This window comes from Manis pentadactyla, chromosome 11 (genome assembly GCF_030020395.1).
Source record: "Manis pentadactyla isolate mManPen7 chromosome 11, mManPen7.hap1, whole genome shotgun sequence".
In the NCBI taxonomy this organism is placed as follows: domain Eukaryota; kingdom Metazoa; phylum Chordata; class Mammalia; order Pholidota; family Manidae; genus Manis; species Manis pentadactyla.
In genome coordinates this window covers 27450780-27591943 of record NC_080029.1, presented here as the reverse complement: position 1 = coordinate 27591943, position 141164 = coordinate 27450780, and the positions used below count along the sequence as shown (strand labels likewise).

Genomic DNA, 141164 nt, shown 5'->3' with positions numbered 1-141164 from the left:
CTAGCTGAGGGGTGCCAGAGGGAGGGTGGGGGATGGACGGAATAGGTGAAAGGGATTAAGAGGTACAGTCTTCCAGTTATAAAATAAAGAAGACATGGGGAATAATGTACAGCATGGAGAATACAGTCAATAATACCCGAACAACTTTGTATGGTGACAGAGGGTAACTAGACTTATTCTGGTGACTGTTCATAATGTATATGAATTTCAAATCACTATCTTGTACATCTGAAATGAATGCAATATTGTATGTCAGTTTTCTTCAATAAAAAAAATAAATTAATAAAAAAAGATGAGGCCTGAACAAGCAAGTCATCTGGCTAAGAACCCACGGTAAGTGGACTGATTCCCAGTCTAGCTGCAAGTCTCCCCTGCTCTTCAGTCAAGAGTCCTGGAGCTGTCTACAGTGACATGCTCCCATTCACTCCTAGGTCCTTAGGGATGGCCACACCAGGGAGTGAGAGACACACAGGGTCCATCTATTCCCACATGCACTCTCAGCGCTGGCTGAATATTAGAATCCTCTAGGGAGCTTTTCCAAGGCTGTCCAATCTCATTTTTCTTTGTGTTCTGCCTAAAAGGGGATTGACAAACAAGGGGGGAGACTAGCCTGACTGAGGACACTCCTCTGCCCCTGCATGCTTTCTGCTCTCCCCACAGCTCAGTCTGGTGAAGAGCCCAGGGCTGGATGTAGCATAACCAGTATAGCACAGCGTAGTATAACGTGGAATCTGGCACACCTCACCATGCTCTGCGCCATCCCATCTGAAGCTGCTGCCCCACTGAAGCAGAAAACGCTAGTACCCCTTGCAGTCCCCCAGGCTGACCTAGCCTCTAAGGCTTCCTGCTCTCTCCTTAGCCTCTCCCCCTCTCCCTCCAGACTGCCAACCCCTCTTCCTATCTTAGTCCTTCTTTGCCAGAAGTTCTGAGCTCCCTTCTTGGTTCCCTCACCCCCAACCTGTTCTCCCTCCTGCATCTGTGGCTGAACTGAGTCCCTCTATGGTTCCTTTCTGCAGGAGAGGGTGACTCCTTTCAGTAGGTGACCTAGCTGCCCCACCCAGACCCTGCAGGGAGTGGCTCCCTGAACGTCCATCACTGCACGTGTCACTGACTTCAGAGGGCCAGCGGCGAAGTAGCTATGCCTCGCATGCTACCATACAGCCCATGTACCTTTTTCTCTTCCTTCTTGGCACTGTCCGAGAAAATTCCTGATGAGAAAACTGTAGCAAGAGCCCCACAAAGGACTGTTGTGGTGTTTCCCCAGGATTTCAGAACCTTCTCTTGAGATCCTACTCTGTCCCAGGCACTAGGATTACAAGGATGAATAAAGCAGTCCTTTTTCTAGAGGAACTTATATCAAATAAAAGGTATACTTTCTTGTGGATCAGGAGAGAAAGCAGGGCAAGAGTAGTGTGTGGAAAACCGAATATTAGTATGTATTATGCACTGGGCAAATGCCACCTTCTCATATGATAATGCAACGGCATAGAAGGTATTGTTTTCCCATTATACAGATGAGGAAACGGAGGCAAACAAAGTTAAAAAACTTGCCAAAGGTTATATACTACTAAGGGACAAGGTTAGGATTTGGACTGTGTCTTGAGAGTCTGTGTCTTTCTAGGAGTCTGATGGTTGTACTATATCCAGCCCCGGGCTCTTCATCAGACTGAGCCATGGGGGAGGCAGAAACCCCAGCTGGGGGCCTGGCTACTTGTCCTGGCTTTGCTAACCAGCTGTGTGACACTGGACAGTCATGTCTCCTCTCTGAGCTTTGGTTTTCGGACATATAAAGTGAGGAAGGTGGAGTAAGTAATTTAAATAATCCTTTCAACTATATGATTTTCTTGATTCCATTTCCTTTTCCCAGTCAGTTATGTATTCATTTTACTTCCATCTTATAAGAAGGGTCACTGGAGCTGGGGGCAGGGGGTCAGGCAGCCAGCTTTCTGCCCAGCTGGAGCTGGAGCCCGTGGCTCAGCAGCCTGGCACACTGCAGTGCTCATCAGTCGGGGCTGGGTGAGTGCAAGTAGATTGCCCGGGGAGGCCCAGGGAGTCCTGGCTACAGGATTCCGGGAGCCAGGGCCATTTTCCTGCAGGACCACCAAGAGACCACTCAGTCCATGGACTCAGGTGGAGGGGGAGAGGACAGCCAAGAACCAGTCACTGTGAAGCCACCCAAGGCATTTCACGCTTTTGAAAATGGCCCTGAGAGAGATGCTATCAGGAGGCGCATTTAATGGGTTTTGGAAATTGGCTAATTTTGTTGCGATTGCCTGGATGTTGTTCGATGCATGCTAAGTATCTAGGGCCAGCGTGGGTTTGTGAGTAGGACTGGGGTGTCCACGTTCTGCAGATAGGTGCAGCACAGGGCAGGAGGGGCAGAGTGGCTGATATGTTCCTCGTTGCCTGAAAGGCTGCGACCTCAGACCACCAAGCTGGGTGTGGGGTCAACGTCCTTTCCTGCTCCACAGGGAGTCACCCCACACCTCTTACAGCCCTCCAGCTTTCCCTTCAGCCTTCATTGCCCTGCCCCCCCTGGGCCTTCCTTCCCACCTTTGCCCTCCCCTAGCTTCCCTCACTGCCCCAAGCCAGCATTGAGCAAAGATCTCCCTGCCCTTCCCTTCTCCCTTGCCTTGGGTCAATAAGCCATCAATATCCTACACTGAGAAGGAACACGCAGCTCCTTGTACCTCCTGCTTCACCAAGAACTGCTCTCAGCCCCTTGGGCCTCTGGCACATTCTCGCCATCCTCTCTGGGCCCTGCTTTTCCTCCTCCAAAGACGGTGCCACCCATTGGCTGGCTCCCTGCCTCACTGGTCACAGCTACTTTCTCGGGCTGTTTTTAGCTTGGTTGTTTATTTTCTTCCTCTTTCCTCTTCCTACTCCCTCTTCTTCACTTGTTCTTGTATTTTAGTTCCCTGTAGGTTGCTTATCAGGGCTGTTCTGCAGAATGAGGCAGAAAAGCAGCCCACTGCATGCATTCCTTTCCCTCTCTGAAGTTTAGGGCACAGGATGCAATGTAAAGGTCCCAAGATTTGGAAATGGTAGGCTGCAGTGTCCAGACTAGTTCTGAGAGAATGTCGGATGGTTCCTGAACCTTGCTAAAGCCTCAGGTCTCTCATTTATAAGACGGAGCTGTGATGGCTGAGTGAGGAAATTACAACCATCGTCTACAGAGTGTGTTCTGTATGTCAAGCTCGGCACTTTTGAATAGGACTGCATTTAAACATGTTTGTGAAAGTGCTCTGTAAATTAGAAAGTGCTGTGAAAATGCCACTTATTATAGGGAAATCCAGAAAGCCACTATGGCATCCACATGGCTCTCCTTTGTCCCCAGGAAACGATTAAATGGCACTTTTGAACAATTCTGTTAGCAAACACATCATCTCACTGACCTTCACATGTCTGCTCTGAAGCGGGTAAGCAAATGTGATTGATTAGTCCCTTCCTTTGGGGAAGGAGACCAAGACACAGCAGACAGAGCCTGGGGAACTCTGTTGCCTCCAGTCTCCCTTGTGCCTCCCAGCTTCCCTGCCCCCCAGCCCCCTGCTGCAGTGGGCTGGGAAATATACTCACCCCATTTTACCATATGGTAGGCCGAGGTGGGGGAGATGGGCAGCGTGTGAGTGCATGTGTGGCCTAGGCAGCACCTTGAAAGATGGAATGGGATCCCAGGTAAAATGATCCGGAACAGTCAGGATAGAGCTCTGAGAGCAGCAGAGTGTCGGCATCTGGCTGGGGTGGTACAAAGGGCACTGTCTCCAGAGGGAGGGGGGGCATGGTGGAGAAAGTTCCTGGGGTCAGTGTTGGCAAACAGGCTATTGGCCAGAAACCAGCAGGATAAATGGGGCCACCTAAGAGAAGGCACGGTGTGTCATGTGACTGAGCTTCTGAACACTGGGCTCTAAGCACAAGAGTCTAGCAAGGATCTGTCCTTACTCTCTGCTAACCTTAGGCCAAACATCACCTCCCAAACCATGCAGGGCGAGACTCTGTCCAGGAGTCTGTGCGTGAACCAGCAGCTCCTTCCAGGTAGTTGGTGTAAATATTTAGGCCTTGGCTAACTCTACCAGCCACCAGAAGCCACTGCTAATTCCTACACAGGTCAAGTCATGGTGCCAGTCTGCAAGTGTGGACCAGAGCTCCCTGAGCATGAGGAATAATTGAGGCTGTAGCAGGCCCCTTCAGAAAGCCTCAAGTTCTCTCAGCCTCAATAACTCAATGTATGGGTGGATTCCTTTTAGTATTACAGCCAGGTAAAGCCACCAGGGCCCAGGACGTATCTCTTCTACCAGCCGGCTCTACCTTCCTCAGATCCCCATATCCCTCTGGGCTTCCCCTTTTCAACTCCAAAATTTCCCCTGGGCCATTGGGCTCTCCCTCTGTCCCCCATGGCTTGATGCTCAGTTTCCCTTTGGGCCATCTTGGGTGGAAGCTGCCCTTCTCTCTCAGATCTTGGGCTCAGGAGATGGGATGGTGTCCTCCAGGTTGACAAACCACGAAACCTTGCCCTCTCTTCAGTGGGCTCCTGCTGCCTGCTTTGTGCTTCGCTTTTCCTTGATGCTGTCATGGTTCTACCTCATTCATGGAAGATACTGCCCTCCCTTTTCTGATGACAATTTTAACAGCTACAAGCCTAACTGCCAGCATCATCAGGGATGACATCACATCTCCATGGACCACCTCCTCAACAGCTGGGTTTCTCTGCTGCAGCCCCCACTCCAGACCCACCTCCTGAACCGTCATGGAACTGTCCCACTTCTGCAATGTTAAATCCAAATGTCCTGGGGGCAGGCCACAACCCCACACCCTCTGTGCTCTCCACAGCTTTTCCTGCAACTGTCCTATGCTATTGCTGGTCCTCCAGTTCCTTGGCTTTTGATCTTCTCCCTGTATCAGCAGCCCCTTCAATTTTGCTTCCAACCTGGACCACCTAGGGGCCCCTTTTCCATTTCTTCTAACAGTCTCACCTCTGATGCCCCCTTGTCTTTTCATGACACCCTTTTGGCAAAGCCCCAGCCCAGAGTTAATTCGATTTTGCCTCCTCTGTCCCTCTATCTAGGATACTGGGCACTATGGGAGAAAAATCCCACAGCTGTGCAGACTGAGGGGCCAACATGACAGGGCCTCCATCACAGTCATGCCCTCCAAATGGCCCAGCATTTACCTCCCTTGCCTTAATCGGTTCTCTGAGTTTGTCATCAGCTATTTCAGACCTCCACTCTCCTCAAGATACCACCTTCCCCAACATCTTCCTCCACTTCCTCAGCAGATACCTTATGAGAAAGTAAGAATCATTTGGCAGAAATTCCATCAACATCCTGCCATCAAACAAACTTTCTCTTTTCCTCCTCTCTGGTCACAATGGAAGAGGTAGGGGTCCAGATATTCCTCCTAAGAATTTAGGCTAATCTCTTAAGTGCTTTGGACCATCTCTCTTTCAACCTCTTTGAAAACCTCATCAATTGATTTTCCATGCATTTCTCCCTTATCTTACCCTTCTTCCTCTCTACTGGCTTCTCATTAGCATTTAAACATGTTTGAGACTCACTCTTTAAAAACAAAACAAAACAGAAAATTCTTCCCCCTTATCTCTACATCCTTATCTCAGTCCCCTGTATTCATTATCTATTGCTTGTGTAACAAATTTGCCCCAACATTTCAAAGCTTAAACAACAAGCATCGCACAAGAAACATGTGTTATCTCACACAGGTTTTGAGGGTCAGGAATCTGGGATCAGCTCAGCAATGGCTCACCTCTCTCATGAGGCTGCACTCAAGATGGGGCAGCCAATATCTGAAGGTCTGACCAGGGCAGCTTCCATGACGGTTCACTTAAAATATGGCTGCTGGCAGGTGGCTTCCATTCCTCATTGCGTCGGCCTCATGTCATGGCAGCTGTCTTTCCTACGAGTGAGTTATCTGAGAGAAGGCAACTAAAATGGAAGCTGCAATGCCTGTTATGCGAGAATCTGGGAAGTGGCGTTCTATCACTTCTGCTACATTCCGCTGGTCGTACAGAGTAGCCTGATACAATGTAGGACCGACAAGGGTGAGAGTACCAGGAGGTGGGGGTCCTCGAGGGCTGGCTACCACAGCCCACTTTGCAGCCGGACTCATTCAGAGTTGTGCACACTGGCTTTCTCCGCATTTGCTCTCTCTTCTTCACTCAGACTATTCTAAGTCACCAGTGACTTCTTTATTCTGCAGTCCAGAGGCTTCTTCTCAGTCCTTATCTCAGGTGGCCTCTCAGCAGCATTCCACCATGATGAGCCCTCCAGCCTTCTCAGACACTTTTTTCCTTGGCTCCTATGATGCTACATAAGCGATTTCCTTTCCCTTTTGGATTTCTTTTAGCTCCACTGCACCCTTGTCTTTTCATGACACCCTTTTGGCAAAGCCCCAGCCTGAAGTTAATTCAATTTCATTTTTTCTGCACCTCTATCGTGGATACTGGGCACTATGGTAGAAAAATCACACAGCTGCACAGACGGACAGGCTGACATGACAGAGTCTCTGTTCTTTCCTGGATTTCCTTTTCCTTTTGGCTCCTCCTTGCTTGCATTCACAAGCTTCTTGTCACCCATCTGGCTGCCCCTTAAGGTTGCTGCACCTCAGGGTTCCACTGGGTTCCCTTCTCTGAACACCTTCTGGCCTCCCCTCACACCATCTGAAACTCCCTGCACCCATGTACTCTACCTGCCAAGCCTGCAGAAAGTCCTACAGTCCCTGCCCACAACCTGCAGTCTTCAGTTCAAGTCAGCACCTCTGGACTACTCTGTCCAGTCTTGGATTCCTCAACTGAAGGAGGAGGGGAAGAGCCCAAAGGCAGCAAAGATAAGGCCATAGATTGAAGTGGGAAGTAACCAACAGTCATCAACCACAGTTGGAGAAGTCTGAGGGGTGATTTGATTATTGTTTTTAAGTCTATAGAGGTCCCTTGTTTTGAGAAATATGACCAACTGTCCTGTCTCCTCCTCCAAAGATCAAATAAGAAAAGGTTCAGTTTTAATAATGATAGAAATGACAGACCCAGCTTAGAGATAGAGGAGCATTAAATGCCAGGAATCAGCTAAAGCAATATAGAGTCTCATTAGCAAAATTTCAAAAATAGGTCAGTATTTTTCACATTTGAGATGGTTACTGGGTTGACTGAGCTAAGGGTGAGCAGGGGGTGGACTGGGTAACCTGCTTCATCCCAGGATCTACACCTTTCATGGCTGCATGAGGGGCAAGTCTGAGGTAGAACTGAGCTCAGAACACAAGCTTTTATCTTTTTCCAGTAGTGGAGTGTGATTGTGGTGACTCCTGGTCATCGGGCTGGGTTCATTCTGGCCTGCAGTGTCAGTCTACCTACTGAGGCTTGGTTGCACTAGTCCTGAAAGAGGTGAGAGGCTGGGGTTACAAGCAGGAGGAGTGGAGAGAAGATGGGCATGGGCTGGTATTTAGAAGAGGAGCACGATCAGAGACAATAACCTTGCCTAAGGGGCTTGTTGGTGCCTTGCCTCCTGCAGGAAGCCCTCTCTGATACCCTTAGCCTGGCGTAGGGCTCTTCCTCGTGCTCCCATAATGCCCTGGGCTATCTTGGTCCTTATATGAACCCTGTGGCACTGAGGTGGTCTAAGGGTTTGCCTCTCTCTTCATCAAACGCTGAGGTCCTTGGTAGAAAGAACCAGGTTTTGTTGATGGCCGACTCTGGGACTTGGCACAGGGCGTAGACCTGAGAAGTGCTGGGGAAATCAGTTCTGACTAACTGACCTAGGGGACAAAGCTCTTGGGGGACTTTGTATTACATCATCTCCAGAGGTGACTTCCGTATAGACCAGGTGAAAACCCTGTCTTTTTGGAAACACATTCCAAAGGGACAGCTAAGGAGATGACCCAAGGAAATCTGGGTTCCGGTCCCTGCTCAGCAGCTTATTAGCAGTACGACCTGATTAGCCCATGACAATCCCTTCTCTATGCCTCAGTTTCCTCATCTATTAAATGGGAGTAATGACCCCACAGATTCACAGAGTTGCCTTGAAAATCAAATGAGGTAATGGGTGTGCAGGCACTGAAACATCTAGAGAAAGGTCTTTAAGGCTTATACAGAGGTAAGAAGTTATTAATAGTCTCATTATTATTCTTACCCAGAATGCCCATGGAAAAGCAGCATGTGGCAGCCCCAGCCCCCGCACCCCACCCTTCCATACTATTTCTGTCCCTGGAAAGCAGGTTCTTGGAGTGGTAGTCCCAGCTTTGCCACTGTAGGGGGAGGGGGTAAATGTCAGGCAGGGCTGCCCCACTCAGGTCTCCAGCCTGCCCTCCTCGGGGCACTTACCGAATCCTTTGATTTAGAAAGCATGGCCAACCCTGGTGCACCAGCCACCTGGAGGGTGCAGGCAGCACCTTGTCACTGTCCTTTCATTTGATGCTGTGGTGGTGCTGATGAAGTGCTGAGGTGACCCCCCCATCAGGCCCAGGTACAAGGGGAAGCAGCTTTCATTCCCGTTCTGCATTTTTGAGGAAGGGTGGGTAGCTTAAGGGGTCTCATCCTATCTCTCTTCCTGCTTTTCTGCCCATGGCCCCTCCGTTGCCTGCAGCCCACCATACCCGGAGAGTGGGGAGCTGTGGCCGGGAGTGGGAATAAGCACAGGTTTCTCTCCTCTCCTACACCAGTTCCCTGCAATGCACATGTGCTGCTTACACACATCAGCTGGTCCATTACTAAGGCTCAGCAGAGAGAAACAAGTGGCCTGAAGATAGGAAGAGGGACTCCAGATGGGTGGGGTCTGATGGGGACACCATCACCCAGAGTTCTGGAGGCAGCATCCAGGTTCTGCTAGCCGAGTCCCCTAGGATACAGCCCTGTGGCTCTTAGCAGAAGACCTGACCCTGCTGACCCTGGACCTCACGTCAGTTTCCCCAGCCCTGCCACTAGCCTGTGAAAGCCAGTGTGAGGGCAGGACAGAGATGGAGAAGTGAGGTCTTCACTGGCTTTGAGAATAAGTAAAGCCCCAGGGTCAGGAAAGCAGCAGGTATAGAGGAGAGGAAGCCTGGAGAAAATATCTGAGGTCCAGGGAAGGGAGGCATCTGGAGTGAAGTGACAGACTGAGGCTCCACCTGCCCTGTCCAGGGCTCTGTCTGCAGCAGGAGGAAGACCAGCAGGGGTTATTGCCAGTCTCGTGGGGTTGGGCCATTATCAGAGAAATGCAGCCCGGCTGCTCTGAGGAGGTCTCCTAACTCTGCTTAGCTTCCCCACCCCACTCGGCCAGCCAGGTCTGCTAGCTGCTGACTTAAAACGCTGCCCTCAATTCTATCTTTAGCTCTGGCTGCTGGGAGTCTGAGTGACAGGCAGGGTGGGGGCTTGAGCTGGGGTGGGAAAAATTTGCAGTTCCTGGGTTTGCTGAAAAGGTGGCACTTACTGTTAAGGAGCAGGGCCCGTGTTGTATTCATTGCTCTGTCTGTGGCCAGTGCAGTGGCAGGCCTAGGGTTCAACTGATACTCGTTAAATGGATGGGTGGATGCATGCAAGCACAGATGGAGCAGAGGCCAGCAGAGGAGAGGATGAGAGAAGGGCCAATAGACCAAGTTATTGACCCTGAAGGGACTCTGCATGATCTTGGGCAAGCAGCCTCCCTCCCAGTCTGTTTCTTCATTTGTAAAGGGGACTAGATAAGCAGTTTTCAGACCACCTCCATGGACCACTGCACTGCCTCCGCACCTCCTCTCACCCCCATCGATGGGCTTGAATTGGAAGGGGAATGATGGACTGACAGGGCTCTCCTACCCCTTCCATCAGGGTTGAGTCATTTTGATCAATTCTGGATATTGAGCTTCCTGGAAAGAATTCTTTTAGACAGAACACAGCTCAGTTCCCCAAGCATATCCAGACTTGAAAAGCGAGAATGAAATTGCCTCTTGCAGCAAGTGGCAAGAATAGCCCCTCAACTGCCTCTCATCAGGACTGATATGAAAATCCCTTATCTGAGCAATAAAACACCGGCAAGCTCCCATCTAGTCAATTATCTTTTCCAATAAGAGAAAGTGAAGTGCAAGAGGGTGAGGCAGGGCTAAGGGGAGGCCCTTGCAGGGCAGTAGAATGGTGAACTGGAAGGGGGTGACCCAAGGATGATGCAAACGCACAGCTGGACCATGGGAAAAGCAAGCTGACGTGGAGCTGGTAAGGGGCTCAGAGGCAGAGAGTTCAGGGGAAAATGCCAGGAAAGGGAAGTGGGGTCAGGATCTGTCCTCCCCAGTCCGACCTGAGGTGGGAGGGCATGACAGGCCTTTGTCTGAGGTCCCAAGGGGTTCTGGTGGCCTAGTGTCCTGGGACTTGGACACCAGATTGGGGAGCTGAGGAGCCCAAGGAAACAAGGTTACTGGCCAGGCCAAGAAGGTCCCTTGTGCAAAGGGAAGCCTGGCCCACTGAACTCCACCTGGCCTGTCTTTGGAAAGGGAAAGGGTGAGACTGGGGCCTTGGGCAAGCTACTTTAACTTCTGTGTGCCTCCGTTTCCTCCCTTGTTACAAGGAGATAACCTTTACCCTGCCTATATCCCAGAGATGTTCTGATCAGATCGCAGATGTGAAAGTTTTTCTTTTTAATTATTAAAACTGCTTTACAGCTATTTTTCAATGGTGGCCAGAGGGCTGGGGTCTAGCTGGCAGGTCCTTGCTTCTTCTAGACTCTTCTACCTCCTGTTCTTGTAAACTTGCTCCAGTGAGGCCCATGGCTGCTTCTCTCCCTCCACCGAACTTCCTTCTCAGAGGCATCCTCCTCCTGCCCCTTATACCTCCTACCCCAGCCTTTACCCTGGTCCAGCCTTGGGCAATGAGCTCCCAGTAAGGTCAGGTTCCTGTGTGGAGCCCCTGCTCCCACCTCCCAGCTCTAGCTCCTCCCACACTCTTGGGCTAGAATCATCCTCCTCCCTGCTTGGAAACCTGCTGCGTGATCAGGTGTGCATTCCCCATGGAGACAAGTCACTCCTCAAAGACTTGCCCAGGCCACTTGCTTCTCACTGGTCCAACCACCCCAGGTCCCAGCTCTGACTTGGCCCCTCTGTAGACAGTCAGCCTTCTACTTCCTCCTGCCTTCAAGCCATTCCCTCACCCACCACCTGAAATGCCCTCCCCTTTAGCTCTGTTGAAAACACCCTTGGAATGTTTTCATCTCCTCCCCTCCAGGGAGCTTTCCCCAAATAACCTCACTGAAATCTTGACCTTTCACTTGAACACTTTCTAGCACAAACCAGATGGGCCTCTGTAGTGCGCATATGTGAGGTGTGTGCCTGTGGGTTCTGGTAAGCCCCTTGAGGGTTATTCTTCTCAAAGGGAGGCCATACCCACTGGTTTCCTGTGGTAGTATTGCTACAGGCCATTGACCAGCAGGCTCATTTTGTAGGAAGATGAGCAGGCCAGGTGTGGCATCAGGGAAGATGGCAGGACAGTCAGGAACAGAGGCTGCAGTCACCTTTATGATAATGAGACTTCCCAGAGCCTTTTCACTAAGAAGTGGCCACTTTCTGCTTTTCATGACAAAGACAGTCCCTGAATGCCACAGGGTGTCCTCGTGTAATGCCACTCTGCAGTACCATCACCTGCAAGCCGTGGCAGGGATTGCAGACAAGGGACAGACACTGCCACCCATCCGGGGAATGGCAGGCTGGTTTGTTTTGGTTACCAGCACATTGCTAAGGTATGAAGGCTCAGGGGCTACTTATGGTGCACGGATTCGGCTCAGCACACAGTCCTGGCCTATTCTGTGGTATCAAATTCAGGGATGCCAAGAACAGTGCATTTTTGTTGCCAGGTCTGACAGTGTAACCCCAAGTAACTTTCAGGTGCTTTCCAAGCCCGCATTTCTTTTTGTATTGTTCTGGTTGGAAAATGAAAAGCCCTCTCTGCCAGCAATTAATTTACCAAAATAAACAAGAATTCTGCTTTTTGTGATGAAAACAGTCCCTGAATGCCAATCTTAGGATTACCAGGTTGCAATTCCAAGTGGGTGTAGCCAGTGAGGTTGCAATTTGCAGGTGATTGATGGCGGAGGTTACGTGGAAAGGAGAAACCGCAGTCAAGAAGGAGTGGGGAAAAGTGCTGCCCAGTTCTTGTCCTCCTCTCTAACTTCTCTGGCAAAATATCTCTATCTTCCCTTCCCCCATCTTTTTAAATCACAGATGATTCTTGTTTTTCATTCTGTTCTGTTTGGCTTGTTTCCAGCCGTTTCCTGACAAGGGTGCAGCCTGGCCCGCTGCTTGCAGACCACATCACTGCCTGCTGGCACCTCCTCAGCCTTGGCTTGCTACAGTTTGCTGGTGGGTCTCGTCCCTTCATTAGAGAGCTCCTTTGGATGGTTGATTTGATCTGCTCTAGAAACAGCATCTAGACTGCAGAGATGCAACGTTGCTCCTTTCCCTGCCCTGCACGCTGAAAGACTAGGGACCCGAGGCATTGGAAAGGGAGGGGGGCAGGCATGGATCTGAGATACAGAGACGCTGAGAAGCTGGAAGAATTTGCTCAGATAGGCTTTGGGGGAGGTCTGGGGGTGGAGGCTCTGAGTGGCACCAGCCAGGGACCATTAGAGATTACGCGGGGGGGAGTTAAAAAGCAGCGATTAAGTCAGAGAACACTGTCTTCCTCATCTCAGCCCCTGCTGAGAATCAATCCTGGTAATCACTACTTATCACCACTGCTGCTTTCCAAGGCTCAGCCCTCTCCTAGGTTAGATAGATTAGAAGAGAAGAGAAAGGACCCACCAGCCTTCCTCAGAGACCTTTCAACTTCCTGCTTTCAACCGCCTACCTCTGAGATCCTTGCTCTCCGTGGCTTTGCAATTCGGATAGTTATCTTTGCCAAGGTTTGATCTACTCTGATCCCCGGGGATTCCCTGGGCAGAACAGAGGGCAAGTATTTGTTGTGCATGGTTTCAAAGTGTAGTGTTAAAAACAGACACAGCCCTGTCTTCAAGGAGCTCATGATTTCTCCTGGAGTCAAAGTAAACCCAGATAGCAATGGAAATGTGGAGAGAAACTAGAGACTAATTTCCTTATAGGCAACGGCAGCAAGTTGCATTCCATGCTGGAATAGTTTGGACACAACTCTCCATGGACTCTCTTTATTTTGATCAGACAGATGCAGAACTAGCCCCAACTCTCTCTGGAGGAGTGGGGAGGCAAAGTAATCTTGGTAATAAAATCCGATTAATAATTTACAGGCCAGACTAAGAGTGAGTTGTTTGCTATGGATTCAGTTTAACACTTAATGTACAACTACTGTGTCCATGGCACAATGTGTAGGTCTTCATGGAAGTGGTGAGTGGTAAAAAATGAACAAGGAAAGTCTTGCCTCTAAAAAGCATGTCCTCCATGTATTTCTAATAATATTTGGTTTACAAAACTTCAATCATACAGAATCCTTTGGAATATAGTACTCTGAGGTGTTCACACCTCTTGGACTCTTTCACTGAACTATCTGAAGTTGTTAATGACCTTAAATCTTGTTTTGATAATTTGAAATTTACATTCTACTGTATATCTGTATTGGTTTAAATAGAAAATGATCCTCCTGTCCCCCAATCCCACACTTCTCAAAGTCTGCTTATAACTGAAACAATAGGAAAACTAGACAGTTATCCTGTCTTTTCTACCCCAGCACATTATCTTACCCCCAAGGGACACAAGTACCCCCTGAGAAGTAGGGTAATCTATTGATGTACCTATTCTATCTAATCGGGCTATCTATTGGGTAGATATTCGATAACTATTTATCTATTCTCCCTCCTTCCCAGGTCCGACCTTTCTGGGCAGCTTCAGTCTCTCCATTTTCCTATGTTGTCCCTCCACTCCTACAACCTAGGAACCTCTTAGTTGTGGAACATCCCATACCTGGCTTTCCTTCTTTTTGTGCCTCTCTTGAGGTAGGCACCCTATTTGGTCCTTGCTTGCATGTTTTTAGTATTGTTTTGATTATGGACACATAACCAACTTAGCCCCAAGTCAGAAAGTGGCAAAAAAAAAACCCTCATTAATCACTCCATTAATTAATTCATTCAAAAAAGATTTATTAGCAACCTATTCCTTAGACTATGAACTGCAGTAGACACAAGCAAGACAGAGATGAGCAAAACAGAAATGTTTTCTGCCCCAGTGATCACTGTAAGTTCTTGGGAGAGGCAGACATTAATGAAATCATTGTTCCAGTATGTAGTTCTGAATTGTGCCATCAAGAGAGAGAAAAGCAGGCTGTGAGGATGTAGAGCAAAGTACTTGATCTGGTCTGGGGGAGGTGGTCAGGGAATGCTTCCCTGAGGAAGTGCCATCTCAGCAGAAATGTGGAGGAGGACTAGGAGTTAGTTAAATGAAAGTTAACCAACTGGGAGGGAGCATTTGAGGCAGAGAGTACAGCATGTGTTTGAGTCCTGTGGCTGGTGGAAGGGAACACAGCCAACCTGAGGAACTGAAAGGGGACCAATATGGTTGGAATACAGACACAGAAGAAGTCAGTCAGATAGGCTGGTAGGTGGGAGCTAGGATTCTAAAATCCAAACAGATAATTTCAGCAGTGTGTGTGTATACTTTTATATATATACACACACCCGTATGCATGGTCAGGACATGAACAAATATGCTTACTTCATTCCAGAGTGAATTAAGCAGGAGGAACTTTAAGGAAAAACAAAGTAACCAAGATCAACAGTGCAGGAGAAGTAAATTCACTACAATAAATATTCCACAACATCTCAGAGGACAAAGGGTGGCAACTTGTTTGTTGAATGAACAAAAGAAAAAGGACAATGAATGAAGAGCTAGTACAGTATTAGACATCTCCATGTCCAGCCACATTCCCAGCAGAAGCCTGACCTGGCTCTGCTTCTTCCAGACCAAATCACCCATAGCTTCTCCGCCTACAGATGGCAATCTGTACATGCAAAGGCATTGTCCCACTTACCACACTGATGGTGTGCCACCTGCTCTTCCTGCTAGACCCCGAGTTCCTCGAAGGCAAGGACTGGTTTTGCTCAGTTTTTCACCCCCAGGGCACAGCACAGTGCCTGGCACAAAATAGGTGCTCAGTAAGTGTTGGTTCAAGAAAAACAGTCCTGCCTGCATAAATTCAACTAGACTCACAGAACTCAGCATGTTAGGGTGAGCAGTTACCTAAGCCTTCTAAGATCTCAGGCAACCACTTCAGGAGAGCCACCTGTGTTAGACATCTGTTTTGTGGCCAAATCTTAAACTCATTCTTCTAGTGATTAAATCCAAAATGCTGTTTTTCTTGTGTTTTTTTCTGTGGGTGTGTCAGCTCATCAAGTCAACAGAAACTAAGCAGGAAAACCCTAAGGGTGAATTGTTAGTCCTCTATGAGTAGCCTTTGTATTTCTAAGTTTCCATGTGCACACCCACGATTTCCTTCTGTTCATCCAGCACCTTTATGATGTATTTAACTACAAGAGGTTAAATGACTCATGTGAGGTCACACGGCAAATCAGTCAGGCCTAGACTTTTCTCCTATGTTCATTCCACTGCCTTTCTCCCCACTCCAGTGCTTCCCTTTACCCACCTTGAATGGTTCTCAGTAGCCCCAGTGTGAAAGATGCTCAGGAGAGCTCTTTGGGCCTTGCTCCTGCCGAGCTGAGCACTGACAAAGCTCTGGTGGGGAGCCAAGGGGAGCTTCTCAGGGGATGCAGAGATTCGGCACATGGAGAGGGGAGAGAGCTTGTGGATAAAATGAGAGTTCCTGTGGCCAGGATTCTCACCTGGCCATGGTTGACTAGCTCACTGCACACCTGTGGGCAATACATGGCTGTTGACTATAAGAGCTCCGCCCAGTGCTCTGCATGCAACATGGTGGCATGGCTGCAAGGCTACAGGAGGGCACAGCAGAGGCTGGAGTGGTGGCAGCGCCAAGGACAGAGGCCCAGAGGATGGTTGTGCGGGACGACTGTGCAGAGAGGCCCAGAGAATAGCTGTGCGGACAGAGGGGCCCAGAGGCAGAGACCGGCTTGCTGTATGCAGACTTGCTCTGAGTGAATGGGATTCTAGTGACTGACCTGCCACCTGGAAATAAAGTCGGGTATAACCCTTGCACCCCAAGAACGTTTTGCTGTCAATTTCTTAGGTCACATTGAATCCATAGCGAACTTGCCCAGGGCTGAAACCCATTGGCAAGACAGAGCTGCCAAAGCCAGCCCTGTTCTCTCTCACCTTCTCAGAGGTAAGCTGATATAATGTGAGGTCACCGAGCCATCATCATGACGCAGCCAGGAGCAGTCGGGAGGCTTGCGAATGGAACTGCAGACAGACAGCAGCCAGGAGGGGAGGGGAGAGCCATTTCTTCCTGAGCGCAGCACCAAGCTACTGCTGCCTGAGTCCTGGACCCAGATGACAGCTTCTACGAGATGGTAGTGAGTTCTGGTCTCGAGCTGCACAGCACTGCTGTGCCCTTCTTCAGTAAAATGAACCCAAACCAACTGCTACTCTTCCTACCCCTTTGGAGACCAAAGTTATGATAGGATTAAATGGTCAGATTCAAAAAAGTGTCATGGCATTTTTCCGTATTAAAAAATTCACCAAATAATTGCTAAGTGCTGTGTTCTAGGCATTTACCTAAAGATGAAAGGGCATTCTCTAGTCTCAAGATGTTTCCAGTCTAGTAGGAAGGTAAGCTGCCACACAAAAATTATACATGAGAAGAGTGTGGTTAAGTGCCATAAAGAGAGGATTCGATTCTGCCTTAATGAAGGTAAACCACGGGGAGGGCCACTGGGCAGGCCAGCAGTCTTGAATGGCACCGGGCATTAAATCTGGAAGACAAATCCATGGCATATGCCTATAATTCTAGGTCACTGAGCAGTTTCCATGACTGCAACCTTCTTATCTAGGAGGTAGTAATGATCAGGTACTTAGGAGAGCCCTGCTGCATGCAGCCCTTTGCATACATCACCTCAGGCCATCACCAGAACCCCCTGAGGTGAGTTCTCATCAGCCTATTTCACAGCTGAGGAAATTGAGGCCTTAAGAGGTTAAATAACCTACCAAAGTCAGTCAACTGGAGTTGGAGAAGAGATGTAAACTCAGCTTGTATTTAAAATTTTAAATATTATAGAAATCTTTCAGCTATTATGTTCCAAAAGTGGAGATCTCCCCACAGATCCTGGGGAAATGCTCAGTTGTCCTGTGGAGCAGTCCAAATGCTGGGTGGCGTAATCTATGGTACCAGGTTCCTAGATTCTGAAGTTCTATGGGACGGGGCTGAGACCAGTATTTCCAGGTAGAAGGCAAGATTAGGAGACAAAAGTCAAGCCCGCTCACTTCAGGATTCTGGAGAATCTGGGCCAGCCGTATCTGAGATGGGGTCTCTAAATCAAATGTCCCGGTCCTAAGCCCCTGTGGACTCCAGCTGGATTTCCTTGCTCTCAGGTATGAATCAGTCGGTGTCTGCTTGCCATAGTGCTCACACTTGCCTTCAGTGTCTCAATGAATCATAAACTGTTCTGACAGAGACTTTAGAGATGATCTAGCCCAATCCCTCATGTATATATGACACATTAATAGTAGTTAATGGCAGAGCCACTAAGATGTTTCCTTTTTGCTTCAAAAAAAGGTCATCTTACCACTCAACACTGATGTAAGTTATTTCCCTTGGTTGGGAAACCCAAAAAAGAATCTTACAAGTTGTGCACATCCACTGAGAATCTCTGTCAAACCTCATCTGTAATATTTTGCCCCATGGGCAGTGCCCCTTCTGTGGTAGAGGCAGGAGGGTAGGTGGGGGTGGAGAACAGAGGATTGCTCTCTAATGCTGAGAACAGAGACTGCTGTTGCTGGCCTGCTCTTCTGCTTCCTCACCTGGAAGCCCCAGCTGTCTGCCATGTTCAAGGCCAGCGGCCATCCATTTTATGTGCCAGGCTCCTTATCTGCCCGACTCACAGGCAGTCATAGCTAAGCTCCTTTCACTTGCTGGCTGCTTCTCTAGGACACATGACTGTGTGAGTGGCTGGCCATGCAGAAGCCAAGACTTTCTTTCTCAGAGGCCCGGCTGAAGAGGGGGGCGGCACCGACAGCTAGGCCTACCCCAGGATCTCCTGCCCTTACTTTCTGTTTGGGACAGGAAACATCTGTGTTCTGTGGCTACCATGCGGTAAAGCATAGGAAGGTGTGGAATGCCTGCAGAAAGTGGGAGAAGTCACAGCTCTTCTGCCTGCCACGAAGAACTAGACAGGATAGGTCACCACATTGCTCACCTTCTTCTAGGACCCTTGAGCCGCCTATACAGCCCACTATGGGGGCTCCACCTCCACTCCTTTTTAGGATCCAAACCCCTGGTTTGGAGAGCATGGTAGTTCCCATGGCAAAGGGCCTTTTAGCTGTTTCCATGGCAACCAACACCCAGACCATTTAGTTGCTAGTCAACTGACAGCTGTTAAGTGAATAGGATTCAGTTTGGAATCTGAGGGATAGGCCAGGGGTTTCTCGTCACAGAAAAACACACAACCACCCAAAATTAACTCCTCTAAAGGCTCTCTTAGGCAACATCTGGGGAAATCCAGTACCATTTTCTATACAACCCTGCCCCTTCCTTTCCCCCCCCCCCACACATACACACATGCACACACGCACACACGCAGGAAAGCATACTCAACGAACACCACAAGCTCCATTTCCTGACCTCCTTCCCAGAGATTATCCTTTGGACTACCTGACTTGAATGGCTAATCCCAGATCGTCTTCCCTCAGCCAGGACTTCACCTCTGTCAAGCCATTTATCTTCTGTCTGTGGGTTTTCTCAGAGAACAGACTGTTTCATAAACCTTTGAAAAGTGTAATTAAGATCAATCTGTTTCTTTTAAAAAAACTACTAAGGTTTCAAGACCAAACATACAGGATTGGAAATTACTCCATGCTTATTGCTTTTCATTTGCCTGAAGATTTGACTAAATGCCAGGCCTCCCAACTAACATTCTCCAAAATTCATGTAAGACAGGAGCTGAGTCTAAGCTTCCACGGCTTGCTCATGGACTAGAAAAGTGAGACTGTCATTGGAAAGAGCATGACCTTCTGTATATAGCCTAAGGTTTAGTGCTTCTCAGTGTTCTAATGACTGTGGGGGGGGCGCCTACAAACTGTTGGTACTGAAGACCACCTTTCAAACTAATCTCCCCACAGGAACCCTACTTAGCTCACTGCTGCATGCTCCATGTAGCCTCACAATGGCTGGTAAACAGTTATAAGCTGTTGTGTTACCCTTCTGCTCTGACTAAAGGGGACATAGACACACTAGCTGAACTGATTTTCTTCTTTCAACACGTAAGGGCAGGAGTAGGAAATGCAGGGCAGGTGGCCGTTAGCTTCAGAGGCGCTCAGTGACTCCATCATGAGTTCCCTGGGAATAGGGAAAGAGCAGACACACACGGGCACTGAGCTTTTCCAAGTGTCTCAATAAGTTCTGTGCATGGATGATAACCTCATTTTTCTGAGGACACATCATACTTTCTGATATTCCTACTTCCAGATGCTGAGGAACATGTCTATCTCCTAGAATAACAGCTAACATGTACTGAGTGAGTGTGTACTCTGTGCTGGGGTCATTCTATCGGTTGTACAAGTATCATCTCATTTAACCCAACAGCCTCTCTCTTATTATTCCTATTTAAGATAAGGGAACTGAAGCATGGAGAGGTTAAGGGATTTAAGGATCGCACTGGTAGTCCTACTGGTGGAGCCAGAAACCACAGCAGTTAACCAAGCACCTCTGGAATTCTCCCTAGTCCAGCATGGGGAGACAGAGTGGGCTGTCCTGGAAGACACAATGAGAAGACACACAAAATATTTAGCTAAGGAGTGCTGGGGCTGAATGGCTCCAGGAATTAACTGGAAAATCTTGCCTGTTGATAACTTTATTCCTGATCTATGTCTGTCCCCTGGTGGTTTTCCCGGGAAGCTCACAAACCAAAGAAATCCAAGGATCTAGTGAAATAATGAGATGAAAAGAACTAGACCAAATAAATGCTGATTTGTGGCATAAACACCCCAACCTAAACCAGATGGCCTTTCAAGGTCCACATTACCCAACTCACTTGTGAATAGGGTTGTAATTCCTGTGACAGCTAAAAGCGGATTGGTGTACATTGATCAAAACACGCAGCAGAATAGATGCCCCGTGATTTTACTTATGCTTCAAAGGCAGGAAATTCCAAGACTTAATTGACTTAGCCATTACTTGCTACACCTTCACACTTCATTTTTAAGTTTCTAGGCTTTCCCCATGGCAGAAGGTAAGAGTACTATGCCTCATGTCCACTTGTAATCTCTTACTCCCCCACCCAGTTCCCCCCACCTTTCGGATGTTGTTATTATTCAACGAACTAATATTTGCTTTCACTGCTTCATTCAAGCACACTTGGTGGTGTAAGATTGTGCAAAACAAGGTCATTTCATATCAAATAGATAGACAAGGGCTAACTGGGCACAAAGGGGAGAAAAGGCAATTTCAGAGGATCAAGTCTTTACTGACTCTAGGACTGCGGGACTGGGTATCCACCTTCCGCAGACCTGGGGGAACATACTCTGAAAGAAGCAGGTGACTGCAGCGCCAGTGCAGAAGACAAGACTGCCAAGTTTTTATTTGTTCAAAGGGACATTTCCAGGTGCATAAAGAGGCCATAAGTTAATGTTGTTAAAAAAAAAAAGCAAACATCTGCTCATCAAGTGCTCCATTTAATGAAAAGTACCTAAGACAGAAAAGGAGACATGAGATAGCCACAGAGAACCAGCTATCCAGAGTTGAATTTCTCTCGCAGAGTACTTCCCTTCCACTGACATGCTGGGTACCCCTGGAGGGCAAGGTGAGTTACAGTAGAAACAGCAGGAGCTGGAGGTGCTGTCAGGAGCCAGCAGGCTTGATGGCCAGATGCACTCAACTCGGTGGGGCACTTGGAGATGAGGGAGTTGCAGAAGTAATATCCCAGCCAGATGGATGTGGTTCAGAAACTGTCCTCCGCTACAAGAGCCAATAGCCCCAGGGCAAGTTATCCAGCATTCCTAAGGAACCTCACTTGAGCCCTGTCTGGTTGGACCATCCTTATTCCAAAAGCAAAAAAACCTGTGGACAACTAAACCAATCCCTATAGCCCGTCTCTCTTCTTTCCTTCAACCCTTTTACAAAAGATATTACAAGGGCAACAGTTCTGAGCTCTCAAGCAACAGGATCTTAATATGCTTTTAGAGGTTGAGAGGCATAAAACAGCAGTCTAGAAATTCCTTTCACTTTATGGCACTGATTTAGTTTAGACTTGAGCTCTCCTCCCCTCCCTCCACCTGTATTCTCTATCCACTCCCACCCCAACCCCCCACTCCATGGACATACTGGCATCAAACAGCTCTAGCCTTCAATCTCTACTGGGATTTCCCAGCAGAAGAAATTTTGTTTTCTGTCGTCAAGAAGTTCCCACTTCACCACCAGTCTTATCTGAAGAAAGAGAAAAACAATTAGGAAAATGAAACTAGGACCTCACCTCAGGCCGGAATTGGTTTAACTATTCCTCTTAGATACAAATTGTAACAAACTGCCTAATTCCTCCTACTTTTCTTCTGAATCATGTCATCACGAAGGCTGCCTAGGCTGTGGTGTGGGCACAGGTATGGGCCTTAACTTTAGAGAGCAAACCAACTCACACCTACGATTTGGTGTTAGCAGCACCACATACTAACCTAGTTAATACATCAAATATAATTTCAAAAGCATTCTTTTCCCTCTTAGATCAGTGGTACATAAGTGAAAAATAATTTTACACTTAAACAATTTCTCATGTATTTGGTGATCTGATCCAGTTTTTCCCAACTGTAACCATGAAGAGTAGAGAATAACAAGTTAGATTCTTAGGTGTGGATGAACTTACTTGTTGCCTGGAAGTGGAAATGTTAAAGGCACTAAGGATGTTCAAAGTTCATGGTTGTATGAAAAATTTCAGGAACAGTACCCTTTGCAGCAATATGATTTCAGTTAACTTCCTTAAACTGTTTCTTGATAATATACCTCATTAGAGACCTCTTCCTTGACTTGTTACTCATACTATGAGCTGTCCCTTCTCATTCTTAATAAATCACTGACAATTTGCCAGTCTTTTCTTATGTGGACATGAGCTTACTTGTAATTAGTTACTACTTCTCTTGTACTCAAATTTCTTCACAAGGCAACATTTGAGTGACAATGACACCCAGCTTCTCAAAACTAGTTATATTAGTTTTTCAAGCCTAAATACACATTAACTACTGTTTCACTTCGTGCTTAAATTAACACAGTTTTAGGCTGTTTTTCAAATGAAATGTAATTCACTGAATAACTACCATACATTAAAAGCCTACTATGTATAAGGCCCTAAATAGACACTCTGTATAAGTAACTGAGGCTCAGAAATGCCCATGATTATATGGCTACTCTGCAAATTCACCTACAAATCTGTCCCTGACCTTTAGGGTCTCCAACATCCCTGAAACTCAAGACTCTCTCTCTACAAGTCTCTTTAGAATGTTCCTTAGTTACTTGCTGTTTCTAGAAAATAAATGCCCAGATTACTCCTGGGTTCTAGTTGGCTTTCCTTCAAAAAACGCAGCTCTTTCTCTTCATGGAAAAAAGCAATTGCTTTACTTCCTCCATTCTTATCAAGGTTCCTATCTTTAATGCAGGCCCATTCCAGCAGGATCTATCTCACAAGTGTTTGGTAGAATAAGAAGTATAGCAGAATGAGTGAGTCATAAGTGAAGTGAATGTAGGGTTGGAGCAGGTGGAGGGGAAAAAGAAGAGTGTTAAAAACTACCTCTCAGCCCTGGAGCTAAGAAACTACTGCTCTCTTTAGTGGAGAAACCAGGATTCTGATGACAGTGCTATGACAACGTGAAATCTTGAACTATTTGATACTTGCCTAAAATCCTCTAATATCGCACAGCTTCTGGAGTCAGAAGACCTGGCTTAATTCTAGGTTGTAATATTTCTTGGTGGATTGACTCTGTTCATATGGCACATTGGAGGTTCAAATTTCTTCATCCGTGAAATAGGGATAGTATCACCTCTACACAGGGCAGTGGTAAGGATCACTGTACATAAAAATGGCATCACAAGGCCCAGGCTAACCATTAGACTAGGTACAAAGAACAAAGAAAGGGACACAATGAAGAGCATCTGTCTTGTCTCATGACCCTGAACACTCAAACTCAGCTCCTTTTCCCAGGCTGCTGCTGCTGCTTTTTTAGAGAGGAAGGCCTCCTACTTCAATTTTTCCTTCTTGCCCACATCATCTGATTCCTAATATAGTCACAGGCCTCTAGTGTCCTCAACGACAGTGTCACTTACAGAGGGGTATTCACTCTTCACTGGTAGTTTATTCATGTAACTATAGGTCTTGTCTTTTTCCATGGGGCAGTTGATTCCACTTTTACAACCATCAGGCTCAGGAATGGGAAAGGGAACTGGGACGCCCAACACGATGCCATGTACCACAGCCTTGCTACTTTGAGACTGAGTATCTAAGGAAAAAAAAAAGAATCAGACAGTGAAGGCAACAGCCTATTTCCAAACTATAAACAAAAAATTCAGACATATTCTCAAGCAAAGGTATTGCTATGATAGCAAATCATTAAGTCTGTGCTTCTTAATTTCTATGGTCTATTTCTTAGTAGTTATGCTTCACACATCTGTGAATGCTACAGAGCAAGCATTCACTTCCAAACTTGAAAAATAACTGAATCATGCAATCAATCAATAAACAAACAAACAAATAAATAAATGCAGTGGGGTGGGGGTTTCTTTGCTCTTAACCCCACCTTGCTCTTCATTGCTTTTCAGAGTTTCTCAGGAGAATCAGAGCTACCTGGATAAGTAACCTTATCCAACAAAGTTAACTGATTTTTGGCAGTAAACTTTCTGTTTACTGTTTACATCAGCTCCTGTCAAAGTGTATTGAATACCTTAAAGGGTTTTAGGAGATGGGTCTCTGAGTTCTCAAATACCTTGCCCAAAGGATTCCATTAGAAATTAAGAACAAAAAAGCAAGAAAAATGGAAAGGGGATAGGGAGTTTCCACAGAAATGCCACAGGCTGTAACAGTAATCCCTAAGAGCTGACCCCTTAGAAATTGGGTAAGACTGGGAAGAGGTACGTTCTTGCTAATCTCCATCTTCCACATAACAAGATGGGCAGGAGGAATATAATAAAATTAGGGCAACCAGAGGTAGGAGCTATTAGGTTATCCTGGAGCTCCACAGTATTGGCTCTGTTTCTTTCTTTCTGTCTGGGTTGGGGATTACTTTTGTTTAGAAGGTACTTTTAGTTTGGAACAATGAAAGGGCAAATGTATTGTCCAGGAGACAAAACAACTCTAGTACTTAAAGCTGCCTTGAGGCTGAAGGACAGGAAATGACAGGAATTTTGAGATTTCTTAGATTGCCTAGTCTAGTTTCATGGAACAAAAAAATGAGGGAAGGATTCAAGGTAGATGCCCTTTCCAGAAACAAAGATTTGTATTTGTCTCCATTCCTGGGAATCTGAAGATGAACAAACATGGTACCAGGAAGCACTAAGTTCCAATAACATATCTTCGAGTTGAAGAAGCAAGCTCAGATTGTTTCTTGGGTCCCCAGTGAGTTTCCTAAATCTTACAGAGGCTAAGTTTAATTGCTTCTGTGTTTTCAGGGAGAACACAAGACTCAATAGCTAGAAGGTATATTGCTTGAAATAACATTCTGGAGGAGTTCCAAAGCCAAGCTGGGGTCTGTCCTAATACTCGGTAGTCTGTAGCTGAACAGTGCTGACATTCCCATAAAAGAATGGTGGACAATACAGACCAAAATAGGACAGAGAGAAGCCAAGCTGTCTTCTCTAACCTGGGAACACAGGGGAAGCTCCCTATTTGCTTCAAGGGAGTATGGCAGCTATGGGGGACACTGGGAAACAGGCATATGGGAATCCAGTATGAGAAAGGTGTCTAAGGGAGTAGTGAATCCTAGCTTTGCACAAGTTGAAAGGGAAGTCACAGAATTCCTGACTTCATCCCTCCTCCCCCAAATTCCCATGCTCATTCCAATATTTGAGATTGATGCTATACTTTAAGATGAATTTGAAGGTAAGAGCCACTTTAACTCACTACTGGTGAACGTGACATTGACAGTGTAAGACTGTCCTTTGTGCAGATGGCAGGGCTGGGTGGGGCATGGGTTCACATTCACTTCCTTTATAACTCCAACCCCAGAACCTGCAAAAGAAGAAACATGAATTCAAACAGGAGGGAAAATAAAACCACTGAGGCTTTCCCCTACCTGATGGTAATGTTCTTTGCTTTTCAGGAAACTCTTTGTATTTGATGGACGAAAGGAAATAAATGAAATTATTAAGCATACACAGCCAAATCCCCTGCTCTATGTCCGGGGAGGGATTTACTAGAGAAAATCATCCCTACTCCTCCTTCTAACCCAACACAGGATTTTAAAGTAGCGCACATAGGGCTCAAAGTGTAAGCACTACCGTTTCCATTTGAAATCTTGAGACTGGTTGCTCCCAAACTGCCTTCCAACCCTGTCCTGGTATCTCTCCATATCAGTGGTCTTCAAGCTCTGCATACCCCGACCAGTGAGAACAACTTTAAGCATGTGTCTGCCAATTATAGGTGTATACTCCACTTTGGAAACCTGTGTTCAGGGTGTGTGTCTTTTTGCTGCTGTTAATTTCAGTCTAAACAAGGACAGAAGTACTATTTTTCACAATAAATGCTTGACTGAAAAAGATCAAGTACAAATCTTAAAAAACTCCATTACCTCATCCAGGCCTCTGAAACTGGGCAGCTGAATGGGACAGAGTGCAAGTAAACTGCTTGTTGCCACTGCCTGTAACAGGGTTGGCTTAAATCCTGCCATTCAACCACAATTGTTGAGACTGGCACCTGAAATCTCACTGGCTTCATTATTTATGTAACCTCAAGGCAAGATATCTAACCTCTGTGGGGATAATAATAGTGACTATCTCATAGGGTAGGTGAGTTAACACACATGTATCTCTTAGATGAGTGTTTTAAACATAGTAATGCTATATAAGTATTTCCTATTATTATCATCTTAAGAGATTCAGTCCATGAATTCGGTCTACAATAGCTGCTCCTGGGTGGCTAGGAAGTTCCCTTTTAACACAAAAGGGCCTCTCACCTCAAAAATATTTTGTGGGTAGAAATTACAGATCCCTGAATGGACTCTTTCTGTCTCAATAGTAGAATGCATGAAGACAGAAAGCAAAATGCAGGTTGAGAGCGCATTACCACCCTCACAGTCAGCAGGTTAGCTCAGTCCTGTAGGGTAGGAACTGAACAGCTCATGTAGATGCACTTTGCTTTCTCAGCTGTGCCTGCTCTTGGGTGGAACAATTTCATCTACTGACCAACACTGCTAGGTATATAAATGACATTCGGTCCCTATCCCCTGCTTGCTTGCCCACCATGGAAAGTTCTCAAACTGTACATGCAAGGTCTCTCCTCTAAGCACTTCTTACACTCTGTCCTATCTTCTGTGGACAGGAAAAACTATCTGGAACTTTAATCAACAACCTATTGAAAATCAGTTCTTATGCTAAAGCTTTCAACATCCAGTTTCTATCTGTTTCTTTCAAGGCTGAGTCACATGATCTAATAGGAACTGAGTAAAGGGTAGTACTTGTAGCTCCTTCATCCAGCATTTTTTTTGCTAACAAGAGGTTCTTGGACTTCCAGTGTCAATAGAACAAACTCCTCAGTCCTAATCTGCAAAAATTGCAAAACTCGTTTCCTGGCCCCATTTCTCACTTAAGGGAATGTCCCCTTCAGGGGCAAGGGGATAGGGGTAGAGCGGAACTCAAAAACCTTTTGATGTGGGCACTGAAGTTTTTACATTGTATTTCCCAACTAAAAAGTAAACTACAAGTCTGCATCTGAAACCCTCCTTCCCTTGAGAATTTCTTGCCAAAGGCTTTCAAATGAGTAAACTAATGTCAGTATTTCCTTTCCTTTATTTTTTCTTTACATGTTACTGTTGAAACCCAAAGTGGTCCACAAACACCTACTAGTTTCCTACTGCTTACCAGCTGTGAGAACTTGGACAAGTTACTCTATGAGCCAATTTCTCATCTGTAAAACACACTGTGAGAGCTAAACAAGTTAATAAATACAGTGACTTTATCTAAACATTAGCCACTAAGTTTAACAGAGTGGAAGGCAGTAATCTCAGGTGATAATAGCATCTTTCAAGTGCCAGGCTCCTACTTCAGTGGAACAGAATGTGTGAAGGTTAATAGGCTAGCAGTCTTTATTCCTTAATCAATCCTGTCTCCCAGCACCTAGTTTTGCTTTAGCCTCACATGAATTTTGATGGCATAGGGGAAAGAGTATTTATCATTCAGCTTTTAGATAAATATTTACTGAGCAGTTACTATTACCTGAGCACTGGATATAAATAAGCAAACTTACTCTGTTGTGTGCCTTTGAGTAAGTTACCTAACCCCTTTGGAATTCAATAATTGACTGTATAATCTACAAATTTCCTTCCATCTCACAAATTTAGAAAATCAGTGTCATGACTCTTTCAGTTATCATTACACCTCTCCACTTAGCAAAATTCTGCTTGAACAGTTAATTCTACAGATTAGACAGAAGAACTCACAATTTCCACCCCTTTCCCCAACCCTGTTCTACTTCCCAACAAAGATTTCAATCACAGCGGCAACAGGGGGGTTATGTGTCATCAACTGTGACCAGAAACACGAGTTTTATAAATATGAGGAAAAACTTATTAAGAATCACAAAATTTCATAGCTTGAAAGCAGCGCTATGCTTCTGACTTGTCAGCAAAACGTAAATTAAAAGGAAAAGCAAACGGAGTTGGGAGGGAGAGGTCATCCATCCATTTCTTTCTGCCTTAATAGAAGGCATAAATGAGAAGTTCTGCGTCGTCCACACCACGCACTGCATGTGCTGCCTGCCCTTAAAACTTTAGAAACTTTAGCCAAAGTCCCACCAATAACGTCCAGGGACTCCAAATACGCGTCCCAGGGAAGAGCCGGAGTTGTGAGCTGTCGGGTTTCATTCCGGCCCTCACCTTCTCCCCTACCCCAACCCACTCCACTAGGGGTCCAAGGCAGAGCCTGGCCGTCCGAGGGACCCGCCCAACCTAGCCCCGGGGTTCTCAGCGGGCTTCGGCGGGGGCTCCCGCAGAGGGCGCAGGAACTCCCTCGGGCTGCCGTGGGGCTCACCGCAGTCCTTGAAAGACACCGGCTCAGCCAGGGAGAAGGCGCGGAGCGCCAAAAGCAGGAACGCAACGGGTAAGGCGAACATCGCAGCCACTGAAGTTCTCAGAGCTGGGAAGAAGGAGCCGCTTCGGTCACAAGATAAACCTGCTGGGGCGGGCCGGGGGAGGAGCCCAGTTAGGCGACCAGTTACCAGCAACCAGGGCCGAGGCCCGCCCACGCCCCGCCTCCTGCCCCCTGCCCCAGGGAGCCAGGCTTGGCTTGGTCCGGCCCAGGTGCCCACTACGTCGGCCCATCTTGGTAGCTCATCACCTAGGAGGACTAGCATCCGCGTCCCCCGGCCCCGCTCCTCTCCCGCGCTCCGCCCTGGCTTTGTGGGTACTCCCTGAAACGCAAAGGAAGCATTTCTAGCCAATCAAACCCCTTCTCCTCCAGCACCACCCAATAGGTGTGTTCGAAGGCGGGCCTCCGAGGGTTCCGCCCCTCGAAGCCCATTCGGAGAGAAGGATTGGGGCAACGCAAGGGGCGGAGTTTGTGGAAAGATGGCGGCCTCTCGGGGCTTGTCACTAATGGCCGTGGCGCTGAGAGCGGTCACCCCTTGGCCTATGGGCAGGTACCAAGCCTAGAAAGGCGCCTGGGAAGGGCGTTAGGTTGTGCGTCTCCTGGACTAAGGGGAAATTAAGGCCTGCGGGGAGGTGAGGGTTGGCGAGAGGGCGACAAGGTGGAGGTCGCCAAGTGCCCCCTGCTCCTGGATTTATGCTCCTCCCTTGTCAGCAGGCTTCTCGCGGCCTCCCGCGGACCTCAGACGCGTCGGGAAACATCGTCCTCCAGCCCCGAGGCGGGCGAAGGGCTGGTGCACCTCACCGACAGCTGCGTCCAGGTAGGAGGCGGGACGCGGAGCTGCGGTGCCTGGGCGGGGGGCGAGAGTGCGGGGATCTCCCCTTTGCCTACCGACTCTTCTTAACGCCCTTCTCCGGCCTGATCCCCCCTTCCTGCATTTCAGAGGCTTCTGGAAATCACCGAAGGGTCAGAATTCCTCAGGCTGGAGGTGGAGGGAGGTGGATGCTCCGGATTCCAATACAAATTTTCACTGGATACAGTTATCAACCCTGACGACAGGCAAGGAAGAAGGGGTGTGTGCTCAGAGAATGTGCGGGGCGGATAAAAGTGGCTCCAGTTAAGGTGCACTTTTATCCCAAATTCAAAAGATTTGCCAAGGATGCTTAACACCACCCTTCTCACATAGTGGGGATACAGAGAAGGTTTGTTGTCTTGATTCAAAATAACTGTTATAGGAGAAAAATTGGCCTGCCTAGGCCTGTAGGTTACTTGGTAGGCAGGCAGGCAGACAGGACAATCCAGGCCTAAATCCCTAAACATTTCTCAAAATTCATTCCACTGAATCTTTTTGCCCCAGAGAAAATCGGCACATGTTAGAGGCAAAAAGGGCTGTTTCCTCTCTACTTCAGAAAACAGAGGATGTGCACCTCTGGGCTTCGGAGGGTGTCATGTTTTTGGTATTTATAATATTCACTAATGCTTTCCTCCTGTCTTTTCAGGGTATTTGAAAAGGGTGGGGCAAGAGTGGTGGTTGACAATGATAGCTTGGCTTTCGTGAAAGGGGCCCAGGTGGACTTCAGCCAAGAACTGATCCGAAGCTCATTTCAAGTGTTGAACAATCCTCAGGCACAGCAAGGCTGCTCCTGTGGGTCATCCTTCTCTATCAAACTTTGATGCAAGGACAGGTGACCCAGAGATTGCTTCATTTGTACCAATTTGAGGAACCTGGGATTAGTTGAATTCTAGTGGTTTTTTTCCCGTTATGTCCCTCTCTCATTATTTCCAGGAGTGTTGTGTTTTGCTTCCATTATTTTCAGAATACGAAGTTTTTACTCTTGACTGAATTTCCCTTGCACAGTTCTAAGGCCAAACCCCTAGGTGCTATGACCTAAGATTTTTTTTTTAATTTTTTATTAAGGTATTATTGATATACACTCTTATGAAGGTTTCACATGAAAAAACAATGTGGTTACTACATTAACCCATATTATCAAGTCCCCACCGTACCCCAATGCAGTCACTGTCCATCAGTGTAGTAAGATGCCACAGATCCACTATGTGTCTTCTCTATGCTACACTGTTCTCCCCGTGATCCCCCACACCATGTGTACTAAACATAATACCCCTCAATCCCCTTCTCTCTCCCTCCGCACCCACCCTCCCACACCCCTCCCCTTTAGTAACCACTAGTTCCTTCTTGGAGTCTCTGAGTCTGCTGCTATTTTGTTCTTTCAGTTTTGCTTCATTGTTATACTCCACAAATGAGGGAAATCATTTGGCACTTGTATAACCTAAGATTTAATAACTGTTTGAAACCCAGTATAATCTAGAGGCTCCAAGTTTCCAAAATTTGGAATTACTTCTCAGACCTTCATAGCTGCTTGTTTATATGTGTATATCTATGTATAAAAGCTTCATTTTAAAGAAAAGTCCTTATTTAGGTGTGTTTTGGGTCAGAGTTGTAGATTGTGTAGTTTGAACACTGTTCCTAGGCCAGAGAGGGTAAGAAAGGCAAAGGAAATGTTCTCTTTTTCATCTCACCCTTCCTAAATGCTCTAGTTGACTTATCCTTATTTTCTATGCAGCCCGTTGACCACTCCCATTTGTTAGGGCAGATCCACTTTCCTCTCATACTCATGAATCTGCTAGATTCATAAAACCAATATAAATAACCCATAACCCAGAAATCTTGGACCTAACCTCCACTGATAACCTGAATTAATTTCAAATATGGCCTCCCTTCTCCATACTCATATAGGCATTTCAAGATTATGTGATCATTTAGGATAGATCCTATTTTTAGGATATGTTGCTTCACTTACCTTATGATGTAAAATGTCTCTGGTGCCATGCATAGCAGCATGTGGGCCCTTTGTTGGTATAGATAATAGATACTTAGGGAGTTTCAGGTTGGATTACCAGATAAAATGCAGGATGCCCAGTTAAATTTGAATTCCAGATAAACAATAATTTTTTTAGTATAAGCAAGCCCCAAATAGTGCATAAGGCATACCTAATACTAAAAATCATTTGTTTATCTGAAATTCAAATTTAACAGCATCCTGTATTTTTATTTGTTAGATCCGGGAACCTTACTTTAGGGTCACTGAAAGGAGCTTTTTAAGCACAATTCCTAATGAATTTTAAAGTACTTGTTTGGGTATGGCCCTTAAATAGGCAGTAGAGCTAGAAGTAGTCATGGTATGTGTGTGACAGTGCTGGGGAGCCAGAACTGCACGGGCAGACAACTAAAAAAAAGATAAAACATCACCACCTTGACAGATGATTTATTAATGCTAATGGGAAACCACAACCAACTTGAGTCTGTAAGAATTATTGGTTCAACTCATCTTTTCCTTGAAAGCCTAAAAGTTTATTACCACAAAAACTTGCATTTCTGGACTGGATTAGTATTAAGGTTGCTCAATAAAAGAATTTACCATTAGAAAAACAAATACAGAGTTTAGAAAAATGTATCTGAGACAGAAACTTAGACGCTTCCATTTTCAATATGGGAAAACCCAGAACTTAGAGAAAACAAAAACAAACCTATTGTGTGTACAGTGTGTTTAGAAAGGAAGGCAGGGGACACACAGAAGCCTGAGCAGAGAGAAGGGGGCAGAAAGCAGCCTACTGTGAACAAGTCTGTGCATGACTTTGTTAGGACATTGAGAGTTGCTGCTGATTCTTGGACCTAATGAGATTCCCAGCTATGTCCTCTTATCCTTCTTAAGAGATTTTGCTACATTTTAAGTGTTAGAACCCTTCTTCCAGAGTATTTTTGTGGGTTATTTATTGATTTGGTGATTTTAAAACTCCTACCGAGCACAAGCATAATAGCTTTAGTTGCTAAATAAACAGTTAAATTGCAGTGGCCAATTAGGAAGGAATAGGGTCTGCTCAATATATGTTAGTACCTACTGCTAATGGGAGAATAGAAATGTTGTGTTTAGAAAGAGTGGATTTGGGAGAAATCACCTCACTTCATCACTCTGAGAAAGCTACACGGGGAAACCTGAAGTGGTAACAAGAAACCTCTGTTGGAGCAGAGTCATAAAGAAATTTTAAGAATACAACATGGGGAAATAGTAGAATAGCATCAGGGAACTGTGTGTTTGGAAAAATAGTAATCATGGTTAATTGGGTTTAGGATCTTATTAGGCCCTTTGTGACCAGATGCCCTCTTGGCAGGCCATGAAAGCCGGCAGATGTCTGCAGAAATTTTGCTGACTGTTCAGATTCATTTAGGACAACTTTATACTCTTTCAGTATCAATTGGAAGATTTTTTTCCCCTCCCTGATACTTTCAAGGGGGAGCTTTTCAAGGCCCTTTTGAGGAATGGCAGGAACATGGGACAAGCATCGTGATTAATTTTTCCTGCCTATGATGCAAAATGCTGAGATAAAAATAATATAGTGAGAATAAGGAGGGACTCCATCTTAGAGCTAAAATTCCATTTTAAAAATCAACGAGTTAGGTAAGATTCCTAACGTACTTTATTGTAGTTAACCAGCAACTGACCCTATCTTAAGGCAGGGCAAGCAATCCTAAATGATGTTTCCACTGCTTGCAGGTAGCCATTACCTTGGAGAAGAACAAGATCAAAAAATTCCTTGTGTTAAGTTTTATCTTACAGAATGTCTAGAAGACTGTGGATGATGACAATATCTTTCACTGTAGATAGACATCGTGAGACCACAGTTACCTACTCTCCCTTGTCTCTTTACCCCATTCTTTAAATCCTTAAAAGATATGAATCCTAAGCATCCTAAGCCTTAAGCGTGCTTCTGGGGCTGCCCACACTCTTGTTTTGAAGGTGTACTTTGCTTTAAGTAAAGCCACCTTGCTGTTCAAATTAATGCATTTTGTCTCTGCACTGTCCTAAGCCACTTGGGAGATTAATAAGATACAACTTTTCCCAGTGGTAAGCGTCTTTGTTACTTTACTATTTCATTCAATTTTTTAGACTTAATCACAAGTCTCTCTGTTCTACTCAGACAAGTAGGGAAGGGCTACTGAGATCTCTGATTTGGGCTTGCCAGTTCCCATCAAGTCAGTGACCCTGATGGGACTATGGCTGTACAATCATGCTCTTTAGTAGTCTTCCCTAAAATCTCCTTCCTTTGCTTTGGGGATGTTATCAGAATGTAGTCTCACTCCGTCCAGTGCTCCACAGCTCTCGTAAATCCTGGGGTGATAGGGGCTTAGTTGCCACACCATGCAGATTCAAGCAGACACTGGATGCTGGGTGACCCTGGCTTTACGAGTTGGCAAGGTGCCAGAGTCCAGCTCCAGCCAAGGTGTGGGTCACGAAAGAAAGGACAGCGTTGGCGAGTGAGGAGACAAACACCTGATCAAGGTTGTAACATCTCCCGACATCAAGCAGCAGGGTCTTTATTTTTATATCTTTTAAAGGTTTACATAATGTTAAACATTTTTCTTTAATCATGAATAGTACAATTCTTTTCCTGTCAATTTACATAATTCCAGCTTATTACCCTTAAGTAAATAGCGTCATTTCTTTTAACTTTCCCCTAGTCTATTGTGATTAGGTATTCATAAAAGCTACGTGCTAAGTGCTAAACAGGAAATGGCATAAGACAGCGTGTGAGCTAAGCGTGTGGGCTATGATTTTTACTTTAAGCGTGTAAGATTATATAGTGTTTAAGATATGTGTCTAAAATATGTCTAAGGCTATATAAAGTTTAAGCAGGTTATATAAAATGCAAGCTATATTAAGTGTAACTTTATTATTAATTAAATCCTATCCTACACATGTGGGTTGAGGCTTACATCTAAAATCTAGGGATGGTACTCCTATCACCCATTCCTCAACATTCCTACAAATACAATAAAAACACCTTATCCTTTCATAATATTCATTCCACAATTTTAGATGTTTACACCTCTCCTTCTGCATTTACAGGCACTAGGGCCTTGCAGTCCTCTTTAATCTTTCATATAATGACACTAAATCTGCTCTTACTACCTTACCATTAATATAATAATATTTTATCATAAATTTATTATAAACTTCTATATATGGGATAATTATAAATGTAAATCTTATTTTACTCATAACTTCTTTCTTCAAGGGGAATACTCTTCTAATATTATAAGCAACATAAAAGGGGGGCCCTGGGTAGTGGGGACTATTAATCTCTTTTTATTACTTTGCTATTACATATAAATTTCTTGGGAAAATGGGCTTTTTCCATGGGAGTTTTTCCATGCCCCAGGTTCCCATAACTTCTTCTCTGCCAATATTCTAAAGAAATTCTGGTTAGTCATGTTTCAGTTGTTACAAAGGAAGGAACAAACCACATCTAGTTTTGAGAGGCCTGGGTTGTTCTGCCTCACTTCTTCATGGCAGTATGCCTGGAACAGTTGGTCCCATAATACTGCTTCCATTTCCAGAATTGCTGCTTTGATCAATATTTTGGGTTATGTTATTTACTAAAGATTAATAAATCTTAAATACATAAGATTTCCCATATATGAGCCCAGTCACCAACATCATAACTGCAAAAATAAGTGTGGGAATTAGCAGGGGCCAGCTATGAGGTTTCCCGTTTTCAGGATTCCTTCTCGTGCCTGGACCTTGTCAAACAGCATGAGCAGCATGGCCCGTGCCAGCAAGGGATTTGCCCTGGGTCTAGTAGGAGTTCAGTGAACTTCCCTTTCTTCCTGCTTTTGCTACTCCTCGGGTTTTAATGAATTCCTTCCTTACCTACACTCATCTGACCTGTTAGTGAATTCTTTTGTGATCAGAGTCAAAATCCTTCCGAGTCCAGGCTGAAGTTGCACCTAGTGTGCAGGGAGAGGTCTCCCAACATGCAGCTGCCCCCCAACACTATTCCAGAATTGGGTTTTAACTTTGTATACATGGCTAGTGAGTGCCTGGGGCAGCATGCCCCCTTTCTCCTTTGGCAAAACATAATAGTGCAAGAACCAAAGGGAAGGGAGCCTTGCCTCTGCTTTATGTTTTTAGCTCCAAAGAGGGGGCCTCTTGATCAACATCCAGATATTACCTCGGTCATGTGATTGATAGTGACTCCTGGTATGCAAATTATAGATGTCCCACCTGCCCTTAGTGTCTTTGTGTGGGAATGTTGACTGATTACAAGACGGGAGGGAAAAATAGGTTCAGAAGATAAGGAAGGACTGCTAAAGTAGGTGTCCAAGAAGGTATTCTTTCTCTTTCTTCTGAGAATTGAGCTCTGCTTTTTGAGTGGAGGGCCAACATTGGGCAGGGGCATCTGTATACAGAAGTTGGCAGCACTGATCCTCGCAGTAGAGCCTCCCTTGAAATCTGGGCCTGAGCTGATGCTGCTGGCAGTGGGCAGGGCGTCATACTGCAACATTAATACGGTTTTTTGTCTTTGTCTCAAAAGCAGGAAACCTCACTGCTTTTCTACTTTTTGAGGCATCCAGCACTGATATTTATGATTGCTCTTTTAAAATTCCTGTTTGCCATTTCTCCACAGAAATACCACAGGGCTGCTTAAAGGAAGTTTGCTTTAAGAAGTTTTGAAAAAATTATCATGTGGCTTTAATTGTAAAATATAGTCAGATAAATGTATAAGGAGAGGGAGCATTTAAGTAGTCTAAGGCCAACAGCTGTATTTAAAAATATTTTATTTTTTTTGAATAGGTAATACATATGGTACAAAAGTCAAAGAGACACAAAAGAGGATACAGTGGATGCAGTGAACAGTCTCCCAATCCCATTCCCATCCACCCTGTTGACCTCCCACAAACCACCATTTTTTCTAGGAATTTGTACCATAGGTAGAATCCCATACATAAAATGTGAAATAACATGGACAAGAATATTCATTACAGCATTATTTATAATAGCAAAAGATAGGGAGCAATGGAAATGTTCATCAATAGGGGACTGATTAAATTATGATTTATCCAGTCAGTGGAATAGCATATAGTTAGAATGAGCTCATTATGTGCAAGTATATTAAGTGAAAAAAGTCAAGTGTAGAACAGTATGCAGAGAGTGCTGTTTGTGTTTTTGATTCAAGGAAATATGTATATATGCATGAAATATCTCTGGAGGGGCAAGCAGGAAAGTGAGGGTTGGGAGGAGGGGCAGTGGGAACAGCATTTAAGTAGGTACAGTGTCAGCAGGGTATCCTGAGGAGTGATCAGAATTTCTCTGGAATGTTGGGTATAAGGTAGAGTGACAAGGGTGAGGTTAACAGATACCCAATTCTCTTTCCCCTTTCTTTAGACAAATAACAGTATGTGGTAAATATTGTTATACACAACCTTCCTTTTTCCCTTGATCTATTCTGGATTTCTTATGAGGGCACTTAAAGCCACTTCTTTTTTCCTTTTGAGGGCTGCATAGAAATTAATGATTTCTAATCTTTTACTGTTAAAAATAAATGCTATAATAAATAACCTCTTACATTTGTCATTTCACATTTGGTGAGAATATATCTGAAAGGTTAAATTCCTAGAATTGGAATTACTGATTCCAAGAGTAAGTGCTTTTGTAATGTTGAAAGACATTGCCATATTATCCTCTTCAGAAGTTGTATGAGTTTCTTCTTCTGTCAGTTATGTATGTGAGTGCTTCATTCCCCAGATCCTTGCCAACTAGGAGTCTAAACAAACTTTTTGGTCTTTGCCAATCTGACAATTTTTTAAAAAGTGTCTCAGTATGGTCTTAAAAACTCTCATTTCTTTTACTATGAATGGAGGTCAGAATTTTCGTGTGTTTTAAGAACTATGTAGTTGGTCTGCTGAAAACATCTCAACTAGTATAGTGACCTAGAGCAAATTATTTAGGCTTTGTATATCTCAATTTCTTCATCTGTAAATTGAGAATAAAAATAGTAAGTAGGATTGTTGGATGATTAAATATATTTGGTGTACAGCACTCAACATAGTGCCTGGCACACAGCAAGCATTCAATAAGTTATGTGATAGCTGACAATCAGAGCAGCAGGTAGGACAGGACAGATTAAATTAAGAAAATAGCATTCATCTCCCTATCTCCAGGCACACAGCCTTGTTCATTTACATTGCCATTCAACAGAGACGTCCAAAATCAGAGTTTCCTTGTCTTAGAAGGTAAAGAACCTTTTTCCCATTGGAGCCCAGTCAGAGGCTATTGGCAGAGCTGGTGAGGGGGGTAGCACAGCTTCATATGTAATATTTAGACAGCCAATATGGTAAAGAAATTTGGTTTACTATGAAATAAAACAAAAACGGAAGAGCCCAGATGTACATTTCTTTATTCCACCGTGGTTCTAAACTCCTAGCTAGCCAAGGTTGGGGTGGGTCTCTACTTGCCAACTCAGAGGGATGCCAGCTGTCTGTTTCACAAAGAGGAAGGGGGCTGAGGCTTCTGAGTAGACAAACAACATAGAAAATCTGGCTTCCCCTAAACAAGCCTATACCTGTTTTCAAGCTAGAAAATAGACCTTTTTATTTTTAGCACATCAAATTGGTGTCCACAGGAGGAGAGCCCAGGAGAGACTTGTTTCTTGTAAGAAGCAATAGGTATTTAATACAAGTCTTTGGAGGTGGGCACCCTGTCTTGTGGCAGCACTTGCTGTGGTGCACAGGAGCTATTGCTGGAGAGATTTTGAATGTTTATTTACCTGAAGCTACTGAATATTTTCTTTAGCCTTGTGTAAGGCCCAGGCTCCCCCTTTCTTACCAATTCTTTGTGTTTTTCATACTGTCCTCTTGCTGCTTTTGCAGGCTCCTTGCTCCCCTCATTTATGCCTCTTATACTCAGCCATCTAGCTTCAGTCTTCTCTGAGATGAGGGGATCTTCTGCTCCTCCCTGGGGCCACTGAACTGGCTAGAGGATGGAGATGTGGCAAAATATGGCCCAAACTAGATTGGCTGAGTGGCGGTGATGGTTCTGAGGAGGCAATGCAGCTACTCCCCAAAGTTCCTCAGTCCTTTTTTGCTCAGTAGGTACTGAAGGACCATCCAAGGGCAGATGTAACCCAGTTGTGGAATCATCAGGATGAAGTGTGGATCATGGCTGGAAAAGGTGTCTGCAGCGTGAGGCCAAAGGATCTTGTGTGTTTGCACAGCTTGAGGGGGTGGAGGACCATCCTTTGGTAAGCATCCTGTGGCAAGGCCAGGACAGATAGCAGGCTGGGCCTCATGGTCAGTGGCTGAAGCATTAAAGCATCTGGTGGTGTTTGAGCCAAGCAAGGGCATGTGGCATGGAGGCAGTGACAGAAGCTCCCAGCCCCAGCCCAAGCTCAGAGAGGTGAAGAGCTGGCAAGGCTGACTCGGAGCTGGGCTGCAGGGCCTCCCGCCTGATGTCTTCATGGTGTCTTCCCAGCTCGAAAGCTTCCTCGCCTGTGGCTGGGGCCATTTCCAGGTAGCTGCGCACACGGACTCCTCACTGCTACTCCTTAGCAGTGCAGTGTGGGGGGCCGGCCTCCGCCACAAAGCCCGGGGAGCAGTGGCAGCGGTAGGAGCCTTCCGTGTTCTCACAGTGACCGTGGGCACAGAGTGCAGCAGGCCCGTTCAGGTCATCACACTCGTTCACATCTAAGAGGAAGGGAAGGAGGAAAGAGCTGTAGGGGCCCAAGTGCCTCTGGCTTGATGCCTCTCCCCCTCTGGTCCTGCAGGGGAACCCTAGGTGTGGCAGCTAGAGGCTGAAGTCACTGTTCCAAACTGAGCAACTCAAGGACACAGAGCAGATGGTGGTGAGTCCATACTGTGCCCAGGAGAGTGACCATGCTCTTTTGTCTCTGCTTTGCTTTGGTCTAGGAACCTCCAATGGAAAGGGCTTTCTAAACAGCCTCTGGCCTGCCTTGGAGCTTTCTCACCACTCAGCCTGGTGCCTGGCAGCCCCACTAGGTGGCAGCAGGGGATGTCCTAGTTGTCTTAAGTCAGGAGTGTCTCCCTAGTGAGTGGTGGGCCAGTCTGACCTTCCCACTGCGCCAACTGGGCCATCCTGCTCCCTGAACATTGCCATGGGCCAGTCTGACCTTCCCACTGAGCCAGCTGGGCCATTCTGCTCCCTGGGCATTGCCACTCTGATTTGAAACTTACCCACACAGACCATGTGGGCCGTGTCCAGCTGGAAGCCCTCAAAGCAGTCACAGGTGTAGCCCTCCCGCACACGCACACAGCGGCCATTCTCGCAGCCATCAAGAATGCCGCATTCCTCTGCCTGAAGCCCTTCGAAGCCAGCCTGGTGCTCTGGTAGGAAGGAATCAGAGAAGGAAGCTGAGACCTTCTCACCCCCCGTTAGACTCTGGGACCTCACCCTCCACTATAAAGGGCTGCCCTTACTGAACTGGGGTCGGGATTGGGAAAGTCACAAGACTCAAAAGATTTTAAAACCAGACAATACTCAGAAAATCAGTATGTGTCATTTTAGGTGGGGTGAGACATGCTATACTTGAAACAAAGACTCCTGGGAGGTTGGGATGCTGTTGTCACAATGCCTGGGCTCCTGAGCAGTTGGGTGTCTCTGTACAGTTTTGGTTTTGTTGTGGTTGGTAGTAGGGTGTTAAAATCTTTACATAGTGGTTTTGTGGGAAAAGGATTGGCAGCAAAGGGGGTTTCCCCTCACTCAACACAAAGCAAAACTTCTACAAGATCTGCCTAACCCTTTTCTCTCTCGTTGTAGCCCCCCAGCCCTGAAAAAGACCCTACCCCTGATTTCAGGGCAGTCTTAGTCTGAGAGGGTGGCTGTGGCTCTGGCAGGTACTGCATCCATGGCACAGATGCCAGGCCTGACTTCCTTGTTGGAGTCCAAGTCCTGAATGCTGCTGGGGTCATTGCCACATACTGACAGAGCCACCGTGGTTGGCCTTTGAAGTGATTAGGAATCCTTAATTCAGACTTCAGGTCACAAGTGTGAATCTATAGAGCAGGTTATTCTGCATGCTGAAACTGGTGTGGAGGGGCAAACAGACCAGAGGTACCCTATCCACTTCCTCTCAGTCTACCAATTCACAGGGAAGCCTTTGAAGTTGGGATGCATGTCCTGTATCTGTGTCCCCTGTGCTGGTTCTTTAGAGGGAGTTGTTAGGGTCTGACCCAAGCCTTCGGAATTGTCCCTTGAGTGACCCGTGAGAGGGCTCAGTGTGTTTTTTCCCTTCCCTGTCCTCACCCTGCTGGCAGTGATTAGCAGGTGGAGGAGATGGAAGTGAAACAGCTCTGGTTCCCATTTTTGTGGCAATACAGACCTGGATGGCTGGCCACATAGTGGGGCTGGAGTTCTGAAGGCCGCAGGGGAGACTCAAGAACTGGGAAGTGGTCCCCTGGGTGGTCAGCTGTGTTAGGGAAAGGTGGCTCAGGGATGGCATCCTCAGGGCCCAGGTAGTTGTAGAAGGGGGCCCCGTCTGGGCCATAGAGGCTGTAGTTCAGGTCCTCGGGCCCAGGGCCATATTCATAGCCTGGCCGGAAGTGGACCCCAGCCTCCCGCTCTGCTTCAATCCGGGCCACGTTGCACAGCTGAGCATAGACCTCTGTCAGGAAGGAGGAAGAAAAGAAGTTGGGCCCAATTCCTGGTAGCTAAAGCCTGGCGTGCTGTCCCCCGGCTCACTCCCCAGCCCAGGAGAGAGGGAGCACGCAGGGACTGATGTCCTCTGAGAGCTCCTGGAAGCACTCCTCTCTGCAGTCCACCCGCTGCCCTACTTTGTCCCCAAAGAACAGGGAGGGAAGACAGGCACACTACTCTGATTGCTCTACTCATTTCTGAGCCCCCTTTACAAGGTGAGGGCATCCCCTGCCCTGAGGCTCTGCCAACTCTGCAAGTGTTTCCAGGCCTCTACACAGAGGCACAGGTGCCTACTCACCAGAGCTCCTGGGGGGGCACAGGGCACACTGCTGGCTCCAGGCCTCGCCGTCCTGGCAGCAGCATTCTGTGTATGTGGTGCGATGGCCATGCAGGGGTTGGCTGCATACATAATTGGTGACTTTTTTCCAGCAAATGTCCATGTGGATGTCATGGTCAGGTAGGTCCTCTGGGGGTGCAGGGGCAGGGCGTGAGCCCCCCAGCCCAGGCCCACTGCTCCTACCGCCCTCCCCCCGCCTCCCACCGGCCCCCCAACCTGTGCTGCTGGTGCTGTTCACACAGTGCTGCTGGCTGAGGTCCAGGGTGAGCGGGGGGCTGCAGAAGCAGTGGAAAGAGCCTTCTGTGTTCACACACTCGCCATTCTCACAGGCCATGGCCTGGCACTCATTGACATCTGTGGTGGTGGGAAGATGGGAGGAATGTGCGGGCAGTGCCAAGGTGGCTTGTCCAGGGACCACCTTCATGGAAGGGGGTTTTCTTGTAACTGATAATAAAGAGGTAGTACCCTTCTTCCCCCACCCCTGCCCCAGCCCAGCCTGCCTGACCCCTCCCAGGGGATGCCTTTCCACTGTGTGCCCACGGCAGTCACTGACCGCCCACAGCACCCTCCCCACAGACCTGCCTGCTGCCATGAGCACTTCCCCAGGAGGGGAGTCGGCTGGCAGGGGCTGGGTTGAGCATTCAGCTGTGGGCCCGAGGGTGGGGAAGGGTGGGATGCATCCTCACCCTCACACTTCCTGCGCTCTGCATTGTACTGGTAGCCAGAATCGCACAGGCAGATGTAGCCAGGCACTGTGTTGAGGCACCGGCCATTCTGGCACAGACCAGGCCCGAACATCACACACTCATTGGCATCTGAGGGAAGGCAAAGCTGAGGTGAGGGGGAGGTGAGCAGTAATGAGGCGGTACTTAAGATGGGGCTCCCAAGCTGGACTTACTGGGTTTAGCGGCCCTGTCACTCGCTAGTCAGGTGACTTTGGGCAACTTCTTAATTTCTCCTTGCCTCAGTTTCCTCCCTGAGGCTGTGGAGAGTACTACTTAGCCTCTTAGAGCTGGTATGAGGATGAAAAGGTTCATACATGGAAAGTGCCTACGGTAGTCCTTGACACAGAGCAAGCACTTAAGTAAAGCTACTTCTCTTATTATTTCCTTCCCCGGCTTCAGGCTTAGGGCTCTGAAGGGCTTAGACCCAAACTACCCACTTTGAGTATGGGTTCCCCGAAGTGTCAGGCTTGTAAGTGGGGCGGGGAGGTAAGCTTCTGCCCCCGGCCTCTGTACAGCTCTACCACCTGCTCTGGCCCTGGGCCTTGTGACTGGGTTAGTCAGCGTCATGGTTTGTTCCTGGAGGGTTCAGACTCGGGGAACAGGGAAACCAGGTGGAGCTCAGGTCAGAACTTCCAGCTAAGAATCTACAGGTGGTTAGCCTGGGAACAGGAATGAGGGAAGCGACCAGAGAGACGCAGAGATCCCCTGGGGGACCTAGAGGGCCAGGCTGGGCCCGCTCAGGTGAGTGGCATTTGGGGAGAAGGGTCAGTAGGGAGGTCACCTGTGTACGTGGTCTGTCCAAACATCCAGGCTCCTTCCACAGGGATGTAGCCTTTACCACTGGGGCAGATCTCGCTGAACGCAGCTGTGCAGGGAGACATCCAGGCTCAGAGAGGGAAAGCCTCTGCCACCTTCTCTGCTCCTTTCAGTGTCACCCTGCCAAGCTGGCCCTGAGAGGATCTGGGACCCTTGGGAGCCTTACCTGAGTCCTCGACTGGGCACGGGTCACAGGTGTCTCCCCAGGCGTGGCCCTGGGTGCAGCAGCACTCGGCCTGTGTGGTGTTCCGGCCCAGAAGGCTGGAGCAGGGCAGCTGGCCATTCTGCCCAGAGTAGCATTCCATGCGGATGGGGCCTGGAGGGTGGTCCCCTGGCAGGGCCTCAGGGATGCTCTGACCTGTGTGACAGACGCCCCTGATTATTGTCTGTCTATGGCTTTCTGGGGCACCCTGGCCTTTGAATTTATTTTTAAAATTTAGTGTTTAGCAGTTTACAAAATGCTTTTACCTATGTCATCTCACTTGATGCTCTCCACAACCATATGAGGTGGGCATTATTATTATCAGCTCCCTTTCGCAGATGAGGCAATTGAGGCTTAGGGAAGCTAGGCAGCTTGTCACAGCCACCAGCTATTAAGTGGCATAGAGAGCAGGGATTTGACCCCAGTGGTGCCAAAGCCCCTGCCTGCTTCCAGTACACCACCCTGCCTTCCTTCACTGTAGCGGGTGCCCGCTGCTCTGGCACATGACACGGCAGCCCCTCTGTCCATTCCTCTGCTTCATTCTGTACCCCAGCCTCTCCCACTCTTTCGTGTTCTAGGGCCTGCTTGCTTTTCCCCAAGTCGGAAAAGGCCAGCTGAGTGCTAGTCCAGCTTACAGTTCAGGGTTGAACCCAGCAGCTCTGGGATGGAGTGGGAAGGAGAGAGTTGAGCTTAGCTCAGCTTCAAGGCTTCCCTTACCAGAGGGCTCCCTGGGGTTGCATTCAGGGTTCCCCCAAGACTCAGTCTAAGATCCCTGAGCCACCCTAAGTTGGTGTCAGAGTTCCTAAGCCTCTCAGGAGAGAGAAGGGGGCAGAAACAGGTCACAAGATGGGAAGGCTTCTCTCTCTCTGCACTTGCTCCAAATACCATTCCACTTGAGGCCCTGAGGTGTCTGGAGAACGGTGGCACCTTAATTAACATGCTTGCTCCCCCTGTTGGTAGGATGTGCACACTTCCCCTACCAACCTGCCAGATGAAGGTGGAGTTGCAGTCTCCCTTTCTTGCCCACTTTATGAGAACCTATTTATGCAGGTTCATCACAGCCCTGAAGCCTCATGATGTCCCCTGGCCTGGTGAATTCCCCTTCTTGCCGTGACAATCACTGCATTCCGACTCCTCATCCCTCCGCCTCCATTCCTAATCTGCAGCCCAGCCCACACTGCCCCAGTGCCTGCCCAGGCCCCCCTCTGGAACTGGAACAGTGTAAAGACTTTGTAAGCCTGGAGTGGTGGTACAGAATTGCACGGGGTGCTGAACGGGTCCTGCTTACCCCCAGCCACACGAGGGCGGCAGTGCCCTTGCTGAGCGTCATATTCCTCCAGGTCGCTGGCACAGAGGCACAGGAAGGAGCCCTCCACGTTCTCACAGAGCGCCGCCCCACACACTGCCAGCATGAGCTCACACTCGTTCACGTCTGCCAGGCACGAGGACTGCTCAAGGGTGGAGAGGAGGCAGCCCCTGCCCCCTGCCCCTAGCCCAGCGGGCAGTTCCTCTTCTCATCCCCCCAGAAGAAACAGGCCAGGTCTTGGGGGAAGGGCAGACAGTAGGAGCAGCAGGAAGGAGGAACAGATGAACAGAGGACATGAGCTGAGAGCAAGGAGAAGGGGGCAGTAACAGGTCATGAGATGGGAAGGCTTCCTTTCTCTGTGCTTTATCCAAATGCCATGTCTCTTGAGACCCTGAGGTGTCTGGAGATGGGTGGCACCTCAGTGTGCTTGTTCCCCCTGTTGGGAGGATGTGCACACTTCCCCTACCAACCTGGCCAATGTACCCGCTGAGGGTGGAGTTGAAATATCCCTTTCTTGCCCATTTTATGAGGACCTATTATGGGGCAATGGGGGCCATGAACAGTTCAGGAGGAGGGCCCTAGGGCCTCTATCCGGGACAGTCAAGATCTGTGGAGATGGGATCAAGCACCCAAGGGCCTTCCCTTCCCCAGCCCAGAGCCTGGTCAGCTCAAAGGCCTCTCACCAACACAGTCCCAGCCGGAGGACGAAGTCTCAAAGCCCTGGTCACAGAGGCAGCGGAAGGAGCCATCAGTGTTGTCGCAGAAGCCATGGCTCCCACACATGGTGTCGTTGGCACACTCATCTATGTCTGTGGGACAGTGGGGACTGGAGTATAGGGTGCACACTATTTGCTGGGAATACTTACTTGGTTTATTAACACCAAGCTCTGTAAAAAGTGACTTTTAATCACAGGACAAGAAAACTCTTAACATTCCTCTTCAATTTTTGTGTAAGCCCTGCTGTATGGAAAATATACAAACTTCAAACAGGTGCAAAAAGTGTCCTTGGGAGAAAGTAGTTTTTAGCTGGATACATGACCAGTAGGTGTCCTCAGTCCCCCCTCCTCCACTCCGCTCGCAGCTCACCAATGCAGTCTCCAGCTGGGGCCAGGTGGAAGCCAGGCTGGCAGCTCAGGACACAGTGGTAGGAGCCAGGGCTGTTCTCACACCTCAAGGCTCCACATACGGAGTCTCTGTAGTCCTCACACTCGTCAATATCTGTCCCCAGAGTCATGAGAAGAGACAGAAGTGGCCAGGTCACTGCTCTGGCCACTCTCCCCCCCCCCCCACGTCTGGCATTATAAGGTCATGCCCCTCAACCTCTGGGGTCCTTGATCTGTTCCAAATTACTGTTTGATCTCAATCCCAGAATATCAAGTTCAGGGTCACTGCCCCTGACCCAGCAGGGTGAGCATCCAGGAAGAGAGCTGTGTGCTGTTTAGGAAAGCACTGAGCACCTAGCCCCCGTGACTCTTTTCTCCCACCCTCTTCCCTGCAGCAGAGCACCTTACACTTAATCTTCATATAAAACCTTCACCAAACGTATTACAGAGTTGTCATCACGTCTGTCTCCCTTGCTCAATTTCAAGATTGTCCATAATTGTTTGTCCTAGCAAAAGGTATTGAAACTAGCAGGTGCTTAATAAATGTCTACTGAATCGATTTGGCTTAAAAACTAGATGGTGTGCTCTGCTCACACACGGATTATGATTGTCTTCATTTTGTCATCCTCGGACAGTCCCTGAGCCAGCAGTCTCAATAAACGCCTTACCCATTAGATGATTAATCTGGAAAGTGCTCTGCTTCCCAGAAACTGCAGTCCTGGTCCCAGGGAGCCGAGGGCCAGGCATGGGTGGAGGTGGGCAGACCTGGGGTGAAGCCCTGTCCACTCCCCTGGGAGCCCTTACCTACACACTCCCCACTCTCTGGGGAGGGCTGGAAGCCGGGCTTGCACAGACAGTTGAAGGAGCCCTCAGTGTTGACACACCGGCCTCCCAGACACTGGTCAGTGACCACACACTCGTCCACATCTAGAATAGAGAAGTTGTCAGCAGACCCTGCCCTGGGGCACCAGGGCCCTGTGCAGCTTCCTCTGGGCCCTAAGTAGCCCATAGGTGGGTCCGGGAGTGACTCAGGGTAGGAAAGGGCTGGAAGATCTGAGCAAGAGTCCAGAGCTGGAAGCTAGAGGCCAGGCTAGGGGCAGGAGCCCTGGAACTGGAGTTCTGTCACAGGGAGAAGGGTGACAAACAGTTCAGAGGGTGCACATGTAGACATCATGGAGAAGCCCTGGTGAAAGACTCGGAGTCCCACCCTGACTCCCGGCTGCCTCTCATCATGCCCAGCTGCCATCTTCCCAGGTGGGGCTATGGGCATTGTCTCTTTCAGGACTCTAGACGTAGCCTTCAGCGTCACTGTGCTGCTGCTGGCAAGTGGACATGGCCAAGCTGGGATCTCACCCTGGCAGCTGGTGCCCCCCTCTGCACTGGCGAAGCCTGGTGCACAGAGACAGAAGAAGGACCCGTGGCTGTTGAGACACTCGCCGCGGGGTGCGCAGTACTCCTCCTCCACGCACTCGTCCACGTCTGCAGGGAGAAGTGGGCACTGGTGTCTCCCCACCTGCCCACACTCCTGCCTCCAGTTCCTAGTGGGGAGACGAGCCACTCACCCTCACAGACGGTGCCGTTGGCCAGCTGGAAGCCCGGGTGACAGAGGCACTGGTAGGAGCCCACTGTGTTCCTGCACATGCCTCCCAGGCAGCTGCTCCGGGGGTCTTCACACTCGTCCACGTCTGCAGGGTCACATGGGGAGGAAGGCAGCCGATGACAGCCCCTCCCATGGACAGGAGCCAGCAGGGAGGTCTCCAGAAGGCCTGTCACCTGCCTGAGGAGTCTGGACCCAGAGGGGGATTCTCCCTTTATAAAGCAGCACAGGTGCGAGCGCAGGTGACTGCAGCTCCCTCCCCTTCTGCCCCAGCTCTGCAGGCGTCCCTGCCTCTGGCTGGGCTTCTCCAGCTGCCCACACAATGCTCACCTTGGGGACACTTGGCTCCTCCAAGCTACCCTGCCCTTATCATGGCTGAGATGGCTTAGATTTTACTGAGAAGCAATGGGAAAACAAAGGAGAAATAAAGGAAATGGTACTAAGAACTCGAGAAGGTAACAAACTACATTCTTCAAGCTGGCCTGGCCTACAGTTTGCCTTGTACAGGCTGGTGTTTTCTGAAATGTGGTCCCAGCACCCATCCCTCTGAGGGAACTTCCTGGGGAGCTTGCTAGAGATTCCGAGGCCCACAGCAGTGGCTGACCTAGCAGGTCGGGGACAAGGCCCAAGAAGCTGCATGTTGAACAAACCGCAGCGAAGTCTATGATCCAGTGGCTCACTGGCCCCCTAGACCCAGGTCTGCAGTCACCTTTCGAAAACTCCTGTGTGGGGATGGGTGAAAATAGGTGATCCCAGCTGCCCTGCCATCCGAGGTGGACAGAGAGGCCCCTGGTCTGGAAACACCTCCCTGCTGTCACCTGGTCACTCCCTTCTCTAAGGTGAGGGGTTAGTCCCCGCACATGGGGTAGGAGGGCAGCTCTCACCTTCGCAGGTGTGGCCCAGGGGGCTAGGCCTGTAGCCCTCGCCACAGTCCCTGCAGGAGAAGGAGCCCTCGGAGTTGGTGCAGACTCCCGACGGGCAGACTCCCGGGAAGGCACACTCATCTAGGTCTGGGCAGACAGACAGCCAGTCACCCGGGGCCTGGGAGGGCTCCCTCCACCCGGCAAGGCAGGCACCTTCCCGCGCCTCTGGCCCCCCTCTCTGAGCATGTAGGACTCTCTCCTGGGCAGGAGCAGGTCCTGGCTGTGGGCCTCCTGCAGGGCAACTCCAGCACCCTGTCCCCAGAATGCTCCTGGGGTAGCTCTACTGTCAGCTTCCCTCTTGTCTCAGTGACTCCCTTTTCCTCCTGTTCCCCACTTCCAGTTTGGGGGCTTATAACAATAGCTCTCTTTGGAACCAAGTCCATTTATAGGGTCCTCTAGGCTAGCCCGGAGACCCTCAGCATCAGCCTAGTGCTGGGGCACAAATGGAGTGTTCTTGGGGAGGTAAGAAGACCTATATTCTCAGCCCCCTGTGGCAATCCCTTCCCCAGAGTTACCTTCACAGGCAGTTCCATCCTCATTCACCCAGTACCCAGTCTCACAGGCCGAGCAGGCGAAGGAGCCCTCGGTGTTGAGGCAGAGGCCCGTGGGGCAGGAGGCCCGGCTGGCACACTCGTTGACATCTGAAACAGGCCACTGAATTCTGTGTAGGACTCTGCTGGGCAGACATGCCAGGACAGCCAGAGACTGACAGGTGGGCAGGAGGAGGGGAAGGACAGGTCTTGGCAGCGGTGTGCTGGGCGAGCCCGGTTAGGGGTATGGAGCCAGGGGTGGATTAGGTGTGTGTGTGCAGAGGGAAGGAACTGCAGGCTGACGCGCCTGTAGAGAAAGGTGCTTCAGTATTTTTGTACCTTGGCAGCCCTTCTCATCTGAGGTGACCTCGTAGCCCTGCTCACAAGAGCATCTAAAGGAGCCCTCCAGGTTGATGCACCTTCCATGGGTACAGACCGCGGGGGTCAGACACTCGTTCACATCTGTGGGAGAGAAGTCCAAGATGGCAGGCTGGCCTCCTTTCCTTCTTGCAGTCCCCATAGTCAGGCTTGCAGCATCTCAATTATGAGGCCAGGTAATCTGCTTTCAGAGGGCCCACAGGTCACTCCTCCTGGCTTCACCCACCTGGGCGGGCCAGGGTGCCCTTCCCAGCTGAGGTCACTTCAGCTCTATCTGCTAACACAGAGCATCCTGCATATGTCCTAGGAAAGGGGTCAGTGTCCCTCAGCCATGGGGCTGGTTCGGCCCATCTGAGGACAAGACCTTTGACCTGCCCTACAGTGGGTCTGAACCTCTCTGGCCTCCCACCTACCAACCAGACTGGTATGAGCCCATGTTCCCAGTTCAATAACCAGCTTCAGTAGGTGAGTGGGCAAGGCAGAGAGAGGCCAAGCTATGCCTGGGTGGCGGGGCGGCAGTCTCGGGAGCCTGGGAAATGTCTGCCCTCTCCAGAGCCTCAAAGCATCTATTCACAACTCAGTCCCTCCTGGCATTCTGAACCCGGGTCCTTCTTCCTGCGGGGGCTGAGGGGAAAGAACATTCTTCCTACAGCTGACAAGCAGCCCCTCTGGAGGGAGAAGAGCACTCACTGTTCAGTTAAACCTTGCTGTTTAGACTTTGCTGGTGAGATGCAGAATAGCAGACGACCCCTTCCTCCCTGGGGACCACAGGAGGGCCTGGCTGCCAGCTCACACCCCCAGAGTCAGGCTCTTCCCAAGTGCTTGGCACCTCGCTCTACCTATCAGCATCAAGCCACAGAAGCTTCTGGGACCTTGGGCTGTAGCTCCTGGATGAATATGGCCAGGAGCCAAGGGGCCCCCACCCTGGCTGATTCAGGAGGGCAAATCCCCAGCAACGGAAGCCCGCCCACCTCATGTCCAGCGTCACTCGGGAATCCAGCCAGATCATGGGGGACAACAGGCTGCAAGTCACTTCCCCCTGCCCACCTCTTTCCCTCTGTGTGTGTGGGCTCAACCAGAGGTCTTGAGGCCGAACAGCCCTCACCTACACAGCTCCCGCTCTGGCCCCTGTAGCCCTCCTCGCAGGCCAGACAAGTGTAGGAGCCGGGGGAATTGACGCATCTCCCATCAGGGCAGGTGCCGGGGTGACGGCATTCGTTGATGTCTGCAAAATAACAGCCCCTCCCTTGGTCACACCTTGGAACCACAGCGCACAGGAGGTCTGTGAGGAAGCGAATCCTTGGCCGGGGAGAGTGAGGAATGTCAGTGTCTGTACAGATGGAAACGGGGAAAAACCTGGTGTTGTCCTCTGTTCCCAACTCCACCTCCCACCCACTGTCCTGGACAAAAGAGGGAGATCGTCATTCTCCTGGAGGAGGGCCACCAGCTTATGCAGTTTCAGAGATCCTACTGCCTGGGAGGAAGACTACTCAGCACCACGGAGAACACACAGGAAACAGGGCCAGGGTCAGAACACAGGCTTTCTGTAAGGGATGAAAGTCAGCAGCTGCTGTCACAGAACAGGACACAGGTCCTGAAGTGGGGGGTGAAAACGAGTCATCCTCGAGGCTGGTTGGTATGCAGACGCCAGGCCACATGAAAGCCCTCTGTCCCAGGGAACAGGGGCCCTCTCAAGGCCTAAGCTTCATCCTGAGGGTCCAGAAGAGGAAGTCATACACAGGGCAGGTGGTTATTCAGGTAGGTGTCTGCAGGGTGATACCCAGAACTCCTAGGTAATCTTGAGGACACTGAAATAAGGCTCATTTCTGGAAAGAGGGCAGTCAAGAGTCCTTAGTTGGCTTGTACTAAACTATTCTAAGAATTTCTGTAAAGACAGAGATGGAGAGAATGAGACAAAGATGGAGGGAATAAGGGATCTAGGAGCACCAACACTGGTGCCCAGGAGACAGCAGCTGGCACCACGGCCTGCTGGCCTTGGCTGAGGTACCAGCAGGAGGGTGGGCAAAACCTGGGATGGATAAGCAATCCCTGCTTTAGGATGCAAGACTTGGCAGATGAAGAAAAGGAGAATGAAGTGAGGGTTCCCTCTAAGACCACATTGAGAAAACTGAAGTCTTTAGACCTGTCCTGTAGAGACCAGGCCTGGTGGCAAGGAGATTAGGTTTACCAGGAGCAAGGAGCCCTGACGTCTGTCCCATTTCAGGTGTACAGTGTAATGATCTGGGCACATCTGCAGAGGTGGTGCATGAAATGTCTTCAGCTGGCACTGTGCTCATGGCGCCGGCTCTCCACTTGCCAGGCCATGGGGTCTTTGGCATCCTGGTTCCTTGCTTCTGGGTGAGGCCAGGGGACTAGTGTTAACCAATGAGCTATGAGTAGGTAGGATGTGCGTAATTTACAGAGCACAGTGTTTAGCTGAGTGCACCCCTGCAGAGTGCTCTCTCTTTCTTCCGTGGAGACTGGCCACATTCAAGAACATTCCGTGAACATTCCATGGAGACTGGCCACATTCAAGGACCTCCAGCTGACCCATGATGGACATGTGGTCGTGGTCAGATACGAACTTGGCTGTGTCCTAAGTCACTAAGCTTGGGGTTGCTTGTTGGTGCATGTCTACCCTGGCACACCACTGCCGGCTTCCTTCCTCAGACCGGAGCCTCAGCCAGCAATTATCAAATGTAAGGGGTCTGTCAGCAAGTGGGCAGAAGATCCAAGCAGTCCTTTGCCTGCCTCTGAGCCAAGGAAGGCCTTCCTGAATGGGAGTGGATGTAAGCCGATCGAAAGGAGCCAGATAAAGATTCTGGATGAAGATTCTACTTCTAACCAGTCTTGTTAAGGGCATAGGCTCTCATGTCACCAGACAGCCTGAGACTATTCCACTGACCTCTTGGTGCCTGAACTGGAGCTAGATTTTTCTGCCTAGTCTAGGGTTTGAATTTTAATCTAAAATTATGGTATATTTTGGTAGGTTCTAATACCCTGGTTGTCAGGGGAGGGAACTATGTATCTTATTTATTGCTACATTCCGAGCCCATGGCGGGGCCACAGTTGGCATTTAACAAATGTTTGCTGACCAAAGAATGAGACCATGTGACTAAGACTTCACACTCTTTTGGTATGGTGGCTGCTGAAGAGACCCCAGGAAACCCATGGAAACAAGTTCCCCAGGGACCAGCCTGCTGACATGCCCTCTGTCCACTGGGAGGATCCTGGAGCTTCTCTACTTCAGCCTTTGCATGAGGAAATGTAAGGGCACCCCCACCTCTGTTCCTTGCGAGAGCACAGGGTGGGGTGCACAGAGTGCTCAGTCAGGGACCAGAGGCTCAGGTGACCTTGGATATGGGTGGGGCACAGCAGAGCCCCAGCAGTCTGCAGGGGACTCTAACCCCTTTCTGGGGCTACCTAGAGTCCTGGTACCATGGAAATGCCATGAAGACTGCATGGGCCACTGTCCAGACCACTCAGGCCTTTCACCAGAGACTTTGAGTGTAAGTGGAGAGAGTGGTTTCCTAGCTGGAGAAAGAAGAAAGAGGGAGAGGAAACTGACTGGGCTCTGGAGGCGATGGGCTGGTCTGTGGTTACTGATGGAAACCTGGAGAAGTGTGCAGGCTACATCAGTCTTTATTTCAGCAGACTCAGAGTGTCTGCCCTGGGCCAGGAACTCAGCCTGACCTCCCAGCCAAGGTGAGTGCCTGGAATCTTTCCTCGGGAAAGGAAGGGGACAATCCGGAGGCATGGACAGGCCTGGTAGGAGTCTGGACGTGAAGAAGAACAGGGCCTTCAGACAGTACCAGTACCCCTGCCCACTGAGGGTCTACATGTGCATGCTGTATATATTAGCCTCTGAGATGGGCATTATGCTTTCTGTTTTCAGACATCGTGATAGGAGCCAAACGCAGGCCTGTCTCTGACAGAGCCTGTGCTCTTAACATGGACTGGTTAGTACAAATTTGGTCTTTTTAAAGTCCTGGCATTTTCTTGGTTCATTTCCTTTAGCTTTGCTTTTCTTTTTAATAGAGTCTAATGTCAAGTTCATAATATTTTGATGCTTAAATGAGGTAACTATCAGGTACCTCGCACCTAGCACATAGTAGGGACCCGTCAAATGCTGACTCCCTTCACTCTCCATTCTCCTGGAAACTACCGGGCTACCTGTCTCCATCATGTTAACAAGGACAAGGGGAGTGGGTCTGGCTTTGATTGTGTGTAGGCCTGCGTTTTCAAGGGGGAGCCCAAGAGGCAGGCACTGAGCAGAGAAAGTGACACACTGTGGGTGCAGAAAGAGAGCTAGTTGTCTGTCTGACACCCCAGCAACCCCTCCCTTTGCTAGGACCTTTTAGGACCTCTGGACTTTGCTTCTGTGGTAATCGCCTTGGGAAGGGGGCTCTGCCTTGACAGGGTGCACAAGCTCACCTCTAGGCAAGGTGAAACCAGCTAAGTCCTGGCCAGGGAAAGCCTGGAGGCTGGGAGGAGCCTGGACCTAACCTCGGGTCCAGGGCAGGATTTCTTTCCAGAGAGCTTTATTTATGCTCATTTAGTCCTGTCTCAGCCAGTCTTAGCACATAAGCCAGGCCTCACGCAAGCACTTGACACCCCAGCCTGGTGGGGAGGTGGTAGTGGCAGAGCTGCCAGGAGCGGGCATAATAGTCACTGGTTTAGGCCAGTTTGTGAGGACACCAGTTGGCAATGTCACAGTCCCCTTTTGGAGAGGACTGGGAAATGGAGTGAGGATTAGGACTCATTCATTCGTTCAACTAGCATTTGCTGGGAGTGTCCAACGATGGATGTTTATCAGGGGTCCACACATGGCTCATCTGAGGATGTGGTCCATCTGTGAGGAGCTCGTAGGCTAACAAGTAGGTCAAGGCTGAGGTACCAGGTGCCTCCAAGATAGATCAACTCCTTGGCCACATGGAGAGAGGGGTGTGACTCATGGTGAGGGGCTGGGGCATACAGAGGCATGTTCCCAGGGTCTCACATACTTAAAGTTGCTTGGGCTTCCCTGCTTCAGGAGGCAGATATCACTGGAGGGATGAAAAGCTCAAGGATTGCCAGCCAGGCCTCTGTCCTTGGGAGTGGGCTCAGCAGCAAGGGGCTTAGCTGGGAACAAGCTGGAAGGGGAGTTGGTGGCCGGCTGGCACATGGAGAGGGACCAGCAGATGGTGGGGCAGCAGGCTGCGCTCCCTTACCCCATTCCTTACCTTGGCAGTGGCCCTTCCTGACCATGACATAGCCCTGGTCACACTCGCAGTGGTACGAACCCTCTGTGTTGGTGCACCTCCCCTTGCTGCACACCTCTGGCTGCTCACACTCGTCAATGTCTGCAAACACACACAAAACTCCTGAGCTGGGGCCAGCCCTGCCGGGGATCTTGGAACATCCTTTCAGAAGCTGAGGACAAGGACGCCCATGCTGAGGCTCAGGCAGGGAAGGAATCCTTGCTGCAGCCATGATTGGCAGGGGGCTCCCACGCCGGGTCTGAGATGGATCTAGCTCAGGCCTCTGCAAATCCTGAGTTCCTCTCTCCTAGGGAAGGCTATTTTGGGGCCTTTAGGGAGCCTCCCAGCTATCTCCTCACCTTGATGTAAGGGCTGTTCTTGAGGTTAGGTGGCAGTCTATATGGCATGATCTGAAGAGGTCCCTCCTGACCCAAAGACACCCCAGAGGTCTGCTTCTAGAGTTTTAAGGGCCTTCTTAAAGGTTAGGGATTAAGCAACCAGCAAGAGAGAGCATGAGAGGCAACTGTGGGTCTATCTGCTGGCTTATTCTATTGTCCCAAAGCAATCCGAGGATTGCTCAAAAGCACCCCCGTGGTCATGCCACTCCCCTGCTTAAGCACCTACCAGGGATCCCTGCTGCTTCAGCCTGGCTGACGGGGCCTCTGCCACCTGCCCAGCCTTGCTGTATTCACTGATCCCCACCAGTCCAGCTTCTAAGCCTTTGTTCATTCACATCAGTGTCTCTGCTTGGAGTGTCTTCCTTCACCTCAATGGCCAGCAGAGTCCTACTCCCATTTCAAGGGCTGGCTTGACTGTTCAACTCTAGGTCACTCTGGCCACTCCCCATTCCCTGCCCCCACAAATTAATGGAGCACCCATGTTTGCCCCGTGCCCCCCAGCACTGGTTCAAGCACTTCGCAGAGTCCTCCTGCAGATTAAATGAGATAATCCAGGTGAAGGGCTTAGCACAGTGCCTGCCTAGCACAAGGGACACACTGAAGAAACATTAGCTATTATTATCTGCATTAAATCCACCCTATAAAGTCTAAGCTCCTCAGTCTAGCTTGTAAATCTTCATGGTCTGGTCCCTGCCTACTTCTTTCACCTCCCTTCTTGCCTCCTACACACCTCTTAGCCTCAGCCATACAGGACCTGCTTCTGAGCCTCTGCATGTGCTGTTCCCTTATCTGGAGTGGCTTCCTAAGCCCCAGCTTGGCAGTCTCTGCTCATCTCTCAGGTAAGGCTGACCTCTCCCCTCCAACCCATATGCCCCTCACCAGGGTACCCTTAGGACCCAGCCCTTAACTAACTGTTTCTTCATTTGCCTGTTCGCCCCAACTGCTGAGAATGTGCCTTATTATCCGAGTGTCCCCAGTACCCAGCAGAGAACCCCCCAAAATGCTAGTTGCATGAGTGGGTTAATAACCATCTGTCCATGTACACTGTTTCAGCTGAGCAGTACTTTACAACACTTTAATGCATGGCAGTCATCGGCAGAAGGTATAAAATGCACAGTCCCAGGCCTAAACCTGGAGCTCTCACCCCAGCAGTATAGGGCAGGCCCAGGAATCTGCATTTTAAAAACTCTCCAGGGAATTCTGAAATAAATGGTCCTCACTCTGAGAAGTTCTAATTGCAATGGAAGAGAAAAGGGGACTCAGAGGCAGAGCTATGTGTGGGAACTTGATAAAGAATCCACAAACAGATACCAGGATGACTATCTGATAGATGAGGCTGGGAAAACTGACTTGCTCTGTAGACAATATGGAAATGGAAATGGAAAAACCCAGATCTTAACACCCCTACAAAGATGGACTCTAGATGGATTCAAACATGCCATGAAAGGCAAAGCTATAACTTTAATGGAAGAAAATGTAAGAGAATATCTTTGCAAGTTTTGGGAAGGACTTGTTAAATAAAGCCCCAAAAGCATAAAAATAAAGCAAAAAGGTGAATTTCAATATATCAGAATTAAGGATTTCTGTTAAAAGAAGGATGTGAATATGATTAATGGACAGAGGACAAAATGGGAGAGTTACAATATTTAAACCAGCAAATATTTGGAACACATAAGGAACTCTTAAAGAGCAACAAGAAAAGCTAGCAACCACTATTGGAAAACTGAGCAAAAGATAGGAACAAGCCATTTCCACAGAAAGAAACTCTTCAGTGAATGTACACAGAGATGCTTGTGCTTATTAGCAAAGTCAATGGTATTTTAAATCATCAATATTCAAATAATGTATATTATCAATTATTTATACTTTAATTTTAATTCTAGAAATTATATATGGTTTATAGTAATTAGTTCATGAATAAAAACAGTATTAAGACAATGAGATACTGTTTTATGAGACAGGCAGAATTTAGAAAGTAGATGTTATTCTGGGTACGACCTCACCAAGTGGCAGCCAAGCCCGACTGAGGGAGGACTGACAGCTGACCTTGAGCTTCCCTCCTATTCCCTCTGCTTTCGGGGCTGGCAAAGACCTTCCAGACACCAGGCTGGCACACAGACAAACCCCGTCTGGATCAGCTCCAGGCAAGTCATTCCCTGCAGCATCCCCTGCTTGTCCCAGGCCAGCAGCACCAGGGCTGTGCCTGAGAGAGCAGCGTCTCTGGCCCACACCACCAGCCAAGGCTGTGAGACTGCGAGAAGCCCCTCACCCCAGCCTGTAACTGCCCTCCTAACTCCAGGCTGCTCTGAGCCCTTCTGCTGAGTCACTTCCCTGAAAGCCAGCTGACTGCACGGCCACCTTGTGCTCACAAACCTCTGCTGGCTGCCCACTGCCTGTGGGACGGCACCCAGACTCTCCCGCCTGGCACTCAAGGCACTGTGCAAACTGGCCTCAGCTCCAGCCACTTCCTCCGCGTATCCCACACTCCAGTCACACGGGGCGGATCATCATTCCCAGAGCATGCCGGGCCCATTCACTGGTCTGCGCTCTGCAGAGACGGTTCCCTTGCCCTGGAATAAAGACCCTCTGCCCTCTCCTTCCTCCACTGTGCATGTAAGGGAGTGTGTTGTTGGAAGCAAACTATGCTCTGGGGCCAGAATGACTTTGATTCTGTTTCCAGCTCTGCCATAACTAGGTGTGAGGTCCCTGGGTGTTTCAATTCACCTCTCTGAGCCTCAGTTTGCTAAACTATAAAGTGGGGATAAGGATTTCTACTGCACAGGGCTGGGATGATGAGCTTCACATAATAAAGTGCTTGGGACATTAATAAAGTGCCAGCATATGAGTGCTCATTAAATTGTAGCTAGTATTATTCTGCCCCATTGCAAACACTCCCATGGGAAACCTTCCTACAATCCTCCATACAGAACAAGCTGCTTCCTCTTCCAGATCCCACGCATGCCTTACTCCATTCATGGGTCCCCCACTCTTTGATTAGATTAGGTGGTTTGACTCTTTACCCCCGTCATCAGGTGAGAGGACCTGGATGGCTCTGGTCTCCACAGACAGAAGAGCCGAGGGAGACCTGGGCACCGGGAGGACACACAGCCTCCCTGGCCTCTGGGAGGGGCCTGTGAGTGACTGTGGGGCTGCCCCTGCCAGAACCAGCAGCGTGAGCCCCAAGAGCAGCAGCGCCTTTCTCCGAGTGAAGGATTCCAACTGGGTTATGGATCTTCAGGCACTGCCTGGAAAGTGCTGCATCATATTCTCTGTGAGCTCATTCATAAAAATGTATGCAGAGTGTTTTGTATCACAGCCTAAATGCTGACAATTAAAGGGTCTTTACCCAGGGGGAAGCATCTTTTCCCAGGGTCCCCAGGCAGTAGGCCAGGCCTTCCCAGGGCAGCTCAAAGTCTTGCAGGTGTCCCCAAACTGCTGAGGACACATGTTCCTCTTGCAAAGGTGTGCCTGCTCCCCACCTGCAGGAGTCCCAGTCAGTGTTCTCATGGTCGCCCTCCTTACCCAAAATGAAAGCAGCTCCTGGTCACTCAGGACTTGGGAACCCGACTTCTCCTCCTTATCTCTAGCCGTGTTCCCTGACCCCCTCACACTTGGCTCCAGCACAGGTCCTTGGAGCCTTCATGCATGTCGCTGCCTTTCTGGTTCATACCTCTTTCCAGCCTCAGCATAAGATCAGTTCCCTTCCAGGTCCAGGTCAGAGCCCTGTTCTCTGTCCCACAGCCCCTGTGCTCCCCACACTGCAGTGCAGTGGCTGAGTGCTGTGACTGCCTGGATCCTCTTCCGCCCCAACACTACCTGTGACGTCCTGGCCCACCCCAGGGGCAAGGGAGTGCCTGGCTTACCTTGGCATTCCTGTGTGGCTCCCGAGGTGGCCAGTGTGTAACCAGGGTAGCAGAAGCAGGAGTAGGAGCCCACGCGGTTGACACAACGCCCTTTTCCCTTGCAGGGGTCCCTCAGACACTCATTGTCATCTGAGTAGGGGGACGTGGGGAGGGAGGTCAGGCAGGCCTTTCTTTGAGCACCTGCCAGCAATCTGCCCCTGCTAAGGACTGGACAGGGCATGATGCCTTGGGGCAAGGAGGGGATGAGGCTGCAGAGGCAGCCAGGGAGATAAAATATCTCTAAGGCTGGGAGCCACAAGGTTGGCCCACTGAGCCCACTCAAGCACAAGGGCCGGGGATGGCAGCCCAGCACCTCCTTCCTGTCCCATGTCCCCCTCTCCAGTGGCCCCATGATTACTTCCTTTCTCCTTCAGGGCACACTGGATGTGTGTCCTGTGTGTAAAACTATCGTGGGCCAGGGGGAGGAGGAATCAGGACTCCCCCAGGGATGGCCCTGGTGGAGACATTTACAGCTAGGTCAGGCCATGCTCCACTCTGCAGGCAGCAAGATGGCCAGTGGGAGGGGGTGCTGATCTCAGAGCTGAGGGCTCCAGGCACTGGTTGGGAGTCCCTGGGGTAGCTTCCCATCTCCTGGAGTCCTAGAGACTCACTGGATGGTGATCCCAGAGACTGATCTCCCCAAGGTTAAAGTTAGCTTTATCCACAGGGGCTATACTCCTCCTCAATCCATCAACCACGCAGCTGTGCTTAGAGCTTCTGATGCCTGGACTCTTGACTCTGCCCCCAGCCCTGCTCCCATCTGAGTGAGCCCAGGACACCTGAAGTGAATACCTGTGCAGTAGGCCTGGCTGGGGTGCAGCTGGTAGCCAGGGCCGCAGAGGCATCTGTATCCATCTGGGAGATTCACGCAGGTTCCAGGGCCACAGATGTTGGTGGACCCAGCGGCACATCTGTCAAGGCCTGTGGGAGCTAGACCACGGCAGTTATGGTGGGAAGGGTGGAGGTGGATGAGCAAGGTGGTAGGCAGGGCACAGGGCCTCAGAGGACCCACAGAGGCCTCATGCCCCTTAGCTGGGCCCTCTCACATCCATGTACAGCACGGCCGTGGCCTTGCCTCAGACCCCCACAGCACCTCCTCCCAGGGCCAGGCCCTACCAGGATGGAGCTCGCAGCAGTCTGTCCCTCTGACAGTGGATTCCAGTTCCCCGTATCCCATGTCCCAGCACAGGGTCGCCCCTGCTGAGGCCCAAGCTTGACCTCACCCTGAGTATAGGCACAGTTCTCATGCCCAGTGTGTCCCTTCCCTGCAACTGCTGCCCAGATTACCCCCAGACAGACAGACAGACAGACAGGCACACAGATCTGGTGAGTAGGGTAGAAAAGCAGCTGGAGGAAGAATGGTGAGGTGGGCTGGAGCCAAGTGGACAGAGCCTGGAAGTCCACACTGAGACAGGCCTACAAGCAAGGCAGTCATGCAAGATGGGTGTGACAAGCTGTCTCAGGAAGACCCTCATCTTGTCATGTTGTCTTGTTCAGAAAGGCAGCAGGGAGGTGGATGCACTGCGAGGGGAGGCACAGGGGCCCTTAGACACCTGTTGAAATAATTTAAACAAGGACTGCCTTGGGTGGTGATAATGTGGTAAAAAAATGAGGCATCAGATGCTGGATTTGGAAACAGTTTGGAGACTCACCAGGACTCAGGTATGTAGAGGTGGCAGAGAGGGCAGGAACTAGCTTTTTTGAACTGTGTCCTTAACACTAGAAAAGTACCTGGTACTTAGAACACGCTGAGTGAACAGATGACTGATGAAATACCCTGTGACTGTCTTGAGGTCTTAGCTGCACGCTCCTGCCCCTGCCCTGTGGCACTGATGGAGCCCTGGAGGCCCGAGGGGATGGGTTGGTGCACAGCGGGGCTTCACAGCATTTGCTAAATTGGACCGAACTGGATGTGCACACAGGCCTATTTGGGAGGCTACCCTGCCCCTGGCCTGGCTCTGAATTGGTGTCAGCCTGGGAGCCTGTAGGGACCACCAGCCAGGCTGTAAATGTCCTCTCAGAGGGCTGAGTTTAGAGAACAGCAGGCGAGGAAGGGGATCAGGAAAAAGGCTGTGGGTGGTGGTTGGGGGGATTCTGTCTCCCCACAAAACTGAGAGCTGCTGCTGAGGCTGACCTGGGCTCCTCCTCCATCCTCATCCCTGCCTCCAGGTCCATTTTTCTTGTGAGAAACTCAGAATCCTCAGCTAAGACCCTTAACCCAGCTCATCCTGCCTTCCAAGCAAGGCAAGATGGGGTACGAGGACACCCTCTGGACCCAGAGGAGAGAGGTCCTGGGAGAGCGCAGTGCGATGCCCAGGAAGGCCTGGGACCCCACCCCAGCCCCACACTCTCTGGACTGTTCCACCAGGCTGCAGGGTCTCTCCTTTGTCAGAGGAAATCTGGAAATACCCCTCTCCCCCAAGGTGCCCTCAGTCTGAAAGGTCAACAGATCAGCAAGCCCTTGACATGGGCACATGAGGGAACACATGTGTGCACACACACAAGCACATGTGAGCACATACGTGCACAGGCAGCAGCAGTGGCCACATTGGCCTGGCCTCTCTTGAACCAAGTCCCCAGACAATGAGCCTTTAAGGAGGGCACATCCCCGAGCAAGGTGGGTTTTCCAGGGACCCCCCTGCACTGCCCCCCTCACCACTGTAGTTGGCTGAAGAGGCGGGAACACAGGCTGCCAGGCAGTTAAACAACCTTGAGAACTAGAACCATTTTCCTTCCCGAAAGTCAGCTCTCCCTGGGGGCCAGAGGCTGCCTGCTGCCAGGGCCCTCAGCTGACCCAGGGTCAACAGCCTGGAGCAGTCAGGCTCCCAGAGGCCCCACGTGCTCTGCTCCCTCAAGAGGGGCCCCTGGATTCTCCTAGATGGCCTCTGAGTAAGCCCCTCCTCCTTCTCCTTCCTGGCCTGACTAGTGCTCCAGACAGGACTCCTGTGAGCACCCTGTGTTCTCCGTGAGGAGGAGCCACTGTTCAGCTGGTTGGAGAGGCCCTGGAGTCAGCTCTGGCTAGCCATGCCTCACGGGGCTGGCTGCAAGTACCTGAGGGGCCCAGGGCCACTGGCACTTCGGTGGGAGTCGTCTCTTGCTCTTCTTCCCGGGTCTCTGGGGTCCCCTGTCCAGGCAGTGGCAGCGTTGGTCTTCCTACAGCATCTCCTGCAGGTGGGAGAGGGGAGCAGGTGAGCCACAGCCCCATGGCTGCCCGCCTTCCCATTCTGGACATGGTTTCCTCCAGGGACACCAGCAGTGGCCCTTCCCTCCTCCCTGCCGTTCCAGGAACCAAGGGTGGAGCCTAGAGCAGGTCACCCCTTCTGCCTCCTAGGCCCTTGAAACATAACCTGGCTCCAATCAGAGTTAGCATCTGAGAGCTCTAGTGGGTCTTAGAGCACATCCAGTCTCACCCATTTCACAGGGGAGGAGACTGAGGCTCACAGAAATGGCCACTTGTCAAGGCCAGCTAGCCGGTTGGAAACAGAGCCAGAGCGCGTCTCCTGACTCCTGCTTCAGCATTCTTTTGTTTGCAATGCACTTTACAGCTTACAGAGCCCCGCCATGCACATCAACCTGATCTGCCTTCAAAGGCAGCAGCGCTGGCACCAGTGTCCATTTTATAGTGGAGGAAGCTGAAGCTCAGCTTTCTGACTTCTGAGTAGTGCCCTGTCCCCAACCCCAGTGACCAGCAAGGTGGGCTCTGCAGACAGGGAAGACAGGCCATGGGGGGAAGGGCTCCGGCCAGCTGGCCAGCCCCAGCTTCAGCCAGTGCTTCCTCTTCGGTCTCATTCGTACACTGAGAAGCACCATGAAATGCAGAAAGACGGCTGCGGCTAGGGAAATATTTGCCAAGTATCAGGTGTCTTTCACTGATCTTGCAGCACCTGAGGTGTGGAGAGCCCCTGCAAAAAGCGCTCCAACATTGGTCATCCGTGACCTCATCTGATTTGAGCCCCGTGCATCAGCTCACGTGTACTTACTCCACTCCCAGATGAGAATCTCTCCTTCCCTCCCCCCTCTGTTTTCTGGGAGCCAAGAGGAAGAGGGACTCACCTGGGGCCCAGGCAGGAACTTGGGTAACACCGGTTCTGACCTGCATAGAAACAGAAGGTCACTCTTGGCCCCTTGTCATGCCCATGACATGCTTCATTCCGATACACTCAGCCCTGCCTCCAGTCTTCTCATCCAACTTGCTCATTCATTTTTTCTTTCATTCCAGGTATCTGATGAGTTCTTACTACATGCAGGGCATTCTTCCAGGCACTTTATATCTACTGTCTTAACCAATCTTCTCAACTATCCTGTGACAGTAGGTTATAATTGTTAAATGGGCTAATGTATGTAAGATGCCAGCTCAGTGCCATACCAGCAAGTATCATATCAATGCTTGGATCTTGGATAAAGCAACAGAAGCTCCAGATGTAGACTAGCCTACCTAGGGTCACAGGGCCAGTGTGATAAAGCTGGGCCCCCAGGCCACACCTTGTAGCCTGACTCATCGCAGCACACAGAGAGGTAGATAAGCAGTGGGAACCAGGGAAGAATAGCAGAGGATGACAGAGGTCAGGAGCACAGCTGGGGCTATGAGGACACAGAAATAGTATGCTAGTCTGGGAGGACAACACATGTTCTCCAGGGAGAGAAGCAGCTCACTGGAGACACAGTGTTTGGGGAGAGGCAGGCATGCAGGTCAGAGGGGCAGGCAGCAGGGTAGGGGTGGCACACTGGTGAGGAAGAAGCAGATTCACTCCTCTGCGATTTTTTTCTAGAAGGACACTCAGTTCTTCACAGGGGAATCCTGGGCACTAGGGAAGGGAGTGAAACCCCCTTTATCAGTGAAGTAGTTTGAGGCTATTCACAGTTCTGCCTCTATTTACCCGTGAGCCACTTAGAGGAGAGAGAGACCTTGAGGTTTGAGCAAATCAGGCTCAGAAAGTGCCAAATATGGAATTAATCTGGAACCAGTTCTGGACCTCATCTGCATGCTTGATGGCAGCCAGGACTAACAGGACATGTTCCTCCTTCCTTGCTGAGGGGAGGCCAGAGCACCCCATCCAAGAGAGTGCTTGCACTGAAGCTGCTGCATAAACAGGGGCTGTTACTGCTTCCTTTAGGGAAGGACTGGGTCTTTGGATCCACCTGCTCATGTTAGCATCTCTCCAAGTTAGGACCTACATTTAACCCTCCCTCACTGGGCACTGCCCTGCAGCCTCAGTGGCTGCCAGGCCCCACTGTCTGCCATGCTCACCCAGCTCCCTGGTGGGAGGACTCCTCACTCACCTGGCCAGCCTGAGAGTCACCTGGGAGGGAAAGGTGAGAACATGAGCTCAGGGGGAAGAGTCTGGCTGCCTCCTCTCCACCACCCACGGCCAGGGCTGGTTCAGTCTGTGACCTCCTGACCTTGTCCCCAGCAGGTCAGCAGTGGGGATAGCTCAGATTCTTCTCACCTGCCTCTGCCCCTGCCACCTGCTGGGACGAGTCACCACAGAGCCCAGAATCCCAGGTCTGGAGGGCCCATGAGGTGGCTCACTTAGTGAGAAGAAGCCTCCTGCTTTCCTTTAAGGCACGTTTAGGGACAGGATCTCACCCCTCCTGGGCCAGCCTACCCCATGGTCCTAGCTGTCACCCTCTGGCGCAGGGAACATTCTAGGAGAGGAGCTGCTCCTGGCATGGCCAGTGTCCAGTTCCCTTGACAACTGGGGCTCTGTCTGACTTCTTGGTCTGTCTGTTCTAGATTTCTGGAGCCATCTTGGCCATCCCTTAGTTCTCCTGGCCCTAATATGTCCTTTGTCTCCTGCACGTCATGCTACCAGTAACCCAGGCATGCCTTTGGTGGTTTCCCAGGACACAGTGTGGGTGCCTTAAGCCCAGTCTTTTTCTAGCTCTGTGCCCAAGGCAGTGGACCTGGAATTAGTGCTCTGACTCTAAGGCCAGGGTGAGACCTTAGAGCCTCTTAGAGCCACCCAGACACTCCAGGATCTTCCTGCCAGCTCTTCAGGCCTTGCTCTTCAGGCCAGCTCCAGCCCCAGAAGCTGCATGGCCAGGGGCAGGACATGGGAAGGCCTGATGGGCTGGGGTGGGGACTGCTGCAGACCTCCACCAGCACCTCCCTGGGATGTGGGCACCTCCTGGCCCCAAATGGGGGATGAAGGAGATGAGGTCTTGCCATCATGCCAGGCCAAGAGAGCAGGTTCCCAGGCCTGGGTGCTGCCGCTCCAAACTCCCTTTCTTATGGGAAGCCATGGATCCAGGATAAACACCCAGTGGCTCTTTGAGGTGCCAGAACCCAAGGGGCAGGGCAAGCCCGCAGGCATCTCCCGCAGCCCAGGTACCCTTGTCAGGGATGGTCCCAGCCTCCAGCCAGGTGTCGGTGGCTGCCCGGAGTGGCTGTCTCTCCTCTGGCCCCTGCTGCCTGTGCTCCCTCAGGGGCCTGGCCAGTTCCTCCTCCTCGGCTTTCCTCACGGACAGGCGGATGTCTGAGCTTGAGTAGGTGTAGCCGTGGCCAGCGGGGCAGATCTCCCTGAAGGCCTCTGCAGGGTCAGAGGACAGGCTGAGAGATGCTGTTCCTGCAGGAACCCCGGGCCCTCCCTTCCCTCCCTCTGGGGGAAAAGACGATTGTGGCGGCAAGAGGGGAGGGACCCCAGGTTGGGGTAAGGAGTTCAGCAGGTAGGGACTAAGGGCCATCTAGCTTGAGGTTAGGTCCAGGTGAGGGAAATGGCCACTAGCTTGGAGGACGCCCCTTGGTGGCCAGAGCTGATATGAAGTCAGAAGGTTACCTGTGCCAGGCAGAGGGCATTTCTCACACTTGCTGCCCCACGCTTTGCCCACTCGGCTGCAGCAGCATATCTGCTTGGTGATCCTCTGGGCCAAAGGCAGGGTGCAGGTGCCAGGCCCCAGTGACCGGTAGCACAGTCCCTGCCGCATGGAGACAGCCTTGTCCGCTGCAACAGACACGGTGGGTGGGGATGGGCAGGTGGCCAGCAGAGGGGAAAGCGTGGGCAGGAGGGCAGGAAGCAGAGGAGTGCCGGCCTCATGCGTTCAGGCTGGCCTGGCCTGTGTCTCAGTCTGCAGGTCTGGGCCCTGAAAATGCTCATAAGCACGTTAGGGGGAACAGCACCTCCCCATGTTCCCTGTTTGAGGGGACCCTTGACTCTCACCCTCACGTGGAGAACCTGAGAGCAGGAAATGGGATGTATTTGCTTGTTTCCAGGTGCTGAGGTGACAAGTGTTTACAAAAGCCCAACATGGGCCTGGGCTCCAGTGGCGAGCAGTGTGCTCTGAGGGCCACAGGCTCCTAAGGGAATGAGGCAAGGTGAGGACCAAGGGCCTGATGGGGAGCTGTGGGGCAGCCACACTGTCCTGGTCGTCTTGGTGACTCCGGCATTCTGCATGGTGTCTGGTGCAGCCAGATACTCAGTAAGTGCTCACTGGACTGATGGATGGGCAGCTAGATCCATGGATCCACATGCTGTGGCTCTCAGTGAGTGTGGGCTCTGCTGAGCTTAGATAATAACAATACCACCACCACTGTCCCCTTTCTTTTTCTTTGATAGTAAATATTACAGACTATTCTCTTGTACATTATCTCAATGGGAGGTGAGGAGGCCATCCTGCATTGGAAGACACCGAATCCCTAGAGGGCCAGATGAGGGCATGAGGGGAAGGGTGAAGAGGATGACACTCAAAGCTGAGGAAGTCACGGTCAGGACCCAGGATCCAGCAGACCAAGTTCAAATCCCTGCTCCACAATGAGCCACACAGCCAGCCTGGGCTCCACCTCCTTCATGTGTGAACTAAGGATGATGATAAGAATTCCATGCATAGTAGACACCCCACATGCCTGGCATCTTTGTCCCCATATTCTGCTAACAGTGCCCTGGTTTTCCCATGGACCCACCCTTGCCCCCACGTGGAATGGCGGCTGACCCCACTTCCTAGCTGAAGGATGTAGTCCATAGCCTGGTCACAGTGATTGCGTCAGGGGTGCACACTTGGCCAAGTGGGCCCAGTGATAATTATCAGCTTTGGGACTTTTCCTGGGTTATTAGAAAAGAGGTGCTTTTATTTTCCTATTTTTTAATTGAGTTTGCAAGGCTGGGAGGTGTAGGCCTGGAGTATCTGGCAGCTACCTTTGAAGCAACTAGGGAATCAACACAGAGGAAACAGAGCAAGAGACATCCTAAGACACTGTAGGTGCCAGGATCCAACCAAGCCCGAGGCGCCCGTGCCCCTGGACTCCCTAGTTGTATGAACCAGTTAATTATTTTTCCTTATAGTGGTTTGAGTTGGGTTTTGGGTTTCTGTCACTTGTAACCCAAAGACTCCTGACTACCACACCTCCTTTGCAGTGATGTCTAAGGCCATGTGCTATACACAGGCCCATCACCAGTCAGTCCACGAGCCTGGGTCTCCAGGTACAATCTCTGCCTTCAGCAGACATGGCCCTTGGGATGCCATAGGGAACGGCTTGGTCTCTGAGCCGCAGGGTGGAGGTCACCCAGCTAGGAATTTCAAGAGGCTGCCGCAGCACAGAGGGGGCCATGCAGACTGCCTACTGGCCCTGGTCAGGTGGCAGGGAGCGGGGCAAAGCCCAGAAATGAAGGAAAGAGAAGCTTTATGCCTGCCCGCACCCACCTAAAAGTAGGCGAATCATTGGAGGAGGCCGGAGGTGGTAACATTAGGGAGGGAGAAAAAATAAAGAATACCCAAAGGCCATCCCTGCCTCCCTGTATTAAGGGCCTCTTTCTGGCACTAAGAAATAAAAGTCGCCTCAGATGTTAAATGCCTGCCTGATGAAGGAAGCCAAAGTGGGGTGTGGTAGGGAAGAAGGAAGTGCTATATTCTCCTCAAGGCCGTGACTACATGTTTCTGTCCCCATGAAGTCTTCCTCAGAGTGGCCTGACGTGTTCTCCCCACTCCGGGTCCCCTCACTCTCGGAGTGTCCCCTCAGAAGGCTCCCACTGCCCCTCTCCCTGGAGACACTCACTGGGCCCATCTCCTCTCCCTCTACGTGGGATGCTCCCTCTGGGAGACCCATGAGTCATGTTCATCTGGGGCCTCCCCAACCCCAGTACCTGGCAGTTCACCCCCGGAGGGCACTCTGCTGCGCTGGGATGGTAGTACTCCCTGGCTGCCACTTAGCGGGGGCCAGTTGGGTGCCGGTGTTACTCAGGTCTGGCCAGGACCCCCTGCCCAAGGAAAGCCCTCTCTGGGTCTTGGTGGCGGCTCCGCCCTGGAGGGGGTTGCAGTCTGGGCCTCCCACAGCTGGGAACCACGGAGGTCACTGGAAACGGCTGTCTGCATACCATGTGTGCACATGCACAGGCACAATGCTGATGTGACTAGTGACACATGAGTGGTCATGGTCACAGACAAACACTCAGAACCATAGGGGATCCAGGCTTACGGGATGGCCCCGGGGCCAGGCAGCAGTGTGATTCCTGCTCTGGGCAGGGCCTTTAAGAAAGGTCTGCAGCTAAGCAGCCAGGCTGCTAAGCTCAGGGCTTGGAAGACGCAGCCACAGCTCAGTCAGACATTAGAGCAGAAGCAACACACATCCCCACAAAGTAAACGAGGCAACAGAAATGATTTAAGAGAAAACAGAAGTGAAAAACTTCAAACTGCAAAGCCCCAAAAGAAATGCCTAAAGCCAAAAGTTGTAACTGCCTCCATTCCAGCCGGCAGGGTGGAGATCGGTTTTTGTATGTTGGACCCAGTTTCAGATTGAGTAGCAGATATGGCCCTGGGATGGGGCATGGGGGAGATTTGTGCTCGGGGCCTGGCCCGTGGACCTGGGGGGCCCCATCCTGCCTCCCAGCACCCCCACTCCCAGTCCCTGGCAGCACTCACACACACAGCGGCTCCTGGACGGATCCAGCATGAGGCCTGGCCGGCAGGTGCACAGGTAACTGCCCCTGGTGTTCACGCAATCCGAGTCCTTGCACAGGCCCAGGGTCAAGCACTCGTTGATATCTGTCAGGTTGGAGGAAATGACCAAGTGCCCGCCCCTCTGAGGCCTGATGGAGGGGGTAGCTGGGGCAGAGACCTTCAAAAACTTTCTTCAAATAAAAAGACAACAATAAGAGAGCTCCATTTCTTAAGTGTGATCCCTCTGTGTACCTCAGTTTCCTCATTTGTAAAATGGGGATAGTAATACTACCAGATAGTCTCTTTAGGAGGATAAAATGAGATAAAAATTGCAAATCAGTCCAGTAACTGATAATAATGATCATAATATTAAGAGCTGATGTTTATTGAGTGGCTGTTATGTGCCAGGTACCACGCCAGGTGGTTTACATATAAAACCTCATTCGATTCTCACATTTTTATTAATCACATGCCCTCCTTTTAAGGGTGAGGAACCTGAGGTTCCAGGAGTAACTTGCCCCCAGTCATTCAGCTAGTAAGTGACATGCTGGGATGCAAACAGGGGAAGCAGATAAGGGGACAGCTTGGGTTAGAGGGTGGAGAAGGGGCTGCCCAGTCCCTCCTATTCAGCCTTCCTTGGAAGACCCTGAAGCATCTCTGCAGGACCCAAGCTCTGGGGCACATATCTGCAGTGAGCGGCAGGACGGAGGGACCCCAGCAAGGAAGAGGAAGCAGGAGGCTGGGGGCAGGTGCTGGTGGGCAGAGGGTTAGGAGGGCACACCCCGGGGGGCCAGGAGGCCTCTGGCAGGCTGCACACCTCCCCCAGCACCAGTGGATGTTCATGCTGCTCTTCAAATAAGGCAGCTCCATTAGCTTCCTTTGTGATCTCAAGAACATTTCATACCGGAAACTTCTTCCAGCCGAGGGGAAACTCCCTGCAGCATACTCTAAGCTCCAAGAAGCTGGGGGCTCCCCACCCCCTGGTGATGGGGCCTTTGTTGGTGGTGATGGCAGCAGAGAGAGTGAGCAAGAAAGATTCGTAAGGGCACCCCCACCTCCAGGGCTGGGGGATTCCACGTGGCCACCCAGGGTCATCAGAGCCACCTGCTCACCCACAGCTTTGGGGAAACTGGCACTGAGCACAAGACTGAAGAGGCTGAAAGATGACCCAGCTTCTCCGTGGCAGGGCACCCTGTGGGAGGGAGGTGTCTGGGGAAACGCTCCTGAGATGTAGGAAGGGGAACTGACCCATTTGCCTCCAGACTGCAGCCAGAGAGATACATCTAAATGTAAATCTGACTTGTCTCTGGGGCCTGCATTGCCTCCTGGAGGGAGCCCCTGAACCCTCCACCATATTTCCCCAAAGTCTGTGGGTGAGCAGGTGGCTCTGGTGAGACTCTGGGATGCAGTATTACCTCCTGTGGGTACCCAGGCTGTACTCCAACCAGCCCAAACTCTTCCTTCGCTCATGCTGTTCCCTCAGCCTGCAGTGCCTGCACCCCCTTTGGCCAACTCTACTCATTCTTTAAGTCGAGGCCAGGTACGATCTGAAGACTTCTATCCTCCCAGTCTGGGGAGGGCCCATAGCATCCAGTGCTTCTTTCCCTCGAGAGCACCCCTCTCACTGCGTGTAATTGTTTAAGCATCTGTCTTCACCTGGGGCAGTGGCTGTGCCTCAGCCATCACCAGGTACTAGCACCTAGCATGATGGATGCAGTTCATGGCCACACCCAAAGTTACCCTGTGGAAGCAGGGGAAACAGATGGAGGGAGAGGGAGGATCGGTGCAGGAGGGTACTGAGGTGAGCAGGTTCCTTCCCAGACACAGAGACTGTGGCAGCAGGTTTGGGCTGGGCAGGCTCCAGGGCTGGGGCCTCCTGTACCCTGGGGCTCAGTGGAGGGAGGGCAGAGAGCTCATGTGAAGTCCATGGAATAACTTTGACCCCCCAGACTGGGAAGCGTGCCAGGAGAGGCCCCTGGGGACAGAGTGGATATGTGGGCCCTATTGCACTCTCTAAGGGCAAAGCTGCACACTTGTCTCCACACCCACTGACCACCAGGCCCACCAGTGCTGCCAAGGGAGTCTGACTCTGGGCTGGGCTGGGGCAGAGGCCTGCCCAGGGACCTTGCCCACAGGCCACAGATCCCCACTGGCAGACAGCCCAGCCACCCCGGGGCTGCCTCGGACTCCTCTGCCCTGAAGAAGCATCCAGGGGGAGTGTACCTGGGAGGCTGTCTGGGTCAGTCCCTTGCCTCTAACCCTGCTTCACCCAAAGCAAGTCACACAGACAGCGATTTCTCCAGTTCTCAAAGCTCTCCAAGGGGAAGCTGCCTCAGCTCCCCACTGACCTCTGCCAGCCCCACGAGCCTCTCATTGGCTAGAAGGCCCTGCTCACATCACATCCAGTGCCAGGCCAGCAGACAGCAGGGGCCCCCTGCTCTGAGCCTAGGCTGCTCAGCGGCAGCAGGTGCCCCCTCAGTGGGGGCCTCTAGACCCCTCAGTCATCCTGTTCCCACTCCCCGCCCACACTGGAATCCCCGGTAGTGACAAAGCCACAGCTGGGCCCCACCTCCCACCCCTCTGTGCTGAGACGGTGAGGCCCCTCTGGGGGCAACCTAGTACAGAGCACCCCAGGCCTCAGCTGGCCTTACAGAGCCAGCCCGCCAGGCTAGCAAGACCAGGGGCTGAGTCTTGTGCCCCCTGACATCTGTGCTCTCCCCGTCCCCATCCTGGCTGTTGGGAGAAGTCTAAATAGCTCAAGGTGCTTTACTGGGGAAAGTCCACAGAGTCCCCATCAACTTGAGTCAAAGGTCCCCCTTCTCCAGGGAGATCGGCTCAGGAGGTGAGTGGATGTGCCGGGGCTGGGAGGCACCTTTAGACAGGGCACCGTGCAGCACTAGAGGGGCGCCCAACCCAGGTGGGGTGGGGATGGGTGGGGATGGGGAGGATGGGGTGGGCTCAGCTCCCAGGCCCCTTCTTGGCTTGCTCTGTCACTACCCCCCAGCTTCCTCATACCCCCAGGACCAGCAGCCTCCACATTTCCCCTCCCAAGCCCAGCCCTGGCCCAGGGCATCTTACCTTGGCAGTGAGTGAGGTTCAGTCTCTTGTACCCCTGGGGACACTCCAGCTGGCCATTTTCAAGCATGGGGGAGGCTGAGGAGGGAACATGCAGACAGGTTTCACTGGAGGCCTCTTGGGCTCCTCTGCCACCCATGCCGGGAAGAGGGGAGCAGTCTAGACAAAGAGGGGAGCAGTCTGGACGTCCAGCGGTGAGGCCCCAGCCCGCAAGCCATCACCCTGAACAGCTGGGTGCCCCTGTGGCAGAAATCCCTTCCCTGGCTCTCAGCTGGCTGCTCCCGGCCCACATCACTCTTACAAAAACTGATACTCAGTGATTGCATATCTTGTATATAATTATAGTATTATATACAGTATATTTTATATTAATGTTATACAATAGAACGTATGAATGAACAAGGCTTCTTTTTTTTACTTGTTTTTGAAGTAATTATAGATTTGCAGAAAGTTGCAACAAATAGTACAGAGAGGTCCTGGGGTGTCCATCACCCAGTTTCTCCTAAGGGTTACATCTTACACAACTGTAGCTGTTTTATTCATTTTTAAAAGCTGGATACAATAACTCACAGTCTATTTCTAAGTTCAGTTCATTTTGATACTTGGCTGTAAAGCTGTCATAGCTGACAAGGCATCTTAGATCAAGACGGAAGAAGCTCACTGCTGAGGCACTCCTAAAACCATGGTATTCATTTTTCTTTCACATTCACCAACTGTGTGATGCTGTGGTTGAAACTGGCTAATGAATTTCCATCTTCCCTGAGGTCTGTTAGCTGTTCAATTTCCAGTTTTCAATTTTTTTAAGTGTGCAAATGGAGATGGTTTACAGCAACAGATCACATAACGATGGAACCATTTTCAAACGTGCACTTTCAAAAGGCTCTCCTTGGAGCATGAGGGCACTTGAGAAGCAAGCAGCCCTGCTTGAAGTTCACAGCAGACAAAACTGGGCAGATGCCTGAATCCAGATTGACCAACAAGGAAATAAGTCTCAATATTTTGGTGTTGACTCATATCCTACCTTGATTTCACAACTTTCTCCTTTACTTTAAAGAGAAAACAAAAAGTGTGCTTAAAAAAACCATTCACATTAAATAAAAACAGGGAAAACATCTCCATTACTTTGGAGGGACAGGCTAGTTTGTCAACATCCAAAGTATTGCTTTGAAGCATTTTTTTTTAAAGGTTTTTTTCTTTTTTCTTGTAAAGCTCTAGCAGGTAGCATTTTATTGACAGCCACCTGTCATCACAGAGAAAGGCAGCAAATGTGGAACACCCCTCTTTTTGTTAAAAAAAAAAAGAAGTTATCTTTAAGTTTGGCAATTCCTTTGGCAAAATATAGCCAGCAATTCCCAAGAGATACAGGGGTTTTCCTAGATACTATTCCAACACGAAGTTTCATAAAGGCACCATTATATTTTAAAGGTCTTGTTTTATAAAGTTAACGTCTTTATGACTTCTTGTAGCAATTTTCTTCGGACTTCAACTTCTTTGTGGCAATCACCAGCCTAGGTTCACTGCGGTGAGGAGATCTCATACACAGCATTCTCCATCTCCATTCCCTTTCCCAGATTCCTTGTCTAGCATCAGTGGCTACATGTACAGAGTTGATTGGTGGAGCTTGTTTTTATTCAGGAAGTCATTTACTCCTGGCAGTATATGTCTTCTGGCACACCCCTTTTTTAGTGGTGTACAAAAAGATAGCTCTCCATTTATTTTATGGTTGAAATAGATTCTTGCAAGTACCAACAAACATGTTAGAAATATCTATACTTTCATCCAGTTGCACAGCAAAGTTTGAGTGTCTCAGTGTTTTTCAGTATTTTTCTAGTCACAGAAGCCATCTCTAGGGGGCTCATTCCCAGCTTCTGTAAAACTAAGTGGAGCATCCAATCCAGAAAAATCAGCTTACTTTTCTTTGGGGGCAAAGAAAAACAAAATTTAGATGGCCGTGTGCGAGGGAGAGACGTCGGCTTGGGACAAGAACTCAGCACCCACCCAGGATCAGGGTGAGCTTTGGGCAGCTAGCGAGCTGCGTGGTCACAGTGATGGTGGCCCCTGCCACCCACACCAGGTGTGCCTTTCAGGTGCTCCCAGCACATGCAGGCCTTCCCTTGTCAGAGCACTTAACATGCAGTGCTGTCCCTGCCCTTCTGCTTGTCCACCTCCCCTGCTTACACAGAGAACAAGCTCTGTGAGGACAGGGACCTTGTCTTCTTCATCACTGCTGTGCCCCTACAGCCAAGCACAGCACAGGGGACAGTACAGGCACTAAACCAAAATGGAATGAATAATAATAGCAAACACTAAAATAGCACTTAGTATGGGCCAGTCCCTATTATGAAGTCTTTCCATGTACTAACTTATTTAACCCTCCCTGAGCCCTTGGAGGTACTAATATTATCCCCATTTTATGGATGAGCAAACTGGGGCACAGAGGTTAGGAAACACACCCAACATCTCTCAGTTGATGGATGGAGCTGGGATTATGAACCTAAGCAGTCTGCCTCCAGAGGATACATTCCTCCCTATTGCCTCCAGATAAATAAATGAATGAGTTTGTGACAAGCCTTAGGAGTTGTCCATGCTAAGAATCCTGGGATCTGGAGACCACAGGGAGATGCCTGCCCAGCAGGAAATGTATCACCCTTCCCAGGAACCGCCTTTTTTTTTTTTTCTTTTACAAAGGACCAGGAGACTGAATGGAAAAAAAAGAGAGAGAGAGAAGAAGAAAGGCAGGGGTACCAAAAAGGAGGTCAGAAGAACTAATCAGATGCCAGATAAATCCTCCACAATGTCCATAACCAAAGTGCTATGCAGAACCGATAAAGGAAATGGTGAAGAACCTGTGCTATCCCTCATGGCCCCTCAGCCAGATCAAGGATAAAACAAGGTGTCAGAGGAGAGGATCTGTGAGATCTGGAAAGATGGAGAGGTGAAGTTGTGATCCCCCTGGGTGCTTCAAAGAAACACTGGGGGAGCTGCTAGCAACCCTGCAGTGGGGCCTCAGACCTGAGAAAGCCGTCTGCTGAGGGGTCAGCAGGGAGCAACCTGCACTCTAAGGAGTCTGAACGTCACAGAAGTGCCACGAAGCATATAGGGCAGATGTGCATGACTTTCCTGGTGAGGAAACCTGCACCATGGGGGCCTGGAACTCAGGTCTTCTGGCTCTTGACCCCAGCTGAACTGCTGAACTTTGACCTGCTCACAGATCAAGGACAGAAGCAGAGGGGCCCCTGGCTCCAGCCTGCCCCTGCCCTGCTAATTCTTCTCCTTGGCTGCTGGGACTCCCAAGGGCCAACTAATTGCTGGAGACAGTTTTGGCACAAACTCTACTACAGAGCTTGGGGAGGAGACGGTGGAGACATATTTCTGGCCACAGGGCTGTTTACAAGCCATGCTGATCCCAGGTTGAGATGACAGATGGCTGTAGCAGGGAGATGCAGAGAGTGCCTGAACATATCCCCTGTGTCCAGAAAACACACACGCACACTGGATGGGGCTAAGCTCCATGCACAGGGGCATGTGGGCAGGCTGGAATTGAACCCCTGATTTGCGCACCTCAGGTGGCCAAGTGGGAAAGAAACTCATCTCTCAGAGCAGTGGACAGAGTGTGGGCACCGGGGCAGCTAGCCCCTCAGTGAATCCTGGCTCCCCTCTGACTAGCTGAATGACTTAGGGCACATTTCTTAACCTCTTTTGGTCTTAATTTTTTCATCTGTAGAAGTGGGGAGAGAAACTCAGTTTGTGGGTTGTTAAGAGGATTACAGAAACAAGCAATGGCAGAGTGGAGCTAGCACAATGGCTGGCACAGTCCCTTATAGACGTTCCCCAAGGCTTCCTTCCTCCTTCCTTCCTTCCAGCAACACAGTTTCCAAGGCAGCAAGCTGGCCTGCTGCCCCACACTGGCTCAAGAGACTGGGGCAAGTTACTCAACTTTTCTGAGCCGTGATATTCTTACCAGTAAAATGGGAGTGACAGCTCCTGTTTTGGGGGCATCATAAACCCTGAACAAGCATGCGAGACTCTAAGTGCAATGCTTGTCACATGTTGGCGATCATCATAATGTCCATTATTTCAGACTGTCTTCTTTGGTGCAGTCCTAATGGATCCCCCCGATGACTGTGGAAATTCCACCTAAAGATGGGCTCTGAGTGCTTCCTCAGGGTGGCCAATGTGGGAGTCTCGGTCACCATGAAGAGGGATGTGGAGAAGGGTCTGGTCAGACCCCTGGCTTAGACAGGCGCCACTCCAGCCAACCCCACCCTGGCCAGTGATGCCACGTATCAGTGACACCCCCACTGGGGGTGGGAGGGCACTAACTTGAGCCACAGCACAATTCCCAGGAGGCTTCCTGTCCCTTGGAAGCAGCTCTCTGAACATCCTTGAACCAAATGTCCTCTGAATGCTGCTTTTCTCAGCCCCACAACTGGAATTCTGAAACTCCCATTTCTTCAGGGCAGGAGACTGGGCGTCTCACCCAGAATCCCAGAAACAGGAGCTCCACCCCAACACAGCTGTTCCCCAAGCCTGGGTCCTCTAGTTTACTTAGCAAATGCCCAGGCCAAGTGCATAGAAAGGAGCACAGGAGGCAGATTACAGAGTGGTTAGAAGCAGAGGCCCGGGGTCAGACACACACCTGGGCCTTTAGGCCCAATTTCCTCACCTGCAAAATGAAGATAGTCACACCCAACCCTCAGAGATGTTGTCAGGATGCAGTGAAATGAGGAAACGCTTAGTGTGGTGCCTGGTGCTTATTAAGCGATCTAAATAAACACTTGCTGACAACAGTGGTGCCCGTAATGGTGCTGCCTGCTCCAGACCTCACCTTGTGCCCACATCACTCTCACTCTCTCCGCAGGGGCTGGTTTCACAGATCTGCACCTGTGACATCCTCATGGGCAAAGGTCCTGATAAGACCAAGACAAACCAAAGCTTTCTTTCTATTGAGGGTTTCACATAAATTTCTTTCTGTTGAGAGTTTCAGACATATAACCACCCTTCCCACATGAATGAATTTCCTTTCCCAGTTCCTATAAACCTGTTCTTACTTGGTGCCTTCTTCATGGTGGGGTGCTCAGTACTTCTGGGTACACCCCATTATATTGCTGGGCAGCTGCAGTTCTTAATAAGTTGTCCCTTGTGCTCAGTTTTGAGTTGAGCTCTGCTCACCGGAAACATGCACACATTGGCTTTTGCTTTATAGAACAACATGGAACAAGCCTACTGGCTCCCTCACTGGACAATTCTTTCAGCATATCTGTTAACTCTTAAGCCTGAGCTGCAGGTTGCTGCCCTGCCTGTCTTTTCGCCCTCAGTGTTCTTGAGGGATGTTGTCCTTCATGTACATGTAACTCATGAAATACATTCCTGGGCTGCACCCTCCTGGGTGTGGGATTCTTGTCTGGTGTACTGATTTTTGCTGTCTCCAGGCAGGCCCAAACCTCCCCAGAATGACTAGGGAGATACTGGCAGCTGAGAATCAGACACACTGTGGTCTGAATCTTAGCTCCTCTGTTCTAGCTGTGTGACTTTGGGCAAGTTCCTTGTCTGCTCTGAGCTTCATTTTCCTCTCCCATCAAAAAGCAGATAAAGTTCCTTAGCTTTGCAGGTGGTTGGGGCAATTAAATGAGGTAATGCCAGTGCAAAGCCCAGCATAGTGTAAAAGTTCAGTAACTGGTGGTTACTATTATTTTTAAGAGGGAAGGATGCAGAATTCCTTGAAGGGGCAGAGCAAGAGAATCAGCTCTCCCTGCAGATACAGGAAAAGGCCTGGGTTCTGAGGTGAACTCATCCCACGCCCAGCAAACGGATAAATGATCTATTGGTAAATAGCTGGAGGCCACCACTGAGGGCTGAGAGTAGTGTGCCAGCCCTGCCTGCCCCAGCAAAGGGGCCTTGGGGTTGACACAGCCAGTGCCAAGCCAGATGGGGCAGCAGCCAGCTTTCCAGTCAACCCAGATGTCTGTCTTTCTAAGGCAAAAATTTTTTTAAATGCAGCCTCAATCAAAGTGGCTTTTGAGAACTGTGTGCTCTTCAGGGGAGTGGCAAAAGCCCTGAGCTGGGACCTTTGACAAATCCCAAGGCCAAGTCCTGAAAGATGGGCTGCATCTGTCACTCAGAGTGAAGAGAGAATGGGGGCCACAGTCTGGCCTAAACATCTCCCTGGGAAAGAGGGCACTGGGGAACTTTTCTGGAAGAAAACGACTTGTGCTATATAAACATTTCAAGAGAGTTCTTTTCCATGTTAGGAAGAGCAGCATTCTGTAGGGACCTTCTTGGACAGTTCAGTGTGGTGCTTCAGAAGCCAAGAGATGATTTAGGGGGAGCCATGAAGTCTGAGGGGCACAGCCATACATTATCAGAGGAGAAGCAGAGGTTCCGAGGGGCAAAGCCACCCAGCTGAGAATGTTCTAGAACCCAGAAGGGTGGCCTGTCTTGTCAACTGTTTCCAAATCCACCCCAGCAGCTCACCTTTCGTCCACTGGCACAGTAGCTTGCTTGTCACGCCTACTTAAAGAAACATTCCCCACCCCAGCCCCAGGCTCAGGCGTGGAGTTAGGTGTTTGGCACCCTGTCAACACAAACAATGTTCCCCAGAGGCTTGCTGCTTCTCTATACAATGCCCAGCTGCACTTTAATGTGTTTTAAATGTTTACGTTGCTTGGTCTTTGTTATTTCTTGCTCAGTGCGCTGGAATGCTTGACATCCCCTGGTGCCCCGCTTGCTGAGCTGTGCTGAACACAGTGGGGGAGGAGGCTTGGGAGGCACTACCTGGGACAGGGAGGGGGTGAGGGCTCACCCTTGGGTGTGCTGTGCTCCTGGAAGTCTTGCTCACTCTCTTGGTATCACCTGCATATGCAGTTTCCTTGGGGTGTTAAGCTTTTCGCCATCTCTTTGGCCTACTCTAATAATTCTTCAGTCTCCTCCTGGATGTCACCCCCTCTAAGATGCGCTCCCTGACTCATCAGTTTGAGCTGGGACCCCCCTACCCCACAGTGTACAGACGTGTAGGTTATGCATTGCACAGAAGCACCACATCTAAGAGAATCATTGGCACCCTAGATTTGCATATTTATAAAGACTGTTTTGAACAAATGGAAAGGACACCTTTCTCTAATTTGCACAAAGGTGCTACAGGACCCATGAGGGGCCCCCAGTTCTGCTGTCTGTGTTCGCATAGCATTTGGCACTTGTCCAGTCAGTGCTACCTGTATATTCCCCCCACACCCTATGACTAAGTTTGGAGAGGGGAGGGCCTGAACACGAGGGGCACTTCAAACGAGTGCTTCATCAGGGCCTATATAGTTGTTGACTGAATGCAATGTGGGATATAGAAGTCTCAAGGAGGGCCTGCCCAGGAGGAGGAAGAAAAACACAGAAAAGTGGTGAAAACATCTCTGTCCTGCAGGGGGAGGTGCTGAGCAGGGGCACGGGTCCATTCCCTTTTCCCTTTCTGGAGGGATACTTTCTAATAATAATTAGAACAGTTGCTGTTTATCTACCTAATGCTATGCACATGCATCGATCTAATTTACTCTCCACAGCAGCCCTACGAGATGCAGTTCAGGTACAGGGCAGAGAGAAGTCAGCAGGCAGAGCTGGGACTGGGAGCTGCTCAGTGACGGATGCTCAAGCTAAAGTCTAGTACTACCCTTTGCTGCTTCACCAAAAATCCTATCACATGGTGAATTGGCTCTGACTTATTTTTAGTTTGGAAAATATGGTCACTGCTCCACAGCTGACTCTTAAGTTAGGAACAGTCCTGCCCCTCCCACCTTTGGGCTCCGGGCCAGGCCCCCCACAAAGCCAACTCACCAAGTTCAGCTGCTGACAGGCAAAAGAAATGCATGTCAGGCCCAGGCCCAGAAGTGAGGCCTGGAGAGGGGACACAGGCGAGCAGGCAGACGCCAGACTCAGGCAAGGGAACCTCATCAGCCGCCTCCCCACTGTAAGATCAACACCTGCAAGAGCAGCATGAATGCACATTGTGCTCACCCCTAAATCCTCAGTGCTTGTCATTCATGAGGCACCTGGTGAATATTTGCTAAATGAATGAATGAGGTTTAGGTTTTTCCTACCATCTGAAAGAGGACAGGGAACTGGGTTTCCCATAACCCAAGGCTGAGAACATTCTGGCACAGACACACAACCCTGATTCAAAGACTGGGAGGCAAGAAACAGGGAGTGAGGAGGCGGCCTGAGGGCCCCTCCAGGGAGAGAACAAGGACACCCAGTCACTAGATGAAGACCTCTGGGTCCTGGGACCTGGGCAGGGGGGTATGCAGAAGGAGGCTGAGGGGAAGAAGAGGGTCCAGGGATCCCTAAAATCTTAGCAGGAACCACAGGCAGGAGGGAGGAATCGTTCCCAGGCAGTCAGTTAGAGCCGGTGGGCCAGGCTGCACCTGGCAGGGAGGCTGGGCTATCTGAGTGCTGAGGAGCCTTGGCCACCAGCCAGAAGCACCTACAAAGCAGATCTGGAAAGCCTGCCCAGCTTACCAAGCTACTCTACCTGCCTGGCCTCTGAGGACTTGGTGGGAGATGGAAAGGGCACCCCACAGCAGAGGCCAGGTCCTGGGAGCTTTGCCCACCACCCTGGATTCTGGTGCCAGCACTCACCTGGTCTGGGTGGGCACGGGGCACATGAGGTCACCCCCCAGAAGGCTCCCACACTGCCACAGCAGTCCTCTTGGGTAGTCAGCTCCAGCAGGGGGTTGGCACACTGGAAAAGAGGCCATGGACACCTGTCACCCCTTCTTCCCTCACCTGATGTGCACAGAGATGTCCCAGGAAAACCTGAGACAAGAGCTCACCTCCCACATCTACCAGAGGATGCTCCTACCCAAGGGAGGGGAGAAGAGTCAGCCTGTCCTGGAAGGCAGCAGAGCGACCTGTGGTCTGCTCCTCCAAACTCTAAACTTAGTGAGGCAGGTACACCCCAGACAAGACAAAATATGCCTCTGCAGGTCTGCAAACTGCCCCTTTGTGTTCCCAGTCCACAGACAGAGGGTCCCAAAGGATGGGCTCTCCTCCATCAAACTCCATGGAACTCCAGGGTCACCCACAATGTGAGCCTTCCCAGGAAGCAGGGTCCAGGCTCAGAACACCACAAGCTGAGAGGCCAGGGAGGATCTGGGGACTCAGAGGCCCTAGCCCTTGGTACTCCCCACCTCCTCCAATTCCCTAACCTCAGGAGAAGTTTCTGGAAATACCAAACTACAACCCCAGGGTCTGGCTTAGCCCTTACTCTTAGGTGCCTAGACTCAGAAAAGCTTACCTGATTTCCCACCACTGACTGTGGATGCCTAAGGGGATGACAGAATGTCTCTCATCTTTCACCCCGGAGGCTTTGAGGCTTAACCTGCATTTGCTAATTCCACATCTCTGTGGCCCCATTCTCAACTGAATACCAAACTCCTCACCAGATCTAACAGCCCCACTGTCCATGCACCGGAGGGATCTTGGGCTCAGCTCCAGGAGAGTCCATGATTTACTGGGACCTGAGAATGCTGGTGCCCCGCCAGAGGGGGAATCTTGTGGGTCATCTTCTGCATGCCTGGCACTGACAGGTGATCAGTGGACCCTAGGTAGGAGAAGCCCTCTCCTCACCCAGGTAATTTTATGCCCTGAGTTTTCCTATGTGGGGAGTAAGTAGGAGACCCTGCAAATATATTCTGTAAGATAGAGGATGAGAGAGAGAGAGAAGGGGCACGGAGGGGGGAAATCACTATTCTGGAAGCCTCCAGGACTGAGGCAGGGGCTGTGTTCTCACCTGTCCATTTATAGTGCTCAGGTAGCAGCGGCCCAGCAGTCCCTGAGGCCTGGGCGCCACCGGGGGCCGAGGGGCCTCTCTGGTCCGAGTGGGGATGATGTTACTGCCCCAGTGGCCCTGGCCGGGGCTGGCAGGGAGCCGGGGTGAAGGTCTGGTCTCCACGCTGTTCTCCTCCGGAGCCTCACCCCGTACCCGTGCCACCTGGTGGACCTGCACAGAGGCCTCCGGTGGGTGGTGGATGTGCACCTTCACCAAAGAGGGGTTCACGGAGGCTGGGCACAGGGGCTGGGGTCAGAGCCAGGGAAATAGCCCACCCTCTGCAGTGTACCCACCAGCCCTGGGCTGGGCAGGTGGCTAGCTGTGGGTCTCCCCCAAATTCTCCTTCCATTTCTTCATTCTCTACTCAAAGGCCAGAAAAATTCCCCAGTGAGGACAGGGTGAACTGCAAATTCCTTCCTTTCCCACTTTTAATGAAGGACCTTCATTATCACCTTCCGAACCTCTTCCTGATTCTGCCTCCCACAAGGATCTGCACAACCAGCGCTCCAGCCGGGTCTGCAGGGCCCGCCTCCATGCCTTTGCTCATGCCAGTCCCTCTGCGGGGGGCCCCCTTCCTGCTCCCTGCTGCTTCACCAAAGGCTACCCATCTTTCAGGCTAAAAGGAAGTCCATCTCCTCCATGCAGCCCAGGCTTGGGGGCTTCCATCCTCTGACCTCTTAAACAAGTCAGTATTTTTTTGTACCCTTGATTTGGTACCTAATAATGGAAGGCAGAGGACAGGAAATGTTTTAAGATGACGTTCTCTTTCCCATCTATCCTTCCTCTATTGTCCAGGCCTGTGGGTTCTTGAAGGCAGGATCCTCTTACACTCGCTCTTTTGTCTCACCCATACCACCCAGTCGGGGGAAAGGACCAAAAAACTGAGGAATGCTGAGGAAGGGCAAAGAGAAGTTTAGGGAATGAAACTGAGCCCAAGGAGCAGAGAAGAAGGAGGAGGGTTTGATTGAAGAACAGACTGCCGACAGCCTCCCTGCCGCCGCCACAATGCCAGCAGCCCCTGCCCGTTCCCCAGTGCCCCTCCCAGCCCAGCACTCTCCCAGCCCCGTGCTCACCCAGCTGGTTGGAGAGAGGCAGTGTGAAGGTGGACTGCCTCAAGGGGACTTCCAGCAGGTCCCTGTGACGGGAGCCCCTCTCTGGAGACTCCCTGTTGAGCTTCGGGGCGGGCAGGTGGCAGAACTTCCCGGTGGAGTTGGCCGGGCACCAGCACTCATCCCGACCAATGCAGCGGCCTCCGTTCAGGCAGGGGATCTGGCAGAAGTCTACGACATTGACCTCAAGGTGACCGGAGGTGGAAGAACATAGCAGCACCCACCGGGTGGCCAGTGGGTGACAATGGAGAAACAGGGGGAGCAGTACCCCAAATCTGGGAGGCTTAGGGAGGCCAGCAGTTCCTGAAGTGCAGGGACTTTCCAGGAAGCTGGGAAGTGAAGATGGGTAATCCCCAGCCCCAGCCTTACAAAAAGGCCCCTTTATGCCTTTCCTCAAACCCACAATAACCTGGGGGACAAGAGGGCAGTGGGATCATTAATTCCCTCACTTCTCTGTGGAGGAAACTTGGACTCAGGTTATGTGACTGGCTCAGAGTCACACAGCTAGGTTGTGACAAAGCTGGGTGAGGACTCAGCATTCCATGTGATTGAGGACAGCTTATGGAAGTCACAGTATGAAAGCAGTCAGCTTTCTTCCTGCAGAAGAGCAGGCCTCTCCCTCTGCCCACCATCCACCCAGGGCCGGCCAGGAACCCACTGAGGGGGGAAGTGACTCACAGATGCGGAAGCCAGACTTGGGGTCATGCCCGTGGCCGCCCTGGCTGTACAGGGTGGTGGTGTCACCGCGCTCACAGCTGTTGGAACAGTGCCCATGGGCACAGGTCTGCTTGCAGATGGTGGGTGTGAAGACAATCTTGATCTTCTTGATTTTCTCAGTGAGGTTCAGCCCTGCAGAGAGAGGGCTTGGGTCCAGGGGGCAGGGCTGAGAGGCATAGCTGTGACCTCCAAAAGCTGGTTAGAAAGGCCCATGGGAACAGGGGGGAATCCATCCCAGGGGCATTTGCTAAGTACCTGCTAAATACAAGGGCCTAGAGTGGGGCAGGATAATATCTGTAGGAAGCTCATAGTCTAAAATTTATTAAGGGAAGCAATGTGCCAATCACTAATCTTGTGCTTTATGCATATTAATCTCAACCCTCTTGAGTATTATTTTAGGTTAAACTATTAGAAATTGCCATTTTTATAGGATAAAAAATGGTTGAATGTTGACAATTTCCTATATCCAACCTGATATTTCCATTTTACAGTTAAGAAAACAGAGGCCCAGGAAGGTTGGGTTGCCCCAAGTCACACAGCCAGCAGGTGCTGGAGTTGGGCTTTGAACCAAAGAGCAGAGAACTGAATGCAGCTCAGATTTGCCAGAGTGGAGTTTTCTAAGAGAAGTGGAAGAAGACAGAGCCTGGATGAATTACTGGAGTCAGATTTTCAGGGGCCCTGATTGCCAGAACAAAGATTAGCCACTTTATTTGCTTGGCAGTGGGAAGCATCAAAAATTTTCAGCAGGAATCAAGGAGGAAGTTTCAGGGACTAATGCCCTCCCAGCTGCGGTGTGCAGGTGGAAGGGGAGCCAGGGTGACCAGCTGGGAGGGCATCAGGTGAGCTGAAGTCACTTCATATAACGTGAGTAGTAGCAGTGGAAATACAAAGGGGGAATATTCATTCAGTATGGGGATCCCAGGTTGAGAGCCCAGAGGAAGTAAATATAAAAGATCTATGTAGACTGAGAATTCAAGGAGCTAGCCTGTGAAGATGGGAGGGAGAGAGAGAAGCCAGAGAGAAGTCATGAAATAACTGTGTGCACGCATGAATAGAGAGCTGTAAGCAAGTGTGTATGCTAATGGGAGGGGCTGAGAGAGGGGCACTGGTGGAAGGGGCATGAGAGGGGGACAGGAGGATGACCAGTGATATAGCCTAGCATTCCAGGGGACTCAAGAAAGGGCGGGGTGTGCCTTAGACAGGAAGAGGGGCACCTTTTCAAGATGGCATGAAAGGAGGTCATCAACTATAAAAAGGAATGAAGAAGTACTGACACATGGATAAACCTTGAAAACATTATACTAAGTTATACCAGACACAAAAAGCCACATATTGTATGATTCTGTTTTTGTGACATGTCCAGGATATGCAAATCTATAGAGACAGAAAGTAGAATAGTGGGGCCAGGGGCTTGGGGGAGGGAGGAATAGGCTTCAGGGGCGTGGGGCTTCTTTTTGAAGTGATGTGCATGTTCTGGAATTAGATAGTGATGGTAGCTGCACAAATTGTGAATATATTAAAAACTAATGATGTGTACATTTTTAAATGGTTAATTTTATATTATGTGAATTTCACCTTGATTTTCAAAATGGAAAAAAAAGGAGGTCAGCTCAGGTATGGGTTTAGTTAAGGGAGTGGTGTTCATGGTGGGGCAGATGGCCGGAAGGTGTGGGGCGCTCTGGGAGGCAGCAGGCATGTGTACGTGCTGCAGGGATGGGACTTGGGAACATCGGGGCAGCTGGGAGTCGCTGCTCTGAGGAATGAGAGAAAGCACCCAGGCACACGGGGAAGGACTGTCAGGCAATGGCCAGAAAATGGATCCACAGGGCAGCTCAGCTGTCTCCTCCAGGAAGCAGAATCCCAGCTGTAGGTGTTAAGGAAGCAACTGGTCGGGTGGGTCTGGGAGAGTTGGGGTTTGCAGGAAAGATAAGGTGGAAGGATTGGGGCCAGGGAGGTGAGGTTCACAGCTGGATGTGATGAAAGCGAAGGCACGGAGCAGTCAAGGCCTAAGGGTCTCAAAGGGGCAAAGTCTGATCGCTGTCTTGGGACTCCTGGGGCCTGGCCCAAAGCAGGCACTTGACAATTGTTTGTTGATTGGCTGAAATGATGAAACAAGGTGACAACTCTGCCTCTCTGTGAGAGTGGAGGGGATGCAAAGGTGGGGAGAAGGTCAGAAATGGAGATGCCTTGCTCTCCTAGGACCCCAAGACAGAGTGTTCTTACCCCAGGGGGATGACAGGTGGTCCGGATATGCCACTGGCTGGGCGCCATCCCTCCTCTCAAGGCCTGGCCCTGCAGGCAGTGCATTGGAAGTCAGCTGGCCACGGGCAGCGGCGGTCGGATAAAGGCGGACTGTGCGGGACAGCCCCACGTGCTGCGGGGAGGGGTTGGCCTGGCTGAGCCCACTCAAGGTCCTATGGAAACAATGGTGGCACGGGGGTTTGCACACTGGCAGCAGAGTCTCTGTGCCCTCTGGCGCTGGCTGCCTGCCCCACTGCTTTGGCCCTAGAAGCATGCCTCTGTTTGGCTGCCTTCTCGCCACCCACAGGCAGCTGGCTCAGGGACCTGGGGGTGCCCTGAGGCAGGGGCACTGAGCTAAGGCCTGCTGACTAGTTCAGTGGGAGTGCTTGCCCCTGTATGGAATAGCCAGGCTTTTGGTGGGTTATTCTGGGCAAGTCACTTAACCTCTCTGGGCCTCAGGGCCCTCGACTGCAAAAGGAGGGCATTAGACTGGTCCCATATAGCTCTGACATTCTGAGAATCTTCTTGACTCTTATGGACCAGCCTCTGCCCCCTAACTGAGTCCTTTGACTGCTCCCTGCTGCTTCTTAATACAACCCTTAACACAAATTACCTGTGGAATAGGTGCTCAATAAATACATGTTTACAGCTTGATTCTGGGACAGAGCCTCGAATATCCCTCTCACTTATTTTTATTGTAAAAATAACAATACTCAAGGGGTGGAAAACAAACAAACAAAAAACGACTTCATCACCCTCCACCCCAACACAGCACTAATACTTTTTGTGCATTTCCTTTTAGCCTTTGCTCAAGTATATGTTTCTTATGCTATTGTCATCACCTGCGATACAATTTAAATTCTGTTTTTAATTAACATTACTTCACACTTTACACAATTCTATAGTTTTCTTATTTACCATAATCGCTACAGGCTAGTCTATCTGAGGATGAATCACAATTTATTTGGACATTCTCCTGTTACATATTTAGATTGTTTGAAATTTTTAATTGCAGAAATCCTTAGTCATTATGGCCTTTTCCCTTCTGTTAAAAAATTCCTTTTATATAGGGGAGTCATTATGCTAGTCTATGTTTGAATAAAGATTTTGAGAAGAATTATTTTACTATTAATTCTATGGACTAGAATGACCATATCAAAAGCTACAAACATTTATGGCTCTAGGTACCCACTGCAGTACCCTTTCTGAAAGGGTTGCATCAGCATCAAAATGTATCAATGTGCCGCTCAAAGTGCAACCTAGCCAGCATAGCATATTGTTAATTTTGTATACTTTGCTAATTGAATAAGCATAAAATGGTACTTCCCTATTGCTTTTATTTCCTTTCTTTATTGGTTCCAAGGTTGAAATGTTTTTCATTTCATAGACATACATTTCAAATTGTGAAAACTCTGTTCACGTCCTTTGATATCTTTACTATTTAAGTTGTTTGCCACATAAATCTAAACATATTCTTTATGTGTTTATTATAGGCCAGGCCATTCTACCAGGCAGCCTCCATTGTAAATCTGCCACTGTCACAATGTATATGAACTACTGTATTCATGAGGTATCTGGACCGTAGTGGAGGAGAGCACACTGTGGACATGGAAATTGGGAGAGGAATTACTTGCCCAAGGCTTCACAACAGGTAAGTTAGGGCCCCCAAATTCCAATCCAGAGCAGCCTGACTCCTGTGCCACCCAACAAACCAGCCCAGACCATGATGAAGCTCAGCCTAGAGGCCTATGCTCAGGTCAGCACCTTCAGCTCAGGAGGGTGCTTCTTCCCATAGTAGGTCCCACCCCTAGCCTCCTCTCCTTGGATTCCTTACCCAAGTGGGATAAGATTCTGGGACCTTCTCCCTCCACCATCCCTATGCCAGTTCTGTTGGCCCTAGGTGTCCAGGCCATGAGCAAATTCCCTCTTATCCTTTCCTGGCAGAAGCCAAACCAGGAGAGGTGTCAGAGCTGGGCACCCCAGGCCTCCCCTGGCAACCTCCAGCCCTCCCCCAATCCTTGGCCTGGCACTTCAATGGTGCTCTTCCTTCCAGGGCCACCAGCAGCAAATCCTTATCCTGACAGGCTCCAACTGTACCTCATCCTGCTTCCTGAGTTTGGGGGCTGGAGTGGGAGAGAGGTCCTGTTAGCCACCTCCAGAAGCTCTGGGAGCTGTAATGAGCCAGAATTAGGAGCCCGAACCTCAGGCATCTGCTCCTCATTCCCGGGAGAAGGTGAGCACGACCAGCTGTAGCAGCAAACACAATAATTTCAACAGCTCCCAAGGGTGTGCCCGAGAGAGGTGGGCCAGCTGGCAGGTCAGTGGGGTCTCCTCCTGGTGCCGGGCTCAGCTTAGGGCCAGCACCACAAAGCACCCTAGAGAAGTGAAGGGAGTAGCTCATGTTCTGCCCAGACCACCTAGCACTCTTTTGAACTTGATCCTGACCAAAAGCTGTCCAATCTGATCAAGATGGAAACTCAAAGCATTCTTTCTTGGTGGTTTGTTGTCATTATTATTGTTGCTGTCACTTGTTTCTCTAATTGGAACTCAATGCTAATGACCCCATGATTCCTGAGTTCAAATCCCTTAGGCACAGAGAAGAAAACAAAATAAAACCATGCATTCCCTAATGGTAGACAGGACCTGGCTGTACAGAGAAGAGAGGACAGGTTTCAGGCCAAGGGATGCCAGTTCTGCCTCTTACTAGCAGAATGGTCTTGGATAGGCCTCTTAGCTCCTCTGAGCCTCATATTCCTCATCTGTAAACAGGAATAATGACGTCCACCTCATTGGGCTATTGTGAAGAATAAGAGAAACAGTGAGACCATGTGATTATTTTGCAAATATAAGTAAATGGTCACAAGTTGAAAAATATGTCAGAATTTTAAAATCACATACCGAAGGAAAAGAAAGTGCTAGATATATTCAGACAAGATACCTCTCCTCAAGTCACTAAAAATTCTTCATCTAAGGAGAATGAAAGACTCCCCCCAAAACCTTGTTCTACTGTGATTTCATCAAAGGATAATGGTTCTCCAACTCAATGGTACAAGAACAGAACTTGCTATCTCTCTGGGATTGTTCCAGGGAAGTATTGGCAAAGCTGCCATGATGGACCAGAACAGCTGTCTCTAAATTTCAGGATCTTGTGGATCAGTATAATTTTGAACAAATTTAGGAGAACATAAAGTTGTCAACTTTTTATTTAGGTGACACATTAAAACACAAACACAAATAACTATCAATTATTGCCACCATAATTTCATGAAAGAAAATACATTTCAATGCCAAAAAGAAACATCTGAATAGGCTTAGCTTTATGGAAATATCACCACATTGATTTTATTTTCTTCATGGATCAATGAAAACTCCATGACAGGCCAACACCAAGCCAAGGGAGAGCCACCAGGACACACGATCCAGCTTTCTCTGCTCTAGCCTGAGGACTCTCAGGCTTTTTCAACCAATTTGGGAAGGAAAGCTTCCCACCCCAGCTGGCTGGGATCCTCAGCCCCAGGTGCAAACTGCCTGGACAATGCATACCCACAGTGATGCCTCTCAGTCAAATGTGGGGAGGGAGGGAAATAACAGCCATTCAGTGCCTTCCAGGTAGCAGGCATCACAGTATGTGTTTTATATGATAGTATAAATCTGTCCAAACAACCCTATGATCAAAAACCTCTACTTGGCCAAAACCAGCTGAAACAAGGTAAAAAGACAAGTGACCAAATGGAGAAAATATGTGCAACTCCTGTCATGGCAAAGACCAATCTCCATAATATATAAAGAGGTCCTAGAAATAGAAAAGACAGACTGTAGGGAAAGTTGAAGTTCCTATGGCCAGGATCCTCACCTGACCCTAATCTACTTGATAATATAATCATCCTCTGTGTAGGCTGATGCTTACACACCCATCAGCAATAAGCCAGTATTGCCTGTTGCTTTATAAAGAGCTCTGCCCAGTACTTGGGGCAGAGCAGAGGCTGGAGGTGGTGGCAAAGCCTGGAGTGGAGGCAGAGACACAGACAGGTTGCTAACTTGCCAAAGGTAGACATGATTCCAGCACTTGCCCGCTACTGTGAGACTAAAGCTTGGTATTGGTATAAACCCTTTTACCCCTAACGTTCCATTATTGTTATTTTGTCTCATCGAATCCAGAGTGAACTAGCCTGGGGGCAATTCCCCTCAGACAAGACACAGACCAATAGCCCTAAAAGAAAACTCATCAAAGGAATACAAACAGTTCACAGAAAATAACAAATGTTTCTTAAACACATGAAAATATGTTCAACCTTTCTCATTCTAAGATATGAGAAAATGAAAACTACTCTGACATCACTTTTAAAAAATCATATTAGCAAAAATTCAAAAGTTTAAAATAAACTAACATCTTGCCAATGGGTTTCTGCCCTGAACAAGTTCACTATGGATTCAATGAGACCAAAAAAATAACAATGGAACATTCCTGGGGGTAAAAGAGTTTATACCCAACTTTATCTCCACAGTGGCAGGTCAATCACTAGAATCCTGTCCACTCAGAGTCTACATGCAGCAAGCCAGTCTCTACCTCTGGGCCTCTCTGTCCCCCCCACTTGCAGCTGTCTCAGTCTCTGTCCTCAGCGCTGCCACCACTCCAATTCTCTGCTTGCCCTGCAGCTGTTCAACACCCCGGAGCAGTGGGCAGAGCTCTTTATATGGCATCAATAACAATATATTGTTCATACATGTGTAGTGAGCAAGCCAATCAGGGCCAGGTGATAATCATGGCCATAGGAACCTTTATTTATTCCACAACGGATTTGGCAAGATTGTTATGAAATGGCATTCTTAGATGTTGTGTGTAGGAATGTAAATAGATACAGGCCTTATGGAGAGCAATTTGGCAATTGCCTATCCACACCACATCTATGCATCTACACTTTGCACCTGCAGTTCCACCTCTGAGATTATGCTGCAGATAAACTTGCTGTGGTACACGCATTGCTACCCTGCCCAGGTCCCCTTTGTAGTTGGTGCACCCGGGACTGACTTCTGAGTCCTGCTCTTGGCTGATGGTAACCACCTGACTAGCTCCTCCCACCACCATGACCAAGAAGCCAATGACTGCCTGAACCACAAGCTCAAAAGCCCCACCCCCTAGCTTCAAGGTGGGATAACTCTGCAAGCTCCACCTCCAGTCGGGCCTTGGCTTGATTTCCCTGGACCAGTCCTTGCTGGGCTCTTTCCACCTTTCCATTCTGCTTCCCTCCCTCTCCTTGCACTCCCTCAATAAATCACACCCCCAATCCATGTCCTAGCTCCAGTCTCTAGGGGAATCTGACCTAAGAAACTTATAAATACCCAAAATGATGGATGAACAAGATTATTCATAGCAATACCATTTTGTAGTAGAAAAATATTTTGTAAATAGGAACAACTTAAGTGCCCTGCAGTAAGGGATTGGTTAAACAAACTAGGATACATCCGCATGATGGCGTCATATGCCCTCAAAACAGAAAGGAGCAGCTCCTTTATATCCATAGGGAAGACTTTCCACGGTATACTGAGAAGTGAAAAAACAGCCCAGCTCTGGCCCACTGACTATTTTTGTATGGACTGTGACCTAACAATGGCTTTTTATATTTTCTAAGGGTTGAAAAAAAAAAAAAGAATCTTTCATGACATGAGAAAGTGATATGAAATTCAAATTTAAGTTTCCATAATGAAGGTTTAATTGGCACCCAGCCACATTCACGGTCTGTGACTGCTTTTGCTCTACAATGGCAGAGCTGAGCAGCTGCGGAAACCATATGTCATACAAAGCCTAAAATATTTACTATCTGGCTTTTTGTGGAAAAAGTATGTGGGCTCCTGATGTGGGGCATGTAAACTATTGTCTAAAAATAGAGAAAATCAGGATCCATGGTGCATTTACTTGCATATTCATAAAGCAACCTTGGAAGGAAACCCTGGAAATTAATAATAGTGGTTACCTATGCGTATGTGGGGGGAGGGAGTAGGAGGTAGGTGGATGGGGAATTAACTAGGGCTACGATTTAACGAATGCTCTGCACCAGGCTCTGTACCAATCACGCATGTCACATGCATTATCTCCTGTGGGCCTCTCCATAACCCTAAGAGTTACTCATTATCCCCATTTTCTAGTCAAGAAAGCAGAGAGTAGGGAGGGTCTATGCCTTGCTGAAGGTTGCAGAACTCCTAAGTGCAGAAGCCAGGTTACCAAATCAGGTAAAATTTCATCCAGAAAACCACCCCATCATTTGTTATTTCTTTATCTCCATTTTACAGATGAGGGCACTGAGGCTTTGAGGAATTAAAGAAGAATAGGTTTGGGTCCATGTGGTGGAAAGCCTGAAATATTGGAGAAGTGTCTGGGCTCTATGTACTACATGGGTGAGGGAGAGTACCTGGAGATTTTGGAGCAGCCCACCCTCTTTCATTCATTCAGGAAGCACTTCCTAGGTGCCTGCCACATGCCAGGCACTGCAGTCCAAAAATGATGAAGAGCCTCTTACCCTCTGTGAGCCAGTGGAGGCACCCCAGCAAAGGTGTGGGGCACAGAGAGAGCCACATACTAATTTTTAAATGCTCCTGATTCTTTGAGCAGGTCTAGGATATGACGGGAGGGGCTTTTAGAAATGATTATTACTCTGGTGGTAGATGGACCAGATTGGGGAGGGCTGGAGGCCAGCTGTAAGGCTTTGGCTGTGGTCCAGGTGAGCAGGGACCAAGGATGGGACCAAGAAGAAGGCACAGATTCAAGGGATATTAAAGACAGAATTCCCAGCTGTGGCTCAGAAAAATGGGTGCAGGGAGGTCAAGGAGCCAAGATCTCAACTGAGAGATCCAAGAAGTGGTTCTGTCTTGGACATGGTGAGTGCTGGGTGCCTCCAGACAGAAACACCCAGGAGGCAGCACAGAGGAGAGACACAGGGGCTGCAGGAATGGTCGGGGGAGGCATATGTGTAGAGGTGATGGCTACAGAGTTAAGGGGGAGGGATGATACCACTCAGGGAGAGTATGCAGAACAAACCATGCTTCAGAGTTCTACTGCTGGACTGAGGTGTTAACTCTGCTAACACTTCCCAGTTTCAAGAGGGAAAATGTGTTAATGAACAGACTAGTCTCAGTTTGAAGTTTTATTCCCATAAACTCGTCTCCAACCTTTGGCACCTGCTATCACTGTCTGCTAGCACATGATAAAACAAATGAACAAGCAGTAAGTGAATATTAATGGAAAAACGTGGCAACAGCCCATCACACTTCTCTTGACAGCTTGTTCTTTTCACGTGTGTGCGCCTATAGCTGAGCTTTTATTTTGCACACACAGATGATCGTCATAGTTTCTGCTAATAAAACTGTTCCCAGCTCCAATCACAGAATTAATTACACTGATGGTTCATGGTATTCCTTATGACTTCCAGGTGCTCTGACACCTAAACACTTTATAAATAAAGGAGTAAGGAGAAGATAAATAAGGGCGGAAGAGGGAATCTGGGGAACAGCAATGCTTGAGGGGCAGACAGAGAAAGAGGCTGTGAGGGTGTCAGAGAAGGAGTAGCCAGACAACGGGAGGGGACCAGGGACAGAGCACCCAGCCAGGAGGGCATTCCCAGAACATCTCTGCTTCTGCTTCAGAGGCTGCTCCCTCCCATGACTACAGGCCTTGCGAATTGCAGTCAAGCATGGTTCGGCACCTCCCAGGCCCCTCAGTCTCAGTCGCCTGAAGATCTGCATGCTGGGGTGGGAGGAGCCCTCGCAGATCTCTGTTCCTTCTCTCCTTAGCCCAGGCAGGCCTCACACCCAGACCAGAGTCAGATGGTTCTGATGTCAAACCGCCATGGACCTAAGATAGTATTGCCAGACATCCTTGTTCAGCCCCTGCACAAACCTGCTCTGCCTCAGCACGGGACAAGGGGGCACCCAGCCCAGGTGGGTACAGAGGAGGGAACACTCTGGCCTTGGCCCAGGAGCCAGGAACCTGCTGGTTCTGGGTGGTGCCCAGCTTAGTGGCTGAGTGGGTGAGACTCAGGCTGGACTAAGACTTAGCAGCCATCACTCTCTAGCTTTGGAGTGTGCGAGGTGCCTGGTCATTGCATTCCCTGGTGACACTGTGAGGAGGGGAGGGCTTGAACCCAGACCCACCAGTCCTAGACAATAACAATGAACATTTATTGAGCACTAGTTCTGTGCTGTGGGTTGTTTTATTTACACTATGTTATCTAATCTTCACGACCACGTTAGGGGCTAAGCACTGTGTTTAACCCCATCTTTTCAGAAAAGGAAACTGAGTCAGAGAGGTTAAGGAGCTTGTCCAAGGTCATTCATCTAGACCTGCACAGTCCAATAGAACTTTCGGTGATGATGGAAATGCTCTCTAGTCTGTGCTGTCTAGTACAATGACTACTAGCATTTGGAAATGGGTCTGGTGTGACTGAGCACTGGAGTTTTATATTAAATTAAATTTAAATAGCTCCATGTGGCAGGATAGTGCAGTATAGAAAATGGAGGAGTAGGATTTGAACCTTGAAAGTCTATCCTGGCCTGGAACTGTGTGGCTGGAAGTTTCCCCTGGCTACACTCACTGAATTCTTTGTCCTTTGAAGGCTTTGCTCATACTCCAGACACTTAGGTTCCTTCACTGTCCTCACCTGGGGAATCAGCCCCTCCTAAGACTTGCTTCCTGCCCCCAAACTGCATTATCTGTCATCAGAGGTAAGGAGGGTCAGTGGCAGCAAAGAGACTGGATTTCCAGAGGCAGACCCAGGACCATATCCCCAGGGGGCAGTTTCTGCACAATGTGAGGAAGGACTTCTAAAGAGCGAGAGTTGACCAGTGACATGTTGGCCCCTGGAGGGGCAGGACCTCCCTGCCCCTGAAATGGTGGAGCCAGCAAGGAAGCCACAGGCATTCCTGCTCAGAGTGGGGCTCCAGGCCCGTGGCTTCCAAGAGACATGTGGGGTGGCATGCCCAGTGGGGACACAGCCCTGCCTGCTGCCTGGCACAGTGACAGGCATCCTCAACACTGGCACCTCACTCCCTGGTGCTCTCCTGAAAGGGCCAAGGGCCAACTTCCCCCTCTGTGACTCAGTTTTCTTTTCTGAAAAGACAGGGTTAAACACAGTACCTAGCCCCTAAGGTGGTCATGAAGGTTAGATGACATAATGGAAATAAAACAAGGCCTCTCCTGCTGCTGATCCTACTGCGCCCACTGGCCCAGCCTCTTCGGCCTTACTGGTCAGCCCAAAGCCCCCACCCAGCCCCACCGGGCGCCTGTGAGTCATATCCCCCTGCTCTGAGGTCTGAGCCTCTAGCTCTTTCTGTGGCCACATCCAGGGCTGAGAGGTCTGGAGCTCTGACACAGAGATTCCAGGGGATGTCCCCATCAGGCTGCGGTAGGGAAGGGGCAGGACCCTGGAGAGTTTCTCCTGCCCAAAACCGCACCCTGCTCTGCCCTCCAGGCCAGCTTGGAGGAAACAGGAACAACACCCCCTCTTTCTTGGCAAGTAAATAAGAGGTAGATGCTGGCACGAGCTGTGCATGTTGGGAGTATGTCTGTGGGGCACTGATCCCGCCTCGAGAGCAGCCTCAGGTAGGTGTTACCTTAGTCTCTCGATGGTCCAGAGACCCTCTGAGCCTCCTCACTCTCCCCCACTCTCCAGACCCTTCAGGCCTCCATCAACTAAGAACACTTGTAGGTTGCCAGGCTGCCAAGCCCGCACGAGGTTCTGCATCACTGTTTCTTGGCTGGGCAAGGGGGCAAAGGACGTAGGGCAGGAGAGCCAGAGCAGACTGCCCAGGCCCTGGGAGCAAGCCCAGGGCACCACAGAGGGCAGAGCTGGGGGGACAAGAGACCCTAAGGGGCTGCCCAGGACCACAGGAAATGACTCTCATTTTCTACCTAGTTTGCCCAAGCATCGCATTGCCAGGGCAACGGCCCTCTCCCTCCCATCCGGAGAAAGTGATCCTCCAAAAGCTCCTTTGCCTCCTCTGGGCCCAGAAGACCCCCCAGAGGGCTGTGGGAACAGGCCACCCCCCAGCCAGGAAGAGAAAGAATTAGGTCTTACCCTCTTTATATCCTCCATAGAGTCATCACACAGCAGCTGCCCCCCCAAATATTTATTCAGCGAACTCTGAACTTCTCCGTGGCCTCGCCCAGCTCCTTCCCCTTACTGGAGCCATCTCCCCAGTCCTGGCCCACTGGGGCCGGCGAGCAGTCTAAAGCCTTTGGCTCCAAGTTCCCCCAGTACGACTTATCAGCTCGTGGGGAACACGGATGTCATGAATTCATTATTCAAACACTTCGAAGGTGCGCCGTCCCACGTGGGCACTGTGGTAAAGGCATCTTGCCCCTGAAAGCTTAAAATCCAGGCAGGGAGGCAGGGAGCGGAGGAGGGTTAGCATACCAGGTGCCTTCACATAAATTAGAAAAGGGGTCCCCTCTGGGAAGCTACTCTATAGAAGCTGCCCTATGTCCTTCAGGCTGGCATAATGTAGCAGTGCCAGGGCTGAATGAGCCAGGCTAGATTTTAGCCCCATTCATCCCCCAAACGGCAGCTTTGTGCAGAGTGAAACACACACACCCATATTCAGCAGCCTGGGAACAAGACCCTGCATATGTGTGTTTCATAACAATCCAAGAGCAAAAAGCAGCAGGTTCCAGAAGTCTCACCACTAGATGCACGGAGGAAGGCTTTCTAGACTTTGTGTGATGTGAGCTCCAGTAAGCAGTGGGGAGGGCAGAGTCCACCCAAGGCAGAGAGAACTGAGTGCAAAGGGACAAATTCAGGAATGTCCTGTTGGTGGTGCTCAAGGAGTAAGGATGTCTGTTTGGTTAAAGAGAAAATGGGAAGGGCCAAGGATAACAATAAATAATAGCAAACAGCTACATGGTAGTTATTTAGTGCCAGGCACTATTCTACTAATCATCATTAAAATTAAGAAATAGGTATTTATTATCCCCATTTTACTGGTGAGGCACAGATAAGCTAGGTAACTTGCCTAAGGTCACACAGCTGATGCCTAACAGAGTTGGAAATGAAACACAGATAGCTGGCATTTAACTCTGGTTCTGGAGCCTACACTCTAAACCTCTACACTATTTGGTGGTTTGAGAACTATATTTTAGGACTGAGCTATAGAACCAAGAGTGTGGGCCTTAACCCAGGGATCTCGTGCATAAAGCTCCTTATGCTTCTCCCAGCACTGTGCCCTAACTCTCCCCCTGCAAGCGGCTACAGTGGTGCTATATGAGTTACAAAGAGGCACACGAAGAAAGGAAGTGGTTGGAGAGGGGAAGCCTCTGAAAGGGAAGAGAAACACAAGTCAGGGACTATGGGTCCCTGGCAAGTGCTCCAGGAGATTGGTGGGGGGGTGTTGCGGGGGGGAAGTGGAGGCAGAGTGGACAGACCTTAGGCTGAGGGGATTGAGTGAGGACCATTTCCCAAAGCCATGGAAAACCTTGCATATGAGCATCTTACTACCACCAAATTAGTATGAGCTCACCTCCTATACTCCTGAGTCCCCAGCTCACGGCCTCTGGGACCCCTCTCCCCTCCCATAGCATGGCCGTACACACAGAGCTCAGCAAGCCTACCTTACTGGACAGCAAATGCAGGCCTGTGCCTTCAGATGCGTTCATCCCACTTCTGCACATGCCCAGACAGGCCTACTGCACACAGAGGCAGCTGGGGTCCTGGGTCTGTGGCTCCGCAGGGGCTGGCCGGAGTCCCGGCAGCCTGCAGCCAGCCTGCTCTTTCAGAGGCTGAAACTGTACTCTGGGACCATAACCAAAAGGAGATCTCTAGAACTGGAACCCCACCCTGAGAAGTCTTTATTTAGCTTCGTAGCAGCCCCAAACCACCAACTGATTATGTGTCAGATCTGCTACAGGCATTTCAATTTTTAATTTTTGCTAGGTTCTTTACATCTGCTACCTCACATGATCAGCTTGGCAACACTATGATATAGAACTATTGCCCCTCATTTTACAGAAAACTGTGAAGCAAGAGCTGGGCTTGCTGCATGCAGACTGCCCCAGAGGCAGACGTGATTCCTGCACTGGACCTGCCACCGTGAGAATAAAGCTTGGCATAAGCTCTTTCACCCTTAACGTCGTTGTTATTGGGTCTCACTGAATCCAGAGTAAACTTGCTGTGGGGCAATGCCCCTCAGGCGAGACAACTGAGAAGCACAGAGGGGCTCCTACCTGCCTGGGTTCACCACCAGCAGGGAAGAGCTGGGATGCGGTCTCAAGACCTGCTCTGTCAGTCTTTGGTGAATGACATTCCCCACTCCGCTGCAGCCCCTTGGCCATAACAGGAAACCTCACTAAGGCCAGAAATGCCTTAAAGTGGTCTGGACAAGTTCTCAGAATTTCTAGTTACCACTGCTGCTTTTCTGATATAAACCAAAGGCTCAGGTAACCCCAGAGTCCCAGACAAATAAGAGTAGGTGCCATCATAGAATACCTCAAAGGGGCCAGATGCATTTACATATATTAGTAAATCTGCCTGACAATTCTGTAAGGTACTGATGGGTATCCTCATTTTACAGGTGAGAAAACTGAGGCTTGTGAGGTTAAATCACTGGCTTATGGCCACATAACCATTAAGTGGTAGAGCTGAGACTCAAACCCAGACTTACCTAAGACACGAATGATTTCACAATTCCTACCTCACACTCTACTGCTTGCTGTAGGGGCTTGACATTGACCCAAGAACTTCAAAGAGAGAAAGAAATGTGGAGTCAATTTGTTCCTCAAGGGTGTGGCCTGTCTGGGATCTGAAGAGGATACTCTGGTCCCCTTGCAGTACTAGATTCCCCTGAGAGGCCTCTGACACAAGCCCCAATCTTCCACTGTGTATACACGTGGGTGGACATGTTAGGTAGTGGTCAGGGGCTGGGGCTCCCAGAGGAAAATGCAGTGTAGGCAAATGGCTGGAAGCAGAAATGTGGTAGCTCCAGAGGTTTTGATCTACAATCTTCATTTTGCAAGGAGTGGAGATTTTTCTTTTCAAAAAGCACTGAACTTCCTTGAATTTTAGACCTTTCACAAATATTTTTTTAGGAGGAAAAAGAAGAAAAAGCCCCCACAAAATGCCTGTCATAGCTACTCACTTCCACAATGAATCATGGACATAAAACCACAGCTATGTGCCTAACAAAGGAACTATGTGTTTTCACATTTTGTTGTTGGAAATCGTTTAGCAATCTTTGCTATGTCATTTGCAGACTGACAGACAGACATGCATGCACAGCCCTCTGGGTCCTAAGTAGCCAATGGTACAACCATCGTCATCAGATGACTTTGCATTTTCCCTTTGGAATCCTTCTCTGGGACGTTATCCTGCAAGGCCTAAATCTTCCTCCTTAGCCCCTCTCCAGAGTGGGGTTTGTGTGTGTGTGTGTGGCGGGGGTGGGTGCTGTGTGGGTGTGTGCCAGTGATTGAGGGAGGAATGCTGAGACATTGATTCAGTTAGTTCCACAAGTGGAAACAAGTATACATTTCAGGGTCCCTTTTTTATTTGTTATCATAATACAGCCTTACTTTCATAAAGTGTTTTTTACCTGGGAGCCTTACAATGCCTTTTCTGACAATGGCAAATTAATTACCTGATGGCAGATTTAAAGATTGCATAACTGAAAAAGCTACTGGACCCATAAATCAGAAACTTCCTCTCTGTCCCGGACGAGGGGTGAAACCTGATATACATATATTTGAAAACCTTGAGCTCGAAAGGACAAATCACAAGGCCTGAAAAATCTCCATTATGATTTTGTAGGCATGTTCTTTCAGCAAAATTTTCCACCCTCACCCCCACTCACACACACACACCCGCCAGAGGCTGACATTCATGAGCGGCCACAGTTCTGTCCAAAGCAACCAGATGGGACAGGACTTCCCCCAGGGCATCTGAACAAGAGCATTGAGTGTCTTTCCATTCCTTTCTTGCTTCATCTCTCGCAGACATTTTCCTCTCAAAGAAAAATCTTAGAGGATTTAGGTCAGTTAAATGCTGTGAGCACAGCCATAAGCTTGAAGTGTCTGTTGTTACAATTTATTTTAAGTTGGATGCTGGGAACTGCAAGCATTAGCATTTTAATGACCCCAGCAAGCCACCTTCGCTCCCCACATGTGGCCAGAGGGGGTGCAGCTCTCACCAGGTCCTGTAGCTTTCTGGAGACCCTGGATGCCTTGCCCGACCCAGTCCTCACAGCTCCCACACCACACTCCCTGTTGAGCACTTGCCTGAACTCACCTGCTCTAGATGCTGTTCAGCAAAGTGGCTGCAAGCAAGGGTTCTGGAGTCCTGAACCGAGCTGGGCTGGGGTGGCCCTTCCCCTCAGTTTCCTCATTATGGGGTGGGGAGCAGCAGGAATATCCTTCTTTAGGGTCATTGTGCACACTGTTCATGGGTTGGAGATCTTTCAGTTGCCCCTGTGGACGCCTCTCAGCCCCACTCTGGGCCCTGGGAGGCTCCTCTGCCCTGTGCTTTCCAGTCCTGTTCAGCAATGTGGCTGCCCAGCAAGAGGTCAGGAGAGGGAGTCGAGGTATTGATCCTCCCAGCTCCCTTCTGACGGGTCACTGTGGGTAGGCAGTGGCTGTGTTCATCCACCAGAGGCCACGGCCCCATGGTGGCCCTCTCCTATGTCTGTGGCTTCTCTGGGTTCCAGTATCTACTGGCCCCTCACCGCCTTTAGACCTGGATGGTTAAGGGCTTTTCTACACATCTACCTTGGGATACTCCACCATCCTTCATTGTGTCCTCTAACCCTGAACATGCCCTTTGCAAACATACCCTTTATCAAACTGCTCCCATTGAGTGGGCCACGTGTTTCCTGCTGGGACTCTGATGCAGCTATAGAGTACTGAGCACTTAGCTACACGACTCAGCACTTCACCTGCTTCCTCTTATTTTATTCTGACCATGGCCTTGTGCATGCAGTATTAGCAGCATCCTTTTACACTGAGATTCAGGGAGGTGAAAAAACTCACAAAGTATCAAAAGGCTGTAAAAACAGAACAGATGAAACAGGTCTGACTCATGACCCATGCTCTTGACCACATGCTGTATTGTCCCTGTATTAAATTAGGCTGTGCCTGTAAAGTGCTTTGTACAGTAGGGCCGGCTGATTCAATAAGGCTCTACAAATGGTAGGTTAAAATGACAACCAACACCACACACAAACCCACAGTCCTGAATTCTACTGTAGCATAAGCCTAACCCAACCCCAGCCACAACTACAAGGTTAAAACCCCACTCTAATACCACACTGAAGTCACCCTCTGACCATCATCCTCCTGAAAAATAGAATGTCACCCTAATCACCTTAGACCCACCCAATCCCAACCCAAACAGTCACCACTGTATGCACAATTCTAGACACCCCATTGGGTCAGGCTGGGGTCAGGGCAGTGATAAGCAGTGGGGGACCCTCTGCCCCTCTGCTGTGGGCACTTGCCCCCATCCCAGTGTCAGTGCAATCCTGCCACCTGGCTTCATTTATATTCTACCAGCTGGACTCAACGTGATTGCCCAGAAGACATTTGTGTAACATCCACTTCTGGCATGTCACTGAGCTGGTGACTGGGAAGGACAAGGGAAGGTGTGGGAAAGACAAGGAGGGGAAAGAAGAGGGTAGAGCACCTAGCAGAGAGCCTGAACATAGCAGCATGCAGTAAATTTTGTGGATGGTGGTGATGAAGAAGAGGATTAGAAGGGGAAGAAGCTCCCAAGCTTCTCCAACACTTTGCTGGGCAGATAGGAGGCGAATGGCTCATATCTCAGATTTGTAGAGGGCTGGGGCCAGGGCTGGGCTGGGAGGTTGTCCCTCTCTGGAACCAGACCTAGGGAGGTTCTGATAATCCTCAGCTCGGGGAAAAGCCTTGAAAAGGGAGTCATGCACTCTTCATCAGAGATTTTGGGGACCACCTTGGGCCACTTTAGGTCAGACATTCACCTTCAAGCTTAAATAGGAGAAGGAGGAAGGTAGGAGGAAGTATGCAGGAAGCTGACACCATTTCCCTAGAATCTTCCTGCCTGCCCTATGTGGGAAGCAGGAGGTGTTAAGAAGGCCCTGGGCCCCCTTTTCCCCTGAGCACTGGGAGATATGAGCTTGGCATCTTCACCAACCCAGAGGTGTCTGCACTGGGTCAAGCATAGCAGAAGGAGGAGGCTTGCAGGCTCTGCTGCTTGGGGAGAAGGCACAGTAGCACCCACCTTCTTCACAACCTTTGCTGGAACACCTAGGCCAGGAATGCATGCCCCAGAGCCTGTGCCTTTTGTTATTCACACATAGTACCCTAAGACCAATGACAGCCCTGCCCAGGCTCTGAGCTCTGTAGGACTCAGGTATTTGTGTGAGTTGAGGAGGTATAAATTAGTCTCCACAAAGCCCCAGAGGCCCACCCCATCGCCTCCACTTTCAGAGAACCCTAGAAGGGGTCTCAGCAGCCATAGCCAGCTGGAGAGGATTGCCCTGAAGCAAAATGCTTTGTGGGGGAAATGAGAGAATTCTCCCTCCTGGGAAGAAACTAGATCCAGGGTTACTACATACAGCTGCACAGGCTGTGCACTGCACAATTCTTGGAGTACCTCTCACAGAGACTATGATGTGACAGGCATCTCCTGGTGTTGTGTCCAGTAACTGAAAAGTCCAGCACAGAATAACTTGCTTCCTTCCTTTCAGTGATAGGAATGGAGTGCTTCAGACCCATCCGCTCACCCAGGCGGTCTCTGCTGGGCAGGGAGGGGCTGGGGCTGGCAGGGGTTGAGTGCTGAGGAACCCTGCACAAACCTTTGTGTGGCCCATCTATACTTCCAGAAATCCCCAAAAGCAGCAGGGAGGGGGCTTGGACAGTGGAGGAAGTGCTCAGCTGAGACCCAGGTCTCTTCCACTCTCCTTAAAAGCAGCAGCAGGGATTCTGTGACTTCAGACTTGGGAAAATAGAAAGAACCCTGTCCATTTGTTCTGGCTGGAGGCTCACAAGTGAGCATCTCCCTCTGACCACTCCTCTCTGAGCCCTCCCTTCTTCCAAACCTACAACCCCAAGGAATGGGGTTTATGGGGCTCTTCTAAGGCCCAGTAAATGGAAGAAACTGGGAGGAAACCCTTTTATAGGTGCTGCAACCCCATACTAAACTCGTGGTAGCCCCAAGGGTTGGCTAAGCCCTGATCTGGCTATGCTCATGTCACCTCAGAAGAGAAACTTTGCCCTTGGCCTGCCCTGGCTCCAGACTCCCAAGACCACCTGTTGGTCCCTCACCTGGGAGAGCCCCTTCCCGCCCAGTGGCATGCTAGGGCATGGGCTCTGTGTTAGCTCAGAAGGGAATGGACCTGAGGCCATCTTTCTTTGCTCTAGACGGCAGCAGGGGACACGCTGAGATGGGGATTTTCATTCAGAGGATATTTATCGATTGAGTGCTTACTATATACCAGGCATTATTCTAGGGGCTTGAAATATGTCAATGAACAAAGATCTTGCCCTTGGAATGTCCACACTGTAGTCGGGAAAAAACAGATGATAAATATTAAATATAAAAAATAAGTAGATTATGTTAGAAAGTGAAAAATAAAAGTACTGTGGAAGTAAAACCCAGATGAGGGCACTCTCAAGCTGGTTTACAATATTAATAGGGAAATGGGAGACATCCCCCTTGTGAAGGAGCTAGGCCCAGGGTCAGCACATACAGATGCACTGGCTGGACACTGAACAAGTGGTTGGGGTACCTGTCCCAGGCACAACACCATGAAGTACATCCCCTGGTTTGTGTCCAGTGCCTAAGGTTAACCCTAAGACTAAAACCTTTCAGAAGTAGCCAGGGAGGGCCTCTATGGGGATCTTCTCCTGAAAGTAAGCTGTGCACAAATAGGAGGCATATGCAAAAGCCCCATCCACTTTCAGGACTGCTAATTAACAACAACAACCAGCGTTTGCAAGGCATATTACAGTTCACAAAACAATCTTTTACCCACATTGTTCTGGTTAATCCTCACAGCATACCAGTGAGGAAAGAATTATCCTTCCTATTTGATAGATAGAGATACCAAATCTCAGGGGTTAAGTGGCTAACCCATGGTCACAAGCCTAGCTAGTGACTCAACATGGAAGCAAAATTTGGTCTCCTGTTTCTAAGTCTTTTCCAAATAGTGTATTCAAGGTCCTAAGGTTTGGGGAATTCCAGAAAAACCCCAGGGGGCAAGCTCAGGGCTCAGGGTTACAAAAACAAATCAGAAGAAAATAAGGCTAAAAATAGAAATAAGAAAAGGAAGGAAGGCACTCAAACCCTGGAGGTCCCAAAAGCTTGACTCCATCAGGATTGTAGGGTTGGGTCAGCGCAATGGGGAGGCACCAGTCCATGGCCATGCAGAAGGGGTGGTACAGCATGAAAGATGCAGGTTGCCTAATCCTACTGTGGCCTGGCCAAGGAGAACTTGAAGCCAGACTGTCAGGGCTGGCTAAAGTCTGCCCTGTGAAAGGCAGCACATGTCCTTGTCATGACCTTGGAAATGAGTAAAGGCGGAGTAAACACATTTCACCATCTGGGACAGAAAATGGCCAAGCTGGAGGCCAGAATCTGAGACCATTAGCTCGATCACAGAGGAGACTCACTCTATGCCTCTGATTTACAAATGTGGAAACTAAGGCCCTGGGAGGGCAAAGGACTTTCCAAGGTATCTGAGCATGAGTTGGCCTCTCATCATGTCCCAGGTGAATCAAGAATGGTCTTGGGTCTGGTGGACTTGAATGAGGAAGAGGGAAGACAAATAAGGGGTTGTGTTGTCCACAGGTATAGGCATGTTGAAGCCCAGAGCAGAGGAATGGAGTGGGTGGGAGGCGGCTGGAGCAGGAGCCGTGCTCAGAGGATGCTGGCAAACCTTCAGACTTGTCCAGTCAGGGTCCCCTGGGTTCCCAGGATAGGCCCACAACCCGCCTGCCAACTTTGACCTCCCTCTTTCCCCATCCATAAGACCAGAAAGTGTGGTGAAGAACCCCCATTGTGGGGTATCTCACACTGATTTGTCATAAACATGAGGAATAGGCAAGCAGGCTTAAGAGATTTTGCATTTATTGGACCTACTGTGTGCTGGACACTCCACCATTCACTCTGCATGAAGCATTCCAATGAATTCTCTCAACTACTCTATGAGATTGGCATTAGTTTTCCCATTTAAGAGCCAAAGGAACAGTTTCAGTGAGGTGAAATGGCTTGCAAGACTAGTCTGTGAGGGCACCAGGGCTTAAATTCTGCCTGTCTTCAAAACCCAATGCTCCCGCAGCACACATATTGGGGCTGCCTCCTTGCATCTTCTCCCTGTCCCTTCTGTTCCCAGCTACCCCCTTCCAGGTACTAGCTTCTGATTCTAGGTCATCAACCTACCAGGAAAATCTTGCCATTCTGTCAGATAGTGAGTGTGCCTCCTCCCCCGTCCCCTTTGCCACTGGAAGGGAGCCTGTGTCTCCTGGTGCAGTGACCTACTGAGAGGCTACTCTGCTCCCCCCATACTGGAAGAGACCACCCCTTGGGACAGAGTCTCTGTGCCCCCCACAGGAGGCCTGGCCAAGGCCAGGGGATGACGGGAGGCAGCACTCCTGTGAGAAACCTGTGGGCTCACTCTCAGCAACAGCAGGTTGAAGGTCACAGGTCAGGCAGTGCAAGAGGGCCCTGGGGAGACGTTGAACAATGCAGGGCCCTGCCCTGAGGCACTAAGTTCAGTGACCACCCAGGGCAGACACATCATGCAGCCACAACTTGCTCAGAAGCCCTGATTTGCCCTGAGGTCCTGCCTCACCTCCTTCTACCACAGAGAGGCTTGGCAAAGGCCTGAGTGCCAGGGCCAGCTGGTGGGGTGGGGAGCAACTGACCTCACGTCTCTGAGCCTCATCACTAGAACTGAAACACTGCGACTGTGCTGCAGGGACCTGTGAGAGTGAATGAGGGTCCCAGGGCAGAAAGCCACACCTGTCACTCAGCATGTATTTATTCAACTCCATTCTGGGCCAGTCGTGTTCAGGTGGTGGAGATGTATCAGCAAAGAAAACAGCTAAACCCCTGGTCCTCCTGACCTGACATTTTACTGGGGTAAGAAAAACAATAAATCAAACAAATAGTAAAATATTTAAGACACTGGAGGCTATGGAGAAAACATTTTAAATCATTTGATAGGAGGGCCCCACTGAGAGAAAAGACCTGAAGTGGGGAGGCAGCAAGCCAGTGAGTATCTGGCGAGAATGTTTGCTGTGGGTTGAGCTGTGTGCCCCAAAAGGATGTAGAAGTCCAAACCCCCAACCTGTGCCTGTGACCTGATTTGGATTTAGGATCTTTTCAGGTATAATTAGTAAGGTTTAGATGAGATTATATTGGATTAGGGTGGACCCTACATCCAATGACGCCAAATTATAAGGACATACACACACACACACACACACACACACACACATGGAGGAGGGCCATGCGACAACGGAGGCAGAGATGAGGGTGATGGAGCCACAAGCCAAGGGACCTGCAGGATTGCTGGGAGCCCTCAGATGCTAGGATAGAAGCATGGAACAGATTCTCTCTCAGAGTTTCCAGAAGGAACACCCTACCAACATGTTGATTTTGGACTCCAGCCTTCTGAACTATGAGAGAATAAATTTCTGTTATTTTAAACCACTCAGGTTGGGGTAATTTGTTATGGCTAAAAAACTAACACAATGTTCCAGGGAAGGCCCTGATGTGGAAGCATGTTTGGGGGAAAAACCAGTTGGTGAGTATGGCAGAAGCGGAACAAATGAGGGGAGTGAGTAGAGAGAGCTGACATCAGAAATGTCAGGGAGGTTTTGGGGGCAGATCATGTAGGGCTGCTCTGTGGCAAACCTTTAACGAGGGGAGCTGTTCACTGAGGATCCCTGCCGGAATGGGCTACCGTGGACAGGTGCGCTTGGTGCTCATGATCTTTGTCCCCAGGTGTTACATTTGCAAATATGTTATATTAAATGGTAAAAGGAAATTACAGTTGCAGGTTGAATTAAGGTTGCTAATCAGTTGCCCTTAAAAAAGGGGGTTTGTCCTGGATTGTCCGGGTAGGCCCCATGTAATCACAAAGGCCCCAAAAGTGGAGGAGGAAAGCAGAAGAGTCAGTGAGAGAGACGCAGCCAAAGAGAAAGGCAAAGGAGTGACTCAAAACGTGAAGAGCTCACCTGCCTGGCTGCCTTTGAGGATAGGAAGGTGGCCACAAGCTAAGGAATGTGGGTGGTTTGGTTTCTAGATGTAGAAATGGCCCTCATGTGACAGCCAGCAAGGAAATGGGGTCCTCTGACCTTCTGTCCAGAGCAGGCTTACACACACACACACACACACACACACACACACATCCTCTGTCCTTCTGCCCAGAGCAGGCTTACACATACACACACACACACACACATCTCCAAGGAACTGAACTCTGCCAACAACCTGAATGAGCAAGGAAATGGATTCTTCCCTAGAGTCTCCAGGAACTCAACCCTGGCTGACCTCTTGACTTGAGCCTGGTGAGACCTATGTCTAATGTTTGATCTATATATAGGTAGGCTAATGCCTTTGTTATTTTAAGCTTCTCAATTTGTGGTAATATGTTATAGAAAACTAATGCAGTAGATAAAGGTGGTGTGTGTCTTTGTGTGTGTGTGTGTGTGTGTGTGTGTGTGTGCAGACAGAGAAGATCCAGAAGAGGGAGAGACCTGCACAGTAGAAAGAAGGCTGACTTCTGGGGGAGCAGCCTACTGAGGGCCACAGCTTCCCACACACCTTCCTGCCACCCCCACTTGCCCTGCTCGGCACTGTCGTTCAGGCTCCTTGTTGCCTAAGGACCGACCAAGCCTGCTCAACATGTCCCCAGAGCCCAGCCTCTAGGTCAGGCCAAGGAGCAGACCCAGTGGAGGTCCCTCCCATTCTGGGAAATGTCATGACACCGTCCCTTGAGCCCCTTTCCTGTAGTGCTGGTGAGGATGGTTCTGGTGGAACAACCAAGCTAGCCCCAAACCACCATTCTTACTGCTGCTGAATCTGCTAGTCATGCTTCTCCTGAGGCTGGGCCTGGGCTCTGACTTGACTTACCCCAGAGAAGGTGTGCATGCACACACACACCAGTGTTTTTTCTGCTCTTTACTACCCAAGTCCCCATGCCTCTTGCCCATCCAAGTCCTCATGGCAAAGAGAACTAGCCCGCTGCTGGCTAACACATATTGAACACCAACTCATCAGGAATCATACTAAATGCTCTACTCACAGTGTTCATCCTCTCTGTAATCCTATCAGGTGGAGACTATTGACTCAGAGTGGTTAGGACACTTGCTTAATGTCATACAACTAGTGGGAGGTCTATCTAGAATTGGAACCCATTATTATCTGAATCCAAAGGCCAGGCTCAGACCCTCAGTACTGAATGTGTGGTCGATGGACCGGCAGTGTGGGCATCACCGGAGACCATGCTAGACATGCTCACCCAAAACCTGCTGGGCCAACAGGTGCATGTTAACAAGTACCCAGGTGACTCACATGCCAGTTGTGGTTTGAGAAGCACTGGTGTAAAGCACCATTTTCAACACCTGTGGGTCCGAGGTAGTTGCAACCACCTGCTCCCACAACCTCTGAAAGCCCTCCCCCAGCCACTTGGCTCTCGCCCCCTAGGCAGGGCAGGCCATCTACCCAGCCTTGGGGAAAAGCCTGGACCTGGGGCCCAGAGGGAGTCTCCAGGTCCCTGCAGCCAGCCCAGGCTACAGCTGGACCATATCAGTCCACAGCTGGCTCTCCGTAGGGCATGCTGCCTGCTGCCTAAGACCCTCCTGGCCCCTCCCTCTCATCTTCCTTCTGGGACACAAGTTCCTTGGCCTCTGGTGCTTTCCTGAAGGGGGCCTCTGTCCACCACAAATCCCTGTAGTGTCTCCCCTCCTTGGATATTATGCACCCTCCCTAACTTGTAGAATGCCCCCTGCATCATGTCACTCCCTCTGTACACCAAGAGCCTGTCTAAGTTGCCATCAGGAGAGAGGCCAGCGGCTGCTTGGGAAACCTGGCCAAGCTCACAGGAAATGTCTGACACCACCAGGCAAGCAGGATTTGGCCTCCCAAAGCAAAACACAGCTGAGCCGACAGCAGGCCACTCGGACTTTCCCAGATTTCATGGCACTGAGGTCCCAGGGCAGAGAGAGAAACTGGGCTGACCTGGAGGCTGAAGCTCATTAAAAACATCACAGTAGCCCCTGGCCTGGAAGCCTGCAAAGCCTAAAGAGGACTGCCCTGCTGTGGGCCAATGACTTCATGGTGGGCTGCCTCTTGCACACATGAAACCTTTGCTGGGGGATCAAAGGCTCATGTAGCTTAGCTTGCATCCTTCTGTCTCAGCCTCCTCCTCTCCCCAGTATTTAACCTCACCCATTTATTCATTCAACTTATGCTGACTGAACACCTACAGTATGCCAGGCAAGGTGTTAGGTACCAGGGACACATACATGAAAGAGCATGACACAGCCCTGGCTCTCAGGGAGCTCCTGGTCCAGTGAGCAAAGAAACAGACCATCCCAAGGCAGATTGAAAAGTGCTACACTAGAGACACATAGATCCTCCCTTTCTCCTGCACTCTGAGAAGCACAACAGGTGTTCTCTGGTGTGACACCAGGTACAGGGTGAGGGTTCAATGCCAAATGGGTCCTTTGTTAGGTAACTTCACAAGTGACAGACTGCAAATGTGGACAGAGTACTTTCTGTAAGTTAGGACTTTAAGAAGAGCTATGGGGAGAGCCAAAGAGTGCAAGACAGAGTTGCTGCCTTCCAGGGCACAGGCCACACTGTCCAATTGCTGATACAGGGGCATGGACCACAGGGATGCGAGCCATGTGTGCATTGCAGGAGGTCAGAGAGCTGGGAGGAAGCGATCAGATAGCTGGGTGGAAGTGCTGGTCAGCGGGTGCTTTTTGGAGGAAGCGGGACTGGGCCTTGAAGAACAGGAGGAGCAGGATGGGCTGGGAATATGGGGCAGGGATGTCAAACAGCTCTGACTCAAGGCTGCAAGGGCCTGAGTGACCTGCCAAGCAACCACCCCACAACACACACATGGGATGGATACGTTAATAAGTGGATGAATCCCCAAGCCCATAGAGCTGCAGGGAGAAAGCTGGGCTGGAAGGACTCTGCTTGCACCCTTTCCTGGGCTTGCCCTGCAGCTGGCATTTGTGGTGTTCCTTCCAGTGCCTTCATACCAGGCCTACCCACCTTGGGCCCACAGCCAGGACCAATCAGAACAAAGCTCAGGCCCTGCCCACCCACTCACAGCCAATCACAGGCTATCCACCCTGTCCCCCTGTGCTGTCCATCTGGCCCTTAGCTCTGCCCCACCATCCCAAGGCTTTGGCCAAAGGATTTGGCTCTTCTGTTTTTGACCTGTAAGGCCTTGACCTGAGTTTGTCCTTCTCTTGGTTGACCTCAGAAACCAGTTGTTTGAGTGGCTGGGGCCCTGGAACTCCACTCTACCAAGACCCTTGTTGGCCTACCTCTCTCTCTACCCGCCTACTTCAGAGTTGCTGGACAACCTCAAGTTCCTTTCCTTTCTCTCCTGAGCTTGCCCGCTGGAGACCTGACCTCGAGGCAGCCTCCTCTCCCTGGTTCTTCTGCCCTCTGAGAGTGCAAACCCTTTTTCCCCTTAGTTCAGCAAGACAAGGTTACGGCATGTCAGAAAGAACTTCCTAAGTAGGAAGCAAATGGAAAAACTAACCTGAAAAATCAAAAGGAAAACACAGCCCCCTAGAAACGGACTAGTTCACAAAGTTCAGATTTCCTGTCCAGAGCTAGAAAAAGCCTAGCCAGGTTGGCGGGCAAGCAGGCCAGGGAATTTTTCCCGTGAACGCTCTCCTTGTCCGCTTTTTAGTCTCCTCTCTTCAGCACACGCTCCTTCGCTTCCCCTCCAAGGAGACAGGTTACTGCTGGGCAGTGAGTGAACTGAAGGGCTTTTTCCTGGCAGAAGGGTCCCTCTGCATCACAGAGCCACGGGCAGAGAAGGAGGAAGGGGAGGAGAAACACAGTTCACTGTGTGCCAGCCACTGTTCTAAGTACTCTGCTTATATTCACCAACCTGATCTTTACAACAATTCCACAATGATGATTAACATCATCTCCGTCTTCCTCATGAGGAGTCAAGAGGTAAGTAACTCGCACAAGGTCGCCCACACAGGAAGTGGCAACACCAGGATTTGAAACAAGAAAGCCAGTCCCAGGGCTATGACGCACCAGGGCACCTCCTGCCTCCCCTAGCCACCCCAGCCTGGCGAAGCCTGTGCAAACCCCACCCCCTGCTCTGCACAGCCCTGGTGGGGGCAGGGGAGGGGAGCGGAAAGGGGAGGGGCGGAGGGAGAAGTCTGGCCTACTCCACCAAGGTGTTCACCAAATGGTCTCCCTCTCACCACAGACCGCGCGCCTGGACCCAGGCCCCAGCGAGAAGGGAACTTACCGGGCGGGGGGCCGCGTTCTGGGGATTGCGGTGCTTTCTCTGGCCGTGCTGCTCCGGCGCAGGTTGGGTGACCTCCCGGCTGAGCGTCTGGGGGCCAGCCTGGAGTTCTGGGGGTCAAACTCCTCCTCAGGGATGACCTCCTCGCAGTGGGCTCCCCGGAAGCCGGAGCGGCACACACAGAGCTGGGGCCGGCTGCAGAAGCCTCTGTTCTGGCAGGGCGGCTGGCACACGGCTGGGGAGGCAAAGATAAGGGAGAGGGCAGGGGCCAGGGGAACCCCATGCACTCCTGTCAGGAGGGCCTCCTTCCTTATGTTGCTTGGCCTCTCCCACTCAAGCAACATATGCCTAACAATGGCATTATTATTATATTATTATTATTATTATTATTATTATGACAGCTAGTATCCCATGAGTGCTTACAGTATCAGCCCCTGTGTTTTGCAGACACTATCTCATTTAATCCTAACAATCCTAGGCAAAAAGTGTCATTATGACTCGCATTTTGCAAATAACGTCCCTGAAGCTCAGAGGGTAAAAGACTTGCCTGAGGTCACTCAGCTAGTCAGTGGTGGATCTAGTATTCAAATCCAGGTCTGCAACCCAGGTTCTTTTCACCCTACCGCCTCCCAGCAGAGCTGCTGTGGTTTTTCCTCCCTCCCATCTCTGAACCTTGGCCTGGAGCTGAGGATGAAACTAAAGGATTTGTTGGCTTCAAGTCAGCCACCAAATGTGTCCTGGGGAACCCTACCCTGGAAAGCTGCCCATCCCAGGCTGGCTCTGATGGTAGAGACCTCAGAACCCCACCTCTCTCCAAAGCCCACCCACTAGATCTTAGCTGATGAGGAAGGATGTTTACCAGCTCATGCATTCATTCCACGAACATTCCTAGGGCACTCACAAGGCATGAGGCTTATGGCAACGAGGGTTCCTCTCTCAGGCAGTGTGCTGTCTCACAGGGAAACCAGGACAGAGGTCATATGATAAGGGTCAGCCAGAGCCTCTAACCCAGGCTGAGGCAAAGAGAAGAGAAAGTCAAGAAAGGCTTCTGGGAAGAGGTGATGCCAGCCAGAGATGCGAGGGATGAATAGGCTGGGCATTGTGCTGACCCAGGGCAGCCTGCCTACTCAGGGGAGAGTGGGAAATAACAGGTTTCACTGCAAGGTCCCAATCACCAGCTGGATCCTGAGGCCAGGGCATTTTCCTCAGTGCCTCAGCATCCTGTCTGGACAGGCCCCAGGCCTCCAGGCAAGCAGACCAGGTCAGTGAATTATAACCCTGAGCACTTCCCCAAACACAAACAGCCACCATGGTAGGATTTTGGCCTATTGCCTGGCTACCACTCCATCTGCCTATGCAGACTCAGCTCCCCCCAGCCACCTGTCAGGCCTCTGTCACCCGACCACCAGAGACCAGCCCACAGCCAAACCAGCCCAGTGAACCCTGGGAAAGCAGGTTTGCCCGAGACAGGTCTGAGCCCTGGTTTATCTTAGGGAGGGAGTAGAAAGGGAAGGCCTGAATGGTTTCCCATGTGGACCATCAGTGCTAGTCTCTCGGGCCCACACCTTTCTGCTGGCACAGACCCAGCTCCAGGAGTGGGTGAGAGGAAGGCCATGCAGCCTCTCCCCATCTCCGTCTCACTTCCACCTCTGAGCAGGCAGTCCTCGCCTTAGGACAGCCTTTCAAAGCCAGCCTAGCTTCCATCCTTCCCCTCCTGGGCCCCAAGGATGGCCCATCTTTGACTTTCACAATAAGATCTTTCACTGTCTAGAAACTCAAAACCCCAAATTGTGCAGGCCAAGCCCTGTGCCTCATTGTAATTGCCTACTTCTGGCTCTGCCTTATTTACCAGTACATTCTGCAAACATTTAGTGAGCACTCTTTCTTGGTCAGACTGGGTGCCTGAAGTACTAAGGCAGTAAGACTGGTTCCTGCATGGAGGCAATGCTGCCCAGGGAGTCAGTCCTCAGTGGGGACCAGGGCTGGCAGACTTTGGTACAATGAACAGCTCATGCAAAATGGGCAAATAGGGGCAAACCATCCAAGTGGCATTTATGTATCATGGCAATCAACATCATGGTAAATAACAGTTTAAAAGACTTCCAAACCAACCACATTCTCTTCCAGAGAACCTTTCTGGATCAACCATTTATGAGGCTGTGCAGAGGCCAGATCTGCTAAGAAAGATCTTCCAACAAGCTTCAGGTTTTCGAAGGTTTTGAGCCAACTGCCACCCCCAGCCTGCCTTCATCTGCATCCTCTAGCATGTGTTGTTTCACAGGGCTCAGCAGGATGCAGGGAGCAACCTGACATCCTCACTGAATTTAAGTGTTTTGTTCTGCTGCATTATGCATTGATAACCCTTCACCAGTAATCATAAACTGAGTGTAAACTCCTCTCCTGTGTCTCTACTCCCCCAAAGTTACTCCCTGAGGCCCTCAAACAGTAGTTCCTAGTGCCTGTCTATGAAAGAGTACATTATTATGACCATTTTTACTGATACCATAAAATAAGGAAAATAAAACGTTTCCTGATTTTTTTGTAATGCTATTTTTTCCCCATCAAAAAAGTGTCTTTTATTTGAAGATTATGTCTTCCTACCTTTTTAGAGTTAAAATGTTCTCTTTTAACTAAAGATGATGGCAAAGGGTAGTTTGTTTTTCTAATACCCTCACTAGGCACAATGAAAGGCTGGCTACTGCACTTTGGTACCTACAATATTATTGGATATTTTACTGGCATACGCAATCCAAAAGTTTGGGTCCCTTTGGGAAGGAGGGGGCAAAAGCAGTCATGTGTCCTTTTGTTTAAGACTCCAGCAAAACATTCCTATGTCAAGTGAGCACAGATTTCAAAACTGATGTATCAGAAAGGAAACGAGCATGTCAGAATCGCCAATGGCAGGAGCTCTTGCATAAAGCAAGGAAGGAAATGCCAAGGGCCCAGGGAGAGGCAGTTCCAGCAGTGCTGTGGGAATTTTAAGAGAGAAAACTTTCAACCATAGCAAGCTGGGAAGTCTTCACGCTTTGTCCCTGGAAGATCATGCCTTACACTTGAGAAATCAATCCAGGATGGGGTGTGTGGTTTTAATGAGTCTTTGCTGATTTTTGATTACTGGTGAAGGGTTATCAAGCATGATGTCACAATGTCCACATTTAGCCACCGAGGACACCCCCAGCCCCTCAGGTCGGAGGCCAGCACCTTCAGACAACCCGAGGCCCATGTCACCTCCAGCCTCCCTCTGCCCACCGGTCCCTGCCCATCTTCAGCCATTCATAACTTGGTCTCCTCCTGAACCCTTGCTTTTCCACACTCCCCTGGCACTCTCTTCCTCACTAAGGATTGGACATGTGGAAAGTTTCAGCTTTGGGAGTTCAGGTCTGTGCAGTTAGCAGGATGCCAAAAGAGAGGGGAATAAAAAGAAAACTCCCGAAATTGCTTTCAAAGTAAGAAATGGAAGTTACCATTCCCCTAAACCCCCAATTTCTGACTGCACCCCCTCTACGTTCACTCTGCTTCAGAACAGTCAAGCCGGGGTTTGCTCATATTTTCCACACAAAGTCCTCACCTTTGGGAGGAGACCAAACTCAGAATGGGCAAGCCTGGGGGAAATTCTGGAAATGACTCCCAATGTGCGGTCTGCTCCTACCATCGGCTTAGAGCCTCTGTGACCAGCTACTTGAGGTTGGGGGTCAGAAGGATTTGGTTTGACCCGAGTTCAGCCGCATCCCAGTTGCGTAATCTTAGGCAAGTCTCATCTCATTGAGATGTTTTAACTGGTCCTCAGTTACCTCATCCATAAAATGGGGCTGATAATTCCTGCCTCAAAGACTTATATGAATAGCCACAGAGGTCATGGATGTGGAATTTTGTTGTACTCTATGAAGCTGTGCTGTCCAATACAGTCTAAAGCTGTAGCCTCAAGCTGTATGTAGCTATTTAAAGTAAAACTGATTAAAATTAAATAAAATTTAAGATCCAGTTCCCCAGTCACAGTAGCCACATTTCGAATGCTCAATAGCCACATGTGGCTCATGGCTACTATGTTGAACAGCAAGATATAGAACATTTCCATATCAGAAAGTGCTATTAGACAGCACTGCAGAGCTTCAAAAACACCACCACAGGCCCAGGGGCAGAGGCGAGCTGGCTTCTGAACTCTTCCACAACCCTTTTCCCAGGGAAAGGTAAGTCAGTACAGGCCCAGTCAGAGCAGAGGCCCAAGCCCCATGCCACAGAGTCAGGGCTGTTCCAGGTGTTCCACACAGCCAGGCCCTTCCGCACCCCCCCCCCCCCACCCCTGGGGAGGGCTTTTGTCACACTGTCTCTCCTAGGCCCCAAAGACACCTCCCTCTGTCCAGAACCATTAGATGAAGCACTAACTTCAAGAGGGTCCCTTAAGCCTGTGCCCTCCTCCAAGGCCTCCAGGGCCATCCCCTCTCATCTGGGACGTGAACCTTAGCTCCAGATCAGACTCTGGGCCCCAACACCTGAAGCTCAGCTGCTCCCCAGATTAAACCTCCATCTTTCCTAAAACCTGTATCTCTCTTGTGGGACACAAAGAACCTACCCACTGAACTACCTGATCCTCCCTCAGGATGGGGCCCTGTCTGCTTTCACACCCAGAGGACTTTGCAGACAGGACAGCGTCCTGCTCACCCTCAATATTTATCTTGGCCCTTCTCTGGGCAAGCTGTCTTAGACCCCTACCTGGAGGCCTCAGTTTGCCCCTGGAATTCACTTACAGGGAGGGGGGTCCACCTGTGGCCCTGGGCTGTTCTCTACAACTTTGACCTTTGGTTCCCAAAGAAAGGGCACCCCAATATCAGAGATACCCAAGACCAAGGAAATCCTGTCTGGCCCCCATATACCCTCAGAATTTCCATACCCAAGCTCCCTCAGGCTCTGAGCCCCAGGCTGTGGGACAAGTCAGGTCCTCAAGAACTTGCCCTGCTCCCACCACAGCTGTGCTGGGGCTACAACTTGATGGCTGGAAATGGCACTGGCGCTCAGGGCCCGGCCAAGCTCCTGGCTCCAAAATAGCAGTTGTGTTCACATAAAAGCCTTTAATGAGAGAAAGATGCCATTCTTGGCCTCTCACATGCTCTCTGCAGACGCTGTCTGGCAGGCCAAGCGGGCCTCTACCGTTTGGCGGACAGAGGGGAGGAAGGGGAGGTGTGAGTCAGACCTTGGCCCCCAGCCTCTCAGCATGGACCGCCCTGCTAATTGCATTAACAAATGCCACAGTGCTGGGCCAGCTGGAGGCCCGGCGCCAGGGACTGGGGCAGAGAATGGCCCGGATTCCTACCAGCTGCAGCAGGCATGAGGAGGGAGACCACTGGCATGGCCCAGACTGAGACCCGGGTTTGTCTCCAGCTTCTGCCCCAAAGCAGAAGACATACCTGTCCATCCCACAGCCCTGAGGGCCCTGTATGGAGGGGGCAGGGCTTTGGAGGCCTCAGTGCCAGAGGCACCTCTGGAAGTGAGAGAAGGATGGGATGGGGTCCTGGGATGGCCCCCATCAGGGATGAGCCCAGGGACCAGTCTTTCTCTAGAGAGCAACTCCAGGGCACAGAAGACAGTTTGGTGGCAGGCATGGAGGTATCCAAACCCTTCTGTAGTACCAGCTCCACGCCCAGGACCCAGGAAGGTCAGGAGGGAAGGAGGACACCATTTCCGCTTACAACTCAGCCCAGGCCAGGGCAGGAATGTGGGGCAGAGAATGACCCTGCAGTCAAAGAGAGCTGTGTTTGAATTCTAACCATAACCGTGGGCAAGTTTCTTCACCTCTGTGAGCTTCAGTGTCCTCATCTAGAAAATGGTCACGCATCCAACATTTACTGTGTACCTAGGACAGTAAGCAAGATGGACACTGTTCTTTTCTTCATGGAGCTTCTAACTTAGAGAGACTGTCACAAAACAAGTAAACAAGTAAGTAGAACAGAAATTGGGATATGAGTTATGGAGGAAATGGCTGAGGGGCTGAGTTTCAGAACAACAATGCTCGGGGTAGAAACACTGGACAGAGTGGTTAGGGCAGCTCCTCTGAGGAGGGGAGCATGAAATGAAGCCTTGAAATGACAAGGAGCCAGCCGTGTAAAGAGACAGGGGAAAGCAAACTCAAAGAGCGGAGGGAAAGCAAATCCAGCCGCATGTGCAACAGCCCAAGGGTGGCATATTCCAGGAACCCAGGACGGATTTGGAACAAGAGGCTGAGTGCTGGGAGACAAGGCCAGATGCTCGGCAGCAGGAAGGTTTGAATGGGGCTGTGTTACTCTCTGACTTATTGAGAAAGAACTGAGAGTGTCGGGAGGCAGAGGGAGCAGTCAGCCAGCTGCAGCAGTCGCCTGGGAGAGCGTGCTGGTGCCCTGGGCTAGATGAGCAGCAGGGGAAGCAGGGAGGAGCAGACAGGGTCCCAGGAGGCATAGGAAGTAAAACAAACAAGGCTCAGAGACAACTGGATATAAAGCCTGAGCGAGAGGAAGGTGTCCTGCATGGCCCCCAGGCATCTGGCTTGAGCCTTCAGGTAGAGGGGATGCCATTTATCAGGGTAAAGGTAAGACCTGGGCAGCAGAACTGGTGCAGAGGGAGGGAAACCACAAGCCTGGTTTTGAACAAGCTGGGGTTGGGATGTCTGGGAGGCATCAAAAGCAGATGTTGAGTTGGCAGCAGGATGAAGGAGTCTGGAGGTTAGAGGAAAGGCCTGGCTACAGACAGGCATATCTGGGTATCGCCTGTCCCTGAGAACGCATTAGATCATTCCAGGAGTGGTACGGTGAGAAAGAAAAGAAGAGGACCCAGGACACAGTCTTGGGAAATCCAGCAGTAATTGTTGGATAGAGGAGAAGCAGTACCTAGTGTAGAGGAACTGGAGGACCTAGGGAAAGTCTTGGGGAAGACTTTGGCTTTCTACCCAACATTGGGTAGAAAAGGAGAAGCCAGCCAAGGAGGTGGGAAGAGGCAGCTGGGGGTGGCAGAAGGAAACTACCAGGCCACCCATGTGATCACTCACCCACTCATCCTTTAACAAACTGACCAAGGAGGCGCTCTGCTGGTATCAACAGGACTGGCACCTGCCTTCAGGGTCCCGTGGGTCAGAACATCTCCTAAATTCTCTTTTGAGCAAAGAGCCTCGGGGCACCCACCTGCTCACCATCATGGTCTAAGGAGTCCATACATGGTAGGCGGAGACATGGATGGTGTCTTGCTGGGACTGTACCCTTCATGTTAGCTGGGTCTCCTCTGAAGTCATGTGACTCTCCTTAGCCACCTCCTACCTTCCTCTCCACCACTCTCTGCCAACTACTGAGTCTCCTAGGCTCATTTGTCTGGCTGCTCACAGTGCCTAACCAGTCATCAAAGAACCTGCACATCCCACCCCTGCCCAGACCCTTTCCTCTATTGTTTGCTCAGAACTTACCATTACGAGGCCCTGGGCTAAGTTCTTTATATGTACCATCTCTCTCCATTCTTATAGCTATTGGGGGTACTACTCTTACTTCCATTTGACTTATGGAGAAACTGAAGCTGAGACAGTCAAGCAGCTTGCCTGAGATCACCATGCTAGGAAGTGACAGAGGAAGGGTTTGAACCTAGGAGTTGGCTCCAAAGTTGGGCTCTTACCCACCTGGCCATAGTCTTGCCCTGTGGGATGGGGTCATTACAGGGCTGGGATGGATTGGGCCAGGTAAGCTTCCTCAGAGAATCCAAGGAAGGACCCAGATCAGGAAGGACAGGGTCCTTGGAGCCCTGCAATTGAAAGCCAGCATGTATGCAGAGGCTCTGGACGGAGAAGGCGGGGAGCAGATCCCCAGGCCTACTCGAGGATCTTCTGAGGATCTCAAGGAGAGTTTTCTGATAGGGCTGATAGAACTGGGTCAGAAGAAGAGAATGGGCCCTGTGTCATTCAGTACATGTTTACTGAACCTTTACCTTGTGTCCAATGAACACCTGCCACCATGTGGCATGCTGAGGGCTGTGAGACAGTCCCCACCCTCAACATCAAGGCACAGAGACATGTATAGAGCACAGAGAACATGCCAAGCCTTGAACAGAACATTTAACCCAAGTGATCTTATTTGATTCTCACAGCTCTGTGATGCAGAGACTGATATTGGTCATATTTACAGAAGAGGAAACTGAGGCACAGATTGGCTAAGCCTCTTGCCTGTGGTCATACAGGTAAGTGGAGGAGCTTGCATTTAAACTCAGGCAGTCAGCAAAATCTCCTGCATCTTGATGAAAATAACAGCTGAACTTACCATGTACCAGGCTCTCTACACACATTTGAGCATAGCATTCAGCCCTGTACTCTGGAGCCGGGATACCTGGATTTACATCCAGGCTCTGCTGATTCCCATTGCATGACTTGGCTAAATGGGGATAAAGATCAAATCTAGCCTATGGGGTTGTTGTGAGAACTAAAAGTTAATATTAAGTCCCTTGAATAGTATCTGACCCACAGCAATAGCTACAATAATAACAGACTTATTATTATTAATCCTCAAAAGCAACACTATATAGATTGTTAAACCCATTTTAGCTCTATGGCTAGAAGGCTGTAAGGCTCAGTCGCTTGCCTGTGGACACAGAGCTGGGATTCGAGGCCATAGCTCCTTGCATCAGGAACCAGAAGGCAAAGCACATCTCTTAACCTTAAGCCTCCCTGCCTGGGATGAGGAGGTGGATGACCGGCCCCTAATTGCTGCAGGGACTCCTTCTGCTCTCCCCAGAACAGCCCCAGCCCCTGTGCATCTTAGGCTGAGATAAAATGAGAATTCGAAGAATTCTTCAAATCCTCTTCTCCAGTGTGAGCCTTCAGAAGCCCCCCTAACCTGTGTGTGTTTTGGGGTGGCAGTAGGGATGAGCCAGGCCAGGAAGACTGGACAGTCCTCCAAAAGCCCTGACTATAAACAAGGTCCAGTTGCCCTACACCCTGCAGTCCTTCTGCTCAGGAAAGACATCAGTCAAGCTTCTGTCAGCTGCCTCCATAAATACATAAACACATTAATTGTACGGCAGAGCCGGCAAAACCACAGAAGGTAAGGCAGGCACCGAGATCAGAGGAGGAGACAAGCGCCCAGCTCTGGACCCTGCCAAGGTGGAGGGAGGAGCTGTGGTTCCGGCAATGGCCACCTGCAGACACAGTGGCTCCCTGAGGTCCCGTGACTGGGCAGGAAGGAGGGAAGCAGCTTGCCAGGCAGATGGGCTGGCATGTTACAGCAACCTAGGAATCTGCGCGTAGAGGTGAGGGGGCCCAGAGGTGGCCCAGGGGACAAGGGCCATCACTCCTTGCCATGGGCAGTGGGTGAATTCACAGATATCTGGGAGATACTGAGTCTCCACACAATTCTGGGACTAGACTTCACTCTTGGAAGTGGGGGGATATCAAACACCCCTCCTTGTCAGCCCCCTTCTCCTGCTGGCCAAGCGGGCATCCCACGTATGTGAAAACGCCATGACAGTGTTATGAGCACCCACAGCCTTGGCAGCCTCAGCTCCAGCCTGGAGGGCAGCGGAGAGGACGGATGAGGGAGACACGGACCACTGGGCAAAGCAGGAGAGCCAGCTGACAGGGTGTGGAGCCAAGAGCCCCACATTCTACAGAGCTCCAGACCCAGCCATCCGGGGCAACACCCCACAGCCCACCTGGTTCTTGTTAGACTCTTTAGCAACAAAATAGCAACAAGCAAACAGCACAAGGCCCAGCTAATTAGCACACAGAGCTTCAGTGGGCAAGCTGACTTTAGTGGGAGAGACTAATACCCACTGGCAGTTCCTCCAGAACAGCTGGCCACCTGCAGGCTGGGGTCGGGGGGGTGACCCAGGGGGCAGCAGGGTGAGGGTAGGAGAGAAAATACGGGGCTGAGGACCCCAGACTGGAGCGGGCTTTGTCAGCATGCTAGAGCAGCCCCCAGCTGGGGCACAAGGATGCACGCACATCAGTTCTGACAATCTGCAGAGTCATCCAACCTCGAGTTTCCAGTGTTGAAACTCCAGTTTGGCAGAGATGAATGCTAGAAAGTCATGAGCAAGTTAGGAAATTGAGCACCTCCAGGATTGGAAAGCCAGAGCAAAGCCCATGCCCAGCCCCTCAGGCAGCTGGTGAGAAGTCCAACCCCTCTGAAGCCACCCTGCTCCAGCTTCAGCTCAAACCTCAGAAATGCTCTCTGCTAAGCTTGCTAGAACATACCAATCCTCCTCCATTTTTCCAAGCCCATGTCCCTCCGCAGGCCTCCTAAGTCCTCCAAGGCCCTGCTTCTCAAAGTGTGGTCCCCGAGCCAGCTGTGCCAGCTTCCCCTGGGAGCTTGTTCAAAACACAGACTGCAGCCCAGCCCCAGACCTGCTGAATCAGAATCTGCCCTTTATAAGAACCCAGAGGATTCGTGGGAGCATTTGAGTAGGGACCCCAAGGCAGATTTTCCTATGATAGACCCAAACTCAGCTTAGTGGTCTTCAGCCCTGGCTAGAATCACAGGGTGCTTTAAAAACACACCCATGCCCAGGCCCCATCTCCCAGCCCCAGAGCATCTGCTGAGCATAAAATCACCTGCCTGCTCACATCCCTGGCTTTTCTGCCCAGGCGAGTTGCTGATTTTGAATCCCAGATCTCTAATGAGCTGGGTGACCTTGGGCAAGTCACCCAAAGCTCACTGTCTTCATCTTTAAAATCATGAAGGACAAGTGTCCCTCCCACAATTCAGCCCCAGCCACAGGGGGCTTGTCTTCTGAGACTGCTGACTAATACAGGTTCCCTGTAAAGGAAAAATGCTCAAGAGAAGATCTGACTTGATGTTTGTTTTTGAGTTTGGAATTTTAGTGTCTTTATCTGGAAACCTAAGATTCGGCCTGAGTTTCATTGTCAAGCTGGGAGAGGGTCAGGGCCATGAGGTCTGAGGCAAAACCAAGAGCCTGGTGAGCCAGCATCCCTTTCCCCACAAAAATGAAAGCATCCCCGCCTTGTTGCCACTCATCCTCATCTTGTGAGGCATCAGAAGCAGAGGGGAGGGCAACCATCAGGGCCGGGAACACCGCAGGTTGTGTCAGACACCTGGACCATTAGCTGGGAAACCCTCACCCTGAAAAGGGCCTGGGGACTTGTCCTTGAGCAGGAAAGGGTGCTGGTAAGGGGGAGGCTTTGAAGCTGGGCCCTGGGCCTGGCAGTGGGTAGTGGCAGCTCCAGGAGGGTCAGTAGGATGGATGGAGCTTCTGGAGCTGCCTTAAAGACCTGAGGGGCTGATGAGGGCTCAACAGGGGCCCTTGGGGCAAGAGGGAGAAAGAGCCAAGGGACTTCATCAACCCCCCCATATCTGCTACCATCAGTAGGGATTCCAAAGTCCAGAAGGCCCCAGCCTCAGCTGGTGTTGGGTGGGAACAAACTCAGGCAGATAAGAATACCAGTTCTGCAGTCAGACTGCCTAGATCCAGCCCCAGCTCCAGCACATGAGTAGTGAGTGTCCTCCTGGCCATGTTACTTAACTGACCTGAGCCTCAGTTTCCTTGTCTGTAAGTGGGATGATCAGTAAATACTCCATTTATAGGAATATTGAGAGGCCTGACAAAGATAATGTATGTGAAGAGCCCAGCAAGCTTTAGGCACATAGTAAATACTCGGCTGTCAGCTAGGAGCAGAGGCAGTAGTAGTTGTAGTAGTATTCTGCATCCCCAGCTCACAGCTGTAGAAACTGAGGCCCAGAAGATAAGGTAGGATATCTGGCAGCAGCGTGTAGTGATTAAGAAGAAGGACCTTGAGTTCAAATCATGCCAATTCCAGGCCTTGAGCAATGCCCTGTCTGTGACTCAGTTTCCTCATCTGCCCAATGGGCAGTGGTACTACCTGCCTCATAAGATACATGAGGTGCACCTTGCATAGTGAGTGCTGCATAGGTACTGGCTCTTGTCCTTGCTGTCACTGCCTCCTATGCCATCAGCAGAGGCTTGGGCATGGAGTCCCACCCCCCCCCCCCACTCTCCCACCTCACTTCCTAGTTTCCGCATAGCTAAAATGACTGTTGTCTCTTTTCTCTCATCTGGGCCCACCTGCCAGGCTTCAGAGCAGTCCAAAGGAAGACCACTCCACACACAGAATCAGAGCCTCATCTGACCATCCTGGCAGGATGCCTGCAAGAGGCCAAGGCAGGCAGGGCCAGGGGTCAGAACAAAGGTGGATGCCCATGGCACACAGTGGGCAGGGTGCCCCTGGACATGGGCAATACAAGGCCTCTGGGGCCAGGCATGTTCTGCAGATCACAGGGTTGGGTGGGCATTTAAGGGATCCGGAGAGCAGGGAGAGCGAGTCACCGACACAGCAGGGCAGCAGGATGGGAAGGCAGGAAGCTTTAGCAATAGGCATGGGGGTGTCATTTGAGAAGCTGCTTTCAGCTGGAGGCATTTTTCGATCTCCTTCCTTATCCTGCGCTTTGCCTCTACTCTGGAAAGGGGCTGCATCCTCAGAAGGCAGATTGGGAAAGATGCTTCTGGACTTCCCACTCCGGGCCGACCTCCAGGAGAGGGAAGGAGAAGGGTGGATGGAGTGGAGGCACTCACGTTTAATACAGTGGTTGGTGCTGTTTGCTGTCGTCCATCCCGGGCAGCACTGTCCCCCGCAGACATTTCTCCTGTGGGGTCAGCAAAAGAGGGTCAGCGCAAGGGTGCTTAGAGCGGGACTCTTCATGGAGACCCTCTGAGGATCTCACCCTCTACAGCCAGGGCCTGCACGTTGGCATCCTGCAGAGCTGACATTGAATCCTGACTCTGCCACTCTATGAGTGACCTTGGGAGACCTCACTCTCTCCACCTGTGCATTGGAAATAACAATACCTGCCTGATAGGGTCGTAATGATTAAATGAGATAGGGATATAGAGTACCTGACACAAAGCGAGCATTCCATTCGGACAGTAATGACAGTGATCATGAAGAGGATCAAAAAGCAAGTTCAGAGAGGTTTGGTCACTTGCCAAGGCCACACAGTAAGTGCCAAAGCTGGATTCCAGCCTGAGTTAGCCCAACTCTGAGTCATGCTCCAACCCTACATTGCCTTTCACTAAAAAAAACCCACCATGGTCTTTGTCCAACAAGTGCTGACAACCCAAGGGAAGCTGGAAGACACCCAGGAAACAGTCTTAAGGACATGCAGATGCATCACCTGTCAACAGATGCACCCCGGCAGGAGCCTTAGCCCCCAGGCAGGCTGGTGCACGGTAAGCTCTGAGTGGCAGATGGGGAACCAGGGATATGGGATTTCTAATTAAGAGGGGCTTATGGGATAGCAAGCTGGTAGGAAGATGGGGCTGGGGGCTTGGGGTAAGCCTCTGGATAGTGAGCACACTCTTCCTATTTGAGCAGGCTAGCGGAACTTACTTTATGGGGATAGTCCTGCCAGCATCTACTCCTTGGTGCTGACACTGACCTGCAGTAACCCCTGAGGTGCTCACCCAGTTCACCCGAAGTTTGCTTTCAGGTGGGCAGTGAGGTTCCCAGAACATCAGCAGGTTCCACCAGCCCTAATTCTCCATGTAGAGACCCAAATGCCTGGACCTGGGTGACTTCCCCAGAGAGGCTCCTCTGGGAGAAGGCCTCTGGGCCCCTGGCCCCTTGGCTCAGGCTGGGCCTGGTGCTGGCTTCACGGACCCCATAATTACCATCAGGAATGTCTACCGAGCTCTCACCGAAATGGGGTGAGTGGGAGGCAGAGTCAGGAGTTGGATGGTCAGGGTGAAGGACAAAACAGGGCGCCATTCCTGTGACCTCTGTGGCCAGCCGAGCCAGCATCTGGTCCAACCTAGGGTTTGTTTGACATTGGAGTGGACCCCAAAGCTTGTGTGGTTTTTGGAGCCTTACAAAATATTCAAAACAAATTCCTGCAGCTTAGAAAAGCTGAGGCCCATTCTTGGTCTTTCAGCCCACATTTGTGGGGAGCTGCCTCCAAAGGAGCTTCCAGAAGGTCCTCCAGGCCAAGACCTATGCCGTTCTGGCCACCTCAAAGTCTCTCTGGACCAAGTCACTGGCTTCTGGGGAAAGGGCTGGTTCGCACATACAGGGTTTCTGAGTGTGTGCTCTGCTGGAGGGGGAAACTGCCCACCCATTTGTAAGTCACTACTCTTTGTGGTGGTGACTAGGCCTCTTACGGGCCTGAGAGTTCTTTAAAAGGAAACAGACTGCATGCCCTGGGAGTTTTCTAAGAACTAGGGTCTGTGGGAACCCAGATAGCCCAGACCAAGGGGCAGCTTGGCTGGGAGGTCACAATGTGGGGCCCGGCCCCAGGAAGCCCCCTGAGCCAGCTTTCACCCCAGATGCCCTCAGGATGGCTTTGTAGCTGACTGAAGAGAACAGCAACGGCCCTGCCCTACTTGCCCATGGTGGATGCTCCAGGTCCTCAGGGCCACAGTGAGGACTGGCCAGAACCAAAGGCTGCGAGGCGGGGTGGCCAAGCTGGGGCTGGGAAGGCACTCCATAAGGATTCAGGTACCCAGGGTGTGCCTCTGAAGGTCCTTTCTAGGCCAATATTAAAGTCTTGGGTAGATCCCAGGGAGGTGGCCATTCAGTGGGCTCTAGTAGCTAAAGAGAGCAAATGAGCCTGACTAGCTAGGGCATGACTCAGTGGTTCTGACTCCTGAGAAGTTACTACTCAGAGAGCAGATGAGCCCGACCTTCCAGGTGATACCACTCAACAAACATTAGCCCAATATCTATCATTGCTCAACATGGAGGCACATCTGGCTAACAAGCCGGGGCAACTGCTATTCTACCTGGGACAAATCAGATCATACCGGTCCTTTATTAAAAACCTCCCATGGCTCTGCATTAGTGTCTGTGAAACCAACCAGGCCCCCACCTGCCTGTGCAGTCAAATTGTCCCCATTACTCCTCTCTTGTCTCCATGACCTTCCATCACCAAGGCTGAGATCCTCCCATGATACAGTTTGTTGTCACCCAACTGCACTATATACGGCCACATTTCCATGCATTTGCTTAAACTCCTCTCTCTGCCTAGACTGCCTCTCCCTCTTCTCTGCACACTCCAGACTTTGAGATCAAGTGGTTCTATTTTCAATTTATGATAGTGATATGAAGGGTTCTTGAAAATGAATTTATTTATGTAGAAAACTGAGTCAAGCACTGTTTGTAATAACAAAAAGATGTAACTCTAAATGTCCCCAAACAGGAGAATGGATAAATAAACTGTGGTATATTCAGATGATGGCATAATATACAACAGTTAAAGTGAGTAAACTTGGTCTGATTTTATTAATGTGGTTAAATAACAAAAATCTAATGTAGAGAGAGAAAGCAAATTGCAGAAGGATAACAGTATGGTATCACTTATCTAAGTTTAAAATATGCAAAACAATGTGTATTTTGTGGATGCATTCATCTGTAGAAATAGTATAAAAACATATATTGGAATCATAAGTAAATTCAGGGTCATATCTAACTGGGGAGAAAAAGAGACAAATTTATAGAGGAAATTAAAAAAAAAAACAGAAGGAAAATATGCCAAAATATTAAGGTTGAAAAAGCTTGGTAGTTAGTTTTATTATTTCCAATAGCTTCTTGCATGTTTGTATAAACTTCATAATGTAAAATAAAATAGATAAAACACAAAATTCTGTTGTAACAATAAATAAGTTTAAAGAAAAATAATAGAACAAGAGGCAAAAGACAGAGGGAAGTATTATGAAGGTAATGTGCTGTGAGGCTAGTTCAAGAAACACTGAATAGTGGGAAATGATGACTTTAAAAGACCCATGTAGACTGTAAATTTCAGTAGCATGGGAATTAGGTCTGCTCTAGTTCACACTCTACCTCAGACACCTAGCACTGTGCCTGGCCCACGCTTCATAAACCTTCAATGTGTGCAATAAATCACTACTCCATATCAAGTTCCATGAGAATAGAGGCTCTTTGGCCACTGCTGTATCCCCATGGTCCAGCACAGTGCCTGGCATATAGGAGGCCTTCCAAATACTTGAATGAATGAAGAATCCGCTGTAGTAATGATGCAATTCCAAACATCGCCAGCAGGTGGCACTTGGTCCTTGGCCCTAAGCAACCCAGAAGGCAAATGCCTGAGAGGTCAGCCTGGCCAGAAGCCAATAGGCAGAAAGGACCTGAGTAGAAAAAAAGGATTGACAAGATCACCACTCACCTCCTTCCCAGCTGACTTGGAGTGGCTGGCTGGAGTGCCAGAGGAACCCAACCTTTCTCAAAGCTGCAGAAAATAATCTGGGAGAGGAGCCAGACCCAATATGTGATGTGATGTGTGCATCTGTGTACAGCAGGTGCCTATGGGTGGCCCTCAGCCCACGTCCTCACACACCTGTGCACATCTACTGGTCTTACTGTGGTGACAATCTGCTTTTCTCATCACCACCTCATTTCAAGACTTCTAACCGTGTACCCTCCCACCTCCACCATCCAGTATCCCACATTCCCCCAACTCCCACCTAAATGCCTACAGTATAAGCTCCTCCATTATCTGGCCCAACCTATGCCTCCAGCCTCGCCCCCATGGCTCCCCTACACCAGAGTGCAGTCATGCTCTTAGGCTAGTGTCAACCGTGAAAAGTCCTTGTCCTCGGGCAGAGCTACACCTCTGGGCCCCACTCCTGCCAGTTACCCTCTGCTTCCCCACATCAAGCCCCAGGGATTCCTGTTCACAGGACCTCCTCTTCCTCTGAGCTCTTCAGCGTTAACTGTCCCAGTTGTTGGTGCTTAACATGAAGCTCCTGGTACTAGAAAGCATGTTCAATGGTGCTTATTGATTCATTTCTCCAACTCAACTTTGAGTAATTGAGTTGCTCTCCCAGAGAGAACAATGCCTTTGTCTCTGGGCTCCCATCCCCCATCCCCTGCTCTGCACACTTGTTCTTAATGAAGCATCTATTCACTTGCATAGGTCAGGAAAGGAGAAAACTGGAACATGGCCAGGGCTCCATTAACACTTAATGACTGAGCCTACGTGTAAGCAATTGGCAATGTATGGATCTACTTTCCACCTGCTTTACTCTGGGCCTTCCATGGGCAGCAGGGAGTTCATTTACTCAGTCAATGGATACTGAACAAGCATCAACCAAATGCAGACACTGTTCTGGGCACTGGGAACACAGCAATGAACAAATCAAGTCTTCTGTTTTCATAGAATTTATGCTGGTGTGGTTTGGGAGGCCCAACCAAAACAGAAACAGAAATATAATAGGGCAGATGGGAATAAACGCTACGAAGAAGTATAAAACAGGGTGGAGGGAGAGGGTGGGTGGGGCAGGGGTAGTCAGAGAAGGCCTTTTTGAACAGAGATCTGAATAAAGTAAGGGAATCCTGCTGAAATATGGGAAAAGCACTGCAGCCAAGGAAAACAGCGAGCAGAAAGGTTGTGAGGCTGCCTGTCCTTGGGAGTAGGGACTGAGGTACAAGTGTCCTTTATGCTGTACACCGGGACTAAACCCAACTGGTAAGTCGGGCCCAGGCTGGAAAGGGTTGCCAGAGCCTTTCCCAGCCTCCCCGATGGTACCCCTACCCAGCCCCACAGTGCCCTGGGCTTCCGTGCCCTCCATTCTGGGGACACTTGCCCATACCTAGGCAAGGCCTAGCACCCCTTAGCCAGGATGATCACTTACCGGGGGGTGGGGGGTGGTGCAAGGGAACCTCCCCACTCTGCAAGGGCGCCCCCGGGGTCAGCAGGGGTGCTTAGGGAGATGCAAAACAGCAAATCCCGGGCTGGGGTAACACTTCGCCCTGCATAGTGCGTGAGTCGTGCTGACCCCTAACTGCACAGGCGCGCAAATGGACCCATTACCCCACCTATGCACTGTGCCACAGCCACATTGGGGGCAGGCTTCCTACCCAAGGTGCCCCCAAGCCCAAGCCCACTCCCAGGTCCACCCATCTATGAGCCCAAGCCGTACTGCGCCCCAAGCCGTACACTTTGTCCCCACGCGCAGGCTTCGCTGCCAGCCCCATTCCTGGAGATGCATCTGCCTTCGCATTCTGGGGGCCCCTCATCTTCCACCCACTTAGCCTCCCCTGGGCCTCAGGCGTCTGGAACGCCCACCCCGCTGCCCTCTCCCGGATCCCTCTCTAATCCTGGCAGTGCTGCGGGCGTCTGTCCGCACCAGTTAGCTAAGTACGGGAGGAAGGCAGGCGAGTGCAGAGGCGTCTTGGGAATAGATGTAACGTCGTGTCTCTGCTACAAAGGGTGAAGATGGTACTTCTGTTTCCCCTCAACTCTTGGAAAGCGGGTGAGATCTCTGAGCCCGCAGTGTTGTTTCCAGGCAACACCAAGGCCGGAGGGACGACAGCACCAGCCCAGCGCCCTCTCCTCCCGCCTGTACTTCCCTCAACGTACGAGCACACGGGAGACCGCCTCTCGCTCCCCCAATCCCACGTTTCCCTCTGCAGTGCTCACCCCGTAAGCCTCCCTCGCGGCGGAGTTGGGGGCGCAGCCCCGGGCCTCTGCAGGGTCCCGAGGCGCGGGAGAGCTGGGTTGACCCGGGCCCGGGGTGTGGGCTGCTGCTGGCCCAGGGAACTGCTTCTCCAGTTCTGCGCAGGTGGCTGGATTCGCCATAGCTGCTGTGCGCTGGGCGGCCTCCTAGCCTCGGCGTCGGCCGGCCTCCCGAGGCCCCCCCAGCCGAGTTCGGCCCGCTTCGCGGGCTGCAAGCCCGGGACGGGCGCGTCCTGCTCCTGGAACAGACTGTACACCTTGGCTGCAGCCGCCGCAGGGTGGCTGCCCCCGGGGCGCCGAAGCCGATTCGCGTCCCTGCCAGCTGGCTCGTATCTTCCCACCGGGCCTCTCTGAGCATGACCCATGCCCACGAAGAGAGCCAGGGTGAGCAGGAGGAAGCTCCTCCAGGGGTTCCGCAGGGCGCTCCCGGGACAGCGGTTGGTGGTCCTTGACTTCATGGTGCCCGGGGCCACTGGAGAGAGGTACGCACACGGAACAACCCGGGGCTTGCACTCAGTGCCCTCGACGGCTGCGGCTGCGCTCGGCCCCCTCGTGGAGCCCGACTTCTCCGCGTCTAGGGGGCCCCACGACAGACTGCGGGTATGGCTCTCCCCGGAGCGAGGGCCCGCGACTTGAGCGGCCGGGGCAGCGCGCGCTGAGCCTGGCGTCCGCGCTTCGTCTCCAGCTGGGCGCGCACTGCTGCTGCACCTTCGCGCCTTCTCCCGACGCTGTAGCCTGCTGTAGGGGAACCAGAGGGTTTTATTTTTGGAAACCTCCCCCTGTTTTTTCGTCTCTTTTATCCACACCATGCCCCCTCCTTGGAGGGACAGCTCAGCCCCTTCATTACGGGAGAGGGAGAGAGGAATTCTAGCAACACCCACTTTGGCACCGGGAAGCGAGCGGGCTGCGAGGGGGGTTAACCCGTGAGGAGCTGGGGGAGGCGCAGGGCTGACCCGAGGGCTGGTAGGAGAGATGACGCCTGCCGGGACAGTGACACAGAAGTCACCTTTCTGTTGTTCCGGACAAGCTCGAACTGTTGACCTGTCCCAAATTCATCTCCCGCCCCTGACCTCAGGGATAAACTCCCGTTCGATGACCAAAGCTGCAGCCTCGAAGGTCTGAAAAAGGCCAGCAGAGGTACCAAGAACGGTGTGACAGAGACAGGACCCGAAGGACCGCCACCCGGAGTCTTCGCTTCCTGCCCTGGCCACCGGGGGCGTCCGTCCCAGGTGCGGGCTGACGTCCTGGCCGCGCTGGCGAGTGACCTCCCTCCGCCACCGCAAGACGCGTGAGCGCAGGAAGGTTGCCTAGGGGAAGCGCGCCCTCTGGTGGAGCTGGCCGCGTCTCCAGCCTTTGGAGAGACCTGCCGGGGCCAGCTGCCTTTGCTCCTTGATCTTAATGCTCTTCCATTGCGTCGGGGTCGAGCCTAGGACTAAGGCGGTGATCGTGGAGCCTGGAAGAGATGTCCTGGTTTTCACAGAGGCATAGACATACAGAATCTTGAATAAGGTCACTCAAGGTGACAGCGTGTGTCCAAGAGGGGAATGAAATCCTGGCCTCCTGTCTTGGGCTCAGAAAGAAGTTCATTCCCTGGACTCCCAACTCAGCCCCTCCCTCCCTCCCTCGGGAATTTCTCAAAAGGAGAAATGTGCTTATATTTTGTGTCGGCAGTGAGGGGGGCAGGGGTTCAAGAATGCCAGTTGCCACCCATTTGAGTACCTCCAGCAACCGTCATTCACATCCACGGTCCCTTGCCTTAAAGCCTAAAGGTTCGGCAACCATGACTGCCCCGGGTGCATTTCTGCAGCCTCCTGTTTCCTAAAGAGGCAGAGTGACAGAGCAGGCAGGAGGGCCCCAGCCTACAATTTCCCACACGACTTGAAGGGCCGGCGCAGCTAGTACCTGATGTTGGAATACAGGCCTGACCTTGGCCCCCAAAGCCCTCCACTACTGGCCCCCTCTCTGATCTACTACCTCTTGCTCCAGCCCTCATTACACGGCAGCTGCAAATGCCTCCTCTCTGCTTCTTGACCAAGTTAATGCCCACTTACTTCCCTCTCCCTGGAACACTCACCTCCAGGGATGTTTTACAGGCTGAGGCCCTCATCACTCCCGCTCTGAGCTCAAATATCACCTCCTGGAGTGCCTATCCCTGACCCCCAATCTAGCACAGCCCCCCAACTCCCAGCCATCTTTTCTAACACATCACCCTGATTCACTCTCATTGCTCTAATCGCTAGTTAAAAGTGTCCTATTGGTTTACCTGTGTAACTGACTTTTTGAAAGGGCTGAACCTGGAGAGGGACTTTATCAGCAAACAGTTGTATTTTCTCCCCTTCACTGCCTTCAACCCCATTAAGGTGAATTCTCTTTTCCACCCTTAATGACATCTCAAGCAGAATCCTTGGCCTGCCCATCCCTACCAGTCACAAGAACAGTCTCATTTCTGTAATTAAGACCAATTTTCAGGCACTAAAATGTCTGGTCCTGTCCAAATCAAACCCTCATCCAATGGACTCAATCTTGCATCTAATTTAAAACTCCTCCCCTCCCACCATAGGCCTGTCCCTGGCTCAAGACCCTATAGTGGGGAGAGTGGGGTGTGGTCTGTTTTTCTGACCTTCCTTTTTCTGCTCTGGCACCCCCATGTCAGGAGTTAAAGAAAACGTGGCAAAATCCTATGTGACAGATGCCCTTGGCTGGCAGGTACCAAGCCCTGGCTCTTTCACCAGCATATCTGTGGATCCTTGGGAGGACCTCCACCCAGCATCGCTGTAGCAAAGCACTCTCTGGCCAACCTCTTGCAGGCCCCTTTATCCCCTACAGGGACTTGCCTGTCCTGACCAGCCAACCAATGGCGAGTTGGCCGCTCCTCACCCTGCCATAGGGCCAGGATCCACAATCAGAATTCTCCAGACAGGAAGTGCACACAGGTCTCCTCATTTGTGTACATCTTTGATTCCTAAAGATGTATGTTGGGTTTTCTCCAGAACTTTCTTGCTGTACTTTGGTGCATAGGGGTGCTTGCAGCTTCTAGCAACTCAGCCAGCATCAGTGGAGGGAGAGTTATGGTTGTCATGCTAATCTCCCCTTCTTGGAGGTCCCCAATTTCTCTGACTGGTTCTACTGGGGACCCCTACACTTGGTTTGCATTGGGTAGTGCCCTCAGGGGAAATCTCAGCCAACATTTCTATATAGCAATGACTTTCTTTGGTCCCTTTCATTTATATTCTGGAATTGACGAATGTAGCTCAATAGTTGTTGAACCTGTTCTGTCTTTAGTAAGGTGTCTGGTACTTCTCTTTGGAATATGAGAACATTTAGACCTTATTGTTCTAGACTTGTGGCCTCCACAGAAATTTGAAGACCACAGAAAAATACTGTTCAACAACCTATAAAATCATTGTCTGACTTCCCAAGCCACAATGATAGCTCTAAAGGAACATATATCTTGTCTGCCTGGCTCACCACTGTCTCCCTGGAACCTAAAACATTTCTTGACTCTAATAGACAGCCAAGAAATATGTGTTCAATGGATGGCTAACTGAATGAATGGAAGAATAATCCCATTAAGTTAGGAGGGCTGAATTCATTTTAAGAGAGAAAAACTGAGTTCCTGGTGGAAGTTACTGGTCCAAGTTCATGTGCTTGCTGCCTTTAGGGCTGGCCCTATGGATCTCCTTGAATCTTGTGGCTTACATTTCGGGATTAATGCCATCTCAATTCCCTGAATGCTCAGTTCTCACCCTGAGACACTGCTCCTTCACAGCTACAGGAAAGCCTCAGCCCCACACTTCCCTCTCCTTGTCCTGTTTATCCACCTAGCTCTGGTTCTGGGCACCCTTCCTCTCCCTGCCACCTGTCCAGTCCCTTCAGGAGCTCTCCTCTTCACCCCCCAGTGCTCACCTCAGATCCCCATGAGCCTCCCAAGGCCAGAAACCTTGGCATCATCTTCATCCCTGAGCTATTTTTTCCTCCCATGTGTCCAAGTCGTTATTACTGCTCTGTCTCCTCCGTCTGCACTTCTGGAAGTCTGCCGCCCATTCAGCCTCCCACTGCTCAGCCTCAGCCAAAACCCTCATGCAGACACACTTCCCTCACCATGAGGCGCCTCTCCCACTCCTTGGTGCGTACAAGTGGTCCTTGGCAATTCCCATCCTGTTCTCCTGGGGCCCCACAACCTGGCTTAAATCTTCTCTGAAGACTGACATCTACCTCCCCACCCCATGCCAACCTCCTGGCCTGCCTCCCACTTCTGCCTATCACTCCCTTTCCCTGTAACTGTTGGGATTTGTTGATACAGCTCTTCAGAATCCCCAATCCCATAAACACTTGAGCTTTTGTTTGTTTTTCTTTTTTTAGGCTACCAACATTTATAGAGCCTACCATTGTCCAAGCACTATGCTAAACATGCTACACAAATGGGCTCCTTTAAATAAAGGAGGCATTATGACTTCTACATATACAAAGGAGGAAACTGAGGCTGGGAATAGCTACAGGCTTGCCCAAGATCACACAGCTGCTAAGTAGCAGATGCAGGATCAAACTGGTCATTTCCCACCGAGGCCCAAACTTTTAAGCCTGCACCACCTTGCCTTAGCCTTGGGCTTGTGCCTCCATAGCCCTCCTCACAATGGCAGAGGTGACTTTTCCAGCCATCTCTGCTGCTGTCACCACCCAAGAGCCTCCACTGCATATCCCCCAATGCCCTCTTCCCTGCCTGCTTGCCCACAGTTCCATCCCTTGGGGATGTGGAGTTAGAGCTTTCTGTGCCCTGCTTCCCTCCTCAGTAAAAGAAGGGGGGTGCTGTTTCCAGCATGGCCCCTGACTCACCATGTGTCACTTCCTTACTCTGATCCCAGCTTCCTCCCTAATGAGGCACAGAATGCTGCTAAGCCTACTCACCCATCTCTCGGGTCTGCAGAGGGAAATCATCTCTGGAAAGCCCTGCAGAAAGAGTCCCAAGAGACTGATAAAAAGATTCCAGTGGGGAAAGTTTGCCAGGACACGTGCACCGCAAGGGCTGTCTGCTGCTAGGATGGCAGTCTGCTGGACACCAGGGCCACCTAATTGCTTTCTCATGTCCTATTGGAAAAATGCATGTGACCAGAGAGCTACCAGAACCTGAACTAATTTGGTAAATAAGGACCCAAAACAAGGACCACGTTTCTGCTCCCTTTGCCGAGACCCAGACTCCTGAGAGAATTCCAGGGATTTTTCTTCCTTGGAAGTGACTGGACCTTCAGCCCCAAATTCCTCTCCCCAGGAGAGCTTGTTCCCCTGCTCAGAACAAATAACATATTTCCTGGTTAATCAGTGGGCAGAACAGCTGAAGAAAGGTTGACTGGGCCCCGAGCTTTCCAGATGGGAGGTCAGATAACCTCATCCAGGCACTGGGCAGCTGGGACCCCTGCACTGTGCTGCCTCCACTGCCAGTTTGGAAGGTGGGGCTGAATGAAGAGGCCCCAGGCCCCTCCTGTGTGAAGTCTTCCAGGCCAGGAGGGGCTGCCAGGACCACTCCACCTCAGACACCATGGCCTGGCATTCCCCCAGAACTCACACCCACCCTGCCCTGGTCTGCCAGTGTGTCTCCTCTGGGCTGGTGTGAATGTTTCTGTCTTCTGCAAACCGAGCTCAGTTCTCAGCTACACTTGGTTTCTATTTTCTCATCTGAAAATAGAAATAATGATCTTTTCTTGCTACCCCCACCTTCAGGGCAAATGAATAACCAGCCCCATCTACCCTATGATAGGAGAGGATCGATTACTGTTACTCCATCTGCCAGTTGATATTTCTTCAGCACTTATTACATACCAGGCATTGTACTAAGTGTTTTACACATGTTTCCTCATTTAATTCTCACAATAAGCTTATGAAGGAAGTATTATTTTCCCATCACAAAGCAGATTATTCCATCAAGGCTCCGAGAGGTAACATGACTTACCCACAATCACAAAGCTAGTAAGTAGCTACACTAGGATCCACTCCTGGTTTGTTTGGTTCCAGACACTAAACCAATGCCAGCTTCCAAAGGAGAATTTCTCTGGAAATGCACCTCCGGCTGCAGTTCTTGGGAACCAGAAGCATTCACAGCTGTTTGAGGTGTGGTGTGGTTTGCTGATGATCTGATGGAATTGCTGTCCTGAGTTAGCCCCCGGCCAAACCCATCCCACCCTCCGCAGGCCTGTTTACAGCTAAGGGTCCATTATGGGTAAAGGGCAGATAAAAGCCATCATGGTGAATTTCAGTGAGTCTGTTCCCATTCACCAAGGAAAAGGAAGAAAATCACACTTTCCCTACATCAAGCCATCTTCAGATTGAGTAAGGCTCATCTCAACCCTCACCTTTTCTCTTTGGAAAAGAGAAATGATATAAATAGAGCATCTATGTAACCCTGTGTGGTAGGCATTGTAATACCCATTTCACAAACCCAGAGGGCTGAAGTCTCTTGCTCAAGGTCATGCAGCTGGGAGTTGAGCCAGCACTCAACTAAGAAGTCTGAAGAGCTCCAAAGTCCATGCTGTTTCCACTACAGCACACTGCATTCACTCCAGGGTGTCCTGCAATGATGTGGAATGGGCAGTTCTTCAAAACTGCTGATTTCACTCTGTTTCCCTTCATTTCCAGTCTCTTATACAAGGGTAGGCTGATCTGAAAGCTCTGCATTTAGCTAAAGCTCAGACAACATTACATATGGACCTGCATAAATTCCTTCAGCCTCTGGAATCTTCTAGAAGTCCTGAGGCTGAAGCATAGCTTCTCTCTAAGCAGTCTGAATACCTGAGCAGGAAAACAATATGAGCGGCCTGGAAGGCTTCCTCCTTTTAATTCCTCCCAGTAAGACCACAGGAGCTTCAAGTGCTGTACTGGGGGTGGGGGATTATTTAGATGGAGATGAATCACACACTGCTTTCAAAATCCCCAGAGGAAAGTCCTTTGGGCTGCAGGACTGTCCAGACCTATCCAGGACACTGGAATGGCTGCTCAAGAATTTGAGGACAAGGTGAGCAGGAGCAACTTCCCTTAGAAGTCCCTGGGGTCTCCCAGCCTGTCCCCACCCTGGCTTCTTGCTGGCTTGCAGTAGCATCGCTCAGTCCCCAAGGGATATGAGTTGTGGGAATAGAGAACAGGGGCTGCTGTAGGGACTTTACCAGAATAAGCTCTTCCCAGAGAGACCTATAAACAACCTCCTGCTCATTCCTCAGCATCAAGGCAAAGAAAGGGGAATGACACCTTCTACCATCATCTCCCGACCTCCACCTTCCCCTGGGCCATATGTTGAGAATGGGGACACAATAAGGTTTGCCCTGGTGCCCCCCAGTACTCTCCCTAGGACCCCAAACCCTTAGGGATGGGCTCAGATCCTTAAAACTCCTCAGGACAGGGCACAGACACCAGGAAGGGAGGTGGGGGGAGTAGTGAGGGAGTGTAGGTGCAGCCAGAGCCCAGTGGGCCCCAGCCGGTCTACATGACTCATTCTTGTTTCCGTCCACTCTGGTCTGAGTGCCTTGGCCCAGGGGCCTCCAAGAGGTTGTAACACAGGCTGGCCCCTCGCCCATCAGGGCTAAGCAGACAAAAATTAAAGATCTCACTCCTCAGGAACTCATACAGACAGCAGAGGCATGCTCTGTGCTCTGCCTCCCCAGACCAGACCTCAGGCGGGGAGGCTGATGGCCAAAGGAGGAAGGAAAGGCGTCTGGGCTCCTCCCCCTTCTCCCCACCCCCCACATCCAGCCATGAAGCCCAGACCTCTGCCCCACTCTCTTGTCACTCTCCTCAGGTCCCCATCGGAACATGTGGGTGCCACTGGCCCCCTCAGCTCCACGCCACACTCTTCCCCACCTCTACCAGAAGACAACAGAGGAGGAGAAACAGACTTGTAAACAACTGACTGTTTTCTGCAGCGGAGTTCTGACAGGCTAGTCACCTGCTCAATGACCTTCAGTGGCTCCCCACTGCCTCACAAATCAAGCCGCAACTTCCTTCTGGGCCTGGCACACAAGCTTGTCTCATAGGCCTCCCTTCATGTATGCCAGTACACAGCACAGTCCCACTAGCTCGGAATTCCCCATTTCTCTCCAGTGTCCCCCCATCCAACTACCTTGCCTCATACTCTTTTCTTTGCCTGGAATGTTCTTCCCACCCTTGCCTGCCTGTCTTTTAATTCCTATCTCAAAGGCCACTTTCTCCAATAACCACCCTCCTTGACATCAGGTCTGGAAAGCTCACTGAACCCCTGTAGCTCCCAGTATACCTCACTCTGCCCTGCATGACTGGTGCACAAGCTGCCGGTTCCAGTGCAGTTGGAAGGGCATGGGGCTTTGGACTTCCACTCAGCCCTCAGCACTATCATTTACCAGCTGTGTGTCCTTGGCTAAAGTGATTTAAAGTCTTTAAGCCAGTTTCCTTAATAAAATAGATTGTAATGGCAGTCTTTCTAAGCACAGTGCCTAGATATAGCAACTGTATTTACCAACAACTCAACGCTCCAGGCATAACTGGTTTGACCAGAGATGAACATCTGACCCAAGCAAGGCCTTTTCATTGACTTCCCAGTGACCTAAGACTTTGTGGTCTGACTCGAATGCAGACATCATTGACTACTGGACTAACCAGATTCTCTCTTGAAAATCTGAACTTGGAAAGCCAAGTTCTGGGATTAAAACAGAACATGCAAATCTTCATTCCCGAGGTCAAAGCCGGAGAGGTGTTGTGACTTTCCCAGGGTCACACAGTTAGTCAGGTGCAGAGAGGGGGGTTAGAGCTCAAGTCTCTGGACCTGGATTTGGTCCAGGGTGGTTAGCCTCTGCTATAGGCTCAGAAAGCACGTGGCCCTGAGGTGATTGCCTAAGGAAGGCAGAGGAGTCAACGTGCCCCATCAGCCTTTGTTGGGCAGCTTTGGAACAAAGGGCCCCTCCCTTCAAGGCAGTCGTTAAAGGACAATGTGGATCATGGCAGGATCCAGTCCCCCAGGGGCCCCCAGGGCCTCCCTGATCATGCCCATTCCCCTCCCCAGACCTCAGTTTCCTCATCTAAAAAAGGAGAGGGTTTTACTGGATGAACTCAAGTTCCCTGTCAACACTAAGATTTTGATTTGAGGAGCAGACAGACAAGAGGTGGGTATGGATCCAAGAACTGTAGGATCCACAGAATGTGAACACGGGGGGGGGAACCTCCCTGTGAGATCAGCCAGCCCATTCCTTCAATTTGACATTGAAGAAACTGAGGCCCAAAGGGAGATAAAGGCTTGTCCCAAGTCACATGACTGTTACTGGAAGCACCAGCACCTGAACCAGGGCCTTCTGACTCCCAGGCCTCTCGACTCCTTCTCTTTCAACTCCCCCAAGACACTGGGAGCTGTTTGGCTGTCTCGACCAGGAAACCAAAAGTGGCTGTGCATGTCAGCAGTGGGGCCCCGAGCCTGGGAACATCTCTGACAGGGTAGGTGGAAATGCCAAAGTTGCTGGTGGGGAGGGATGGGGTTGGGGGCCAGGGAGGCGTTTTGGAGATAAGCTGTCAGCATCTCCCTTCTTCCAGTTGGCAAGACGAAACAAAGAAGGGCCTATGATGATTGAGGGGAAACAGTCTGCATTTCTGATTGAGCAGTGGCTCCATGGAAGACACCCCACCCCCTGCCCCTCATGCGCGCGCACACACACACACACACACACACACAATCTCCTCCCCGCCTAACAGCCTCAGTCTCAAGATGTGTATTGACATTCTTAAAGGCACTATTTGCTGGGATCTAGAATTGCTTTTGCTATCTAAGATATCTCTAAGCACCTCACTACCTTCAAATGCTCAGCCAGTTTGTCTGGGATCATGATGCCCTCCCATTTCACAAACATTTTTGAGCATTGTTTGAGCAATGGGTGCCAGGCACTGTGCTAGGCATGAGGGAGGAGTAGGACATCCTCACAGCCAGTGCAATGCTAAGGCTTCAACAGGGGACTTCACACAGTCTTTTGGGCTTATGAAGAACTGCTAGCCCTGGAGGGTTGGGGTTGGCTAGGGAGCGTTTCTCAGAGACTCCTGACTCAACTTGAATCCTGAAGGCTGAGGGAGAGTTCACCATGTCAGGGAGGAGGCATGCCAAGGAGAGGCGGTGCGCATGATGTGAGACAAAGCCTGGGCTCTTGAGGGAGGACAAGTAGCTCATGTGGCTGGGAGTTTAGATGGGAGGTGTTATGGAAGGGGATGAGGCTGGAGGGGGAGGTTGGGGCCATTTTATGGAGGTTTAGCCCTGGTCAGCTCCTTTGCTAGGAAAGATGGATCAGTTCCCCATGCCAGCCATCAGCTGGCTCTGGAGGGGACAGACTATTATCTGGAATTCTGAAATTGATGTCCTCTGGTCAATAGCAAGGAGTTGTTTGTGTGGCAAGGAAGCAGCACGCTCTTAAGCTCCATCAACACCCCCACCCCCCACAAAGCACCCCAAATAAACACCAAAAGACACAAAGCCATTGAGTTTGCCATGCTTAAACACCACCCCCAACCATGCTGCCAACCCATCTGTCCCGCACATGGCTCCTCTTTTATAGAAATCATGCATGGGGATGCTGACATGGCAGGTCTGGCCTGGTCCCCAGGCTCCCGCTGCCATGACCTATAAACCCAACAGTCACTTCTTTCTCAATCCTTTCCCCAGTACCTCCCCTGTCTGAATCCCCCACTCTCTCTGTACCCAGGTTTCCCTGGAGACTCAGTTCCCCAGTCACGGTCCTGTCCCCCAGTCTCTCTCTTGCTTGGCTTCAGGTCCCTCTCCAATCCCATAAGCTCATGTTGTTGAAGTTATGTCTGGCCTCGCCAAATACATATATATGTCCCCATCCACGTACACCCGCAAATACATCCATAGACATCTCCCAGCCTATCCCTGCTGCCACCTCCAGCATAGCTTGGCTTCATAGATAGATAAGCCGTACATGCTTGACATCAAACAGATAGGTGGGGTGTGCCTGCTGCATTTCAGCCATCGTTAATTAAGCACCCTTTTGTCAGGCATTAGGGTTTCCAAGAAGAATAAAGCTTAGTCTCTCTCCTCAAGGAGCTCCCAGTGTAGTAGGAAAGGCAGCAACACTAGTAAATGCTGTGACTGAATGTGAATACATGGACAGAGCACTGCAGACTGGGAGTATGGAACAACTGGTCACGGAAGATCCTATAAAATTGCTATCTGAGTGAGGTCTGGAAGACTCAGCCCAGAGAAGGTGGAAAGAATGGTGAGGAAAAGACACAGCAGTTAAGACCAGAGCTATGTTTACAAAGATTAAACCATACAATAGTCTACCCCATTTCTTTTTTCAATGGGGTTACTTATTGGATAAAGTTTGCCAGATTTTTTATGATAGTCAAATGAAGTTCAAATGATATTCAATGTGGATAGGCTGGGAAAATACGGAGCCTACAGTAATGCAGTTAGGCATATGTATACATGTTTAAACAACCCTTCACCACATTGAAGAATAGATGGAGTGCAGAAGCACATAAGACAGGGCCAGGACCTGTGCAAGACTTCTCACAATTTGGATGAAGTCAGAAAAAGCATTTTTATCAAATTTTTACATGACATAGAACTGGAGGAATAAATGATAAAACCAGAAGATCAGAAGCAAAATACAAACTGATCTATATAAGGTAAGATTTACTAGAGAAAGGTGGGAAAATCCTGCATCTTGGTCCCTTAAAAAGCAATAATTAACAGATGAGGCATAATTGTTTTGATGGAAGTTCATGTAAAATTCCCTTATTTGGGTTAGAGGGAGAAGTACAAAGACTGCTGGAAAGGAAGATCCTAGTTAACCACTGGTTTGAAATAAACTAACAATGCAAACTTCTAAAAGGTCTAATGCCATCTTGGATAGAATCCAGGGCTTAGAACAGGGAGTATAACAGTGTACTTTAAACTGTTAAGACACAATGGCACTTTGCTTAATTCTGCTGCCCTGTTTTAAATGGCTTATTACAACCCTGAAGCATAACTAGAAGAAGGTGACTTAAATGAAGATAGGTACAACCCAGAAGGAATACTTGAGATACTGGAAAAGAGAAGTCTTGGTGGTCATCTTCAACCATTTGCAGAATTATCAGATAAGAGAGGGATTCACTTGCTCTGTGTTTGCATAACAGGCTAACTGCAGTTAGTTTATTTTTGCTCATGTCAAGCAGATGTCT

General features: G+C 50.3%; 3 protein-coding genes across 10 annotated transcripts; 1 reads left to right on the top strand and 2 right to left on the bottom strand.

Moving 5' to 3' along the window:
- Positions 1-20676: 20676 nt before the first annotated feature.
- NPC2 (NPC intracellular cholesterol transporter 2) lies at positions 20677-28661 on the bottom strand. 2 transcript variants are annotated; one of them, XM_036913199.2, is made up of 6 exons: positions 28547-28661; positions 28241-28381; positions 25119-25226; positions 23330-23502; positions 21347-21448; positions 20677-20980 (listed from the first exon to the last, which is right to left on the bottom strand). In XM_036913199.2, exons 1-5 carry the CDS (start codon positions 28560-28562, stop codon positions 21362-21364), a joined length of 525 nt encoding a protein of 174 aa, XP_036769094.2. In that variant the 5' UTR covers positions 28563-28661; the 3' UTR covers positions 20677-20980; positions 21347-21361. The 2 variants fall into 2 exon arrangements, with proteins under 2 accessions (XP_036769094.2, XP_036769093.2); XM_036913198.2 differs by having other exon boundaries at positions 28241-28384; positions 28547-28577.
- Positions 28662-28704: 43 nt separating this feature from the next.
- On the top strand, positions 28705-37533 carry ISCA2 (iron-sulfur cluster assembly 2). 3 transcript variants are annotated; one of them, XM_036913202.2, is made up of 5 exons: positions 28705-28847; positions 29012-29114; positions 29238-29353; positions 29794-29939; positions 35950-37533. In XM_036913202.2, the coding sequence occupies exons 1-5, from the start codon at positions 28777-28779 to the stop codon at positions 36006-36008; spliced, it is 495 nt and encodes a 164-aa protein (XP_036769097.1). In that variant the 5' UTR covers positions 28705-28776; the 3' UTR covers positions 36009-37533. The 3 variants fall into 3 exon arrangements, with proteins under 3 accessions (XP_036769097.1, XP_036769100.1, XP_036769096.1); XM_036913201.2 differs by having other exon boundaries at positions 28740-28847; positions 29009-29114; XM_036913205.2 differs by having other exon boundaries at positions 29794-37533.
- A 2-nt stretch (positions 37534-37535) lies between these two features.
- Positions 37536-130411, bottom strand: LTBP2 (latent transforming growth factor beta binding protein 2). Of its 5 annotated transcripts, XM_057488326.1 has the most exons (37): positions 130058-130411; positions 128952-129725; positions 123094-123164; positions 110551-110782; positions 85063-85253; positions 82801-82971; positions 82087-82293; positions 80975-81246; positions 79822-79924; positions 71206-71280; positions 68110-68232; positions 65037-65201; positions 64593-64790; positions 63541-63560; positions 62314-62353; positions 61312-61425; positions 59053-59190; positions 58222-58350; positions 53943-54062; positions 49826-49945; positions 48682-48804; positions 48328-48453; positions 47774-47899; positions 46855-46977; positions 46646-46771; positions 46097-46219; positions 45276-45407; positions 44873-44998; positions 44172-44315; positions 42848-43039; positions 42647-42730; positions 41827-41955; positions 41357-41494; positions 41102-41269; positions 40490-40771; positions 39345-39494; positions 37536-38837 (listed from the first exon to the last, which is right to left on the bottom strand). In XM_057488326.1, the coding sequence occupies exons 2-37, from the start codon at positions 129443-129445 to the stop codon at positions 38692-38694; spliced, it is 5421 nt and encodes a 1806-aa protein (XP_057344309.1). In that variant the 5' UTR covers positions 129446-129725; positions 130058-130411; the 3' UTR covers positions 37536-38691. The 5 variants fall into 5 exon arrangements, with proteins under 5 accessions (XP_057344309.1, XP_036769086.2, XP_036769090.2 ...); XM_036913191.2 differs by lacking the exon at positions 130058-130411 and having other exon boundaries at positions 128952-129843; XM_036913193.2 differs by lacking the exons at positions 37536-38837; positions 130058-130411 and adding an exon at positions 38871-39220 and having other exon boundaries at positions 39281-39494; positions 128952-129844.
- Between the last annotated feature and the right edge of the window lie 10753 nt (positions 130412-141164).

What these genes read in the sequence shown, in the direction of transcription:
- LTBP2 (XM_036913191.2), bottom strand. Translation starts at nt 129,796, where the DNA reads ATGGTGTGGATAAAAGAGACGAAAAAACAGGGGGAGGTTTCCAAAAAT. An exon ending in GTCCAGGAGCCGCTGTGTGT is followed by an intron (nt 65,202 to 68,109) that starts GTGAGTGCTGCC and finishes TGTCTGTTGCAG; the next exon opens with CGGACAAGGCTGTCTCCATG. An exon ending in CCAGAGCGGGAGCTGTGTAG is followed by an intron (nt 48,805 to 49,825) that starts GTGAGGGCTGTT and finishes TCTCTCCCACAG; the next exon opens with ATGTGAACGAGTGTCTGACC.
- NPC2 (XM_036913198.2), bottom strand. An exon ending in CAATGTCACGTTCACCAGTA is followed by an intron (nt 23,503 to 25,118) that starts GTGAGTTAAAGT and finishes TTTTTTCCTTAG; the next exon opens with ATACTCAGTCTCAAAGTAGC. An exon ending in TGAAGAGTGAATACCCCTCT is followed by an intron (nt 21,449 to 23,329) that starts GTAAGTGACACT and finishes CTCTTTCTTCAG; the next exon opens with ATAAGACTGGTGGTGAAGTG.
- ISCA2 (XM_036913201.2), top strand. Translation starts at nt 28,777, where the DNA reads ATGGCGGCCTCTCGGGGCTTGTCACTAATGGCCGTGGCGCTGAGAGCG. An exon ending in TCACCGACAGCTGCGTCCAG is followed by an intron (nt 29,115 to 29,237) that starts GTAGGAGGCGGG and finishes CCTGCATTTCAG; the next exon opens with AGGCTTCTGGAAATCACCGA. An exon ending in GTTATCAACCCTGACGACAG is followed by an intron (nt 29,354 to 29,793) that starts GCAAGGAAGAAG and finishes CTGTCTTTTCAG; the next exon opens with GGTATTTGAAAAGGGTGGGG.